At 41.5% G+C, this 127342-nt stretch overlaps 1 protein-coding gene across 1 annotated transcript; it reads right to left on the bottom strand.

The window, feature by feature from the left end:
- Nucleotides 1-21069: 21069 nt before the first annotated feature.
- On the bottom strand, nucleotides 21070-124832 carry LIN28B (lin-28 RNA binding posttranscriptional regulator B). The gene is made up of 4 exons (XM_084831279.1): nucleotides 124465-124832; nucleotides 123826-124013; nucleotides 78918-79102; nucleotides 21070-21439 (listed from the first exon to the last, which is right to left on the bottom strand). Exons 1-4 carry the CDS (start codon nucleotides 124616-124618, stop codon nucleotides 21070-21072), a joined length of 897 nt encoding a protein of 298 aa, XP_084687405.1. The 5' UTR covers nucleotides 124619-124832.
- Between the last annotated feature and the right edge of the window lie 2510 nt (nucleotides 124833-127342).

The following is a 127342-nucleotide window of genomic DNA, read 5'->3' as shown; positions in this document are numbered from 1 at the left end:
AGCCAACCAGATGCTTATAGAATCATAGAATAGAAGGGTTGGAAGAGGCCTACGAGGCCATCGAGTCCAACCCCCTGCTCAATGCAGGAATCTAAGTCAGAGCATCCCTGACAGATGGCTGTCCAGCCTCATCTTGAATGCCCCCAGTGTGGGAGAGCCCACCACCTCCCTAGGTAATTGGTTCCATTGTCATATTGCTCTAACAGTCAGGAAGGTTTTCCTGATGTTCAGCCAGAATCTGGCTTCCTGTAACTTGAGCCCATTATTCTGTGTCCTGCGCTCTGGGATGATCGAGAAGAAATCCTGGCCCTCCTCTCTGTGACAACCTTTCAAGTACTTGAAGAGCGCTATCATATCTCCCCTCAGCCTTCTCAAGGCTAAACATGCCCAGTTCTTTCAGTCTCTCTTTGTTTCCAGTCCCCTGATCATTTTTGTTGCCCTCCTCTGAACCCTCTCCAGTTTGTCTGCATCCTTCTTAAATGTGGTGCCCAGAACTGGACACAGTACTCCAGATGAGGCCTAACCAGTGCTGAGTAGAGGGGAACTAGTATTTCCCGGGATTTGGAAGCTATGCTTCTATTAATGCAGCCCAAAAGAGCATTTGCCTTTTTTGCAGCACATCACATTGTTGGCTCATATTCAGCTGATCGACAACAATTCCAAGATCCTTCTCGCTTGTAGTGTTGTTGAGCCATGTATCCCCCATCTTGTAACTGTGCATTTGGTTTCTTTTTCCTAGGTGCAGAACTTGGCATTTATCCCTATTCAATTTCATTCTGTTGTTTTCTGCCCAGCACTCCAGTCTATCAAGATCACTTTGAATTTTGTTTCTGTCTTCCAAAGCATTAGCTATCCTGCCCAATTTTGTGTCATCTGCAAATGTGATCAGCATTCCCTGCACCTCCTCCTCCAAGTCATTAATAAAAATGTTGAACAGCACTGGGCCCAGGACTGAGTCCGATCCTGTAGCCAACTATGGATCCACCGGATCGTTGTTTCATTTAGCCCACTTTGAGCTAGTTTGCTCATCAGGATATCATGGGGCACTTTGTTGAAAGCTTTGCTGAAGTCAAGGTATATTATGTCTACAGCATTCCTACGGTCCACAAGGGAGGTGACTTGATAAAAAAATGAGATCAGATTCGTCTGGCAGGATTTATTCTTGACAAAATTTGTTCTTGACAAAAATTATTGGAAGCCCACAAGCAGGACATGAGCACAAGAACACCCTCCCATCCATGTTCCCCAGTAACTGGTCCTGAGAAGCATACTGCCTCCGATACTAGAGGTAATACATAGACATCATGATAAGTAGCCATTGATAGCTTTATCCTCTGAATTTGTCAAATTCCTTTTCAAAGCCATCCACATTGGTGGCCATTACTTTGGCTTGTAGCAAATTCTGTAGTTTAACTATGCACTGTGTGAATTAGTTCAGTTATCCAGGGTTTAAAATGCTTAGTTCCAGTTCATAATATGTAAGTAAATAAGCTCTTAATAGTTATTTTCCCCATCAGACCAGATTTCCATAACTTTCAACCACTCACTCAAAACCAGGAACAGCTGCTGCACAGCAGTTTTCCTCTGCTTCAAGCTTTTCCTGCTGTTTCTAGCTTCTATGATAAGTCAGACGATTCAATGACTGCTTAAAACTCTCAGGTCTTCAGATCCTTTTCCAGCTGACAACCAACTTTCAACAACCCACCTTCGTCTGATTAACTGACTTTTTAAAATCTACTGGCCAGGACCTCTGACCAGTTATGTTCTTAACACTTTCAGGGCTCCGACCTATAGGTCTTCCTTTAGTAACCAATCAGTGGTTCTGTATGGACCATCCAACCAACAATCACATTTGTTGGCCTTGGTCACTCCAAGCTGTGTTTTACTATTCACCCACTACCTATATAACAAAGGCAAAATCTCTTGTTTGTCATTTTTTAACGGTCAGCTTGAAGCCTCTGTCCCAAAGTAACTATAATTAAGTAGCCACAACTGTCTTATGCTCACTACGAAGTAGCAAAGCCAGGCCTGAGGTTTACTTGATTAGAGGTTTCTCAAAGAACATTAACATTAGAAAACATAAGTAAACAAAGTAGTGTTTCTTCATGCCCTAGTTGACAGGTTTTCCAGTAGGCATTAACAAATATCTTCATGTGAGACATATACAGGATTGAAGTTGTGTTTTTTTTAAGCAAAATGCAGTAACAATCACGTAAGTCAGACTCAAAATCTGGTAATCATAAGAGGCAAATGTTAGATCATATCCATGTTTTTATTTCTTGCAATGCTAGTCACAGCTGTTTCTAATTTAAAAGGAATGGACTTCCAGGCCTAAAAAGATTAATAAGAAAAGACAACGTGTCTTAATTAATTTGTCCTGACATTTCAACTTCCTGAGAGTTCACAGCAGCCTTTTTGCTTCACAGAAGCCCTTGTAAGCTGGGTAGCTTTTTCTGACACACTGATGGGAAAGGTTTCACTTGATCTGCTGAAGACATGGGGAAGGGAAGACTGCCAAAAAAATTGCCAGCAAACCTAGAGATGGGTATGTTACACTGCAACAAGAACGATGATACTCTTAATGGCAAGGCAGACCGGACTCCCCCATGAGCTTCACAGTTCAGCGGGGATTTAACCATTGCATCACACTGGCAACCTTCAGAGCCAGTAAAGTCTGGCGGATTGAAGAAGCACCAGGATTTCTTCACTTGTTAGCAGTTGGGAATACAAGTGCACTTTGGGTGGCTTCAGATGTACAAGAAGCCCGCCCCCTCACCCCACCCCCAGTTTGTGATCAGAGTTTTCAGCTGAATACCATCCGCTTCTAGTAATTGATTGCACTTCAGTTTCTAATGTCCTCCTTAGTTTCCCCCTTAGAGATTAATAATATATTAAGACCACATCCTGGTTTCCTGTACAAAGTACTCTTGGGACTTGAATTCCCCTTCATCCTCTGTAGTAAAAGGTGAGGAAGAAGTGAAATTTCAGCTACTGACTGACTTAAGCTCAATGATCATTAGTCTAGCCCTCTATGACCAAAAAGAAAAGCACCAAGGTTGCTCTGTTCACTCACCTTTCCTTTCCTGCACTTTCCAAAGAAGAGAAATTACAGAAGACATATCCACACTGGACCACTCCAGAGCTGCACAGCTGTCAACCCAGCAACCCACTGAAAGAGGAACTCTTTCTGACAATGGGAGAAACAGCATGTACATCATGTCTCCAGTCTGTTGAGGTGTGTGTATACACACACATATACACAAACATTACACATACACTAAATCAAAATGTTATTTAGATGCCTTAAGGTTTAAGTAAATGCATGCTTTACAGACACAATAATCACTAAGTACATGCTTAAATATTTGTGAGATAGGATTCCATTACCTCTCAAACTGGGGAGAGGTAATGAGCAGGGTACTGCAGGGCTCAGTCCTGGGCCCAGTGCTCTTCAACATTTTTATTAATGACTTGGATGAGGAAGCGCAGGGAATGCTGATCAGATTTTCAGAGGACACAAAATTGGGCAAGATAGCTAATACCCTCCCCTTCATGGATCACTACCTTGTTGTGACAAAGGGGCTTGCGTAACTCAGTGAAGCCATAAGCTATGCTGTGCAGGGCCACCCAAGACGGACAGGTCATGGTGGAGAGTTCTGACAAAATGTGGTCCACTGGAGAAGGAAATGGCAACCCACTCCAGTATTCTTGCCAAGAAAACCCCATGGAATGTATCACAAGGCTGAAAGATATGACGCTGGAAGATGAGCCCCTCAGGTCGGAAGGTGTCCAATATACTACTGGAGAAGAGCAGAGGGTATTTCCAGGTAGTGCCAGAAAGAGTGAAGCGGCTGGGCCAAAGCTGAAAGGACACTCAGCTGTGGATGTGTCTGGTGGTGAAAAGAAAGCCCGATGCTGTAAAGAACAATATTGTTTAGGAACCTGGAATGTAAGGTCAATGACTCAAGGTAAGCTGGAGGTGGTCAAACATGAGATGGCAAGATTGAACATCAACAACTTGGGAACCAGCGAACTAAAATGGACAAGCATGGGCGAATTTAATTCAGGTGACCATTGTATCTACTACTGTGGGCAAGAATCCCTTAGAAGAAATGGAGTAGCACTCATACTCAACAAAAGGGTGGGAAAAGCAGTATTGGGGTACAATCTCAAGAACGATAGAATGATCTCAGGACAAATCCAAGGCAAACCATTCAACATCACAGTAATTCAAGTCTATGCCCCAACCACTGAGGCCGAAGAAGCTGAGGTTGATCGGTTCTGTGAAGACCTACAACACCTTGTAGAACTAACACCAAAAAAAGATGTCCTCTTCATCATAGGGGATTGGAATGCTAAAGTAGGAAGTCAAGAAATCACCGGGATAACAGGCAAGCATGGCCTTGGTGTACAAAATGAAGCAGGACGAAGGCTAATAGAGTTTTGCCAAGAGAACACGCTGATCATAGCAAACACTCTTTTCCAACAGCACAAGAGGCGACTCTACACATGGACATCACCAGATGGTCAACATCGAAATCAGATTGGTTATGTACTTTGCAGCCAAAGATGGAGAAGCTCTATACAGTCAGTAAAAACAAGACCTGGAGCTGACTGTGGCTCAGATCATGAGCTTCTTATTGCAAAATTTCAGCTTAAAGTGAAGAATGTAGGGAAAACCACTAAACCACTCAGGTATGACTGAAATCATATCCCTTATGAATATACAGTGGAGGTGAGGAATAGATTTAAGGGATTAGACCTGATAGACAGAGTGCCTGAGGAACTATGGATGGAGGTCCGTAACACTGTTCAGGAGGCAGCAACGAAATCCATCCCAAAGAAAAAGAAATGCAAGAAAGCCAAGTGGCTGTCTGATGAGGCTTTACAAGTAGCTGAGGAAAGAAGGGAAGTGAAAAGCAAGGGAGAAAGGGGAAGATATACCCAACTGAATGCAGAGTTCCAGAGAATAGCAAGGAGAGACAAGAAGGCCTTCTTAAATGAACAGTGCAAAGAAATCGAGGAAAACAATAGAATGGGAAAGACTAGAGATCTCTTCAAGAAAATCAGAGATCTCAAGGGAACGTTTTGTGCAAAGACGGGCATGATAAAGGACAAAGAAGGCAGGGACCTAACAGAAGCAGATGAGATTAAGAAGAGCTGGAAAGAATACACAGAAGAACTATACTGGAAAGATCTTAATGTCCCTGATAGCCATGATAGTGCGCTCACTGAACTTGAGCCGGACATCCTAGAGATTGAAGTCAACTGGGCCTTAGGAAGCATTACTAACAACAAAGCTAGTGGAGATGACAGTATTCCAGCTGAGCTATTTAAAATCCTAAAAGATGATGCTGTTAAAGTGCTGCACTCAATATGCCAACAAATTTGGAACACTCAACAAAGGCCACAAGACTGGAAATGTCAGTTCACATTCCAATTCCAAAGAAGGGCAATGCCAAAGAGTGTTCAAACTACCGTACAGTTGCGCTCATTTCACATGGCAGCAAGGTTATGCTCAAAATCCTGCAAGCTAGGCTTCAGCAGTACGTGAACCGAGAACTACTGGAAGTACAAGCTGGGTTTCGAAGAGGCAGAGGAACTAGAGATCAAATCTCCAACATTCACTGGATCATGGAGAAAGCAAGAGAATTCCAGAAAAAAAGTCTTATTTCTGCTTCATTGACTATGCTAAAGCCTTTGATTGTGTGGATCACAACAAGCTGTGGCAAATTCTTAAAGAGATGGGAGTACCATACCACTTTACCTGTCTCCTGAGAAACCTGTACAAGGGCCAAGAAGCAACAGTAAGAACCAGACATGGAACAACCGATTGGTTCAAAATTGGGAAAGGAGTACGACAAGGCTGCATATTGTCACCCTGCTTATTTAACTTATATGCAGAGTACATCATGAGAAACGCCAGGTTGGTTGAATCACAGGTCGGAATTAAGATTGCCAGGAGAATTATCAACAACCTCAGATACGCAGACGATACCACCCTAATGGCAGAAAGCGAAGAAGATCTCAAGAGCCTCTTGTTGAGGGTGAAAGAGGAGAGTGCAAAAGCTGGTTTGAAACTCCACATTAAAAAAACGAAGATCATGGCATCTGGCCCCATCACTTCCTGGCATATAGAAGGGGAAGAAATGGAAGCAGTGACAGATTTTATTTTCTTGGGCTCCAAGATCACCGCAGACAGTGACTGTAGCCATGAAATTAAAAGACGCTTGCTCCTTGGGAGGAAAGCTATGGTAAACCTAGACAGCATGTAAGAAGCAGAGACATCACCTTGCTGACAAAGGCCCGTATAATCAAAGTATGATTTTCCCAGTAGCAACGTATGGCTGTGAGAGCTGGATTATAAGGAAGGCTGAGCGCCGAAGAATTAATGCTTTCGAACTGTGGTGCTGGAGAAGACTCTTACGAGTCCCTTGGACTGCAAGGAGGTCAAATCAGTCCATCCTAAAGGAAATCAACCCTGAGTGCTCATTGGAAGGACAGATGCTGAAGCTGAAATATTTTGGCCACCTAATGCGAAGAGAAAACTCTCTGGAAAAGACCCTGATGCTGGGAAAGATTGAAGGCAAAAGGAGAAGGGGACGGCAGAGGATGAGATGGCTAGATAGCATCACGGATGCAATGAATATGGACTTGAGCACACTCCAGGAGAGAGCGGAGGACAGGAAGGCCTGGCGTGCTATGGTCCATGGGGTCACGAAGAGTTAGACATGACTGAACGACTGAACAACAACAACAGCTAATACCCTGGAAGACAGAAACAAAATTCAAAGTGATCTTGATAGACTGGAGTGCTGGGCAGAAAACAAGAGAATGACATTGAATAGGGATAAATGCCAAGTTCTGCACCTAGGAAAAAGAAACCAAATGCACGGTTACAAGATGGGGGATATGTGGCTCAACAACACTACAAGCGAGAAGGATCTTGGAATTGTTGTCGATCACAAGCTGAATATGAGCCAACAATGTGATGTGCTGCAAAAAATGCAAATGCTCTTTTGGGCTGCATTAATAGCAGCATAGCTTCCAAATCCTGGGAAGTACTAGTTCCCCTCTACTCAGCACTGGTTAGGCCTCATCTGGAGTACTGTGTCCAGTTCTGGGCACCACACTTTAATAAGGATGCAGACAAGCTGGAGAGGCTTCATAAGAGGGCAACTGAAACAAAACCCTATGAGGACACACTGAAAGAACTGGGCATGTTTAGCCTTGAGAAGAGAAGGCTGAGGGGAGATAGGATAGCGTTCTTCAAGTACTTGAAAGGTTGTCACAGAGAGGAAGGCCAGGATCTCTTCTTGATCATCCCAGAGTGCAGGACACAGAATCATGGGCTCAAGTGACAGGAAGCCAGATTCCGGCTGAACATCAAGGAAAACATCCTGACTGTTTGAGCAATATGGCAATGGAACCAATTACCTAGGGAGGTGGTGGGCTCTTCCACACTGGAGGCGTTCAAGATGAAGCTGGACAGATGCTTTGACTTGCATTGAGCAGGGGGTTGGACGCAATGGTCTTATAGGCCCCTCCCAACCCTACTATTCTATGACTCTATGATTTAATACATTGGAATCTCTGTACCAAAGTGGGCCTTCAGCCCACTTAACCAAATGGCACAGAGATCCAATAATTATGGGAATAATACAGTGGTCAGTATCCAACACTATCAAAACATCATTAACACTACCTAGAAAAAGGAAAAAAAGTAGTTATTTGCCAACAAACGTCAGTGGCAAATCACAGTAGATCACCTCTTCCCCATTTGCCCAGCAAGCGCTGATGGCGTGCTAACGTTGGTTTATGCTAGCTCAACGTCAGCGCCAGCAACACGACAGCATTGGATGGTACCCATTGTATGCTTCGTGAGTGCGAGGGGACTTAACTTCGTGTCTTCTGTTTGTAGAGCAGAATCAGAGGTGTACTTTTGTATGCATTTTGAAGAGTATTTAATCTTTTAGCCACTTTACAAGTAATATTTCTACTTTAAGAGACTAGAATCTGGTGAGTCATGTACCAATTGCTGTGTATGACCATCAACAGATTTGGACAACTGACTGGATGGTTATGCTGGGTTTTAGCTCTCATTTCATAAAGTTATTTTGTTGTTATTTTAACAATATAGTTGTCACTTTTTATTATTCAGATTTATACAGTGCTTTCCCAAGAGGTATCAAAGAGCTGAACATAAAATACAATGGCATCAAAACAATAAATAATCAGCAATAAAACAGCACACTCCCGGTGTTACAAACCATAGCTGGCTGGGTCACACTTCAGAGAAAGCCTGTGTGAGTTTTAAGAAGATGTCTAAAGGCACAATCCTATGCATGTTTAGACAGAAATAAGTCCTACAACTCCCAGCATTCCCCAGCCAGCCATGGCTGGGTAGTCCAAGGATTTCAGTAGCTCCATGGCCAGACATTGTAGTTTTCAGGCAGAGGATGTGAAAACTGTCACAATGTGGACAGCCATTTGTTTGCAGTAGCTTAACTTGCAGATAAACCAATTATTTCCCTACTCCACATTACTGCAGATCTCACTTTTAAGCCATTTGCAGTGATGTAAGTAGAGAAACCATTGATCAGTTTGAATTAGTCCTGCACATGAATGGCTCTCTAGATGGTCATATTCATCCTAGAGAATGATTTATGTGGCTCCCATGTGTGCACCAGTCCACCAGCAAAAGCAGCAAAGCTGTAGACTTCTTTATAGTTTTCATGCCTAGGCCAATTATTGCTTAACCAATGAAGAACTGACAAGGTTAAGAGGGAACCTGCCATTTTCCTTATGGGATTATCTCACTGCAAGAATTCTTACCTAAATCAGTATTTTAGAACTTTTGGCATATAAAAGGCAGGCAGTTCTCCTCTCTTCTCATGAAACACTGAAATGACAATGTAGGATACTATTCCTCTTTGTATACATATATGCGGCTGGATCCAGATTTACCCTGGATCAACTGCACCGAAGGAAGTGGACTACCCACCCCCACCCCCTTTCACATCGCAGCTCAGTCAGGTGTCTCTGCTGCTTAGGGTGAAGGAAAAAAACCCATACTGATGCATTGGCACTTGATACTGGAATTCAAGTTCCAGTGATTTACAAATAAATAAATATATGAATGTGCTTTATTTTTATTTTTTATAGGTAAATATCTCAATCTTCAAAAAGGAAATGGGGTCGAGAAGGAAGATCTGGGAACTACAGAAGAACAGTCAGTCTGACTTCAGTACTGGGGAAGATACTAGAACAGATTGTAGAGTTGTCAATTTGTAAGCATTTTGATAATAGTACAGTGATTAGTAGAAGCCAGCATGTAATTGTCAGGATTGTGGGAATAATTTATTTTGATTTCAGCAAAGAATCTGGCAAAGTTCCCCTTGATAGTTTGGTAAAGAAACTGGTTAAAATGTGTGTTAGATGATAATGCCATCAAGTGGATCCACCGCTGGGTGAAACACTCTATCACGTGCTCCTCGGTATTCCTCATTTCATTTCTACACTGCTCAGGAGCCAAAGTGCTCCTGAGCACAACAATTAGAACCCCAAACTGCAATATAATAAAAACAAAATCTTTAACATATAAAATTAAAAATACCATTTTAAAACAGCTAAAATAACAGTTACAAACTAGATGGAGGTTACAAGTGGGGTGCCACAGGAGTTGTCTTGGGCTCAGTACTCATTTTTTTTTTTTTAATCAATGACTTAGATGAAGCGGTGGAGGGAATCCTTATCAAATTTGCAATGGACACAAAACTGTAAGGGATAGCAAACTCCTCAGAAAACAGAAATTAAATTCAAAATGACCTTGATAGATTGGACAACTGGGGTGAACAAAATTAAATTCATCAGAGACAAATGAAAATTTCTGCACTTGGACCAAAACATAAAAAAAAGATACACAGGTATAAGTATGGGGATACCTGGTTTGGTATCAGTACATATGAAAAAGGTTCTTGGGACTGTAGACAACCACAAGCTAAACATGAGTTAGCAGTATGATTCAGCTGCAAGAAAAGTCTCATGCATTTTTAGGTTGCATTAAGAATGTAAGAAAAACCATGCTGGATCAGACCAAGGGTCCATCTAGTGCAGCATTCTATGCACACTGTGGCAAATCAGCTGCCCACAGGAAACCTACAAGTAGGACATGAGTGCATCAGCACCCTCCCATCCATGTTACCCAGCAACTGGTGTACATAGGCATATTGCCTCTGATACTGGAGGGTAACATATAACCATCAGAATGAATAGACATTAATAGCCTTCTCCTCCAGGAATTTGTCCAACCCACTCTTAAAGCCATCCAAATTGGTGGCCATTGGTGGTCTTGTGGTAGTGAATTCCATAGTTTAACTATGCACTGTGTGAAGAAGTACTTGCTTTTATCTGTCCTGAATCTCCCACCAATCAGCTTCATGGGACGACTCTAGGCTCTAGTATTATGAGGGAGAAAAATCCAGTCGTCGATTCCAGCTTTGATGAAATTTATTAATATCTTTGGTGAATTGTCTGGCTATTCAATTAATTGGTCAAAGTCAGAAATAATGCCAATTGGAGATAGGGTATACTCTAGTGTATTAGCCAACTGGCAATTTCGATGGTGCCCAGAATTTCTTACTTGGGAATAATTATCCCTAGAGATATATCTCAAATGATTAGGTTAAATTTAAACAAGTTGATTAATGATATTTATGGAGTAAGGTCAATACACTTAAGATGAATACCATACCTCAAATTATTTATATGTGGGAGCCCTATACTTATACCTCGCAAATATTTCCGAAAACTTAATGCTTTGTTTTGTAAATTCTTTTGGGGTTCCTTTCCACCAAGAATATCTTTGAAAAGGATGCAACTTCCAATTAATGAAGGCAGGTTCAATTTTCTGGATCTAGCTATGTACCATCGGGCCTATTTGCTGACCTCTACTAAATTTTGGTCTCTTCCACTCAGATAAGATTTTTCACCTTGGTCAGTGTTGGAATCTTCTTGTCTGGAACCTCTCTTTAAATGGATGGCACTAGGTTCTCGGCATATTAAGGTAGACAGAGCTCCTCCCACAGTTTTAGCTGTTAGAGAAGTGTGGTGCATAATGTCACATCAATTACAATTTGATCCATTTTCCCATGCTAAATTGACTTTATGGGGAAATCCAGATTTAAGAATTGGCAAGAAAATATTTTTATGGCAGACCTGGACAGATAAAATTATCTTTACCCTGGATCAATTAGTGGGGGTTGATAGTGAGTTTTTGTTATTTTCAACTTTGTGAGATCAATTTGATTTGCTGCTAGAGTGGAATGGCAGTACTTGCAAATGAAACATTCATTGGTATCTAGATTCAGTCCTGCTGCTTTTACTACTTTGTAGTCTTCTTTGCTACTGGAAATACTCATTGAACCTGATCAGATATATCGATCTACGATTCATGTTTATAAATATTTATTATCAATGAATAAATATGATACAAGCGGTTTACAGTAGGAATGGAACAGGGAATTGAAACATCCTGTTTTGTTTAACCAATGGACTACCATCTTGGCATCTGCATCATACATTTCCATGGATCTTTGGTTACTCGTTATCTAGCAAAAAACTTTTATTTCAGCTCTATTGGATGCCACAATGTCTCTTTAATAAAGGATTGTCAAATTTGGCTAATTGTTGGAGGTGTAATGCAGTCAATGCTTTATTTTTTGTTTTTGTTTTGTTATGTTTTCTGTGTTTTGTTTTAAAATTCAGAATAAAAATTGAAAAAGAGAGGGAGAAAAATGTTTCCCTATCCATATTCTCCACACCATGCATAATTTTGATAGAACCTCATTAATAGAACCATGGTTTCCAGGCCACAAGGGACAGTTCCACTTTATTCTGCGTATGATTGGTGGAAAGCAAGTCCCATGTAAAAAAAAGAAAGAGAAAGGTAAAAAAACTGGGTCTGTTTAGCTAGGAGAACAGAAGGAGGACATGATAGCTTCTCTTCGAATACTCCAAGGGCTGTCCTACAGAAGAGGGCAGACTTGTTCTCTGTCAGAGGGCAGGACTCGATCTAATGGGTTTAAGTCACCAGAGGGTACCATCTTAATGGTAAGAGCAGTTTGATAATGGAACCAATTATCTGGAGGAGGGATAGGCTTTCCCTTGCTGGAGGTATTCAGACAGGAGCTGGGCAGCCATCCTTTGGGGATGCTCTAGCTGGGGATTTGCTGAGAACAGGAGGTTGGGCTAGATGGCCTATAAGACCCCTTCCAACTCTAATTCTGTAACAAGGCAATTTAGTAAGAAAACATTTGCCCACCATTCTGACAAAGATGGAACATTTGCTGCTTTCCAAGTTGCAGCTAAGCACATTCTTGGTGAAGTCAACAATCACATTGCTAATTCCAGGTCTTCATCTAAATCACATTTAAAAGACCCGAACACACTTTTTTATAAGATTCTACATGATTCCTCTTTTATTAGAGGAAAATGGTAGTACAATAGGTCCTAGTGATAATCCTAAGATCACGTAAGGGCAAATGTTTTCTTACTAAATGGCCTTGTTATAGTATCATAGAGTTGCTTAGGTTCCAACTCAGACATGAGGAAAAAGACTGCCACTGCACTAGAGCTGAAACCAATCCCTGCTTCACCACCTATAGCAGCTGTGCTGCAAAATAATTTAACACCAACTTCAGGTACTGAAACAGAAGTAGGAAGGGGATGCTGTCTTCTCCGATGCCCTTGCACCTTATCCCATATGGCCTAGACATAGTGATGAAAATTAGCAAGGCCACGGATGGAACAGATGTCTGACAAACAAGCCAAATCCATTCACTCTGGAATACAGTCACATATTAGACTGCTCTTTACCATCTTCTAGTACAAGGTGCTATCAGGGATTGGGAGAGCTGGACTTCAAAACAATATATATAAAAAATGGGTTGGATCCAGCATTGTGATACTGCAAGCTTGCAGAATGGGATATTTGTGTCCTTTCCCCCAACCCATGTGCCCTCAAAATCTGCTCCAGAGGGTTGGGGGAACCTCCAGGGCAGATTTGGAGGGTGCACAGGGTGGAGGAGTGGATGCATAACTCCTACTCCACAAGCTAGAAAGAATTTACCCTAAGCACAAATGGTCTTTTGAAGATATGACCGCCCCCTTTCCCATCCTGCATGCAAATCATAACAAAATCTCAAAGCCTTTGGTAAATGCCAACGTTATATGTTTAATTTTTCATCATGTAATCCTTGTAAGCCTCAGTCACAAATCGATGATTGATAGAAATAAAAACATTAGGCAATAGGCATTAAATGAAAATATAAAATACAGGATATGTAGAAAGGCAATCAGTGCTTCAGTCCAACAAGATGGAGACAGAAAACATGTGAAAAATGACCTCCCCCCCCCACAAAAATCAGCTCACCGTCTTTTCTTTTGAAAGACCCAAACAATTCAAGTGATTTTTAAAAATTGTATCTTGTAAACAAAATAAGAGTCAAAATGGACCATGAGGTAATCTATACACTACAGAGGAGAGTTTTTAAAAACACTAGATAAAAAGACAATATTCAAGACGCATAGATATCAGTGTTCCCTTTGGTCTCTGGCTATTAGGTTTACTATGAACAACATAGAGATTCAAGCCAATCTGGTAATACTTGTCAACCAGTTTGTTAATTAAATAGTAGTAAAATGCAAGAGGTAGTCAAAACCATCATCATGTCCTTTCTTAGTCCGCCATTTTAGGTTAGAAACAATTGTTGCAAAAGTCCAAAATATTTTCTAATATTCAGCTTAATTCTCAATTTGTTGTGCTGGCTGGCACATCGCACCTTCAAAAGAACAAGCCATGTGCTTGTAGGGCAGCTTTAAGCTCACAACCCTAGTTTTAAAAGCTTAGTCAGCAACTAGTTTTACTTGGAGGGTCACTTGGATTAGGGCACCCTCAAAATGCTCTGCTGTCAGGCCCGGTTTCCACCAAATCTGCTCATCCACACCCCTCTTTTGTATCTGGGCTTGGCAATTGTGGGGCTCAGACAGCGCCCCAGCAGAAGGCTGAATTTGGCTCAGGGGTCACAAATCGCTTACACCCACCATATACTGCCAAACAGAGCTGTTGTGAAAATGACACTCTATGAAGGTTCCTATGCCAGCATCTTGTTACTAACTAGTCACAATGACATAAGTAACACAACAGGCATATCTTTAAAATGCTGTTGAAATAAAACAGAACAAGACACATTTAACAAGTCTTTAAAAGTAAGCAAAGACAAAATAATCAAATCTCATTAAAGACATCTAGTAAAATTAAACTCAGTGCATCTGCACTCACACCTTTTCCCAATTACTTTCATATCCATCATAACGCAAGGGGAAGAAAAACACACACACATATATTCTTATGATAAACATTTCTTAGAGATAAATTAATTTAAATTAGCTTTAAGACTTACTGAAATCTTCCCATGTTCTTTATAGTTTTCCTTACAAAGAAGGTCACAAGGTCTATAAACACTTTTTTATGGGTCTCCATCCACAAAACTACATACTAGAGGTAACTTTGGGATAGCACTAGAACAAATTAAAGAGTTTTAAAAAATTGAGTAGCCTTTATTGGGCAAAAGTATCACATTTTTAGAGCTAATTTTTAGTGCCCCAAAAGCACCTAAGTAATTGTCCTGTTGTCTTTTCCCTTCCAGAATGGTCTAAGAGATGCTGTGCAAGTGTGCACATAGTATTTGCGGTCAATTCAGCGGCACAACACAAAGGCCAGAGTGTTTCTCAGGGTCTAATGAGAGTCCAATTCAGACATATCTGCAGAGGAGAGGAGAGGAGAGGGGCTCTATTCCTGGGGTGGGGAAGACACTTGTGCTGATGGGAGCCCCATGTCAATTACTCCGAGATGCTTGCTGCTTGAAGCTTTGGCCTAGGGTGCTGTTCAAGTTCATGCTGTTTTATAAAATGGAATGCCAGGAAAAGCTCGGTGAGAGTGCTGTAGATTCCTCAACATCGTTATTAAAGAGAAAACTGCCCATTTGAATCTTACAGCTAGCATGTGTCTATCAAACGTAAAGATGTTGACACCTGTCTTCTTAAGACCCTCATACTGTCCCAGTTCAGGTGTAACAATCTTGGCTCAACAAGAAGTCTTTGGCCCTTACACTCCATCCTTGTCTTGCCCCTTCCCTCTCCTCATGTTAACCAGTGTCAATGAATATATTAGCCCTGTTTAGGTGCTATCCCTTTACAACTTGTGGCTCTCCAGATGTTTTGGCCTACAACTTCTGTCATCTCTCACCATTGGCTATCCTGGCTAGGGCTGATGGTAACTGTGTCCCTCCAGATCTTCTACAATTGCCGACTCCTGCTTTACACAGTTGCAATCATGTGAGGGTAAAAGTGGGACTTTGCAATCACACAGTTGCCTTTGTGGGTCAGGCTCCCCTCTTCGGACTTCTCCCCCAACACATGGACAGTGGAAGAGGACCAACAGGGAATGCAACAGCAGGGGTGCCTCCACTCTATGCAACTGCTATTATGGGATGTTAAACTGTGATAGTTTGGATGGCACAAGAATGTGGGTCGAAGTGCTGGTTACAAACCAGGATCTGATCCTGGTTTGTAAGCAGGGTTTAAAACCACAGTTTTCTAATCCAGATGTCACAGGAAATTATGGTTTAACAAACCACAATATCTTCTTCAAAGCTGAGCATACAAAGTGGAGAGGGGAGAGTGTGCACAGGTACAAGGCTCAATGTCAGTCTGATAAACAGTGGCTCATTGGACTGAGATTGTTATGTCTGAACTGGGCCACTGTAGCATGCATCTCAGACAGACTGAGGGCTGGAGCCATGTAGCCAATGCTTATTTGGGCTTGCTTGTTGTCAAAGTAGAAAAAGCCAGGAGTGCATATTTTTAAAAGGTGGTTTTACAGCAACCTTGAGTACAATTTTTGGAGTGGCACATCCTGATCCCATAATTAGCTTATGAGCTGGCACATCTAATTCATCAGCTGAAATCTGATGAATTAGATTAGGGGGGAATGTAATATGCTTTCCATTTAGAAGTATGCCCAAGTTCTAACAATGTTTCTTAAAAATCTACTGTAATATTATTGCAATCTGGGGCTACTTAATTCCCACATATTGGTTCTTCCTTAGAAAATTGGTTGCCTTTGCATGTGGTGTTTGTGTGTGAACAGCACCCATTTCTACTTCTGGCAGAAAAAAACAAATCTTTAAGAGAGACTCTCACACCATTTCAAATGGATGCATTGTTTTTAAATTAAGCACATAGCTGTCTTAACATTTGCAGTGAAAGCAAGTAACACAGACAGAGGCTGTTAACTGCAGAATAGTTTAAACAACAACAGGATGTACCATAAGATCAATAGCCACCTTTAAGGCCTGAGCAGCACAAAGGTGTTGCTTATGTGGTAAGTATGAGGTAGTTGTTTGCTGTAAACAGAATAACTTTATTATTCCCTATGTAAACAATGTGGCTTAGAATTTCAGAAATGGGGAGGAGCGGCCCTGCCCACAACTCTGAAAGACAGCCGTACTTGTGAATGTCAAGTCACAAATGTTCAGTACAGATATACCACTGTACTTCTGTTTTCATGGGAAAGCAGAATGCAAAAAAGTTGATATTTGAGTTATCAGAAACTCATTACTATGTAAACAGAGGTAGATACTATCATCAGCACATAACATGTATATAGCAGTATAGTAAATAGTAGTATAAAAGTATTTTTGGTTTGTTCTGAGCAAACAAGTAAACTGTAAAAGAAAAGAAAAAAGAGAATCACATGGCATTTTCCCTGAGCAAGGTTCTTTGTCCTGAGAAGGCTATTTTGTAATGGTGACCATTGTCCCATATATAAAAATAAAATGTAAACTTTCAATAATGAGATAGGTTTGATAGGCTCTCTTAGCAATTCAGTCTGTGGCTGCTCGAATTATTTATTTCATAATAATATCAGGTCTGGAATTTTAAAGTATGTAAATGGGGGAATGGCCAGTTTTCAAATCCACCATTTCCATCTTACTATCTATAAAGGTCAAGAACTTTGGTTTACATTTTCAAAGTGACCCAAGTTTTGCATCGATGCTGTTCATGGGGCTGTTCTCATGTAACAGTAGCAAATCGTGGGTTAAATAAGACATGATTTGCTGCGGCATGTGCTGGGTGGGTTTCCTCAGCCATTTTGAATATTCAACCCCTGATCAGGCTTGCTACGTGACATCTGGAACCTGGACACTATAGATTAATCATGGGTTAAACAACCCACAGTTAACCTAACTACTAATTGTATGTTAACCATGGGTTGTTTTACCCACTATTAATTTATAATGTCTGGGTTTGGACATCACATAGCAACCCCTGATTAGCCTGATGGGGGCTGAATATTCAAATTGGCTACAGAATGCAACTGGCAGAAGCTGCAGCACATCATGGGTTAATTAACCCATGATTTGTCACTGTTATGTGCGAACTGGGCCTAACCCAGTTATCATACCTGCTAGAAGGTTATGCAATGCCACTTTGATTTGTCTACATAACTTAAATAAGTTTACAATCCTTACATAAGGCAAGGAAGTACTCCTCTAAACATATATCACATTCAGTATCGTCAAAGAAACCCTTTGCATTGTAGTACACTGAGAACTTCAGTATAAACCATTGAGATTTTTTTCCTCAAACACTGTCATGGAATTCAAGCAAAGTTACATAAGATTTGTGCCTGTCACTGAGGCTGTTGAGCCTTATACATTTCCAGAAAAAAAGGAGGTGGCAGCAGCAGCAGCAATACAGGATTTGGGCTATCTGACATGGGACAAATGCCTTCTCTGCTTAACCTCTACAGTGAATGGAGTCACATCAGACTTGATTGGAGGCCTATCAAAACACATCTTACTGCTGTCAGTGACACAACAGAAGAAAGTGTGCTTTCAAGATTCTAATCAAAACATTTTAAAAAGGAGTATGTTCATATCCAGTCTACTTGACTTTCTCTCTCTCTCTCTCTCTCTACTAATGGGGGAAAAACAATTTCGGCAAAATAACTTTTCATCAATAGCACATTTTATTGAGAACAGGCTATGATCCATAGAAATTAATTAACACACATCTGGAGCTTCCTTTGAAGGTTTCTACAGCAGCTGTCCACTGTCTAGGAGATAAACAATTCTACAGTTGCACACGGTGCTTTTGTGAGATCTCTAGTTTACAGTATTAATTTGGTAATCCAGAGAGAAAGCGGCTTTATGTCAACCAAAGTATAGCCAGTCCAAATGGAACTTTAGGAATGGTAATAACCACTGTCTCCAACAGCTTTCCCTAACCTGGTACCCTCCAGATATTTGTCTTTCAATTCCCATCAGCACCAGCCAGTATGGTTAAGAGTGCTGGGAATTGTAGTCCAGAGGGCAACATCCAGAGGGCACTAGGTTGGGAAAGGCTTCAGGGTCATAGCCTTGAAAGGGGTGACTCAACATGCTCAGTGCTAACCCACAGTTTAAGCAGTGAACATTAAAACATTCTGGCAAGTCTGGCAGGGTTTAGTTTCTTTTCCAATCCTGTTCTCTCTTCTTTACTAGACCAAGAATTACTAATACATTGCAACGGGAATCCCTTTCATGAACTCACTGCAATGACTGACCATTGCATGTTCTTGACCAACTCCCTTTCATTATAATGGGAGCTTGTACTATTTATTTATAATTTTATTATTGCATTTATATCCCACCTTTTTTCCTCTTGCAAGGAACCCAAGGCAGCTTACATTATCCTCCTCCTCTCCATTTTATCCTCACAACAACAACCCTGTGAGGTGGGTTGGGCTTAGAGTCTGTGACTGGCCCAAAGTCACCCAGTGAGCTGCCATGGCCGAGTGGGGACTAGAACCCGGATCTCCCGGCTCCCAGTCCAACACTCTTGCCACTACACCACACTGGCTACACACTACACCTACTAGGGAGGTTTCCAGTTGAATGGACCTTTTAAGAGTGGGGATAAGTATCTGAGCAGTTTACATATGAGAAGCGGATCGGTTGTGGAACATTTAGAAGTACTAATTGACAAGAACCACCATTAATGTTCAATGCGATAAAAAGATAGATGCTAATCACCAACAACATAGTAGGAGAAACATTATAATGATGTTGGATGCTACATCAGCCTTCCCCATCCTGGTGCCTTCTAGATATGCTGGACTGCAACTTCTATCATTCATTAATTGGCTTTCTAATCTTATTTATAAAACTGGGTTTCTCAAACTTGAGTCAGTTTGGCAACTCCTCAAGCGTCAAATAATTTAGTATGTATGCAGATTGCAACTACTGTTTTTGTTTTATTGTACAAAATTTACAATAAAAGGCTGCAATCCTATACTCACTTACCTGGGCGTAAGCCCTATTGAACTTAATGAGACTGACATGAGAGTTACTTCTGAATAAACAGGACTGGACTGTAAATATTAAGGCTTGATCTTTTGAAAATGAAAAGGCCAAGGGGTTTGCTTCATGTTTTGCCCTCTTCAACGTGGTAAACATTTATTTTGCATTTTATTCTGCGTTCACTTCTCAAGAGATGTAGAAATCCATTCACTTATATCACATGTAATTTGTGAAAATTGAGTCTGAAGAAGATGCTGCTGCTACTGCTGCCTTCATAAAACCTCAAGATTTGCACAAAATACAAAGATTCAGGGTGGCATCACAACACCACCCTAAACAATCATTTCAACGTATACATTCTCCCTCACAGTCACCTAACCTGCATTTCAACCATATTAATTTAATACAATATTTGAGATACCAGCACAGAAAACAACACATTCATTGTCTTTGGGGGAGGGGAAAGAATGGGCAGCGCCTTTTAATTCTTTAAACATTGTGGCAATTCTGAGGCATATTTAAACCACGGCATTACCCTTTTAAGGTGAGCAGTAAAAATAATAATAATAATAATAATACATTGCTCTCCTTGGTAATGGGGAGGAGAAAAAAAATCTACCCTGAACCCTACAGGGATGTCTTAATATTTTTAGTACCATGACCATGGCAGCTTTAAGTAGTAACATTTCTTTGGGTTCACATGAAACAACAGTTGTGATTTGTTTTCCCCCTTTCTTTTTCTTGTATAATAAAAAGGCAACATACTAACGAAAAATTCCAGGACTAATTATTTTAAAAATCACTCAAACTATTGCTTTCCAATGGATGCTGTATCCAAGGAAACAGAGTGTTGAATGTATACATTCAAAACATCGCACACTCAGACCATAGACCAGTTCAGACATCATGATAAATTATGGTTTATCACAACAGAAATGATCTGCAGTGAGCCTTGGGCTGGCCTGGGGTAGGCAACCCAGTGCCCTGCAGACATTTTGCCCACAACTCCCACAGTCCCTGACCATTGGCCATGTTGGCTGGGAGTAATGGGAGTGGCAGTCCAAAACACCTGGAGATTACCAGGTTGCCCATCCTTGGGCTGGCACGCTCCTTCCCATTCCTCTCCGGCACGGCTGTGAGATTAGAAGCTTTCATTTCCATCTTTGACTGACTGCAATTTAGCATTAATCAAAACTCTAAGCTGTGGTTAGTCTTAAATATGGTTTGCAGCAACAAGTTACCTTTGTAACCCGTGGTTTGACGTTTGCTTGTTTCAAACAAACTATAGTTAAGATTAACTGCAGTTGGTTGGCTTTGGATAAAGCGATAAGCTGCAGGGAATCAAAAATGAAAGCAAAAGCTCTGAACTCCTCACGGCTGCTCAGAAGTAGGAGAAGGGAAAGCACACTAGCTCAAAGCACATTGCAATGCTCTGCCATCATGATAAACCAAGGTTTATCATGACACCCAAACCAGCTCAATAAAACACAAGACATTCAGCTCAAATGAAATTTGCTTGGAGTGATCAGTCTGAAGACCACAGTTCTCAACAGTAGTTAAAATTCATAGTTGGTTGCAGGATATGTGAAATTATTCTCCTTGTGCTTGAATGAGGTAGACATCCTGAGAGGATAAGGAGATGAAAGGTTGTGACCAAAGCTCTTTAAGTCTTTTTCCTTTTTTGAACAGAGGGCCCCTTTCGGCTTTGTTCTTCAGTTGATGGAGATAATTTACTTGAAGTGGCTTCTTGTGGTGACCTGCTTGAATGTTCTAAGATGTCTGCCCTTCCCTCCTGAGAATAGGATGGAGATATGTAGCCATAAGCCCCTCCTCCTTCTCTTAGGAACGTTGATGTGGAGGGCTGGGGTTCTGCTTCGTATCTTCCCTGATAACTAATGGGCTGCTGAAGAACAGTTTTATGTGGGCAGTTCGCCACCATGTGCATGATACTCTGACAGTAATGGCACTTCTTCGGCTGTGGAGGTAGAGTACATTCCTTAGCATGATGATCGAGGCCACCACAATTGTAGCATCTGCAAAAGACAAGTATATATATATATATATATATATGTATGTATATATTTAATGGATAGGATTTACAAGATAAATATTTTAAACATTAAAAAAGGGGAAACACTAATCGTAATGGTTCATACTACACGATGTTCAGATGTTTTTGAGACCTATTTAAAAATAGCAGATAATGCCTCTACTAATCAAGGGTTCTTCGGTTCTTACTTGGCAGCAGAATGAAAATGAGTTAAGCAAGACCTGCACTTCATGATACCTGGAAGCTTTGGCAAATTAATCTAGTCTGATATTGGACTTCTTCCATTCATGCATAGACTGGTAAGGAGCATGCAGCTTGCTGGTTCCCTTCCAAGTATAAAGGAAAGGAATGGGACAAGCAGAATGGAGTTTTTTAACGGATTAATATTGTCCATAAAAGTTCTTGGGGTAACCTGATCGTGCATACACCCAGAAGCTGTCTGCATGAATGACCCTGCCAGGTATGTGTGAACACAAATTTAGTGCATGCATGCATATCAACCAGAGTAATGACTGTCATTGGAACATTTGCCATTTTCCTCAGTACCTATTTTAGTTCACAGCAAACGAGGTAATCTATTTATTTGTTCATTCATTTATTTATTCATTCAATTTTTACCCCACCTTTCCACCAAGAAAATGGTGCTTAAAGCAGCTTTAATTTAATATTGTAATAATACTATAGTAAATGAAGAGATGTTAGAAACTAACCCTATATTAAATCCTGATCCAAAGTCAATTTATGTCAAGAAGACCACCTCTTAGTAAATAAGGAATAATGATCAAGCCACATAAAATACAGAATATGCAAAGAATCCTGGATATGACCAAAATATATGAACATTAGAAAAATAAAGTGAACAATGAAGATTATTATTTATACAGTGCCATAAATATACATGACGCTTCACAGAGCAATAGAAGAACCGGTTCCTCAGAATATACAAGCTAAAGTTTTGACAGTGGGGGCAGGAAAGACAAAAGGGACAGAAGGGATGAGCAAGGGTAACACAGCAGAGGGAAAGCAAAGGGGCAAGCAAGGGTCTTAGAAGGGATCAATGTGAGCAGATGCAAGTAGGTAGGTTTTGTTTTAGTTGTGGATGCAAACTGTTGTCCTAGGCCCAAAGCTTCACAGAAATGGAAGATCTTCTATAGATAAAAGCCATCCTAGGACAAAGCTTGAAAGCACTATTTGTATAGGTATATTTGTATCATGGTATGACGCATGCACTTTCCTTTTCAAATCCAAGGTTAATCTTCAAGTGAAACCTGAAGAATTCTTTGAGGACAAGCCTTTACTTGGACAGGATTCAGACACCCTCAGTGGCCATTGTCATGTCTTGGATCTTAAGATAACATACGGGAGCCCCACTGGTCTTTATCCCACATTATTCAGAGTCAAGTATTTGCCATCCTAAAGGCTGCAATGTTTCTGAGGCTTACTATAGCAACAAAACGTTGTGTGAATCATACAAAAACACAAGAGAAATAATACTGTGAATAGTGGACCTCTACAGAGCTCAAGAGAAAATAAGATGGGTGTGTGTGTGTGTTGTATTGTTTAGATACAACATCTAAACAAGTACAAAGGAAAGTACTTCCACAGGAATAAGTTTCTGAGGGAATTCGAATGGTAAAATAGTCATGTAGAAAGATACTTCAGATAATTGGTGCATGCTTACTTTTTAAATATGTTTAAACATAGCCCACTAGAGGGCAGCAAGTATCTAAATATTTTTCTCCTCCATGTTGTTTTTAAGCTACTGTTTCAAAAATAATTGTATTAGTGGGACACGCTGGAGGGTTTGTGGTCGAACACACCCACACCGACCCACCCACGCACATATATAGGGATGGTTGTTACTAATGAATAAAATGATGAGTGTTAATGCCAACACCCATAATCCCAAAGCAGAAACACATATTACAATCAACGTTGAATTTGAAATACAAAACCCAGCACAATGTGTTTTTTGTAAAGGGACCAGTGAAGACTGATGGTTCCAATATTAGTGGGGTGGCAAATCCACTCCAAGTTTCAGTCAAAAACAGTCACAACTCTAATGGAGCTATCCAAGGTGCTTCTGCTTCTGCACCTTGGATAACTCGGGTAGAGTTCTGACTGAAACCTGGAGCGGATTCACCACCCCATGGAAATCAGAGCCACCAGCCTCCACTGAAAGGGATGGAACTATTTGCTATACAGAACTGCCCCAGCAAGATTATTATAGACAAGTGGAATGATCCAGTACTCCTGAGCAAGCCTCACTGAAGTAGACTGGAGCTGCACAGGAAGGGAAAAAGGATCATACACAGCTTTCACCCCATTTCAATGAGGCTTGGGCAGAGGAATTTCTGAGTGGATCATGTTTTGCAGTAGAGAGACATAGGGGCCCTCACAGGTGCAACAAAGCCTAAAGTGTGGGGGACGATTCCCCAGCTACAAGGAAGAGGCCGCACATTCTGCCTCACAACAGATGAGTGAGTGATGTTCTCCCATGAGCAAGAGATGGCAACAAGGCATTTAAAGAGCTGGGAATGAGGCATTTATCTGGCCAGACAAGAAATGCAACTTCTCGACTTGTTTTAGACTGACAAGGGCACTGGGCTTTGACCCACTTTATGATGGTTGGGAAGGATTACGAACATAAGAAGAGCCATCCTGGATCAAACCAAGGGTCTATCTAGTCCAGCATTCTGGTCACACAGTGGCCAACCAGCTGCCCACAAGCAGGACATCAGTGCAATGGCACCCTCCTGCCCATGTTCCCCAGCAACTGGTATATTTAGGCATACTGCTTCTGATACTGGAGGTAGCACATAGCCATCAGGACTAGTAGCCATTGATAGCCTTATTCTCACTGAATTTGTCCAACCCCCTTTTAAAGCCATCCAAATTGATGGCCACCACTACATCTTGATGACCTTGAGCACACTCTGGGAGAGAGCGGAGGACAGGAAGGCCTGGCGTGCTATGGCCCATGGGGTCACGAAGAGTCGGACATCACTTAACGACTGAACAATAACAACAACTACATCTTGTGGTAGCAAATTCCATAGTTTAACTATGCAATTATTTTCTGTTGGCTTCAATTGGCTGTTGTGTTGGTATGGTTTTGCCCCCGGCCCCTGCTTCCCTAGGGTGTTCCTTCTTTATGGTGAAGGTTTATGCATCTTGGTTGGATTGATTCAGTTTGGTTGCATCTTCTTTATCTTACACCACAACTTTGGCAGAAGAACCAGGGTGGACTTGGAAAATGACATAATATGATGAAAATGGGAAGGTGCTGGGGGAGCTCTGTCTTGGCTGAGATGAAGGATAACAAGCAAGTCACAAGACTGGAGTGGTTCTTGCAGCAGGGCCGCTACCTCAGGTTAAGAATATAGGGATACCCAGCAGACCCGACAGTGGCTAATGTGGGTGGCTGCTAAATAAGGAGAGCACCCATCAGGCATACCTCAGGATTGACCTCAGTGATGCCGGGGGCATTGCAGCTGCCTCTCCATGCCAGTTTCCCAGACTATCTCACAAGCATAAGTTAGCTGGTGCATGCATGCCATGTTCCTTCAATAAAACTGTGGCCTGTTAAATTCTATTATTGGTAGTCTGCCTCTTTCTTCCTCTCAGTAAAAGTGTGCTCAGTGGATGTTTTGCAGTACAAGGACATTGTTTACCACTCCTTTCATTCTGCGGCAAAATTTTGCTTATAGCATCATTAAGAACCCTCTTCAGACAGCAGGATTTAGTGGCATTCCCCTCATGACACTTCTTCAGCAGTTTATGTATGTTGATCTCTACCAACCCCCATGAAGGGAAAACAAATATTTCTTTACACTGCCTGACACATACATGCTAAAGACTAAAGATGAGCCTGACTGTCTTCTCATATAGATATTTTCCTCCCATTTCCATACGTGCTTTTTTGTTAATAGTTTTCTTAAACGTTTTAATGGATACATGCAGAGACATTGAATCTCTGCCCAGAATTCTGTAAAGAAACCCAAGTTCTGTTTGTGATCAGGAACCCTTCACTGAAGTAGCTTTGGAATAATTTCCCAAGGTTTGCATTTTTTACTATGGTCCCCCACTAAGGACTTTAGCAAAAGCGAAGAAAGAAGCTCCATGGAAACATTCCCTTACCACAGAAAATGCTCTGCAATACAGTCTAATCAATGTAATTGTTAAATTGATGACAACCTGCATGTTGAGAAGATCCCCATGGTCTGCTTTCAAAGAGGGGAGTGAGCCTTGGAATGTGCTCTCCCTTCTCCTTTCCCAACCCATGAGATGAAGGGGTGGGAGAGGAAGGGCCCAAGAGTCTCTTATGCCTTGCATTCCTTTTATGGCTCAGACAACAGAACTGCAACCCTATTTGGGTGTTGTTTTCTCTTCCATTTGATCTGACATGACATGGAGAGAGAGAGTGGGGCTGCATGCACTGGCCCCATCCCCATGCCTCCGACCAACCATACCCCCATGCTGTGCACATGTTGGGGGCTTGTCTCAGAGAGCAAGTCCACAGAACCAAGTAGAGGCTGCCCCCATGAGCTGCAGTACTGATCATGTAGGGTTCCAGCTCATGCGGACAGCCTACATGCCCCCCAGTGTGTGGGCTGTGTGGGGGAGAAGCCAGCAAGGGGTGTGATGGCAGGGATAGTGTGCATTACTCCACTGTTTCCCTCCATGATGTTAATCACATTGGGAGAAGAATCCCTGACAAAGACTTATCACTAACCATTCTTAACTTCCTAAGAACCTCCACTTTTATAACTTACAAAACCTTGGTGGAAACAGGCTTTGTAAGTGGAGGGTTTTAGATTTAATAACAGTGGTCCTTTCCAATTTATATGCTGCCTATCTGACAGATGCCCTCAGGGTGGTTTACAATTTTTAAAAAACCCAAACAGTACAACAATAGGAGTATCAAAGTGTTAAAGAGTCAGTAGTAAAGTTAATAACCACAGCAACAGATTAAAGATTGAATGCTTGCTGGAAGAGGAAGGTCTTAGCCTGGGGTCTAAATGTATACATTGAAGATGCCAGGTGGATTTCCCTGGTTAGGGCATTCCACAGAGCAGGGGGCATTACAGAGAAGGCTCTTTCCCTGGTAGGCACCCATCGCACCACTGTGGGTGGTGACACTCAGGGAACAGCCTCCAAAGAACATCTTAGCAATTGGGCAAGAACTTACCTAGCTATTTCAGTTTAGAATTAAAGTCCTTATTCTAAATTAAAATCTACAGATTTGCAGTTAGTTTGCCAGGAGTACTGTGAAGGAGGGGGAGGAGAGGCTGAGGAATTATGCAGCCTAAACTCATAATCCCAGAAATAGAGGAGCAGTGGGGCAGAGCATCAAAGTAGCTACACCTACTGGCAGCCTCCACATGTCAAGTGGGGCATAACTATCCATTATACTGCCTGTCAGGGCTATAATCAAGAACACTTTCTGTAGTCTTTGCCAACCTAATCCCTTCCAGATGTTTTAGACCAACACACATCAGCCCCAGTCAGCATGGCCAGTGCCCAGGAATGCTGGAAGCTCTAGTCTAAAACATCTGGAGGGCACCAGGTTGGTGAAGCTGACTTACTGTGTGATAGGTTATGGTTCTGGCTATGTGGTGAGCCAACTACCACCCAGCACTTTCCCCAGATTTCCAAAGGGTTGTGGGAACATGAAGATGCTTGGCTCACTGCATGGCTAGAGACAGTGACCCAGTTGGCATGGTCAAAACAAGCCATGGTGGCTTATTGTGAGCAGCAGACACTGTTTGCATCATCACTGCCCTGCTGCCACTTATCGTGTCATCCGAACCTGGGTGGCATGGCTTGCTGGAGCCTTAAACCCATGGGCAGTTGTAGGTTTATTTGAGGGCTGTTTAACTCTCCAACAAGCCATGCTGCCCGGGGTCCATATGACACAATAAGCCACAGCGGGCTTATTCTCACAACTTGTGAAAATCACACCTGGCACACACCATGGTTCACAATAAGCCACCATAGCTTGTTGAAGTGAGAGTGGCTTGTTTCTGCGAACTGACTCATCTTTCCACACAATTAAAGTCACCACTCTTAGCACGGTGTGGAATTTCACCCCCACAATTGCAACCCCAAACAATAGCTAAGTAAATGTTAGGGAAATCTAATTGCCACAATGTAGATGGCTCTGCAGTGACAATACCTTCTGAAAGCTCTGTAGATAAAAGTGTCCCCATTCCTGCCCCATTCCCACACCACACATAACTCTACACCACATAATAGCAAGCCTATGCCTGTTTAGACAGAGAAAAGGCCTACAACTCCCAGCATGCCCCAGCCAGCATGGCTGGCTGGGGCATGCTGGGAATTGTAGGCCTTTTCTCTGTCTAAACAGGCATAGGATTGTACCTTTAGGTAAAGATGTCTTTCTGCCCTATCCTAAATCACTTATTTGTCAGCTCAGCAGCTCATGAGATCATGCCATAAATCCACTTTACATAAGATAGCAGCAAACGTTTTGATGCAATACAGGAACTAGGTTTGGCAGGACAAAGGTCCTTCTGCTTTTTTAAAAAACGAGCCCATGTACACATAGGCATATTCCAGTTAATCAGTATTCTGTGTGTTTCCCAATAAACATGTGGTGGAGATCAGTATTTTTCAAATACTAAAAATCAAATAACTGCTCTGAGAGTTTGAAAAGGAGTAAAACAAAAAAGATTTATGCAGAATTTCATAATTTACCATTTCAGAGAGAATTCACTTCTAGCTTATTTCCATCAAAAACATAGCTTATTTACAACATCCATATGCTAGATCCTTATCCTATGCAGTACTAATATTTAAATATATTTGCTACATTTTACTCAGTCACTTCAATTGTTTGTCTAAATGACTATCACATGATACCCGCTCCATTTTTTCAGCTAAGCATTCTGTTGTTAATTTGTCTTTCTGTCTATTCAGCAACAGCTGGGTATTTTAAGACCATTCTTTTCAACACTGCAAGAAAGCTTATTTCTTAAAAGGGATGTTAAGAAAGAAGATTTGACCATTTAGGCTGAAATAAGGAAGAAGAGAATGAGCTAAGATACTATAACTAAAAACTGGTAAGTGACAATGCCTTTGTCTGTCTGTCTCTGTGGTAGAAAAGATCAGCGTTAAGCGTTACCTCTGGCAAAGAATGAAATCCATTCTGAAAAATCAATATGCCCACTTAATAAAACAAAGTTAGCATTTCTCTGGCAACAAATTTAATTTGGATCAGCTTCTTTCGTTTAGGTTCACATACATGCAGAAGCATAGTATTTCCCCACACCCTTTTCTCTGAGAGTTGAGTTCTAAAGTAGGCTAAAGGGCTTCGGCCACAGAGCAGGCAGCAGCAATGGACAAATCAATTTAATCAGTCACTATGGTATGTACTGAGTTATCCAATTCAGTGAACCATTTCACCTCCCCAATTGACCAAAAGCCAGCTGTCAGGGCCCTTGCATCTACTCCAGGGGGCCTCATCACCTTTTGATGATGGATGTATATGGATGTAGTCTGAATGGATATACACCCACTCCACATACCTTTCTTAGTTATGGTTTGCAAGGAAATGCACTTTCTACAGTTACTTGCATTTATTACTCTCCCCTTCACTTTTAAATAGGGCATGTTGTATTCCAGATTCAATTCTTCCTTGTCACTAATCAAGCGAACATACCTTTTGGCTGAAACGCTATGCTATGTTGTGCACACGCCCATTTATACTAGGGATGTGGATTGGATTTGGACAAAGCCCAAACCAAATTGGGAACCTTCGGACAATTTCTGCTGTTTCCCGAGGCAAAGCAGGCTTCCATTCAAAGTGATCAGAATAGAAGCTTCATTTGTGATTTGGTTTCAGAAAAGCAGACAGTGTATCTCCAAAAATAATTTTTGTCTTCATTTCTCTAAACACTGACTATGAGTGAGAGAGGGAGGAGGGTTGAGTGACTGACAGGTCCACCTTCTAATTGTAGGGCATGTTTTTACCAGGGTCTCTTCAATGGCTATGATGGAACTGTCAAATGGCCATTCTTCAGGCTTCACTATGAAAAACGCTTTGAACTGGTTTATAATAATCATAACTCCCTAGCCCCTGCACCATCCTTCTGAAAACTTGCAGATTTCTTGCTTGGGGACATCTCTATGATGATTGCCATCTTCATACAAGTTGCCCCCACCAAAAACAAATGGGGAAAGAATGGGAAGGGAATCACTCATCCCCTCCTAAATTTGAGGACTTCCTTTCCACAAAAACTGCTGTACCTATCCTTTACAGTTTTCTTACTCAGGGCCACCTCTGTGCTGTCTGTCATATTCAGGAGAAGGGTAAGCAAGGCCAAATTATAGCCTTTTAAAAAATAGTTAATGGAAGGCACGAAGCCTTAGATTTCATAGAATCATAGAATACTAGGGTTGGAAGGAGCCTATAAGATCGAGTCCAACCCTCTGGCTCAATGCAGAAATCCAAGTCAAAGCATCCCTGACAGATGGCTTTCCAGCTTTCTGAATCTCCACTCAAGTTTGGTACCTGAGCCAAAGCAGACAGCCTCTTAACCTACACTGAGCCGAACTGGACTGTTTTCCAGAGTGCCAAATTGGACCCAAAGTCAAATCTTGTGGTTGGTGCAACCTCTAATTTGTACACACTCAGTAGATTTATGACCTGAATTCAGTTTTTGCATTTTCTTTATACAAGTTGTATCAATCATACTGTCCTACCAGATCCCCCTGTTCTGAAATACTTTTAGTCACTGCACTCAACTGTATACATTATAACATCTGAAGGTTAGTCTGCTACATCACAGAAAATACGCAACATGACATTTCATGCAGACTATAAAATATACTCTAGAAACATCAGAGCAGATCCTGCCCTTAAAAAGAATAATGTTAACTTATGTAGCAGAGAAACCTTAAACCACTTAATTTTGCACTTTATGCTAAAAGTTTCTGGAATGAAATAGAAAGAACTCTTTTTCTTATTATTTATTTTACTGAACAAATTGCTATTAAAAGATACAGTGTATCAATGTATTAAAAATACAAAGCAGACAAACATTTATACTGGCTCATCAGACCTTGAGTAAATGCACTGGATCAAGGCAGCCTTTCAGATCCAACAAATAATTTTATATATATTTTTTTATGACAGAAAACTACAAGCAAACAAGCAAAACTCTCACACACTTGAACTTACTTTAGTACAGTAGGCAATTTCTCATTATGCATACAAGTTGCTGATCTGTACCTGAAATCTAAAACTCATCCTTCCAAATGTACCTGTTTGTACAAATGGAATGACAGCTTGCTTTTTTTCAACTGCAGATTTAACAAGTGGTTTGATACGTATTTAGTTTTGAAGTTCTGAAAGTTACAATCCTGTGTGTGTCTTAAAATGTGCTAGATGTGCTTCAACCATTATTTGTAATACTAACATCAGATATAACCAGACTTTAAAATGTAGAAGAGCTGGGTATGTTTTCTGATGACAGTACATGAGAGTAAGCTACTAAACCCAAGTTTTAAAGGAATTCTTCCACAGTCAAGTAGAACGATGCTCAGTAATTTGTGCATCACAGAAATCTAACTTTTGATCTGTGGGATCTAGAGGCAGAGGTGGGCAGACTTGTGAATCTACTTCATTTTTGACTAGAACCCCAAGATCTACCATCCAGAGCCAGGTGCAATGTAGAATGAAAGAATTATAAACCCAGGAATTTGTTTCTAGTACTAGTACTGAACTCGCAAATTTTCCAGACCAAAATAAAAATAAAAATCCACTCCTGGTTATCCAAATATTTCTTTGTTTCAGCAGTCTAATTTAGGAGGAAGAGTAAAAAATCCTCGCTGATCTATTACAAATCACCTAGAGATCTATCAGTAGATCCCAATCTACCTTCTGCCCACCCCTGATCTAGAAGGTAAGAGTATGCACACACAAAAGCCTCTTGCTTACGGAACTTGGATTAACTCAAGGAAGAATAAGGAATTTGATTCATGGAATTTGATAAGGGTTTTATTTTGTTCAGCTAGGAGGATTGCTTCTGTTCCCTGTCCTGAACCACAGGATATGGCGCAGTGAAAAATTAACAAGAAAAGCCAAGATCAGTTAAGACTGAAAGCCGAAACTGAAGCTGAGACTGAATTGCACTTAGCTAATCTATTTTTCTGACAGAAAGATGGCATTTATTTTGTGTAGTACATCACCTATGGCCTATATTTCCAGAGGAAAGGGACTTGTAAATATTTGGCTTTAATTACTGCTCAGCTGACCTAAGCAATAAGGAAAGCAAGTACAATTGTCTTTTCCATGCTGACCTATAATACGATTTGGATCATTAATCCAATATACATGGCAAGTAGCATTATCATTTGTACTGTTTTGCAATATTATTCATTGCCAGAAAACAGTTTCAGAATTATCCACTGGTGACAATATCCAGAGAGTTCTGAATTACTCACTTAAATGTTCTCCTGCCAATTCTCTTTTGCTTGAAATGCTAATAGTTCACAAAACAGTATCTAGGGAAACAGTGACCAATTAAAAGTTCCTCTTACTGTCAAAGAGCTTTAAAAGCTGGTATTTTATTAAACTAGTGCAAATGAGGTATTTAGCCAATATTTCATGTGTTCTAAAAATCTGCGGAGAAATAATTAAAAAGGAAGCTGCTATATTATGCATACCGTTTCGGAAGTAATTGAAATCACCAAAATTTACTTCTAAGTCTGCATACATGAGATTAGGCTGCATGGTTTATAAAAACAAAGCTGTGTGTCAAGTCATCAATGGCATAACATCCACTTAAAGAAATCACTGTTCTGGAAAGCAAAACAGGAGCAGTTCTGTAACTATCCTATCCTGATGCCGGAGATACATTATAAAAGATGAAATGACAAAAAATTAAAAAGATTAGTGGCTTCAGTAGTGGTTTAGGAGTAAAAACGTCTTCAGGCTAATTTCATAATGATAAACCTCTGCCTAATGTACGAATTCAAGGCAAACCATTCAACATCACAGTAATACAAGTCTATGCCCCAACCACTGATGCCGAAGAAGCTGAGGTTGATCGGTTCTATGAAGACCTACAACACTTTCTAGAACTAACACCAAAAAAAGATGTCCTCTTCATCATAGGGGATTGGAATGCTAAAGTAGGAAGTCAAGAAATCACAGGCAGGCATGGCCTTGGTGTACAAAATGAAGCAGGACAAAAGCTAATAGAGTTTTGCCAAGAGAACACGCTGATCATAGAAAACACTCTTTTCCAACAGCACAAGAGATGACTCTACACATGGACATCACCAGATGGTCAATATCGAAATCAGATTGATTATGTCCTTTGCAGCCAAAGATGGAGAAGCTCTATATAGTCAGTAAAAACAAGACCTGGAGCTGACTGTGGCTCAGATCATGAGCTTCTTGTTGCAAAATTTTGGCTTAAATTGAAGAACATAGGAAAAACCACTAAACCATTCAGGTATGACCTAAATCATATCCCTTAGGAATATACAGTGGAGGTGAGGAATAGATTTCAGGGATTAGACCTGATAGACAGAGTGCCTGAGGAACTATGGACGGAGGTCTGTAACATTGTTCAGTAGGCAGCAACAAAATCCATCCCAAAGAAAAAGAAATGCAAGAAAGCAAAGTGGCTGTCTGAGGAGGCTTTACAAGTAGCTGAGGAAAGAAGGGAAGCGAAAAGCAAGGGAGAAAGGGGAAGATATATCCAACTGAATGCAGATTTCCAGAGAACAGCAAGGAGAGACAAGAAGGCCTTCTTAAATGAACAATGCAAAGAAATCGAGGAAAACAACAGAATGGAAAAGACTAGAGATCTCTTCAAGAAAATCGGAGATCTCAAGGGAACGTTTTGTGCAAAGACGGGCATGATAAAGGACAAAGAAGGCAAGGACCTAACAGATGCAGATGAGATTAAGAAGAGGTGGAAAGAATACACAGAAGAACTATACAGGAAAGATCTTAATGTCCCTGATAGCCATGATAGTGCGCTCACTGAACTTGAGCTGGACATCCTCGAGAGTGAAGTCAAGTGGGCCTTAGGAAGCATTACTAACAACAAAGCTAGTGGAGATGACAGTATTCCAGCTGAGCTATTTAAAATCCTAAAAGATGATGCTGTTGAAGTGTTGCATTCAATATGCCAACAAATTTGGAACACTCAACAATGGCTGCAAGGCTGGAAAAGGTCAGTTTACATTCCAATTCCAAAGAAGGGCAATGCCAAAGAGTGTTCAAACTACCGCACAATTGCGCTCATTTCACATGCCAGCAAGGTGATGCTCAAAATCCTACAAGCTAGGCTTCAGCAGTATGCGAACCGAGAACTACCGGAAGTACAAGCTGGGTTTAGAAGAGGCAGAGGAACTAGAGATCAAATCGCCAACATTCGCTGCATCATGGAGAAAGCAAGAGAATTCCAGAAAAACATCTATTTCTGCTTCATTGACTACGCTAAAACCTTTGATTGTGTGGATCACAACAAACTGTGGCAAATTCTTAAAGTGATGGGAGTACCAGACCACCTTACCTGTCTCCTGAGAAACCTGTACGAGGGTCAAGAAGCAACAGTAAGAACCAGACATGGAACAACCGAGTGGTTCAAAATTGGGAAAGGAGTACGACAAGGCTGCATATTGTCATCCTGCTTATTTAACTTCTATGCAGAGTACATCATGAGAAATGCCGGGTTGGATGAATCAGAGGTCGGAATTAAGATTGCTGGGAGAATTATCAACAACCTCCGATACGCAGACGATACCACCCTAATGGCAGAAAGCGAAGAGGATCTCAAGAACCTCTTGTTGAGGGTGAAAGAGGAGAGTGCAAAAGCTGGTTTGAAACTCAACATTAAGAAAACTAAGATCATGGCATCTGGCCCTATCACTTCCTGGCATATAGAAGGGGAAGAAATGGAAGCAGTGACAGATTTTACTTTCTTGGGCTCCAAGATCACTGCAGACGGTGACTGTAGCCATGAAATTAAAAGACGCTTGCTCCTTGGGAGGAAAGCTATGGCCAACCTAGACAGCATAGTAAGTAGCAGAGACATCACCTTACTGACAAAGGTCCGTCTAATCAAAGCTATGGTTTTCATAGTAGTAATGTATGGCTGTGAGAGCTGGACTATAAGGAAGGCTGAGCGCCGAAGAATTGATGCTTTCGAACTGTGGTGCTGGAAAAGACTCTTACGAGTCCCCTGGACTGCAAGGAAGTCAAATCAGTCCATCCTAAAGGAAATCAACCCTGAGTGTTCATTGGAAGGACAGATACTGAAGCTGAAGCTCCAATATTTTGGCCACCTAATGCGAAGAGAAAACTCTCTGGAAAAGACCCTGATGCTGGGAAAGACTGAAGGCAAAAGGAGAAGGGGACGGCAGAGGATGAGATGGCTAGATAGCATCACGGATGCAATGAATATGAACTTGAGCACGCTCCGGGAGAGAGCGCAGGACAGGAAGGCCTGGCGTGCTATGGTCCATGGGGTCACGAAGAGTCGGATATGACTGAACAACAAATGGTTCATTCAGTTAGCACCAAAGCAGACAAAATAAAAATACAGAATTGCTACTTTGTGGTTATAGCTAATCCAACATTTCATCACAACATCAAGATTATTATTACAGATTATTTAAGGGGTTCCCCATGGGCAAAGGCCGGATATATTTTTTTTCCACACAGTTTTCTCTTAAATCTGGAAAGCGCACATGCAGTTTCCTGGATGAGAACCTAATGCATTATGCAAAAGTAAAACACAGTCCTCTGTTATAATGGGGATGATACTTTTGTTTTCAAGGAACTAATCACTTTAATACCATACTATGAAGTAATTTTCATTTATTATTAAGACATGTGTCTCTTATTCTAACACCACAGACTGTAGAGGGAAAGAGCCTATTTTTTATATTCTGGCTGTACATCACACTGCTTAGGATTCTTGTTTAATTGTAAATGCCATAGGTGTCTGAGAGACCTAACCCCCTGAGCAAACGCATGGAGGGTTAATACTACTATTGCAAACATTGTGAAGACCAAGAAAGAAAATGGGATTGAAAGACAATTTTACAACAAGCAGAAAGACAACTGCTGCTACAGGAGGAACGTTGCACAAAAACAAAGTTTTATGTGAACAATCGCGGACCGTCTGAAGAGACACGCATGACAGAACCTTACAATGAGATGATGGGGGAGGGGAATAGAGCAGGGAGGAATTTATGTTAACTCTAGATACTGTAGGGCATGCAGCTTTTCACTTCTTTATCTCCCTCCTTTTCCATAAAGTCTTGAAGCTGTAATACATTCTTTGTTCACAGCTAATCAGGATTATGTTCATGTTTTCTTAACTGGGAACTTAACTGTCTTAAAAATTATACTCTTTTGAGTAACAATGCTGTAACAGAAAATCACTGGTGCGAATTCTAACCATTTCTATTTTAATTTACCTCAGAAAATACACTTGAGCCAAAGGTGTTTAGATGTCTTAGCAGTATCTTTAGTTTGTAACAGTAAACACTGGTATTTATGCAGATTGCCTGTTCTACAGTTTGCAATCCATTTCTACATAAATTGCTCATCAGTTGTTTCAGCTGTCAACAGGACATGACCAATCAAGCTTTGGTCTTGCATATAGGTTTGGCCCTTTCGTCCATAAGATAAATGGAAGCTTCTAGATTTATACTTGCAAAATAGGGGGCTTTCAATTATTTTTTCCCCCTCTTTAAAATTAGAGACACAGAGGACTTTGAATGCATGTGTGTATGTGTACGCATGCATGAGAGAGAGAGAGAGACTAACAACAGAGTTAGTGGTTAAAAATATATTTAAGCTAAACATTTCAGCTTCTCCCCTCATCTTAGCTGTGTGAGATTACACACACACATACACACTCCTCAGGCTCTTTCATCTTACACGTAATATGATCCCTCTTTGTATTTTAATGGTCTTGCATGGCATCAGCTTACATTGGTCTCTATTATAATTCTGTGAATTAACCAGTTACACAAAAATAACTAGCTGATCTGTAACAGGTTTTTAAACAAAGAATGGTTAAAGCTGTTAACAGTGCTGAACATGCTTCATAAAGAAAATATTTGGGGACTCTGGTGTTTGAACTATAATTTTCATTTATGAGTACAGATATGCTAAATGATATTTTCCCAGAAGATGGAGATTTTGGATGAGAATAGCCAAATTATCATGTTGTATTTTATTGTTTAAATTGTCATTAACTGCCCAGAGAGCTTCGGTATAGAAATGTTTAAAAAATTAAATTAAAAAACAATAATTGGAATACATACCCTGGCTCAAAATGTATGTTTTGAGCTAATGTTTTGACATTGGGTTCAAATGACATGACAACCCATCGTGGGTAACTAACCACAATGGGTTGTCATGTCATCCGAACTCAGACCGCTTCCCACAGGGTGGCTTATTTTTCAGCAACAAGCCACCTTGACAACCCATGGTTTGTTCTAGGGGTTGTTCAATCCATGAGGGGTTGTTGCATTGCCCAAATCTGAGCAGCAATTTCACCATTGCAGGAATCGGCTACAGAGCCACTTGGCAAGAACAGCAAAACCCCCGCCACTCTTCACGACCTTGCCCTTGCTGCTGCAAGTGGCAGCTCCTCCACCGATTCCCAAGGAGCACTTTGGAGTGACCATCACTGGTTTGCCACTTCCCGCCCCAGGCACATAAAATTGCGCAAAGTTTGTATCTCCACCCCTTTGTCAGTCTTTCGCAAATGCAGTCTTACAGCTGTCCAATATCGGGATCTTGCCTGGTCAATTTCCTTGTATGTTTCAGTTGTCAAAGGGAGCTCGGAAGCTGAGTAGGTTACATACATGGAAACTGAGAGGGCAAAATTGCATATAGGCTACTTTGCACACAGTTGCCAGGGTCCAATTGCTGAGTTGTCAACTGAAAAACACACACACACAAAGGGGGTGAAGCAGCATAAGTGGGTGCCCCCAAAGGGAGGGGAGAGCAGTATCTCCCCCTTGACAATATGATCCTGTTGCTTTTAAGTGTTGAACTGATTTTTCTCAGTGCCTTCCACCTTTTCAGCCATTCCCTGAGTCTTCAGCTTCCCCAGAAAGCGGAGATATTGGCTCTCATCCCTTTTTTGCGGCACCTTTTCAGAGCACTTGCTGTTGTGGTTATTGCAGTTCCTTGACAGTTCTAGAAAAAACCCTGTGAAGGCGGCTGAATCGGACAGAGTGAATGGGGCCCTGTGTGGTGTGTGCGTGCATGTGTGTTTAACTGCCACTGGTGCTGGCATCCCATTTGGTCCATCCCATTCTGCTCCATAGGGCTTTAAAAAAATCTGTGGGGAATATTTGTGCATTTTTTTGGACTAAGGAATATATGCACTTTCAGTAATGGAGCAGTTACTGCAGGTACACACGGTTCACCTCCATGTACTTCCCAGCCATTACATTTACACAATATTCTCTTCCATTTAATTCCCAGCCATAAAATTTGCATACATTTCAATGGGGTTCTTTTTTCTTTTTCTTCTTCTTTTTTACAACTGTCAGGAAACCCAGCAATTTTCCGGAGCTGAAAAAATAAATAAAAAACCTGACCCCAATTGCACATTTTGGGGGGCCCAATTTTTTTTTTTAAGTGTGGCGAATGGCAAGCAGTAGCAATCGGAGCAGGGAGGGGGAGATGAGATGGGTTCTGCTGTGAAGGACACTGGGATACTAGCCGGAGGACAGAGGGGGCAAGAGGGGGAGAACAAGCCACAGTGAGCTGATCGTCTGTCAGGCGCACCGTGGGTTGTTCTGCAAACCCACACTGTGTAGCTTATTCGAAGGGTGGCTTAGTGTCACTTGCAAATGCAACCTGCGTGCAGCATTTTCTGGGGGTGGGGGTAGACTTCTTAATATGTAGTCCCCTTTTTCCTTATTGTAGTAGCATGAAAAAAGCAACAAGCCTGAAGCACCTCAGATAAATTTCAAAATAAATCATCTTTCTCGGGCACGCTGGGGTGTTTTTCTCCTTTCTCTTTGAATTGGTGCAGCTCTCCTGTTCCTGGTACATATTCCAACAGTAATAATAATAATACTTTGTGAAGCACTTCTAAAACTGTTCAAATCTCAAAGCGCTTCACATGCATTATCTAGTTGTAATTTTTACAACAACCCTGTAAGGTAAGTCAGTATTATTATTGCCCCATACTGCAGCTGTATAGGGGCAAGATTCAGCTTACTATGTGGTCTTAGGCAAGCCACTGAAGCAGAGGCAAGATTCAAAAATGGAGAATTCACAATTCATAACTCGGTCTCTTAACCACTATGCTACATTGACGTTCATAAAACAGATGGGGCAATTTCATATAGGAGGAGTTAAATCTTTGAACCATACACCATCATAGTTTTTCCATGTTTACAATTTAGGTCATGTCGCTTTTGTAAGTTGTGGTTAAGATCAGCTTAGACCAAAAGAAATTGTGGAACTATGTTTGTATCCTCAATTCTATGGACAAAATTTAATAATTCATTACAGTCCTTAGTTCTATTACTTTAAATGGAACTGAGATCATGGTTGTCAAATAATTGCAGAAAATATAGGTACCATTTTGGAATAAAAAGCTGGATTTTATGTGTAGTGCAAGATCAAAAAGGTAATGGTTTTAAAACAATGGCTTGTATCCAAAGGTGTTTTCATGCAAGGAAAGCATTTCTCCAAAGATAGATCCACACTTCCATACTCTACCAATTGTGCCCCATAAACAAATTCCATAGGGTTAACTGTACAGTTTTGAATGGGGATTGATGAAAATGGGAAGGGCTGCTTTGTGTGAATGGAAGTGATTTCGGCTCAAGCAAAGGATTTTTGGATACAATCCAGTTGTTCTGATGATATTTCATATCCAGCTTACAGTTCAGCTAATGATAAATGTGGGAAACAGCTGAAGTCTGAAATACTATTTTCCCTCATGTTAGTGCCTCAACTGCTAATAATTTCTACCAAACACTGGATTTTTTTTTAAAAAAATCTGTCCTTTCATGTGAATAGCTAGAAAGTGGACGTCTTTGTACGGTCTCAATTGACATATCACATTTAGAGAAAAGGTGATTTGTGAAAAACAAATTGTAACATTTTGGAATAAGAGATGCAATAACACCTATGGTGTCATCTTGATATTGTCAGTGCAATCCTATGCATGTCCACTCAGAAGTAAGACCCGGGAGTTCAGTGGGACTTACTCCCAGGTAAGTGTGTATAGAATTGTAGCCTTAGGCATTGAGAAAATGCTTTAAAGTATATAAGCGTATTTAAGAAATGACTGAAGGCCCATATAGACTATTTATTGATTGACTGATTTGTACCAAAAATGGCACTCAAGGTGGCTTAAAATCACTGACAAAAATAAGTAAATACATTAACACATAATTAAAAACAATTAAAACACACACACACACACACACACCAGAGTAAAAACAGCATCCAGCTCAACAGACCCACTTACAAACTAAAGGCCTGTTGGAATAAAGCAGCCCTTGCCTGCCAGCAGGAGGGCATCAGAGAGGAAGCAAACCTAGCCTCTCTTGGCAGGGGGTGCCACAGCCAGGGAGCAGCCACTGAGAAGGCCCTCTTTCTCATTGCCACCAAATGTGCCTCTGAAGGTGGCAGTCTTGAAAGAAGGGCCTTCCCAAAGATCTTAAGAACTAGGCAGGCTCATATGGGAGAAGGTGGTCTTTCAGGTAGCCTGGTTCCTAGCCATACAGGGCTTTATAGGTCATAAACAACACCTGGAAACAAGGGAGTCACACGCTCCCTGTAACCAGCCCTGGTCAACAGTCTGGCTACAGCATTTTGGACCAGCTGAAGTTTCTGAACAGTTTTCAAAGGCAGCCCAGTATGTTACAGTAGTCCAAATGGGATGTAACTAAGGCATACGTGACTGTGGCCAGATCAGACATCTCTAGGAATGGAAAGAGGTGGCGCACTAGCCTCAGCTGTGCAAACGCACTCCTGGCCACCATCAAAATCTGGGCATCCAGGTTCAAGGCAGAGTCCGAGACTATACCAAAACTGTGAGCCTGAGTCTTCAGGGGGAATGTAACCCCATCAAGTACAGGTTGAATCCCTATTCCCTGATCTACCTTTTGACTAACCAGGAGAACCTCTGTCTTGCCTGGATTAAGGTTCAATTTGCTTGCCCTCATACAGTCCATTACTGACATCAGACTCTGGTTTAGAATGAGAACAGCTTCCTTGGATTTCGATTGAAAGGAGAGATAGAGCTGGGTGTCATCAGCATACTGGTAGCACTGAACCCTCAAACTCCAGACAATTTCTCCCAGCGATCATGTCAACCACCTGGGCCTTTTCTCCATACTGGAGATCAACCAGGGCTTCGACAGAATTGCTGGCCAAAGTGACAGGAAATTCCCTCAAAACCATCCAGATACATCAGTCTCCTGGGGCTGACCATCTTAATCAGCCCTCTGCCCCTGCAGAGGCTCTGAGTCCCAGTGACTCTAAACTCCACCAGGTAGTGAACAGAACTATAGAAAGTTCCTCCAACCCCCAGATCACCATCATCCTATCCTACACAGAAGACCAGGTCTAAAGTGTGCCCTGCCAAATGAGTGGGGCCAGGTACTCATTGGGACAGACCCATGGTTGCCATGAAAGCCACGAGGTCCTGAGCCAATCCCAACAAGGTGGCCTCAGCATATATATTGAAGTTCCCCAGCACAACAAGCAGCACAGACTCCAGCATTAACCCTGAGATCACCTCATTTAGTTCAGGAAGAGGAACTTTTGAGCAGCAGGGTGGGCTTCACGCTAACAGAACCCCTATTCTGCCCTGAACATCCAACTTCAGATACATACACTCATAACTGGAAGACTGCAGGATGGGGAACCTGGACAGAGAGATAGAATCATGATAGATCACTACAGCTCCACTTCCCCATCCCCCAGGTCTTGCCTGCTGCTACACTGGAACTCAGGTGGGCAAAGAAAGATTTACTCCCCCTGTCTCATCCAACCAGGTCTCCATGATACAGGCCACATGATTCCACCTTTTCTTTTGTCACTCAACCTTTTGTCCTCACCCCTCCCCCCGCACCTACTGCCTTCCCCCTTTTTCCAGAAGGAGCCTCCACTGGATCTCAGTTCACTTCACAAATGGGAAGAAGCTCTACCATTCATGGAATGGACACTCTGGAACCATCCCAGGTATAAGGAACTCCAATATAATGGCAAACCATAGTAATGGTCTATGCTGCCCAGTACAGTCAACCTGAACTGGTAACGGCTCAGAAGTGACAAAGAGGAGCTTTCAGTAGGATACAATATTATCAAAATTAAAGGCATACAGCATCACCATCACTCCAAAATACAGCAGCAAAATACAGTAATAAATAAAAAGTAGGCATTCTACAACATAACTACTTTCTTTCCTTGCTAGTACAATAAATATTGACATCTCCTGATATAATATGCGAACAATGTGACCTTGATCCAACTCTAGCCACATGCAACTAATTGTGTACAATGGCTAGTGGTCCTAGATATGGGAAGTGCAGCCTTATTTGCATCAAAAGACGCATCAGGACTCATATGAGCTCTGCAGTGCTGGTAAACATGCATTTGAGGCGCACGTTCACATGACCTTTGTGCAAAGAAGCCTGCTTCAGCTGGCACTCTCACTTGATAGGATCAGGGTGATGTTGTCAAACAAAAACAACTTTATTTCAACCAAGTAGGACAAACTTGTGTGGCTTTCTTTCCTGGTTAAAAGATCTGCTGTTGTCTTCATTTTTACCAAAGACTATCAATTGTCATCACTGAACTGTGGAAGTTAACCATAATACAAGGCCACAATGTTGCCTTGTTAATACAATGCAAATGAATGACAACTGTGGTCTGAGTAAAATATGCTGCTTCGAGTCCTAATTATTGGGTCAACTGGGAAGGGGGCCAAAGAGAGAATGTTGGTGACCATTTTAACATTTCTGAGAAGTAATCAATTTTTTCATGGTTCATACGTCTTATCTTACTTTTGTAAACTTCCCAGAGAGCTTTGGTTATGGGGCAGCATAGAAATGTAAATAATAATAATGGAAACAGGGCCTTTTCAGTGGCTGCACCAGTGTTGTGCAACATCTTGCCCTATGAAGTTCAGATGGCTCCATCTTCTGACTGCCTTTTGACAGGTTAATACCTTTTTATTCCGGCAGGCTTTTATTTAGTTTCTTCTTGTGTATAACTGATATGGTCATTATACTTACAGACTGTAATAGTTATTGTTATACTTTTATATTGCGATTTTAATTGATATAAGCCATCTTGCATAATACATGTGTATTGGAAAGATAGGTACAAATTTTATATAAGGTAGCTTCCTATGTTCCACTTATAGCAGTCACAGAATAAGCAGGCCTGCATGCCTGAGTAGAAGTGAAATGAATTCATGAAAATAAAGGGCATCAGGATGGTTGAGCATCTTCTACTCTTATCATCTACCACTTTGTAGTAAGCATATGCATATACACAAGTGGAACAGCCACAGCATGAGAAGCTAGCAACCAGAGCATAGGCACAGGCCTAATCCTTATTTACACGCTGTTTTATTCCATACACAAAGGAATAAACACACTGTTTTTAGCCTGACATATCCAGAAGTGTGATAGATTAGCTACTCGCATGACATTCCGGAGTTTGTAAAACTGATGTCATTTCATTAGTTAGTTATATTTATATCCCACCTTTCTTCCAAAAATGGTGCTCACCGTCTGTACGGAAACCTTCTGGCTATATATCAAAAAAGTGTAGCTGCTTCCCTTTGGAGCAGTATCTAAAATTAATATTTTTCTGAAACATTTCTGGAATGATGGCATGTACAGAAACCAAGGTGTAGAAATTCCAAAAATTGTTCACAGATTTAGTTTGAAGAGCCAAAACAATTGACTCATAGTAAGGTTTGCTATAATTCCACATATTAAAGATTCAAATAGGCCATTGAACGACTATAGAATTTGACAGTGAGGATTTGAAAATAACCACAAACATCTGAAAACAAAATGTTTTGCAGAGCTTCAGCCTTCCTACACCATATAAAGTGTGATATCATTTGCATGACACTTTAAGTCTGGAATTTGGGCTTATTAAACCAGAATATGTGCACACGCATTTGCTTGTCCTGCTCCTGGGCAAACAAATCAGGCATGGAGCTCGGCATTATGTCCAAACAATGCTGATTTAAAGCTGGCTTATGAATCCTGGCTTGTTTGGGTGCAATAAACCATAATTCTGGGCTCACAAGTTACACTAAGCTATCCATGCCTAATGTGTTCACTTACTTGCACAAAGAGGAGGAACAAACCAGGAACAATGGAGCTCATGCACATTGTGGTATAACAAGCTAGGATTCCTGGCTTAAAATGATGTGTGAGTGCAGCAAGTGCCATAGGCAACTTCTGCACTGAAACTGTAAAACAAGTTTATTCCTACTGATTTCAAAAACAACACACTTTAAAGTTACTGGGAATTACTGCTATCATACAAGGTTCTTGTGCTGAGACTTCTCTGTGCAGGTGATAACAGGTGACAATCAATGGCCTGGTTTGGACATTACTAAGTCAGATTTTGTTTAGCTGAATTGTGATGTGTTTGTATGTCCAACTCCACCTTGTGCAATTCTAACCATGGTCTAAAACATGGTTTTAAGCTGGTTTACCAATCTCAGCTTGAATTAATTATGATTTGTCATTATGTACAAACCCACATTCCTGCCTGGTTTGTTCCATGTCCCACCCTAGCCACTTACCTGGACAGAGAAGGCTGGAAAACAAAACCACTCTTCAGGCTAAGCTACTTTCACTGGTGCTTTTCCATAACTCACCTCCCCCCACCCCTCTGCCTGAAAACAGTCTCCCTTCCTCAGCCAACTCCTCTTTAGAAAGCCCTCCAACTCAAGCCTGCTCATCAATCTTCACTGCAGATTTGCAAAGAAAGAAAATTTAAAAGGGACCACTGGTTATTTTGCTAACATCTGTCCTGGACTCCATATTGCAAGAACAACTTTGCTCTTTGACTAGATGTTATTGCTTTCACCTCTTGTTCTTGCTAACCAGGAAGGTGTATTCATAAATCAAAACTTGTGTCTTTATTGGATGAGTGGGTACAGGTGATATATAAATGGTCTGATAGAGGTGGGAGTCATGGATTGTTGTTAGTCAAGTTGAGTGCTAACTACATTTGTGTCCAGCTGTGCAGCAGATGGTGGTTATATGTGCATAAACATTTCTCTGTACTTTGTACAGAGTACATTTTACGCAGCTTACAGCTGAGTAGTTGTGTGCTGCTTTGAAAATTTGAGCTTCTCATGAGGAACTGAAATAGGTAAAGACCTGCCTGTGTGTTGCTGGGTGGTCTTTTGGGAATAAATAAATAGCAAACATTTACTCTGGCATGCTTGGCTAGATGCTAGACAGTAGCTATTGCTAATGAGAGAGAGGGAATGGGAAATTTCCCTTGGAAATTGATCTGGGTGGTAGGGTGTCCATGGGATAAATATTCCTATGTCCCTTGGCCTCCAACCAGTCACCTGTTGAGGATGCCAATTAATTTCATGAAATTAAAAAGGTGGACTCTTGCAGATAATTTTTTTTTACTACTTTGTTTATGCTTTCCTACCACCACAAACTCTAGAATCAAGCCAATATTGGGTAGGAAGTGGGGAATTGAGGGAAATTTGTTTGGCTTCTGAGAACAGTTGAAGATCTCCTATGAGAGTTGCCCACCTAGTTTGTGCACCTAGGCCAATCACAGTCCAGTGTCATTGTGCAGTGCAGTGAAGGCATCTGGGACAGTAGGCAGGTTCTGGCAGAGGAAGATGGGAAGGAAACAAAGACCAGGTGAAACAAGTTGAGATTTCATTGCTCACTTGTGAAACTGATCCTGGCTTGCTTAACAAACCATGTGTAAATGCACTGAGCTGTAGAGGAGCAAAATATTGGTTCCATGTAGTGATTATTTCTTCTGCACGAAGTCTAGATATGCACAAACTGTATTTTTGTATGTGGAGGTCAGGGATCCCACCCTGCCTTCCATGCACTGCTTATTTATACATTTAGTCATCTAAACAGAGCTTTTCAGTCTTAGGATTGTCTGTAGAGGACCTGTGGCCAGCAGAGAACTACAATCTCCCTCACACTAGCACTGGGACACCAGTCAAGAAGCAATGCTTATACAGAAGACGCACCCTGGTGCTTTTCTCATCCAGGCCAGTGTGAAGAGTGCTGCATGCCTAAGCAGAGGATGTCCCTTTGAGGTCTGTGATGCTACTGGAAAACTTCTTCTAACTGGAGCAGCTGATCTACAGTGCAATAATCAGTCACTGAAAAAGGTACATAACTAAACATGCATGTCAGTCAAGAGCTTCAACAGAAATCTCCCATGCATATAGCTAACAAAAGAAATAAAAGAGTGTGCCTTTCTGTTTGTCTTGGTGGTGCGCACTAAAAACAGCAGTTAACATAAATATATGTATTTTGGAAGTTAATGAATGTATTTTCTTAAAAATATGCTGCTTAAAAGCCTGATGAGAGAGCTCAGTTACACTGGAGTAAAAACCAGTGATATCCCAATTAGCTTCACTATGGAGGCATTATTGTTGATCGGTTAAAGCAAATACAGAATTTGCCATGACACTTAAGATGTGTTACATTTTAAGCAAAATGGTGATTTAGCACTTAAGCAGTCAAAAGTGGCATAAATTCTAAATTTGGGGTAGAAGAGAGAAAATGGAAGTTAAACGTAAGTTCCTTTGTGCTAGCATTTCTTCCTTACTGCCAAATTTTGTCGGTAGGGGAGAACTGTTCATTAAAAGAAAGGATATTTAATAAGGCCAGGAATCCATTTTCTCAGCACGACTGCTGAACTGTGCATCATGATATTTAGATAGAATATCTCATCGATTTATAGGAGATACTTAAAGCCAGGAGAGGCCTGATAAGAGTTTCACCTTTATGATCAAAGTGAACATACAATGTGGACATTGACAGAATATTTACCTTGAGAACAATATAAAGTAGAATTGTTTTTTGTTGTTGTTGAGGGGGTATAAATGACTAAACTATACACATCCCCCCCCCCAGCATGGCTGTCTGTCAGAAGCCATAAGCACCAATTGGTTCATTTCAATGTAGAACTCGCAGCATGAAATCCAACCGTGTCCAATGGAATGGACACTGCTGGCAGAATGAAGCTGCCTTCCCCACTTTAGCCCCTTATGCATCCCCAGAATCTGACCTGGAGGGTTGGGGACCCTCGAGAGCAGATGGGGGTGCATGGGTGAGGGAAGAGATGAATCCCATTGCACAATCAGATTTTCACTCAGATGATGTTGGATGAAAGCCATAATCCTGATGATATGCCCTTAAAGGTGGTACTGAAGGCAATATTTTCTTTTTTAAAAATATATGCCGTTAAAATAAGGAGAAATTCCACATTATATGATGCATTATATTTTCTCTTGCATGCATGCATTCAGAATTGGAGAAGGGGTGAGGTGCCTAGGAAAATGAATTAAAAATGTTCTAAATCTTTCAAAACTGAAAGACAGATAAAAATCAAGCATAAACTCATCAGCAAGCTTTCTAGGATTCATACATTGTAACATTCTGTGTAAACACTGATGTACTAACATGAGCAACAATCTACGACTGTCAGCATGTTCAAATCAGCAGGGCTTAACCTTTTCTGCAGGAAAGAAGACATCGACTTGCACACTTATATGACTCACTGCTCCTAAATCAAGTGCTTCCCTTTAATTGAAAAGGAGCATGGCTAAGGCTGCAGCCATAGTCTTTGGTTCTTAAGATTTAAAGGGCCCCCACTTTGACAACCAAACTGGTAAGAACACCTGAGCTACACCTGAAGAATGGAATATACAAAGTATACACCCTGGTAGTATCCAAGATTTTGGAGGTCTGGTCCATCCTTGCTTAGAATAGAGCCTTTCGTGTCATAGCGTCAACTCTCTGAAGCTCCCTACCACTACAAATTAGGTATGCACCAACCCTTCTGGGTTTTCAGCTTATCTTTTCCAACAGGCATCCACAGGAAGGTAATCTTGTCTTCTGTACATTGCTTAGAAATGTTCTTTAATAAAACTGATTCATAAATATCTTTAAATAAATAAACAAAGCAGGCATGTCATACAAGATACTACTGACAAAGACATTTTGGGAAAGTTTTGTCTTGCTTTCAAAATCAGAGTAGGCAGCAAAGTTCTAAACATTGTGAAAATACTTCAAACTCAGATAAACAAAATCAAAAATTACAATCAATGGTTTTGGCAAAGCCAGCCAGCACCAGAGAAGCCCCCAACTGCTCCAGCTGCCACCTCTTTCCCTCCCTGTCAGAAAGAACTGAGCATGCACAGAAATGAAGATGGCCCGAAACATCCAGAGCGTCTATTAATTAGAAAATCTGCCATTTTGCATAGAGGAATAAAGAGGTTGTACGAAGTTGCCCTTGCTACAAGGTTGGCAAACCATGCTCTTGTGAATACTTTCCTGTATTGTTTTCAGCCATGCACGAATGAATTCTTGGAAATGAACTGATCCTGTGGTAATGATAAAATTCAGGAAGGCTGATTTTAAGCTCATCCTTTTCACAACTCTATGCACGGAATATTCATCAGAGAAAATTCCTTTATTGCTTCCACTATAGTAAGACTTGGGAGAAAGAGAGAAAGGGGTTTGGGGGCAGGCTTAGAATCAAAGAGCAGACCAAAAAGTGGGAATAGCAGCAGAGCCTTTACCTTGAGGCACCTCGAGGGGACCAAAATGTGAAAGACAGATGCTGGCCTGCTCAAGCCAATTCTGGAGGATTAGTTTCTGGGTGTTTAAGTGGAAGCAGCTGGGATCCTCTGCAGGAGGTTCCCGTTGAATGGAAAATGTAACCTGCAAGGTTGTGGAATGGCAGTCCATCTCAAATGCTGGTGAGGCAGAGAGGCCAATGCCAATAATAAGGTGAAGGGAATAAAGCAGTGTGAAAGAAAGAAAAAACATGGTTGCTTGCCACAGGTTTCCTGCCACAGGTTTCCTGTACACTTAATGAACAGCCATTATCCATGAATGGCAGGGTATGGAGTCCTGGAACAATGGTGAACAAAGCTATCCTATAGGGCGGCAACCTAGCCAAAAGAAGGGTTGGTGTGCACCCATCAAGAAACAGAAAATACAGTTTCAGGGACCAAGGGAAGAAGACTTCCATCTCTTAGATTTAAAGACAGATAGGTTATGTCTTCTTGCATGTAGGATGGCAGAAAGAAACAGGTTCCTGTCTTCCAAAAGATCTGTATATGTCATTTGAATCAATAAAATATAATTCATTACGTACTGAAATGCCCCTTATATGGTGGACCAAGGAAAAATTCTTAGAAAATATTTTGTTTAATTTAGAACAACCTATTCTGATCAAGAAATCCTCTGCTTTTTACTGGAAGATTTGTTACATGGAGAAGCTTTGTATGCTCTACCAGCACAGAAATTCTAGGCAAAAGACGTGCAAAGGATCAAGGTAGTTAGCATAGGGGAAACTTAATATAATGGACCAATTTAGTGTAATTTAGGATTTCATAAGATAATTTTTATGTTTACTATTTTCTGTAACTTTTGTAATGTTTTGTACAGAAAATCTACATGCATACATCCATACATCCCACCTTTCTTCCACTGTGCAACTCAAGGTGGCTACATGTGTTTCCCAGGTGGTGCCTTCAGACTATGCTCTGGAACCATGGAAGTTTTCAAGGCCAGTGGCTAGCATGATGATGATGATGTTAGTCAGGCATCACACTAGCTTCAAAGATGACCTTACTGCTTTCTCGGCTATTTCCCTTCCTCCAGAAACCTTTTTTGTACTTTTTGGACAGTAATGGCTGGGGTGAGGCAGGTATATTTTGACTTTACTATGCCAACTGACAATATGAGGGCTCCAATAACATTAAGTATGGTACATTTGTCTGAAAAGCTATTATTCATGTGCTCTAGTCAAGTTCTATAACCCACAATAGAACTGTGGAGAAAAAACATCTCTCTAATATATAACATAACAGGGATTCAGTTTTTAGAAGCCAAAATGCAGGAATTGCACCACTGATGTGAAGATATACTTAAAATAAGCATGCAGATCTTGGAAAGTAACAGAAAGCAGCGCACCAAAGGACTGGGGATGCATCCAGCCATGCAGACTATTATGGCTCTAAAAGGTTTATGGTATAATAGTATAGGACAGTTTGAATGGAAGAGTTAAAGGTTAGGGTTTGTATTGTTCAACAGTTAAACTTAAACATGTGATTAAATGTAATTAAAATATCATTCAATGTTTCTACCAGCCCACCGTCCCAATCAACTTGATAGCCCTTGTAGATCAAATAAAATGTTGTTCAAAGTAATGTTTTGTTCCATGCAGCAGTTGCTAAGAAGGTAACCTATTTCTGAAAATAAAAAGCACTATTAATTATTATTAATTTTCTTTTTATGTATCATTTTTACAAGCATTTGATAGTTTTCAAAATGTGACAATATTGGTTTTCCCATGTTTACTGAAAACATGTTTTCAGTCACGGCCATTAGAATTAATTCCAATGTAAGTATCTGAAGACAGATAGAGAGACAGAGACAGACAGACAGAGACAAAGAGAGAGAAGACACAGGCCTTTTGTTTTAGGGGTGTTAATGATGAGCCAGATTGAACCACCAAGTCACTCATTGTCCAAGCTTTGCAGTTTTCTATAATAGGCCTGGGGTATAGGTCCATAGGGTGTCATGAATTCCTCTCCTTTGAATATATTCTTGTCTGAAAAGGATCAAGCTCTACTCCAGGAGAGCAGCTGGCTTTTTATTTTTCTTTAATGGATGCAAGCAGCAGGTTTTGTGCCCCCCCCCCCACTTCTTTCCTCTTCCAAGCAGCAAACACTGATCTATCAGGCCTCAGGTCTGAACAAGCCTTAATTGCATCTTGTCAATCACATAATAAGCTACCCAGATACTTTGTACCATCTCCCTCTCTAGATAGATATACACGTGCGCGCGCGCGGGCACACACACACACGCGCGCGCGGCTCAAATGAGATTCTTTTGCGCCTCCCTCTAGTACACTAAGAACATAGGTTTAGGACTAAAACTACCCTTACTAACAACTAGGGTTCCTACCTGAAATTTTTGTTTGAGATTGTCCCTCTGTTGTTTTCCTTTATCTTTCCCTCAGAGCAAGTCAGAATTACTTAATTTCTGTGTATTTAAATAAAATCAGCATATACAAAGCAAGAGCAGTTGATAGCTCCCTCACCAGGCACACACAAAAATGGTGAACGCATTCCCAAAAGCAAAATTAAGAGGCTGGGGATTACTGTTCAGATATTTTTAGTGACTTCTATTAAATAACAGAACTGTGATTTATATTAGACCAGCTTCAGTTTAGGGACTTAGGGAGCAGTACTATGGCTGCTAGACAGCGGCTAGATGGTCATAGGATAGCTGGTTTTCCGGGAACCGACCTCAGAGCCTGTGCTCTGAGGTCAGTCCCCGGAGAATTGACCTCCCCCCACTCCCTCGCTGCCTCGGAGGCCGCACAGAAGGGCCTCGTGCTCCAAGCTCACAAGAGGAGTGCGGAGCGGCCAAAATGGGGCGCTCCCAGAGAGCGTTCTGGGGTGGGGAGGGCGGAAATGCCTGTACGACACATCCAATGTGTCGTAGAGCAGCCTCCTCCCCTGCTCTGGCCTCCTGTGGCTAGACAGCCACAATCGGCTGTCTAGCCAAAAATGCAGGGCAGGAGACGGACAGAGGGAATGATTCTCCTGCCCTGCATTGAATAGGTGGCCGCCTCCTAGTTTGGAGGCATCCTTCTATCTGAATAGGATTGCTCCCTAAATCCCATGTTAGTTCCCCCCCCCCCGCCCCCTCATGTGCAAATCTATGCCCTCTGGAAAAAGTTCAATCACTAGTGGTTAAGGACAAAATTCCAGAGGGTTTGCCATGTTAGCCTGTTACAACAACTAGAACATTGGGTCTTATAACACCTTAAAAGCAATGTATCGGATCCACAGAAGGGCTGTTTCCAACTTGGCAGAAAAGCACTGCCTGAGAAAGTGTCTGCAAATCCAAAGGAGTTCTTCCATTTGTGCCCACTCATGTGCAGGACTTTGCACAAGCCCATTCTAACAAACATTTTATGGCCCGCTAGAACATATACTGCTTAAGGGCCAGTGTAGTGGTTAGTATTTCGGACTAAGCCTGGGAAAACCCAGGTTCAAATCCCATTTAGCCATGATGCTCACCAAGTGACTTTGGACAAGTCACCATCTTCCAGGCCAACCTACCTCACAGGAATGTTGCGAGGACAAAAGCAGGGGGAAGAGAAACCATGTATGTGGCTTTGAATTCCTTGGAGGAAATGTAGGATATAATTGTAGTAAATAAGTAAATAAAATAAATACAAGGGCCCACCTGTCTCGCTATGAACCTGCCCCATTAAGGTCTGCAGGAGAGTCCCTCTTCGGGGCACCATTACCCGCAGAAGATGGTTTGTCAGGCACGAGTGAAAAGGCTTTCTCCTCTGTGGCCCCCAAACTATGAAATGCACTCCCTCAAGGACTATGATTTCTCGGAGAACAGTCCAGTTCTGGGCCTGATTCAAAGTGCTGGTATTGGCAGTCAAAGCCCTAAACGGCTTGGGGCCAGGTTATCTGAAGGATTGCCTTCTCCCACATGTGTCTGCCCAGACCCTAAGATCATCCTCAGTGCTCCTTCTCCGTCAGCCCCTGCCAAAGGAAGTGAGGCAGCTGGTTATCAGGATGAGGGCCTTTTTCTGTTGTAGCACCCCAGCTGTGGAATGAGCTCCCTAGAAAGGTTTGCCTAGCACCTATGCGGCATTCTTTCCAGTGCCAGGTGAAGACCCTTTTTTCTCCCAGTGTTTTAGCTTCCTAATTCTTTTAGTTTTAGTGTTTTAAATCTGTATTTGAAATCTGCATTGCTGCTAGGTTTTATTCTGGTTGTACTGTTATTTTGTGGTTTTAAGCTTTCATATTTTATACTGTTATATATATCTAACAATACTTTATATTGTTTTATGCTGCGCTTTGTGGTTTTAGTTTTTGTGAACCTCCCAGAGAGCTTCAGCTATTGGGTGGTATAGAAATGAAAACAAACAAACAAAAGACATGATTGGCACCCACTCTGTCAGGTTTTAGAAAGTGTATAAAGACACATATTTTCCATTTAGCTTTCTAAAATGTGTAGTTCTAACATTTCTACTGTTGTAATGTTCTTGTTATATTTTAAGGTTTTATTGTTTTAAATTGTTGTACATTGACTTGATGGTTTTTAGTAGGTATTTTCCTTATTCACTGTTTCTTATAAACCCCTTTCATGTCTGAATAGGGAAGGTTAAGAAACTTGTTTGGTTTACATTTCAATGCAAACTTATCAAATTAGCACTTCCTGAACCAGAATGAAGTTAGACGTCGAAATCCATACTTTTCTGACATTTGCAGTGCAGTTTGTAAAAAGAAATGTGCACAGAAAACGCATACATTTGAAGCAGTGTATCCAAAAATACATATACTTGGCCAATTTGCATAAAAACACGTTATTCGATGGGAAAACTGTTTGCAAAAAATGCATAATTTGAAAAAGTGCATACAAAAATGTTTATACTTTTCATGCAAAATAATAAAAAAAATTGTAATCCAAAGCAGAAACAGGATGAAGTGAGCTAGCAGTGGGAAAATGAGAACCTGAGCTTGACAGCTTTGCCCATCCCTGTGCAGGGAGGGGCAGCGTACACAATAGAGAGGGGCTATGGAGCTGGCTCTGCCAAGTGGTTAGACACCTCCTAGACCTTGTCCCCAATATCCACAAGATAGGCATGGATGTCTACACACATAGGCTTCCACATGAGCTGGATCCCTGCATGATTGGGATTCCAGTTTACATGGAAATCTTACACATGCAGAGCTTCCTGCCACTCTGACAGTAATAAGTGAAACCATGGAAAAAACATTTTGGCATCTGTTTTCCTTTTTTGCTGTATTTTTATGAGTTGTTAACGTTGAACCTGATAATGATGATGTTGATGATGATGTTTAAATATACGTGTCACCTAAATAATTCATTTCATAAGGCAACTAATAAGTATAAACAATTTAAAAATTCCCACACCATTATTAAAATATGACAAGTTCATATTTTAGCTCCTCAAACATTGCCCATTTTATTTGGAGAATTTCAAAATCTGTGTGTTCTTGTTGTTTCTGAGAGAGAAGTAAAGACTTCTTTGGTCTTAATTTAGTAAGCTAAACAATTATCTCTAGCAGCCAAACACAGCATCAAAGCATCAAAATCCATACCTGTGATCGATAGCCAGTGTGGTGTAATTTTAGTGCTGAACTGGGACTTGGGAGATCTGGGTTCTAGCCCCCATTTGGCCATGAAGCTCACTGGATGACTTTGGGCTAGTCACGGACTCTAAGCCTAACCTACCTCACAGGGTTGTTGTGAGGATAATACAGAGAGGAGGAGAACTAGGTGAGCCTCCTTGGGTTCCTTGCAAGAGGAAAAAAGGTGGGATATAAATGTAAAAATAAAATGAACAAAAAGAACACATGAGGAGGCCCAAACAAAACATTTTATTATCCTGAGCCACTGCATAATGCCCATAGGCATACCCACCCGCAGCCTCCCATGCCCCCCCCTCCAGTAGATTGTGAGGTAACACGGGGGACTTCAGGAGGGGAGGGGAATTGTCCACTGTTCCACAAATGGAAGCCATTCTGTCAGCAGGAGAGACTAGTTAGATACAAACCTCTGCTAACAGGCTTTCCAGAGTGTCCTTTCCTCTCCATATAACATCTAAAAACATGGCTAAATAAAGCCATATTTAAATGGAATGTTTGTTGGTCAGGTCTTGATTCATATTACAGCATATACACACCTTAACCAGGACATGCACTAGGGTTTTTCAATTCCCCCTTCATACTAAAGCTTCTCTCCCCCAACCCTGCTGCTATAGGTTGAGGAACCCTAAACAGTGGCATTTAAATATAGCCTGAGTGTCTACAGCCTACAACTATGTAAAGTCACCACACCCAGGAATCTGGAGCTCTCAAGAGCAGCTTGTGTCAGACCCACACTTTTTCCTAGGTTGTTCAACTGCCCTACACTTTACATACACTAGAGAGGATAAGTCGTTTCTCCAGAGCTCTACAGAGGGCATTCCTTCACTTTGGGATCGCATTTCCCTCTGGACCATGTAGACAGAGTCAATTTGTCACTTCTTCAGGGGAAGGAGCCACCCTGCCCTCCCCAGACTGGCTCTGTCTAGCAAGCCATGTGGTCAAATTGAGCTGGTGCTCTTAACAGCCCAGCTTTTCAGTCACTTTAAACCTAGTTTTTCCTTTACGTTCTCTTTTGATTTAATTTCTTGGGCAGCTAGTTGTTCCTCCCCTCCTGACGAGAGGTGGGATCCAGCTTCACATAGCTTCCTCAGAGGTGGACTTATAGTCAGGGCCAGAAATATCGGAACAAGGATAACTGTTTTGGCAATTGGCCTCTGTACGCCACCACATTGAAGTTGAAAGGAAACACACCCAGAAGGGAGCGAAGTCAGGACTTTCAGCTGTAATTCAAGGGGTTTCACAAAAGTGGGGCACTAACCATTCAGGAAGGACAGCCAGTGCCATACACACACACACCATCATTGGTCGCTCATAAGTAATGGAACAAACCAACATAATTTCAAACTTAAGGATCGCCTTTAATACCTGGATGAAAATCCTTTGCAGTCAATGACTGCCCGAAGTCTGGAACCCATAGAAATGACCAAATGCTGAGTTTCCTCCCTTGACATGCTTTGCCAGGCCTTTACTGCAGCTGCCTTCAGCTGCTGCTTGTTTGTGGATCTTTCTGCCTTCAGTCTTGTCTTCAGTAAGTGAAAAGCATGCTCTATTGGGTTGAGATCAGGTGACTGACTTGGCCACTGAAGAACATCCCACTTCTTTGCCTTCAGAAACTCTTGGGTAGCTTTTGCTGTATGTTTTAGGTCATTATCCATCTAAAATATGAAGCGGTGTCCTATGAGTTTGGCAGCATTCGGCTGAATCTGAGCAGAAAGTATAGCCCTATACACTTCAGAATTCATCCTGCTGCTTTTATCAGCAGTCAGGTCATCAATAAACACCAGTGACCCGGATCCATTGGCAGCCATACATGCCCATGCCATAACACTGCCTCCACCATGTTTGACAGATGATGTGGTATGCTTTGGATCATGAGCTGATCCTTTCCTTCTCCATACTTTTCTCTTCCCATCATTCTGGTACAAGGTAATCTTGGTTTCATCAGTCCAAAGAATCTCATTCCAGAACTGGGCAGGCTTTTTTAGGTGTTTGCTGGCAAAGGCTAATCTGGCCTTTCTGTTCTTGAGTGTTACCAGTGGTTTGCACCTTGTTGTGAAGCCTCTGTATTTACATTCATAAAACCGTCTCTTCACTGTAGATGTTGACAATGACATGCCTACCTCCTCAAGAGCGTTCGTGACCTGGCTAGATGTTGTGAAAGGGTTCCTCTTCACCACGAGTAGAATTCTGCGGTCATCCACTTGAGTTGTCTTCCGTGGTCTTCCAGGCCTTTTGCTGTTGCTGAGCTTGCCAGGTAATTCCTTCTTTTTCAGGATGTTCCAAATTGTTGTGTTGGCCACTCCCACCATTTTTGCTATCTCTCTGATGGGTTTATGTTGTTTCCTCAGCCTAATGATGGCCTTCTTCACTCACGTGGAGACCTCTTTGGCCCTCATGTTGGGAGTTCCAGTGAACAGCTACCAAATGCAACTGTAACACTCAGAACCACCTCCAGGCCTTTTATCTGCTTGATTGGTCATGGGGTACCCAGGAAACAGGGCACACCTGGCCATGCAGCTGCTTGTCAGCCATTTGTTCTATTACTTATGAGCCACCAACAATGGGGGTGTGTGTATGCCACTGGCTGTCCTTCCTGAATGGTTAGTGCCCCACTTTTGTCAAACCCCTTGAATTACAGCTGAAAGTCCTGACTTTGCTCCCATCTGGGTGTGTTTCCTTTCACCTTCATTGTGGTGGTGTACAGAGGCCAACTGCCAAAACAGTTATCCTTGTTCCGATATTTCTGGCCCTGACTGTAGAAGTAGCCATTCAGCTTGGAAGCTAGCTGCCAGAGCATGTGCTCATGCTGCTGCCCCACTGCTTTTGTCCCGGCCTTTTCACTACAGCTTTGGAACAAGTCACAGCTGCAGTGGCCAGAAGGACAGCTGACTGTGCTCCACTCCTCTCCCTTCCCTATAGGGCAGGCAGAGAGCATTGAGCCCCGATCGCTTCGCTGGTCCTCTCCACCATGGCAGAAAGAAGCACCAGTCTTGGATCATAGAATCATAGCATCATAGAATCATAGGGTTGGAAGGGGCCTACAAGACCATCAAGTCCAACCCCCTGCTCAATGCAGGAAGCCTGATTCCCAGGCAGTCTCCCATCCAAGTACTAACCAGGGCTGACCCTGCTTAGCTTCCAAGATCAGACGAGATTAGGTACATCCAGCCCTTTTCTGATCAGATTCAGAAGCATCAGTCAGAGGCTGAGTGGGGGGAGACAGGTGTGATGATGAGGGTGCAAGTTTGGTGCCAAGAGGGGAAAAGCATGCTTCTTGGCACCAGGACTCAGAGGTCAGTGTTGCAGGCCCACCGCCAATGCCATACCTTGCGGGGGAAAGGTCCACGGCTCAGTTTGCAGTCTGGGTTCAGAACCTGGTTTCCCTGCAGGTTTCAAAGGCCCTACCAACCAGGGGAGGGATCTTCCCTGGCTTCTCTTTCTCCCTGTAAAAAGAAGGGAAAGAAGAAGCACCATAGATCTAGGCAGAGGTCTTCCAACTGCCACAAATGCAACCATAGATACTCCTTCCCCTCCCCCTCCTCTAGATCCCACGAGGGCTCCCCTTTAGCATCCATCCCAAGGAGTTCAGTTAGCCATACCCCCTCCTCCTCCTGCCCTGTCAACAAGGCAAGAAGAGACATAGGCTCGAGAAGGCAACAAACCCACTTAGGTCTTGGGTGGTGGTGGGGAAGCAGTAGTAAAAGGCTTAAATTTTCTTCTGTTGGGGATGAGTCAGAAAACAGTGGCAAAGATGAAGGGCGAGTCTCTGAGGAGGAGCTCTTTAATCCAGAACTGTTCCCAGCACTGCTTAAGGCCTCTAGGAGATTCCAGCTTTCTGGGAACACCACTGTGCCATCTGAGACCACAGGCACCTCAGCGCAAAAAGAGATAAGTCTGCCTCCCCTCAGGCCTCTACACAGCCTATGATGGTCCCCCCACCCCATTCCTTCTGGGAGTCCTGGAAGGCAGAGTGGCTAACCCCTCCAAACCCAAGTCAGTCCATAAACTGGCAATAAACTCTACTCCCTTCTGAGCAAAGCTATGGATTTGTTGAACGTCCCTGTGGTAGATGCTCCAGTTGCAGCACTCACTTCCTGTGCAACCATTCCCAGTGATGGGGAGGGCGGACCTAAAGATCCATGTGATACATGCACGGAGGCAGCACTCTGCAAGGATTTCAGGGCATCAACTACCAATTCCTTTTTCTCCAAAGCAGTTTATCTATGGGCAGAGGATATGGCAGGGGCTGGGTCCACGCCAAAACCTTTAAAGGATGGTCTCAAGAGAAGTGCATATACAGCTGCTCTCCTAGCAGATTCAGCCCTAGATGCTCTACAATTCTATACTAGAGCCATGGCATCCAATTCCCTGGCCAGAACGAACATTTGGCTATGTCATTGGGATGCAGACCTTGGTTCATAATCCAGGCGTGCTAATTCTGCCTTTGAAGGAGCCAAACATTTTGGCAGTCTGCTTGGAGGCAGTGCTGATTGAAACAAAGGACAAGAAAAACATCTTGCTGACAAAAAAAAAAAAAGAAGGATCGTAGGCCCATGCAGCAGTCTTCCTTTCGAGGTAACAAGACCACACAAAGAACCCATTCCTCAGGTAGTTTCAAGTATAAATGGATCAGTTCACCTAGATCCTCAGGGAAAAGTCAGTCCTCCAGCTATCCTTCCTCCACCATTAAGGATGGGAAGAAACATCAATCTTCCTGACGCGGACAGTCTTCCTCCTATTTAGCACACAGGGGGTCAGCTGATGCATTTTGCCCCAATATGGATCACTACCACCTCAGACAGATGGATTAGGAAGACCAGCTCAGAGCTATTCCCTGGAATTCTCTTCTCAGCCCAGGGGCAAGTTCATACCTTCTCCCAGGGCAAAGAACCCAATAAAGCACAAGAAATTCTTGTGAGCCATAGAATTTCTCTTAACCATCATGGCAAAAAAGCCAGATCCTCAGATGGACATCCACTCTGGGGTCTACTCCATTTCTTCTTAGTTTCCAAGAAAAATGGGAACATAAGGGCAATACTGGATCTGAAATGGCTCAACAAGCATATCCCCAAGAAACAGTTCAAAATGGAGATGCTCCGATCAATTGCAGAAGCATTGGAACAAGCAGAGTTCCTTGCTTTGATAGATCTGTCAGAGATGTATCTGCACATTCTGATAAGGGAGCCCATAGAGGTTTTGTTGCAACAATCTTCCTTTCCAGAATTTGCCTCACCTCTGTGCCAAGAGTGTTCACTAAGGTGTTGATAGCTCTTGTGGCTCACCTCAGAAACCAAGGAGTATTGTTCCACCCTGGATGGCATCTTGATCTGGTCTCCTTCGAGAAACAGTGCCCGGTGGACATACAGACCATGGTGTCATGCCTGCATCAACACTGCTTTATGGTCAATATGGAGAAAAGTCATTGGATTCCCAACCAGCAGCTGACTCATTTAAGGGTCCTGCTAGATACAAGGAAGTTCAGGATGTTCTTATCAGGGGAGAGATGTGTCAACATCCAGAATTGTTTGCTAACCATGACCACAACAAAGTGGACAGACCTCATGGGCACAGCCAAGCTCCTGGGCCTATTGGTGTCTTGTCAGAAACCGGTGTCCTGAGCAAGGTTACATACATGGCCACTTCAACTCTATCTTCTCGCATTCCAGGACCAGATAGCACAGTTACCTCACACCTAGGTCCATGTACCTTCACATCTCAAGTTCGATCTGAAGTGGTGGATAGAGCCAGTAAGGTTAGAGAAAGGCATCTCCCTGAAGGTTCTGGTTCAGAAAATATTCACCACAGATGCCATTCTACTTGGATGGGGGGCCCACCGCAGGAATGAAGTCACACAGGAGATCTGGTTCGACAAAGAAAAGCATCGCAGCATCAATTGGCTGGAACTTCAGGCCATTTTCCTAGGACATCTGGTGTTCCATTCACTCCTCTTGGTCAACCATGTCCTAGTCAGGACAGACAATACCGTGGCAAAAGCCTATGTCAACAAATAGGGAAGAAAGCCCCAATGTTGAACAGGCCGGCCCAGAAGCTCCTAACATGGGCAGAGGCCCCCCTTCAAGTCCATCTCAGCAAAACATCTGTTGGGAGTGTCCTACCTTACAGTAGATTGGTTGATTTGGACATCTCTCAAGGAATCTGAATGGGCCTCAACCCTCAAATCTTTCAGATTCTGACCAGAAGGCTTAGAACACCATCAATGGATCTGTTCACCACACAGTGCATAGGTTCCCTCCTTCTCAAGGTTCCATGTCACACAGTAGCAGGCACAGGTGCTCTCGTGGAACCGTGGCCAGAAGGGCTACTACACCTGCTTTTCCCCAACAGCACTTCTTCCCAAGGTGATACGCAAAATTTGGAGAACTTCAGCAGGAGTCATATTGGCCCAGGTGTCCATGGTTTCTGGAATTCATAAACATGTTGATCCGTGATCCATGGCAACTGCCCAACCAGAATGATTTGCTTCTCCAGGGTCCTGTGCTGCACCCGCACTCAGACCTCTTCCAACTAACAGCCTGGAGGCTGAAAGGCAGTAGTTGTTGAACCTGGGGGGTATCAGGAGTCTGTTCTTAAGACCTTTCTGTCTTCCAGATGAAGTTCCACTAATAGGGTCTATAGTACCACTTGGAAAGCTTTTTTGGCTTGGTGTCAGAAGAATGATAGGCCTCCGGCTCCTGGAGGCATACAAAAGGTATTGGGTTTTCTCCAGGTGGGGCTGGATAAGTACAAGTACAATGAAGAGGCAAGCAGCTGCACTTAGCAGCATGCTGGGATGCCAAGGGAGTCCCTCCCATTTCATCTCATCCAAATCTCAAAAGATTCTTAAAAGGAGTGGCTCTTCTTAATCCCCAGGTTGTACATCATTTTCCTACCTACAACCTGAACTGGGTTCTTACAGCACTGATGGGTAGTCCATTAGAACCCATGGCCACGTGTTCTTTTAAGTTGCTCACTCATAAAACAGTCTTTTTGGTGGTTATAACAGCAAGGAGAGTTTTGGAGTAAGAAGCCCTCTCGGCTGATCCACAACTGTGTATTCATGATAGGGTGGTACTTCATACCAAGCCTTCCTTTATCCCTAAGGTTAATTCCACTGTCCATAGATCCCAGGAAATTTCTGTCATTCTTTCCTAAGCTGATAACATCCAAAGGAACAGAGCTGGCATAAATTAGATGTGAAAAGGGCACTGGGGTTCTGTTTAGATAGGATCGCTGCCTACAGAGTTTCTAGCTCATTGTTCATTTCCTTTGACTCCAAGACCTTGGGGGCTCAGGTATTGAAGTCTTCCATTTCTAGATGGTTGAAAGAATGCATTGTGCTGGCCTATCAAACTTTAGGGAAGGACCCACCCGGGAGGATCAGTGCTCATTCCCCGAGGGGGGCATTAGCATCTAGCACTTTTAAGGGAGATTTCCCCGTCCTGGACATATGCAAGGCAGCCACGTGGGCATCAGTACACGTTTGTTAAGCATTGCAAAATTGACACTGCTTCTTCGGCAGATGCTGCGGGGGGTGCAAAGCACTGCAAAAGGTGCTGGTGCATTAAACACTGGTCCATTACCTGCCCTGTTGATGTACTGCTGTTATGTCCCAGACTGAAGGAATGCCCTCCGTGGAGCTTTGGAGAAGACATAAATTTCCTTACCATGGTTTTTTGTTCTCAGAACTCCATGGAGGGCATTCTGCCCACCTGGTAGGGGCCCAGCATATTAGTCTGTTAAGGAGGAAGAGTTTGGGTTGGTTACAGCTTCTGCTGACACTGCACACGTGGGGAGGTAGTCCGGGATTCCTGGGCTGTTTCCCATTGCTGCCCAGCATGTTTACCCTTGTTAGTTAGCTTTTATATTTGTTTTTTCATGCCACTGGCTTAGGCTTACTTTTTCTCCCTTTAGTTGAGGGGTTGAGGGGTTTTCCTCTGCTCTGCCATTCCGGTCTGGGAAGTCTGGGTGGCTCCTCCTGAAGAAGTGACAAATTGCTTGGGTGTCTCTGCACAACCCTAATTTAAATCAGTTCACTTTACTAGGTAGTCCCACTCCTCACATTTGCTTTTGATCTACTTGACTGCATTGAAGGATGAATACAAATACGGCTACTAAGAGTAAGTAGCATTTATATGTGACATGAGCACTAATATAAATTACGTTGCACTAGGATAAGGTACCACTAGTGTTACGCCAACATCATGGTGTGAAGCATTTTCCGGAGAATCCCGCTGTGCCAGCTAAAGCTATTGGTGCTGCATTTGAAGACCATTTGTTGTTGTTGTTCAGTCGTTCAGTCGTGTCCGACTCTTCGTGACCCCATGGACCATAGCACGCCAGGCCTTCCTGTCCTGCGCTCTCTCCCGGAGCGTGCTCAAGTCCATATTCATTGCATCCGTGATGCTATCTAGCCATCTCATCCTCTGCCGTCTCCTTCTCCTTTTGCCTTCAGTCTTTCCCAGCATTAGGGCCTTTTCCAGAGAGCTTTCTCTTCACATTAGGTGGCCAAAATATTTGAGCTTCAGCTTCAGTATCTGTCCTTCCAATGAGCACTCAGGGTTGATTTCCTTTAGGAATGAAGACCATTACACTGGCACAAGTAATTTATGTTAGGATTTGTGTGACATTGGACAGTGCCCACACAGCGCATCTCCAGTATTCAAAGCATTTTACATTCATCATTTCAGTAAGTCTCGAAAGGTAAGCCACTATGATCATCTCCCCCATATTGCAAATGGGAAAGGGACAGGGAGACAGTGGGCCAGTCTGCACAGTCACCATGGTTTAAACAAGCTACAGTGGGTTGTTTAAGCCACAGCGCATGCTGGGTGCCTAATTACCCATTGAGGCACAGCCTGTTGTGTCATCTGAACCCAGGCAGCATGGCTTATTTGAGGAGGAAACAACTCTCAAATAACCCATAGGCTATTTTCGAGTTACCTTGTTTCCCCCTCCAATAAGCCATGCCACCTGGGTTCAGATGACACGACAAACTGTGCCTCGGTGGGTAATTAGGTGAATGGCACCTGGTATGTGCCATGGCTTAAACAAGCCACTGTGGCTTGTTTAAACCATGGTGATCATTCAAACCAGGTCAGTGGCTTCTCTAAGGCTACTTAGTGATCGGGTTCACATGATTACTGCACCCCACCGTGGCTTATAACCATGGTCAGTTGTGGTGTGTGCTGGCTGCCCTTTTGAATACAACCCTTTTGTTTAACCCTCACATAAGCCACCCTCCCTGGATTCGCATGACACGATAAGCCATGGCAACCGCCTTCCATGAATATTCAAAATGGCCACTGACATGCACCACAACCCACTGTGGTGATCATGTGAAATGACCCAATAAATTCATAGCAGCAGTGTTTTAATTTGGGGCTTTCAAGCTTACTGTTCACATTTCTAGCCATTAAGTTAAACCAGCTCTTTATATGGTCTAGCAACAAATTTTCTAAGAGGGCATATTTTTGCATGAAAACTTCTTATATATTAAGATGCTATATATAAAAGATGTTTTCCTTTTTCATGCCAGACTGGAATGTATTTTGTTCACATTTAGGATTTATTAAAAAAAAAACAGCAACAAAAAGGAAATGAACAGCAACTTTTTTTAAAAGAAATCTTTCTTCTACAACTTGTTCTGATGCTGAAATAAATGCATACGTGTGTGTGTGTGTGTGCGCGCGCGCGCGCACACACACACACACACACACACTGCCTTAAACGCAGTTATGGTGGTAGAGGAATTATTAATGTTCATATAAGAGTATAAGAAAGGTGGTGGTGTTTTTCCCATGTAACTCATGAAATTATTCTTATGGGTCATGCCACTACAGAAAGCATTTGCATGGTAGCAACAGAAGAGAACTTGGTTTAATTATCACACAGTCTAGCAATTTCAGCATATTTCAAGAATCACTGGAAACAGCTGCTAGTGTCAGTGCTAAAGCTAATGAAAGTGAGAAGTAATTGGACGAAGAGAAGTTGCAAGACCAGATCCCAAGTTATATTTCAAATTGCTAAAAACTCTTTATGGTTCTACTACTAAAATATGCTATATTTAATACAATACAAAATTTCTTCCATGCTGCTCTTCTTAATTCTATACATAGATTTGCAAAACAAATTACAAAGTGTAATTAGCTTCTTACTCTTAAACTATGTTTAAAAATAAGTAAATTGTTTGAAGACTTTGATGTTTTGCAACCAAAATGTGCTGGCTAATTTTTCCATTCCAGTTCCCATTCCAGTCTTTAAACTATCTTAATCTCCTGCCCTCAGATGTTGACCTTGTAGGAACAGGGGTCATAGGTTAGAAGAGACAGACAGCAAAAGATCTGGACTATCAATTCATGCCTGAAAGATTTCTCTTTCACAAAAGAAGCCACTAAAAAGCAAATTCCAAAATCTGACAATACAAGCCTTCGAAAGCACTAACCCATTACATTTATTGAAATGTGCTGAAATATTATTTTAAAATTGCCTAACATGGCCATCACTTCAACAATATTTTTTAGCACGATTAATTTCAAACATTGGCTTCCTTAAATATGTTAAGAAACTGGGCAAGACTGAAAACATGCTAGTCTATGTGTCAGTGACAACAGAGTATGATCTATTTCGTTCTAGCTGTCTTTAACCATCCAGCATCTTTCCTTGGGTTATGTGCACAAAAAGCAAGTATCTCCCTTCAAAATGCTACACCACACTTGCACAAATTAAGAACAACCTCAACGAAGCCTAATGAATTAGAGGTGATGCAAACCCTTCCCAAGTTTAAAAACATTTCAACAAGAAGGCAGCCCAACTGACCCACAAGTATCTCAGATATCAACTTTCTGACTTTCAAATTGTGAATTGTTATATCTACATCATGCCTGTCCTCCATGGAGCTCAAAAGGGCACATTGGCATTACAACAATGTTTTGAGGTAGATCAGGTTGACAGATAGGGGCTTGCCAGCCAGGCCACCCACTAAGCTTTGTACTTGAATGGGGGACTGGAATCCAGTTTTTCTGCATCCAAAGCCAGCCCTCTAGTCTCTGCACCATAAGGATTCTAACATTACATACACGGATATCAGTTATGCAGTGATAGTATTTTATTTCCCAACACATTAGCCAGCAGTAGTTCCAGATTAAACAGACTACAGTGCAGCCACAGCTTAGCTTTCCACAGCAAAACTCTTAAGTCCCTAACCATGCAATATTCAGTTCAGACACATAATAAGATGGGGATGGCAGGTACAGGTTCCCCACCCCACCTCCAGTCCTCAATTTATGAAGAAAGGGTAGGTGTCCATAATTACATCCACAAGCTCCCCACCCAACTCCTCCATTTTAACCAAATTACAGTAAGGGGGGGCAGGTTCTCTTTGCTCCTTGTAAGGTTTGCTCTACCTTTAAGAAGCATACATCTGGAGAGAGAAAAGCTCACAACTTTGTAATCAAGGACTGTTATCCTAACGGATTGTTATAACAAAGGGATGTGGATTGTTACCTCTCTAGCCAACATACTTACTAGCAAATGGATTTTGCTAAACTTTTAGATGATCACCAAAAGAAAATGCATTACATTACATGTGGTAATCCTGAATAAAATCAAATTTTCAATGTATGAAAATTACTTATTCAATGAAATATAACAATATATCACAGAAGAAATCAAGGCAGCCCATTTAACTTTGATGTAAAGGGTACTACAACATTAATTGCAGAGAATGACATGAGAGCAGTCTGTGGTTTGCTATTGTTTGCCAACCTGTCTGAACTGAAGTAAATTGATCAGCGTTTAAACTGTCCAAAAGCTAAAGAGTGGAAACCAATTCTAGTCACTTCTAAGCCACAGAAGGCAATTCCCTTGCAAAACTAATGCAATTTAAATCACCTTACACCCTATTCTGAATGTGATACTTGAAAAAGGCTGCATACTGTGAGAACTATACAAGTGGATCAAAGACAAGGAATTTAACTCATGCCTAAATTTCATAGTTGCCTTTCACAGCTCAGCTCTCATGTTCGCTCACTCTCTCGAATGCTGGATTTGTTTTGTTGCTGTTTGGGAAGTCCACCCAGTCTGTCTGCTCTCCCCAGTCTTGAGAACTTCCTTCCATACTCTTTTCACAGGAAAGGTTTCCTGGAACTACTCTAGAAGGTCATATCACCAACTTCTTTTGCATCTCCCCATCAATACCCATTGTATTATTAATATACTCCAGGAGCATGCATTAAACTATAAGTGTAGCGACTAGTTATTTCAGTCAGCTCAAGGCCCATTTTACTTGGCATTAAAGCAGGTTAATTCCTGTCAGTCACCCACCATCAGGACTGATACTTGTTATTCTAAATGTCAAAATCACCTTTTCGATAACTAGCAAAGCTGAAGAGTAGGCATATAGGGCTGGATATGCTTGTATCTCAAATCTTGCACTGACAAAGTGCTGTCTTCAGATATACTGCCAAATTTTTTCCATTGTAAACAGGTCTGGTGGGAGGAATACACATATGTACAGTCTGAAATAATGCCAAAAGACACTCAATAGAAATACATAAGATGTTATATATCAAAAACACCTCTAGAGGTATTATTGAGATCGGGTGGGCAGACTGTAGTCCTCACCTTAACTTCATGTGGGCTTTGACCTAATTTTAAAAGCCTTTTGCAACCTATCAGTTCAGATCTCTTATATGAGTGACCTGCTCTCCCCTAGCAGCCCACCAGCTAGGAAGGAAGAGAGAGAGAAAAAAATGGAATGGCAGAGACAGAGAGGAAGAAAAAGGAATTGCAGAGAGAGAAGGGGTGGCAAAGACAGGGAGGGAAGGGGGAACTCACCCTCCACTGGCTTCAACTCACCGACAGTTTACCCCTGAGGGAATGCAGCCCTCAACAGAAAATACAGTTAACTTTGTATAAATTTGCTATAGTCTCTCTCTTTAATGAGCTACCAAGCTTAGCAAAAATAGCAATTGGTGAATACTCAGATTTCTCAGTCCCTGTGCTAAAAAAAATGTCTTCCCCATTCCATAGGTTCTCCTCCCCACCTTAAGAAAATCCTTTTACATAAAAGTCACAGAGCTCAAACACACACGGAGGAAAACAGTAAACAGAATCAAAACGTAACACAGAAGCTACAACGTCATAGGATTATAAATGGAATATAACATAAATATAAGTGTGTGTGTGTGTGTGTATAAAATGAGAGAATTAAATTTGATTTGGAGAACATGTGCCTGAGCATGGATTTTCCAGACCCAATTCATGCCCTACTCAGGCCTGTCTGCAGGGACCAGCTCCAGCTGTATGCCTCCAGCCATTTTCCCATGCAGCACATCTGCATACTGACAGTTCAGTGTTATGGGGATTGATGTGTGTGCATGCATACATATATACATACACACTCTCATTTTAAAGCCTGAAGTGCTGTTAATTTTACTGGCTTCATGAAAATCCATGTTTTATTTCTAAAATTATGAGGTTTTAAAGTTACCATTTGAATCAAGTGTTTAAACTAAGGGCATTTTATTCAGCACATGCTCATTGACAGATTGATGCTTCCCAGGTAGAACTTAATTCCCAAAAGAAAAATGGCTATCATCAGAGTTAATGAGCCACAACTGTGAAAGGTGGAAAGTATATAGTGTATTTATCCAGGGAGTTGCTGTATCTATGCATTTGTGTGAGAGAAGCTGCTGTGGCTTACTTGATTTCCTGTCTCTGGCTTGGCTCATTTCCTCTATGATCTGTGACATCAACAGTGGAGGAACAGTGGAGGAACAACATTCCAGGGTTGTTGTAAGCTATTGTGTCAGGTTTAGCCCCTCACCAAGAAACTAAACAATAATGGACTAAACTAAACACTATTTGCCAAGTAGCTGAATGCTGACAGAATAGAGGCACTGACAGGGTTCGGACGACATGATACCCAACAAGGGGTTAAATACACCACGGTGCCTTATTTAACCCACCATGGGTAGGGATGTTGGAGAATTCTGCCATGGATTCCAGGTAGGCCGAATTCCAGAGAACGAAGCAACCCCTCCTGCCACCCCGCAAAATGGGCCCGGAACAGAGCCTACCTGGTGTCGGCCATCCGGTGCTCTGCGAATGGCGGCCGCAGATGCTTCCTTCGAATAGCCGTGATACGCTACGTATATATTTATGTAGCCTATCACGGCAAAAGACAGGGACGCAAATGGTGTAGCAGCCGCCGTTTGCATCCCCCCTTTTGCCGTGATAGGCTACATAAATATTTACATAGCCTATCATGGCTCAGCGAAGGGACGCAAATGGCAGCCCCTACGCCGGCCGCCATTTGCAGCTGCAGACCTGCTGCAGCCAGAAGCCTGGCAGCGGATGCACCCAGCCAGCGGCTCCACGGAGTCACTGTGGAGCGGAACCGGCCGGGGAAGATTTCGGGGGGAGGGACAGAGTGCCTGCCCCCCAACGCGGATGCCACTTATGAAACAGATAAGCGGTTTCGTACATCCCTAATCATGGGTTATCGTGTCATCTGCTGGGAATTTTTTAGTCCACGATGGCTTACCTGCACAAAATAATCCACTCTGATCATCATTACTACAGACTATGCATTATTTAACCCACTGTAGATTTCATTATTATTATTGTTATTATTTATTACATTTCTATACTACCCCATAGCCAAAGCTCTCTGGGCAGTTTACAGAAGTCAAAACATTAAAATACAATACACAAAGTTTAAAAGCCATTTACATAAAAGCACACAGACAATAGCACAAACAACATGTAACTAAAAACAACTTTGAACTATCAATCATAACTAAAGACATATCCAGGACCAATTAAAACTCATCATGTGCTGCCAAATGCCTGGGAAAAGAGATAAGAGATGGCACCGAAAAGATAATAAGGTGGACCGCATTGGGGAGCTCGTTCCACAGATTGGGGCCACCACTGATTGGGTTGCCACCTTCTGACGATGAGGCACCTGGAGGAACGTAGATGCAGAGCGTAGTATACAAGTTGGTTCATTTCGGGAGAGGTGTGCCATCAGGTATTGCGGACCCAAGCCATGCAGGGTTAAAACCAGCACCTTGAATTGAGCTCAGAAACATATAGGCAGCTAGTGCAAGTGGGCCAGAGTTGGCCTGATATGTGCGGACCTTCTGGTCCCCGTTGAGTCTGGCTGCTGCATTTTGCACAAGCTGCAACTTCTGAACCATCTTCAAAGGCAGCCCCATGTAGAGCGCATTGCTGTAATCTAACTTGGAGGTTACCAGAGCATAGACAACTGAAGCCAGGTTATCCCTATCCAGATAGGGGCATAGCTGGGCCACCAACCGAAGTTGGTAGAAGGCACTCTGTGCCACTACGGCCACCTGAGCCTCAAGTGACAAATATGGTTCCAGGGATGACCCCCAAGCTATGAACCTGCTCCTTCAGGGGGAGTGCAACCCCATCCAGAAGAGGTTGAACACCCTCCATCTGGTCAGAAGAACCATCCACCAACAGCATCTCAGTCTTGTCTGGATTAGGCTTCAGTTTATTAGCCCTCATCCAGTCCATTGTTGCAGCCAGGCACTGATTCAGCACATCCACAGCCTCACTTGAAGAAGATGGAAAGGAGAAACAGAGCTGCATTTCATCAGCATACTGATTACAGTGCTCTCCAAAACTCTGGATGACCGCACTTCAAGGTTTCATGTATACGTTGAACAGCATGGGGGACAAAACTGACCCCTGTGGAACCCCATATTGGAGAATCCACAGGGCAGAGCAATGTTCCCCAAGCACCACTTTCTGAAGCCGACCCTCCAAGTAGGAGCGAAGCCACTGCAATTCAGCGCCTCCCACTCCCAGCTCAGACAGTCATCCCAGAAGGATACCATGGTCAATGGTATCGAAAGCCACCGAGAGATCAAGGAGAATCAACAAGGTCACACTCCCCCTGTCTTTCTCCTGACATAGTCATCATGCAGGGCAACCAAGGCTGTTTCCATGCCAAAACCCGGCCTGAACCCCGACTGAAATGGATCCAGATAATAGGTCTCATCCAGGAGTGTCTGGAGCTGGCTTGCAACCACCCGCTCAAGGACCATCCCCAGGAATGGAACATTTGTAACTGGTCTATAATTATAAAGGTTTTCCAGGTCTAGGGAGGTTTTCTTCAGGAGTGGTCTCACCACTGCTTCTTTCAGGTGGCCCGGGACCACTCCCTCTCGCAAGGAGGCATTAATCACCTCCCTAGCCCAGCCAGCTGTTCCCTCTCTGGTTTTTATAAGCCAAGAGAAGCAAGGATCCAATATGGAAGTGGTTGCACAAACCTGTCCATGCACGTTGTCTACGTCCTCAAGCTGTACTAACTGAAACTCACCCAAGAAAACCAGACCAGGATGTGCTCTGGACACCTCACCTGATTCACCTGCTGTAAGGCTGGAGTCTAAGTCCCAGTAGATGCAAGAGATTTCATCTTGGAAGTGCCTTGCCAGTGCATTACAGCAGGCCTCAGATCATGTCATCTGTCAGGCACTGTGGGTTATTTTGCTTGCCTACAGAGTCGTGTGGCAAGAGTGGTTCAGATCCCTGCCATCACTCTTTTCTTTGCAGGAGTTCTTTGTCTAATGGTAACTCGCTGACAGTTTGCTAGAACAGGGTGAAAAGTGAGCATGTTTCCCCCCTATTTGCCTATTCCACAGTTGCATCTGTTCCTCTTCTTTTAAAAAAATTTCTGTTGCACTTTCGCACATTTTCAAATTTGTGCATTTTCACAATTGCAATATTGGGAACACATTAAAGCCTCTATGCCAGTAATGTTTATGGGGAGAAATGTGCAATTTTGCATTAGTGAAAAAGTGCTATAGCACTTTAGCGAATGAGGAAAAGAGCACTACAGCTCGTACGAGGTTTGGACCCAATCCTGCAAACCCCCAAGGTTTTATAGCCCCACCCCTTTTTTGGTGCGATGGTATTTTTGCTCCTCTGGGGTAATTGCACAGGGTTTTGATGATGGATCGGGGGCCTCCTAACTAAGGGAGGCTGTGTATGAAGTTTGGTCCCAATCCTGCAAGCCCCCAAGGTTTATAGCCACCACTCCCTTTTTGGTGCAGGATTTTTGCTCTTTGGTGAGTGATCATGCAGGGGTTTGATGGTGTGTCAGGCACCTCCTGACTAGGGGAGACCCTTTTGGAGCACCCAGGATTTTTGCTCCTTTGTCAGTGGGTGAAACAGCACCACTGCTTGGGCAGGAGGACTGCAGCAGGGCAGGGGCGGGAGGGTGACTCAGATTATGCACAGTAGCTTAATAAACTACACACAGTAGTTTATTAGCCCACTCATGTGGCAGGGCGTCATGCATTATTAAAAAAGCTACTGTGAGTAGATTATTAAGCCACCATGGCTTAAAGTGACTTCCGAACATGGCCACTATGGGTGGGCAGTTTCCAGGTTTGGGAACTGGGTTGTTTGACTGTTCTGAAGGAACCAGTAAGGAGTATGTGGGTGCTCCTGGATCCATCATTGTCACTACAGGCCCAGGTGATCTCAGTGGTTTGGAGAGCCCATTACCAGCTTCGGCTGATGTGCCAACTATGCCCATTCCTGGATAGGGATAACCTAGTTACTGTGTTCCATGCACTTGTAACATCCCGATTAGATTACTATAATGTGCTGTACATGGGGCTCCCCTTGTGCTTGGTCTGGAAGCTGCAGCTAGTGAAGAATGCAGCAGCTAGGATGCTCAGTGGAACACATATTACACCTGTATTAAAAGAATTGCAGTGGCTGCCTATTAGCCACTGAGCCACGTTCAAGGTTTTGCAGTTGACAAGCCCCAAACAACTCAGGACCAGGACTCCTAGCTGACTGTCTTCCCTTATGTATACCTAGTTAACCCCTGAAATCTTCTGAGGAGGCCTTACTGGTCATTCTGTGGCCAATGGAATGTCTGTCACAAAGTAGCAGTGGGTAAGAGGGCCTTCTCAGTGGTGGCACCCACTCTTTGGAACACTGTGTGGTTCGAGATGCAGAAACAGTAGCAAATTTTAAACACCTCTTGAAAACACACTATTCATACAGGCGTTCCCTGACTTGTGAGGAATCTGCTACTATCCTGTTGTTATTGTTTAGTATTGTAATGTTTTTAATTTCTTTAACATTTAATTATTTATTGTTTTATCTGGGCTGTTATCATAGAATCATATAATAGTAGGGTTGGAAGGGGCCTACAAGGCCATCGAGTCCAACCCCCTGCTGAGTGCAGGAATCCAAGTCAGAGCATCCCTGACAGTTGGCTGTCCAGCCTCGTCTTGAACGCCTCCAGTGTGGGAGAGCCCACTACCTCCCTAGGTAACTGGTTCCATTGTCATATTGCTCTAACAGTCAGGAAGGTTTTCTTGATGTTCAGCCGGAATCTGGCTTCCTATCACTTGAGCCCATTATTCCGTGTCCTGCACTCTGGGATGATCAAGAAGACATCCTGGCCTTCCTCTCTGTGACAACCTTTCAAGTACTTGAAGAGTGCCATCATATCTCCCCTCAGTCTTCTCTTCTCAAGGCTAAACATGCCCAGTTCTTTCAGTCTCTCTTCATAGGGCTTTGTTTCCAGTCCCCTGATCATCTTCATTGTCCTCCTCTGAACCCTCTCCAGTTTGTCTGCACCCTTCTTAAAATGTGGTGCCCAGAACTGGACACAGTACTCCAGATGAGGCCTAACCAGTGCTGAGTAGAGGGGAACTAGTACTTTCCGGGATTTGGAAGCTATGCTGCTATTAATGCAGCCCCAATGAGCATTTGCCTTTTTTGCAGCCACATCACATTGTTGGCTCATATTCAGCTTGTGATCGACAACAATTCCAAGATCCTTCTCGCTTGTAGTATTGTTGAGCCAATACAAGTCACCCAATACAGGGTCACCCAATACAAGTCACCCAATACAATACAGGTACAAGTCACCCACCTTGTAACTGTGCATTTGGTTTCTTTTTCCTAGGTGCAGAACTTGGCATTTATCCTTATTAAATGTCATTCTGTTGTTTTCTGCCCAGCACTCCAGTCTATCCAGATCATGTTGAATTTTGTTTCTGTCTTCCAGGGTATTAGCTATCCCTCCCAATTTTGTGTCATCTGCAAATTTGATCAGTGTTGCCTGCACCTCCTCCTCCAAGTCATTAATAAAAATGTCAAAGAGCACTGGGCCCAGGACTGAGCCTTGCAGTACCCCACTCATTACCTCTCCCCAGTTTGAGAAGATCCCATTGATAAGCACTCTTTGAGTCTGGTTCTGTAGCCAACTGTGGATCATATATTTTTATAACATATAATAAATGTTATATCTCAGTATAACATGTTGTATTTTAATGTGTATTTTAATGTGAACAACTTAGGCATTTTACTGTATTAAGGGGTATAGATGTATTTTAATAAATAAGTAAATAAATAAAGAGTATACTTTCTGAACTACTGGACAAACTATTAGGCTAATAATAAAACAGGAATATGGAGATAATTAAAATGGCTTCCTTAAAGCTGGGGCTATTCAGAGCTGGGCAGCTCTGTAGCATAGCTGTTTGTTTCCTGGAAGTAAGCAAACAGGGGTGTTTTGTGTGGGATTGCTCTAAGTGGCAAGGAGAGTGTGGATTTGTAGCTTTTGAGTTGAACGTGATGCTTACTTGAAGGTTTCTTTCTGTTTTGCGCTTTGTCCTCTTTCTCTTTGCTTAGGGTGCCGAGTCATTTGATTGCTTCTGTAGTTGCTTTTTTTTGAAAATGCTTTTGCTCCCCCCCTTTTTTGCTTTTTTTTCTGAACTCTTTCCCCCCCTAAACTGGTGCTTCCCCCTGCTCCCAGCCATTAAACTGCTTGTTTCAGTTGGGGGTATAGCTTTGAGTTCTAGATCACATGACTCAGCCTGCTGGTATAAAATCCTGTGCCTTGTGGGTGAGGCCACAGTCCACACAGTAGGTGGGGCTAATTAGAGCAGGTCAGCTCTGTGGTAAGGCAGGTTCCTGGTAGTGAGTGACTGGAGTTTTGCAAGGGAATTTAATGGGAGAGGTTGCAGAGAAGTCCATGGAAATGGTAGAGTCATGTGGGGTGCACAGCACTATGGAAACGGAGGGAGTTGTTACAGTGACCTGCAGGGTGTGTGCCATATTTGTCTTCCTGCTGCGGACAACAGGAACCACATCTGCACCAAGTTAAAGCTAGTAACTGTCCTTGAAGAGAAAGTGACGAAGCCTGAAGCATGCCTCTTCACACTTCAACTTATCAGAGAGAGTGAGAGGTTGGTATATGAGAGACAGGAAGCCCTCCTGAAAGAGCAATAGAAGGGAGAGGGTTTCCAATGAAGAGGAAGAAAACAAAGGGCAAGAGGTAGAGGAGTTGAAGAATGTGACACATAGGACCAGGAGGATCAGGAGACATTCTGTGCCATTGCAACTGTATAACAGATACCATGGAGGGTGACCCTGGGCAACTGGAAAATGGGACACCACCCTGCGCTCCACAGAACACTAGGGAAGATACTCAGGGCCATGTGGAATTGAGGAATTTAACCACCAACCCAAGGAGGAACAGATATCTTTCCATGGAGGGTGTCCCTAGGCCACCTGAATTTGGGATGCCACCTGCACTCCACAGAACATTGGGGAATGTACTCAGGCTCACATGGATGGGAGGTATATAACCACCAACCTGAGGAGGAGCAGATGTGTGACAGTGGGTGGAAACTCCCTACTGAGAGGGACAGAGGCAGCTGTGTGCACACTGGACATGTCATCTTGGGAGGTATGTTGCCTTCCTGGAGCATGTGTTCAAGATCTGATGGAGAGGCTATAAAGATTCATCAAACCAACTGATGACTATCCTCTCCTGCTGATCCATATGGGAACAAATGATACAGATGGAAGAAATGCTGAATGGATCTCCAAAGACTATGAGGCTCTGGATAAGAAAGTGAAAGATTTGGGAGCCCATGTAGTGTTTTCTTAAGTCCTTCCTGTAGAAGGTCAGGGCACTGCAAAGGAAAGAAGGATATTGAAAGTGAACAGCCAGCTATGCAGATGGTATTGCTGGAAAAGGACAATGGCCTGTGATACCAATTTGAAGGACTCTTTGCAGATGATGGGGTGTACCTCATGGGGACTGGGAAGAATATTTTCAGCAGGAACCTCACAAACCTGATCAAGAGGGCTTTAAACTAACTCCTGGGGTGGGGTGGGGTGGCATAAGCTCAGAGCTAACTACTGAACCAAATATTACAGAAAAGTTTACAAAGGACAAAGTAGGAGAGTGGAAGCAGATCCCAATAAACTGAAGGTAAATGCAATAGGGAAACTGGGAAGGTGCAACTCCCATGGCCTCAGATGTCTACATACTATCACACAGAGCATGGGAAACTAACCAGATGAAGTTGAAATCCTAATACAAGATGGTAAGTATGATCTGATAGGTATCACTGAGACTTGGGGGGGATGAGACTCATGACTGGAATATAGCCATTGAAGGGTTGAGCTTGTTCAAGAAGAAGGGAGGGGGAATAGGGTTATATGTAAGGAATGTATACAACTGTGTGGAAATTCATGATTCAATAATGGGGGCTATGTTGAAAGCATTTGGGTAACGATAGAGGGAGGGAGAAACAAGAATTATATTGTTGTAGCAGTTTACTACAGACTGCCCAGCCAGATGGAAGACATGGATGGTGCCTTCCTGGAACAGATGACAAAACTTTCACAGAGGCAAACAATAGTAGTAATGGGGAATTTTAACTATCCTGACATCTGCTGGAAGTCTAACTCTGCAAATAATGTAATATGCAATACATTTTTGACTTGGCTTAATGACAACTTCATCTCTCAGAAGGTAGAAGAAGGAACAAGGGGACCTGCTGTCCTGGGCTTAATCCTGACCCACAGCAAAAATATGGTAGATGAAGGGAAAGTGGCAGGAGCCTCAGGGGAAAGTGACCATGCCATCTTGGAATTCCTGATAGAGAGGGCTGTGAAAGACAGGGCATAAAATGAATGAATGAATGAATGAATGAATGAATGAATCTGAGCTTAGATGCATACCTTGGCATTTAGGAAAGCCAATTTTCAGGGGAAAGTTGGGTGGGATCTCATGACTAGAAATCCTGAAGGAAAAAAAAGAGTCCAAGGGGATTGGGAGATCCTGAAAACTGAAATACTGAAGGCACAATCACAAACTATTCTCATGAGAAGGAAAAATAGGGGGCATTTAAAGAGGGATGTGTATGTGGAAATTGCAGGGAAGCAGATTTTGGCTTGGCTAAACGTTAGGACAAACATCGTAACAGTGAGAGCTGTCCAGCAGTGGAACAGATTACCTCTGGAGGTGGTGGGTTGCCTCTGGAGGTGGTGGGTTCTCCTTCGCTGGAGGTATTTAAGTAGATGTCCATCTGCCAGGGATGCTGTAGCTGTACCCTCCAGTGCAGAGCCTGCCTTAAGCCAGGAGTTGGACTAGATGATCTCTAAGATAACTTCCAACTCTATGATTCCATGATTTAAAAATTACTGAGATGATGTGTAAAGAGCTTTCAATACCTTAAAACACCCAATAAATGCTAACTATTATAGAGCTGTACTGAATTTAAAAAGAGAAGAATTAAGGCACTAACAATTTCACGCATCTAATAAAAAACATGGAAAATGTAACTTAAAGCACCCATCCCAACTTCTGTACCATGTAATAAAAGCAGCATGTACATTCAAGCAACTCATATTTTGTTCATTTGCAACTTCACTTCCATGCATCCACACGTTCCCTGGGTCTTTTGGTTCCAATTCTCTTCCTCTGCAGGTTGGGAGAACACAAAAATCCAAGTCCCTAGTGGCAACCTAGCTTCACACCGACCCTCTGTTTTCTCTGTCTATACGCTCTCGTTGTTGTTAGGGAAAACAACATACATTAGTAGTGATGGACTTTGTGGGGAGAGAAGGGGAGAAGAGAAGTGAACTAGGCTGATCAATGGGAGGATGTAGATAGATAAAAGAATGAGGGCAACTAGGCACTGGGACTAGTGTTGTGTCATCATGTAATAAGACACATGAGAAAGGAGGAGGAAAGACAAACAAATATATAGGATTGGCCTTTGCAACAGGTTGCCTCTGTTTAAACTTAAGCCAGGCGAGGGCAACACACACAGCCCAAAGGCCACATGCGGGCTCCCCAGGGCCATTTTTGCAACCCCCACTGTCTTCACCTGAGACTACTGAGATTGTGGTGATTTTGCAGGAAAACAGAGCGTGTGGGAAGCTCTCACTCTGTTTGCAAGAGGGATTGTGTTCCTGAATGCAAAATTATACTTGAAAGTGCAGTTCTGCTCTGCAAACACCTTGTTTCCCTGCCAAATTGCCACAATTTGGGCTGCTGCCAGTGGTGGTGAGGGTAGGAGATGGCCCCCGACCCACCCCTTATTTAAGCAGAGTCAGCCTAATGTTCTGATAAGCTTGAATAGTTGCATGAGATCTGGTAATCCTTTCACAGGATTATGCTCTGTAGTTAAGATAAATTATGCAAGAGGTATCTATCAGACTTAAGAATGTAAAACAATAAAACCTTATTAAACAGTGCGACATTGCACTGAGTCCCTGCTTCACTGCTGCCTTTAACCTGCAGACTGGGTCTGAAAGACCAAGAGGAATTGTAAATGCATGTAAGGCTAAGTTAAAAGTGAGCACAACGTGAGCCTGTACAATGCACTTACTGCTTACATGGGACTGAAGTTAAGGACAGTGCCTTAACTTACAGGATCTGTGCTTTAGGTGCATGAGTGTGTTTGTAACCTTTTAAACCAAAAGGTTATTTGATCCCAGAATACAGGTCATTTACATATTATAACTCAGAGCTGTAGCTTGCTATTCTGATAGGGAGGGAAGTGGTGCAGGGAAGCCTGGGGCAACTCAGTTCATCTCTGCACTATGCCCTCCATCAAATCCCTGTCAGTTGAAACCACACCACCTAGTGCTAGTGGTAGATCCATCTATTTTGTCCCATAAGACTCCATACAGCAATTGAACAAGTGAATTGAAAAATAGTTTCAGCTTAAAATAGATACCATCTCCTATACAAAAGTTTTGCAAAACCAAACATAATGTTCGTACATCTCTACATTTCCTGTTTTGGCTGCTCCTTGATCTAAGTATTATCAGAAACACAAAGTTTTCACTCACACAAACACTGCTTATATCAAAACAAGACCTGCCACAGATCTATACAACTGAGCATTCTCTTTTACCACACCTGCCTCAATTAGGATCACTTCCAGAAACCTCCACCCTGGTCTAACTCTAATCCTAGCTTAAATTCTGAAACATCCAGGATTTGTCATTATCCTGTTGCACAACATGAAAGACAATTTTAAACAAGAATTATCAAGCAAAACAAACTGACCTCCATATATTAAACTGAAAGTCCAAGACATGCTGTGTCAGGCCAACAATGATTTAGATGTGGCCTTCCAACGTCTGCAACACTGTGGAGTCACAAAGTAAGTCCCTATACAGCAGTTTCAGGTACCAAAGCACTACAAATATACAGTTCAGATCATTAGAAAATTACAATAAACTTTTTAGGCTACTTATATAACATACTATCATATGCTCACATGATACACAAACTGGACTACTGAAATTTAATATATAAATGCTGCATTTAAATTTGAGATGGCATGAACCTAGAACGTACTTTCGATGCCAGGACTTGACCCTGACACATGACAAATCATCATCATGAAGTATGTGCATTTGCACACATGACGAGCCCTTTTTGTTCACACAGACCAGCTACAACAAGCACATCTGAGATTAGAACAAAGGACTCTGAAATCAGGAGTATGTGAATTCCAGAGAATCCACAACTTTTATTTTAGAAGTTAAGCAATTCACATCGATAGCTTTACAACTGCATCCAAGTTTGCAGAAATCTGCTTCTTTTCACAAAAGATTGTAAACTACAAACAAAAACTTTCAGAAAGATGCACGAAGAGAAAAAGTTAGTAAATTAATTACCTATCTCCCTTTGGCTTTCTTTTCTGTACTGTTTTTCCTTTGGGTCGTCTCTCACTTCCTAAACAGGGGATCCCACCTGGACCTGTTACCCGTATTGATTCAAGGCCTTTGGAAGATTTCTTAAAAGTAAATTCCACTGGTTCTCCTTCTTTTAGGCTTCTAAATCCTTCCATGTAAAGCTTGCTCTGTGAACAGGAAAAATATTCTTAGTTACCATAGACTTATAACCCCCCCCCCAAATATTGAAGTCTGTCAAAAACAAAACACAAAACAGGATTATATACGTAATCCTGTTATAGTTCTCCTACAGTGTACAATTACTGTGGGATTTCCTAAATAAAACTCAGTCAAATAATTACCACTTGAAGTTACTGCCCCAACTTTGATCAGACTGGAGGTCCAAATGCGCACAACTGAATGAGCACAGCACACAGTAACACATATGCGATGCATATGGAGTTCCTCCAACCCTGAAGTGAATAAGCAAAGCTTTCTGATGTGAGAGCTCCATGTGTGCATCACAGTAACTGGTGAAGCTTTGGATTAGGGGCTGTAGCTGAAAATTGTTCTGGCTCAGTAAACTACTCTTTTTATGAACTCATTTTAGGCACATTTAATTAATTATTTTCTTTTGCTAATTTATTTAAATGGGCTTCCCAAAGAACAAATGGGATCTAGGCTATTCTATGACCAGTTTTGTATTATACTATTTTATTGGGTTTACCATTTATTGGATGTGGATTTTAGGTGAGGTTTTATGACTGATGTACCCACTTATTTTCATGGATTTCAAGCTTTATAAACCACTTCTGCCTGCCAGTGTAAAAAATGGTTGATAAACTCAGAGAACACACACACAAATTCAAACTCTTGGCAAACACTGGCCAACTAAAGAGTATTTTAAAATATTGGTAGACAAAATTCTGCTTGATGTTATCATATTTTTTGAGGGGGGGAAACTACTAAAGTAGAATGACACAGAAAGATTCACTTAAATTAAGTTCAATATCTAGACATCAAATTTGGGTTTTTGACTGAACAGCACTTCCAAAACAAAGGCAAAGAGATCAATATTTCAAACCTGCAGAACTACAATACAATTAGCTAAAAGGAGGTAGGGAAAATCCTACTGAAAATATGTTAATATTAATAATCAGTACATCTATTGTGCTACCATGATTTCACTAGAGATCTTTCCTTAGGTCTATACAACAGAATTTTTTAAAGCGAATGACTACTATTAGGGTTATGACACCAAAACAGCATTGCCAATGATCTTCTGAGATTTGCTTTTTTTCATTTGAACTCTACCAGCTATTTGAGAACATTAAATTCATGATGTCTGAATTGAACCTAAACTATAGGCAAAGAAGAAAAAAAAAGCCTAGGATTAGGAACTGCATCTAAAATTTAAGATTTTGAATTAATAACTTTTGATCAAACTATATACCAAACATAGGCCTAGATCCAAAGACATGCATTGGGAACTTCATGGCAGCCCCCTGCCCCTCAAAATGCCACTGCTGAGGATCAGTGGATCCTCTAGGAAAGTATAGGATATGCCACAGGAGGATGCAGTAAGAAGAGAAAGAAAGGGGAAAGAGAACACCTGGTGTGAGCAGAAGTGCCTTCCACACATGCAAGAGTGCATTCAGATACATGCCAGAGAGAACACCACTCTAATTGGGCCTTGGGCCCATTTACTCCCTTGGAGGGGCATTCTTTAAGAGTGAGCTCCTCTTGAGTATCAGTTTAAGTCTAAACAAGAATTAACTGCAATCTGTAAAGAAAGAGGAAAAAATATGACAGAGTTAAAAGTGTGCTTGAAATTGTTGCTAGTCTTGAAGTATACTAATTATATTTAATAACAAAACATAGCTTCTATGAACGGATAACATTAGGGATGGCTAAACTGCTCCTTTGGAAGTACAGGTGAAGGACTCTTTAGCAGTGTGTGTGCAGGAGGTTAAACCCAACACTGTACTAGTGGATGCCTGCTAGTATGATAGGACTTTCTCCCTCTCTCCTCCCTAACCACTGCAGCCCTCTGTGCCACCTGAAACTCTATTGCAGAGGGTTTTTCAGCCCTCTGGAGCAGATTTTGATAGGGTGTGGTGGGCAGTGGGGAGGTGGGGGGAGAGGAGGAATTGCCCCATTCCTTGTTCTACTGACAGAACTGCTTCTGTCAGCAGAATGACACTGCACAATATAACTGAGGAACTAGCCTGTGAATTCTAAGGCATACCTTTGTTTTGAAGAACTACACAGCTTCACAGATCCCAATTAAACAGATACCATGGTACTTCATACTATGTCTTAAATCAGTCTTCCCAAACCTAGTTAGGGTACTACAGAGGTGTTGGACTATAACTGCCATCATCCCCACCCAGCACAGCCAACTGTAGTCGAACACATCTTGAGGGCATCAGGTTAGGGGAAGCTACCTTAAATTTTAAGTTTGAACTGGAAAATCAGTGACACAAGCTGTAACACAAGGGTTAATCAAGTTGCTCTGACAGAACTACGGTGATGCTATATCAGAATAAGTTATGATTAGAAATGAAGGGTTACCCTGAGAGACTGGTATGCAAGAATGAGAAAGAGGAATGTTCGGGGATGGGCGGGGGGGGGGGGTTGTTGTTGTTGTTGTTTTAAAGGGGAAATGGTGGTTAGGATATGGGAGAATGAGTGAAAGAGAAGACCATGAGGTAGACAGTCCAGCCACAGCCAAGGCAGAAATCATTTCTCAACTACCTCTGTGCTGTGGGTGAGGGACAGAGGGTGAGAGAGAATTAATTATATATACACACTTTGAATCGAAAATCCGAAGTTGGGTAATACCTTTATTAGGACGAACCAAAATGCCACAAAACTGTGGAAGCTTTTGAGTTCTCCAGAACTGTTCATCAGGCTAGGTGGTACAAAAAGCAGAGGATACGGGGGAAGAAATATATTTTGAAGTTCAGATGATAAGATCAGTGACCTGTGACCTGTCTCAGTGCCCAAGTCACTGCCTTGACAGCGTACTCAAACGTTTAAACTCCAGTATCCCACAAACAATGAAATCGAATGATTTGTTGTATTCCTACTGGGTCTGGGGTGGAGGGCTTGTGGGGAAAGGAGAAGACAGAAATCTAATGCATCAAACAGGAAAGTGTTGCTGCACATTAACATTCTTCAAAAACACTAAACACGGTGGGGGGATCCATAATCAATGAAGAAAAGTCACCTATCAAACTGTGCAAAGATATTTGAAAATCTATTTCTCCAAACCCCAAACAGGGAAGCAGTGACCCAGTTTGCATGTAAAAGCAATTCCTGGGCAATTTCCCCAATGGGTGTGGGTCCTGGGTGATCACTGGGTTAATTCTGGGTTATTTAATCCCTAAACAACCCAGAGTTCCTGGGTTTGGACATCACAGTAATAATCCAGGAACTAGGTGTTCTAGGTTGTTGACTGAAAGAGGAAGTGCTGAGTGCACAGAAGGCAGTGCAATCACTCCTGCTCGGCTGTGGCAATTCCTGGGTTAAACAACCCAGGAATTGCCAGTATATGCAAACCGGGTGAGTAAATCAGCCATGTTTACTTTTGCCTGTGCCTTCTGTCATAGTCAGAAAAGCACACATTTGCTTAATCTTCATTAGTAAAAGGTTACTTGCAATAAGAAGATCAAACTCTGCAATTATGTTTGCTGAAGCAACTGAGACATATTTTATGCAGATTATATGTTATAGAAACAAATGAAAAAAACACTATTTTGGACAAGAAAGGTTATATATAAAAGCATAGTTAACTATAAAGAGCTTTTTTACAGAGAGACATATGTGAAAGGAGATGTGAAAAGCAATTAGGTGCTCCTAATTAGAGAGGTTTGAGGGTCAAAAATAATATTGGAAAAATCTCTTTTCACTCAAAAGAAATTCCATTTAAAACTTTTAAAAAGACAGTTGACATAATCACATGCAATGATAAACTGGAATTCTCTGCAATTCTGGCTTACCGTTGCATTAGAAAATAGCCAATCAATAATACCAGATTGATCTTTTGATTCAAGGTTCCAGGGTCATCACTTAAAAAGGAAAATACAAATTGGCTAGATAAAACCTAGGTCATTCACACAGACACACTTTTTAACAAATAAGCATAGTCATTAAAATAAAGGAGTAAAAGAATTTTTCAAGTGTATAATTTTTAAATTAGCAGGATGGCTGTTAAAACAGCTTATCTAGGATTTTTTAGGCTGCAAGCCAAGGTACAGTAACTTGAGAGTAAGTCCCATTAAACAGAATGGGACACTTCTGAGTAAACATGTATATGGTTGCACTGTAAGTCTTACACAGTTCTTCAACATGTGTTGGGTCTCAAAAATGGTATAAATTTCAAATACAAATAGTGGTGGTAAAAACAGTATTTAACCACACTCTTTCATCACTGTAACAATATAGAACTGGGCAAAAAGCAGCACCAGATGAAGTCATTCCAAAAAGCAGCCTTCTCCAACCTAATGCATTCCAAGGGCCATACTGGCTGGGAATGATGGGAGTTGCAATCCAACACATCTGGATGGCACCAGCTTGGGCAAGGCTGCCTTACAGTCTTTCCTTTAAAAAAAAAAGTGTTGTCCTGCATATTCTGCCAGAAATATCCCCTACACAAGCTCGGTTGCGCTCTCTGCTCTTCTGTGAATCCCATTAATTCCAGTGGGTTGTACGGAAGAAGTTCCTGTTGCATTGTGCCCAGCATCAGTGGGTTCTTCAGAATCTGACTTAAATTCACAAAAGGAAGGAAACTCCAAGTTGGAGCTCATTATGGCAGTCTATTCTCCTCTTGATATGCGTGTGTCGCTCCTATTAGCATGTGCCTATGGAAGGGAGAAAAGGCTCCTATAATGAGCCTTAATTCAGAATTTCCTCTCTTTTGTGGGCTTCCAGTCAGGGTCTAAACACCTGCTGGTGCAGCATGGAAACCTCAGAAAAAAACAAACCATTCTGCTTAAAGAAATTCTCCTTACACTCAGTATTTTCCCTGCTTTAAAAAAAAGTTTGAAGTAAAATCATGTCATTAAATCAGCTTGGCAACGTCACAGCCAAAATTAATATGAATTAATTTTAAATAGAAAAATCAACCAAATAGAGCCTGTGAGTTTCTTTAGATTTTATACTGGTCCACTTTTTTTTTTTGCACTTGGGTGAGTTCTTCCCCATGCCTGCCCACAACCATACAGGCAAGCAATAGAACACGTGAGCCAGGGATCCAGAACGTGGCATCTTTTGTGATCTCCAAAATATATTTCAGAGCACCAGGAATTTACAGACTGGGTTCCTGTCAAGATCTGCCAGCTTCCCGATCCCATTCTGCATTGCTTGTATGAATACAGATAACATCACGCGCGCGCGCGCTCCACGTCCTCTTGCAAGGGACATTGTTTTCAAACAAGCCAATAAACTGTAGCTGGCAGCATGGTAAGTGAACTTATGAATCCACAAAGCTTAAGTATGGAAATGTTTGTCTGGCCAACACTGAAGGATCTTCTTAATGCAAGGGTAATGAACCACCAAACTATTTGCATCACAATGATTACATGTGTGGATCAAGCTCCTAGGAACACAGCTCAATTTACCACACACACTTCGAGGAAGTATTCTGATAGTCCAAAACAATCCCAGCTGTACTACCAGTAGTAATAATATAGATTTCCAAGCCAGCCAAGACTTCAAACCTAAATTGAAGCCCTCACAACCCCCTGTTGTATAAAAGAAACTTGCAAATATTATGCAGCATAGAAGCTGGGGAAAAAATACTTATGTTGTGAGAGCTGCTTTTGCTTCATCTATAGTACAAGCCTTTTCATGGGCTTAATGAGAAATTACTTGTGCATATGGCCACATCTGCGAGTTCACATGTAACAGCTGGGATTCTGCTCTTCATTTAAAGTCCTCTTGACAGAGATTCTAGTCTATTAAAGCCCTCTTAGCCCAGGTCTGTGTAAAGCCAATATATTACTTGGAAGACTAAAGAGTTACCAAATTATATAGGTCAGCATATTTACTTCTAAAAAATATAGAAGTTCAACTTGTTTTTAAAATTCATCATGCAAAAATTAGTTTTTAATTGAGAATTGTTTTCTGTATAGTAGCTATATTTTAAAGAGAGACCAAACTTGTTTTCATGAGGTATTAAATAATGTATACAAATATTCATAATTTACATTGCAATTATAATTGGCTGTTCAGCCCTTGTTTTTTAATATTATATCCTATCTTATGTTAGCATCATAAATGTTGAAAAAACTGACAATTCAACGTTCCAGAGAAGAAAACAATATATGATCTACTACCTCTGGCAACATGATGAGTGATATTCGTAGTCAAAACAGATTTTACTATGTATTCAATTCAGAGGAAATAATTTTATAGAAACTGATTGTCTTTCAGAAATTTAACTAAATTAGCAGTACAAATATACCACATCACTTAAAAAAAAAAAATCAGGAACAGCGTAATTTATACTTTATCCTGTGTTGACTGCCTGATAAAATGACATATCACTTAAATATGTAACATGTATCTGAACATGGGGAGCTTATAATAGTGACTAATTGTCTCTGGACATAACAGGAAATGAGTGGCTGAGCAGGAATTAATGTATAAGTAATTAAGGGCACAATCCTATGCATGTTTAGACAGAGAAAAGGCCTACAACTCCCAGCATTCCCCATCCAGCAGCTGGCTGGGGAATGCTGGCAGTTGTAGGCCTTTTCCCTGTCTAAACATGCATAGGATTGTGCCCTAAAACTCATAATACAAGTCTGAGCTGTAATGCTGAATTTTTTGTAATTTTGTAGGCAAGAAGGAAGAAGCTCACTCCTTTTAAAAAGTGAGTTTTAAACCTCATTGATGTGTACAGGATTGCTGCCTAAGTTCACATATCAACACTTTGCAAGGATTTATTCATTTTTCCATATCTGAAGCCACTTCAGAATAAATACATAGGTAATTGGATCATGTCAGACCCTAGTTTGGCATACAAATGAAAATGCCATGCAAATTATGGTAATGACTAGTAACTAAGTTGTGCAAATTAGTTGTTGTTGTTTTTTACAAAGTCAGTTCCAAACTAGTTGCCTGCCCCTGTTTTGCCAACCTGCCACAGAACTTATTATATCTGAGGAAATTATATTAGCCGGAATGCAATTAATATATTGCTTATATGTTACAACACTGCTTGTGGCTTTTGTACGAAATGAAAATAGTCACAAGGGTCCTTTAGGGCAGAATTTGCCATAGCATGGTCATTTTACCACGCTGGGCTTAAATAATCACAATTGCTGTAGGTATCCTGAAAAAGGTCTACATCAGATGCAGTACAACAAAGACCCAAGAAGGTTGCGTATTTTAACAACAAAGAGAGACGCTTGCCTCTTTATGACTACACAAAATTCTCATCAGTAATGTGCATGGAACATACCACAATCCATCAGCCTTAACACATTTCCTTATGATGTGTGGGTTTAGGTTCCATTCTTAACATACAGGACTGGCATTAAAAAAACAAATCAAAACCATCAGGTTCCAATAGAATTCTAAGCAAGGTGCCCTCAAAACCAAACACAATTTCCCCATGCATGCTAGGCCCTTCATATTAGTATGAACCTTACATATTGTTTAGCAGTACAGCATGTCAACTCTGCATATGTGTACAGACATGACTGAATTTTGTTTTAACATAACATGAGCACTACAATAGTTCCTAATCCTTACCACTCAAGAGCCTATTGGCAGGCACGACACCATCTGACCATTGGACTAGAACCAGGTATAAAATAATTCCCCCAGGGTTTGCGGGGAAAGACTCTTTTCTCACTGAGACAAGAAATAAATAGAGGGCTGGTCCAAGGGATAGGTTGGTGACCATCAGAAAGAACTGGAAATGTAATGCTGGACCTAGAAAGAATGCTGCTCTAGTCCATTCCATCGAAGGTTGCTTAACGTTTGCTTTTACAATTACTTGCTCCAAGACTGGGCAGAATCTGGAACGAATGCAAGAACTTGGTAGATCATGACAGAGCCTGATTCTTCAAAGCCAAATACAGGTGATCTGCTCTGTGAATTTTTGGTATTTAGGGTGCAATCCTATACATGTTTAGACAGAAAAAAGTCCCACAACTCCTAGCATCCCCCAGTCCGTTTTTTTTTGTCAATACATGCATGGGATTGCACCTTTAATCAATCTATCTATCTATCTATCTATCTATCTATCTATCTATCTATCTATCTGTCTTATATATTGATTTCCAGTATTGTGCAAGTAGACTTCCACTTATATTACAGGACTTCCTCTTCCTCTCCTCACCCCTACAGCCACAGCCAAGCCTCTGGAGAACATTTGGAGGCACACAGAGGCTGCAGGGGGGGAATCCATTCTCCTAGCAGATTAACACTGTTGGACACAACCCATGTATTTTAAGGGATTGGATCCCAACTTAGCCTTCTGTAAACAGAGTAGCTTCTCCCATCCCAGAAGACTTATAATCTAGTGGAGGATCCCACTGGTGGAATGGGGAGGAGACTATTTTTGCCCATTCCCCTATTCCAGATGGTTCTCCAACATTCCAGAGCAGATTTTCAGAGGGCACAAGGGCCTGCCATATATTTTTATGATTATTTTATGACTTATTTTATTTTGTAGATTGTTGTACAACACTATGGAGTACTATGATGGGAAAGCATAATACAATAGATAAATAAATAGAACTTTCCATGAAGGCATTAAAAACTGTTAAGATATCTAAGGTTAACATGCCTGAAGATCTATACATATAGGTGTGCATGCTTCTTATGTATAGTCACCGGAAAAACATTGGGCAGTATGCAGTGGGGCACTTACACTGCCACTGATTCCATTCTGCAAACGGCATCCAGCGTTTGCAGAACGGAAATTTAGCACTTCTGGGGGCAACCCAAAATGAGCTGAAACACCCATTTCTGGAATGGGGCAGGTCAGTGGAGCTCACATAAGGAAGCTCCACTGACCTGTCCCAATCCAAAAATGAGCATTTCCACGAGTTTTGGGCCTTCCTCAAGGAACTGCTAAATATTCCTTGTGTATGCAGTTAGTCATGCTTACTCAACAGAATTGGTGGGGCACACCACTTGCAGAAGGGAGGAGTGCAAAAGAATCAGCAGGGCTGTAAGTGCCCCATTGGGTAGTGCCCAATAATTACAGTTTGACTAGCATTCACTCCAGTTGTCCAATTTGATTTTGTACAGTGTTCATTTGTTATGTTATCAACTAGGTTTTTTTTTTAATGAAACAATGCATTTTGAAACATGGAAACATTTCTGCAGAGTAACAGAAATTTTTCATTCTGGAAAATTTTCCACCCCACTCCCATCAATTAGTGTAGATTACAAATCTTGAACACATACTCCTTGCATGCATAAAAAAATCTAAAAAAAAGCTATTCATATAATGCATACAATCTCCCAGCAAGTCACAAAACAAGCTTTAAATATGAACTCTGTCAAGTTTCACGTATCTCCTCTCACTTCTCATTCATAAAGGCTCACCCAGAAGATGCTGAGCCTCAAATTCTGCCATAAGGAAATGCAAAATTAATGCACCTCTATATATCTTCTTAGACTGCTTTCCCCAACCTGGCATCCTCCAGATATGTTGTACTACAACTCCTATAATTCCCAGCCAATGGCCATGGTGGCAAAGAATTGTGGAGATTGTAATCCAACACATCTGGAGGGTGTCAGCTTGGGGGAAAGCTTTTTTTTATGGCTAACTGTAGAATTTAGTTGCTCTTTGAGACCTGACTTCTTTTTAATAACCAGACTTAGAACCCTGTGCATCAAACCCAGTATTTCCATGTACGCACACAAGAGGGCTCTGCCAGACTGCCTCCACATGCTGGAGGTCACGTTCCTCAGCTTCTGGACAGTGTTTTTTGAGGGGCAGAAGGGGCCATTTTGAGGAAGCATGGACAGAGGTTCTGGTGAAATTTTTGCAGCACAGAGAACATTTGTTATTGGGCAGATTGAAAATATAACAAATTAAAAAAAATCCCTAGAACAGTGTAGAAGCAGGTTTATTTAAAGTGTAAAGAGACAAACGAAAACAGACCAAAAGCCTAGCTGCTATTTCAGGCAGTTCATCAAGAGAAAACTGTTCAGGTGTGATCAAGACACAAACTTCAGAGAAGCAGGATAAACAGGGTATTTAAAAAACAACAACACCAAGATGTGCTCCACAGTGAACAACTTCTTGGATCCTACCCCAAACAGGCCACATTCCATCCACAGATTATGATGTGCCATGGTCAGGAAACAAGTACACAGAAGAAGCTGCTTGCAGCAGTTCAAGTGATTCATGCCAGCTAAGCCACAAACAGCAGCAGAAGGCAGAAACACTGTTGTATGTATTCTGTGAGTGGACTACAACTCCCATCATCCCTGGCTGCAGAGTTGTGTCCTGGCAGCTGGAGGGTGCCAGCTTATATAAGCCTGTTCTAGTGTTTAAAGTTGCACATATAGGCCGAAAAGTCTTAAGAGTCACTTAAGATAGCAAGATCTTAAGAGTCACTTTGCATAACTAGAAGCAAAATTATGCAGAATAAGAAAATATAAAGCTTTTTACGAATTTCCTAAGGGGCTGATCAAAGAAAAGCCTTTCATTTGACTTGCTTGTTCAGCATTCCATTTGCTTACAACTTTATAACTTCCTTGATGATTGAGACCAAGATATGAACATTGTGTTCAGGACACAATTCTGCATTTCAAGTTTACATATTAAAGGATGGGGGCAGAAATGATGCAAAAATGCACCAGTGCAATATTCTCCTTGATCACTTAGGGATCACAATGAAGCCTGGTATCTGCTTAACCCTGCACCCCTTTCCAAGAAGGAGGAGGACGAGGACACCAATATATCAGAATAAACATTTGTGTGGACCTTCAAAGGACAATTATTTCAAGTCTGAAGGCCAGCGCCACACCCACTTTCAAGGAGGCCAGAAAAGATGTATCATACATTGTAATGCAACATCTGAAGCGAGTCTCTTAGACATTAAGCTTAACTGTTTCTTCTTTAAATTTTTATTATTAAACTGACGGTACACATCAATACTGTGTACACATCCAACCCCAAATATCTAACCCTGAGCTCAGGAAAAGTTTCATTCCACCTATGCAACTTTATCCCATTCAACATCCTTTTTCTAATTATAGTACTTCCATTCTGGAGAAAATTGGAGTGCGGCAGGTTTATAGTACTTCCATTCTAGAGAAAATTGGAGTCTGGCAGGTTGAGGGGAGAGGAATCATGACTTAGAAGATACAAGTCAGAGGCTATGCTTTAATGAGCTTCCATCATGCATTAAAAATGTGGTTGTTCAGGCAGGCATTTGGGGTGGGTTAGGGTATTTTAGAAAATGTTTTTATTGTAGAATTTTATTGTTTTAAACTGTTTTATTATATGTTGTACATCACCCAGAGTGGCTGGGTGACCAGCCAGATGGGCGATTAATAAATTTAATAATAAATAAATAATAAAATAAATGCTAGGGCAATGTCAAAGGATACAAGTGTTAGGGGCATGCATAATACAGGACTGGCCTAAGACTTTTTGCTGCCTTTTTGCTGTAGGACAAGGTGTCATTTCAAGTACAGAAGTCAACCAGGCAGCTGAATCTTACTTCAGCACTGGCTGGGGACAGGACAACATCCTCATGCCATTCTCACTGGACCTGAGAGCAGCAGGCTATCTTAGAGAGCTCTGTTCAAGCCTTAGTCATAGATGTCATAGTCATAGAATCATAGGGTTGGAAGGGGCCTACAAGACCATCGAGTCCAACCCCCTGCTCAGTGCAGGAAGCCTGATTCCCAGGCGGGCTCCCACCCAAGTACTAACCAGGACTGACCCTGCTTAGCTTCTGAGATCAGACAAGATCAGGTGCATCCAGCCCTTTGCTCATGATGGCACACACTCCCCTATTCTCCAACATCTTGTGTCACTGCCTCCCAGCCCAGCATTTGCTGTCTGTGATGTGCACCTCATTCTGCCTAATGGTAAGGCTGGCCCTGCAGAGGCAGCAGGAAAACTCATACTGGCTATACACAGCAGAAACAGGATAATGAAAGGAACACTGAGGTGGAACAGGTGCTGCAGGGAGAGATACCAGACAACAGAGCTCATAGGGAAATTGAATGCAATCAGTAATTTCTTCTAGGAAGGGTAAGGTTCCAGAATAGTATGTGGCCTTGGCTCCCTTTTCTCTGGTAGAGCTGCTTGCGGAGAACTGACTGTTCTCTTTCTCCTGCCAAAAGTCAACACAGTACTAGGAAAGGGAGAGAGGTATGGACAGAGCTACAGTTCCTGCTTCTGAGCTTTACTAGTATCCTGTATAGAAAAATTAGGAAAGCATTTAAAACTGGATCCTTGACGTATTTCTTTCACTCAGCAGTTCATAGATCCACAGTGATCTATGTCCATTGAAATATCATTTAAGTCTTTTCAATTATGGACACTTCCGCAATACTGTGGATTGCTATGTTTCATTCTCTCGCTTCTTACAAGGCATTTACATGACATCACCATAAAACTATTGCTCTCCTGTGTTTTAGATAACTCACCTATACTTTGGTACACATTCACTATTAATTTTTCTGTCAGCATCATTTTATCAGCTTATTTCAGCCCTTCCCCAACCAGGTGCCCCCCATATGTTTTGGATCACAACTACCATAATCTCTGATCATTGGCTATTCTGGCTGGGGTGTTGGAGTTGCTGTCCAAAATATCTGGAGTGCACCAGGTGGGGAAAAGCTGGGTTTAGTTTTTAAAAAAATCAATTTGTTTTAAATTGCCTTTTCACCACTCCCCCTGCAAAAACACTGAGCAAATTTAAAAATTGATTTTTTGAAAGTTTAGACTGCTGTAACTTGCCATAGGTGGGGCTGATGGTTAAGTATTGCAGTTTGTTCAAAATTCAGCTGCTGGATTTCTGAGACAAGGCATTATGATCACATTACACCAGTGCTCTCTCAACTGCACTGGCTCCTGGTCTGTTTCTGGGTCCAATTCAAAGTGCTGGTTTTGAACTTCAAAACCTTTCATAGTTTGGGACCAGACTATCTGAAGGACTGTCCTTCCCTGAGTGCACCTATCCAGATGCTAAGGTCTTCAGCAGATGCCCTCCCTCAGGTTCCTCTGTCATCCAAGGTGAGTCAGGTGGCTGCTAGAGAGACGGCCTTCTCAGTGGTGGTGCCATCCTGATTTTAGAATGTTCCCTACAGAGAGGTTCACTTGGTGTGTACACTGATGTCATTTCAGTGTCAGGTGAAGACTTTTTACATTTTATTTTCCCAGGCTATTTAGTCTGCTTATTGTTTCATGCTGCCCATGCTGTTTTTTACTTGTGACTGTATATTTTAATTATGTGTTTTATTCTGGAACTTTGTAAAACATCCTGGGAATGTGTGTAAATGGCAGGGCAAAAATACAAAAAAAATGCTGCCTCTTCAAAGCACCATTGTAGCTCCATGTTTATCCTCAGCAACTGTTTAATTAGTGCTAAAACACTTTTTAGCCTATATTTTTAAAAAAAGTTTATTGTAAATTGTGCAATAGTATCCAAAATAGAAAGCACATTAATTTTTTTAATACCATGCTCAAATAAATCATGATGTTTACTGGTGTGGACAGGACAGAGAGGTGCTGGTGATACACACACACACACACACACACACACACACACTATCCGTTCCAAAGTATGGAGATTTGCAACCAGCTAACTGTTGTAACAATGGTCTTGGGTCAAGGAAGGTTTTCTTTAGGATGCTCTAACAACCACCTCATTCAATGTGGCCAGCATCACTGCCTCATATAATGAAGCATTTGCCAGCCCCCTCCCAGCTAGATGTTATCAACCAAGGAGGACAAGGGTTGAGCAAACAGGTGTTAGGCCTCACCTCTGCAAGAGCTCTGTTTTATCTTCAGGCTGCAACAACTGAAAATGAAGTAAATGCATCCTGATGGCTCTTGAGTGTATGGTATCCGAAGTGGCAATCAAGTTGGATCGGATGCGAGTGGGTGGATCGATGTGTGCCACAAACAAATCACAGTGGTCTGTTGAGGGTTCTCCACAACCACGACAGCAATATAATTTCTATATAATTAAAGAGACCTTAACCCACCAGTCACAGAGGCTAAAGTGAAGCCATGCATGATAATTTTTGTCTCTCTCATGTAAACACTCACAGCTCTGATTTGGAATGGGACCATGCTGTTCCAGGAGCAGGGGTTAAACCTTCCCCCACCATTTTCCCCCTGAAGGGGGAGGGTTTTTAAAAAAGAAAAGAAAAACATCCTCATTGGAATCAGTGGATGCTGTTTTCCCTTCTTTTAATCCCCTTCCCTAAAGGGCTGTATGTAACTTCAGGAAAAATGAGTAGGGGGAAGGTTTAACTCCCCACTCCCAGAAGGCTGTGGTTCCAAACCAAATTGGGGCCACTTGTGCTTACCTGACAGTAAAGAAAACTATCATGCATAGCTACACTATGCACGATTAAGAGAACATTTACTTTGGCCCTGTGTAACTGCTGCACAGAGAACAGAGGAGGCCACCACCGGGACAAGCTGACTCCATCTATCTCATCTATCCAACTCTTCATACAGGCCAGGTCAACATCCTCATTCATGATCAAATCCTGGAAGATAAGATGGTCTCTCATGTACTGATCTGGTATTTAGCAATGGCATATGCGGACTCAATGGTTTGTTGACAGCGTAAACTGGTTAATTCTGGACAGAAGAACCAGGAGACAGGAAATAAGCTGTGTGGTCCTCTGTCCCTCTGTCAACTGGCCCAACAACTCCCTCTTCCCATTAATGAAACAACTGTTTAAACATTGGCCACACCCTCCACCCCATCTCTGTTGCCAAATCCAATCCCTCACGGCATATTATAAATTAATAAGCAAGATATAAAAATATATTAGAACAGAGTTATTATTAACTCTTATTAGAAATAGCCTACCTACTTAAGTTATGAAAAAATAGCCTATCTACTTAAAACAACAACAACACAGAACAATATATCCTCACTACCTAATTTGAATGGGTTTATGTAGAAGTTTCACATAAAATCACAACCGATTCCCACATCCTCTCAAAGAGGCCTTCCAGCAAGGTGATTTGCTGACCTGTTCTATTTTTTTTTTTTTTATCCTTATTCATTCTTCAACTCTAGGCACTGTTCATCATCTTCTGCATCTTTCAAACCAGCTTTTGTTCTATCTCCTCCAGGGGGAGGGGGAGAAAACCCCTTTGCTGGACTTTCCTGACCTTTCCAAGTTTCACTCTCTATACACTCTCTTTATTTCTGAAATTCTAGAACAACTTGCCTGTCTTTTCTTGCTGATAACTCATTAGATGATCTGTTCCAGTCAGGCTTCTCTGCCCATCACTCCACTGAATCTGCTTTGACTCTTACCAATAGTGATGTATTACCGACATTAGTGATCATTTTGTTTTCTACTTTATCTTCTGTTAGTTTTTACAGTAATGTTTTATACTGATTACTTTTGTATTTATCTGGATGCTCTTTTTTATTTCCTCATGGCTCATGTTCTTTATTTCCTCTCTCTTGGTGTCATTCCAGGGGCCAGTCCTAAGACCTTTGCTTTTTTGTGTTTATCTTTTCTCTTTTGGCTACTATTCATTTAGGATTAATTATTAATTTTTTCACAGATGCAATTCTATTTGTTGCACTAGATCTTCCTGCTTCATTGACTAATCTTGTGTCATGTCTTGATGTTTCATCTTGGCTTTCTTCTTATTTTCTTAATTTAAATATATCTAAATCTAAGTTTAGTTTTGTATAGAAATGTAATAAACAGAACTGAACTGGACTTCTCAACTGTCCTGATATTCTAGTAATACTTCTTTCTTTTTCTTGGACCTTTGCTTCTGCTACCATCTATCCTTTTACTCAGGTGTGCAATCTTGCTCAGTATTCTGATTGCACTCTAAAACATTTCTAGACTTCATCCTTTGTTTACTTCTGTGCCTTTAATACTCGGATCCTCTCTCAACTGGACTATTACAATATACTTCTTTTAGTCTTCCAAATTTAACATTTCCATCCACTTATATCCATGCTACTGCTCATCTTGTTTATTCTACTCTTTGCGCATTGACCACATATTACCTTTGTTGTCTCTCTACTAGCAACCTTCCCCCCCCCGCCACTTTGTCCATTTTAAAGGTCTGCTTTTTGTTTACACATGTTCACATTCCTTTTGCACCTACTCATCTTTCTTCCTTCTTGTGATTCTCCACAATTATTTCCTTCGAATGCAATGTTACTATTACCTCAACCAAGGATTTCTCATTCTGTTACATCTCTACAACTTTTGTTTCATGCAGCCCTTTTTATGAAAGTCATTGTCACCCACCATGCATAGACATCCCTTCCCCACTGTTCTTAGAACATTTAAAACTCCAACATTTTGCACAGATATTCCCATTTAATCATTTTTTAAATCCTCTCCTCCTACCTCCCTTCCATAATATACCTTAGATTGCAAATCTGCAGCCAGTCTGTATGCTCTGTTTTTATACAGCACTGAGATGTAAGTACTTTGCAGAACAAATGATTATTCTTAAACTGACAATTGAAGATAGCTGTATGCTATCACCAAGAAGTCTTCTTGGATCAATAACCAGACATTTCCAGAAGAAAATCCTTTTAGCCAAATAAAATTATACACAGTAAAATAAAATAAAATAAAGACAGAAAAACTGAAAGAAACATTGCAACCTACTCCCTAAATTTAGAAACAGGGTTGTTGAGAAACCCATGTCCTTATGTGTGCAGAACTACCATTGTCTGTATTACCTGCAACATTCCATATGGTTGTACTCTAAAACTCAGGCTATCAGTGGATTTGGGTTTAAAAAGTTAACCTAAAAAAACCAGTTTGTGTACGTATTCAGTAAAAGGTTTTGATAGAACTCAACTTCTAAAATTTCTGGCCAAATTGGGGAGGGGGGAGGCAGGGGACTACAGGCACTGACCTAGGTTTTCTGTAAAGGTCAGGAAATTGAAATTAGAGATTGAACATCTCACACATTTGCACTCTCAGCAGTCTGACAGACAAAGGTGTGCTGCAATTCTTTGAATGTACAAAAAGTAAGGATTCAAAATCTGAAATTGCACATGCACATACACAATGTACATTTAAAGGAGCCTATTACATACTGAACTTTTAAAATCCAGTTACTTTTTCCACGGGCAAAGGCGAAAGAATGAAAAACACATGTACACTTAACATCTCCTGACATAAACCAGATTTGAACCATTGACCTTCAAATCTCCTTTGCAAAGGCCTAACAGAAGCAACCATTGGTTACTTTCTAAGCCAGTCACTGGCAAAGGACTTCACAAATTGCTGAGTCAATTAAGCAGCTATTTGTTTGTTTGCTGCACCAGAGGGGGCAACATGGTAGCAACTAAAGTCTGAGGCTGCCATTTTAGAATGTAGGGTTTTATTTGATTTTGATCTCATCACATTTTTATATTAGCATCACAAGTTTAGAAACAGGAAACTTCATATTTCCTTATGTTTACAAGATTACTGAAAAAGAAAGGAAGAAAGAAAGCTAAAAAAAAAAAAAATAGAACCAAGATTCAAATTGCCCTTCTCTGATTGTTCCTCAAAGCTACACAACAATCCCTTATTTTGTTTCAGGACTTTAACCAGTATATTGCCATGATATGGTAAAGCATAGCAGTCTATGCAACCAAAGGAGAGAAATGTTTGTGTTTTCTAAAATCTAAATAACTTTGACGTAATAAATCATCTCTCTCACTGATAACCCTTTTAAAACGTCATGTTTCATATAGAAGAGTTGGAAAACAGAGGAAAATATTACTGAGTCAGACCAACAACACTCCTAGACAAATACTTTGTTTACAATAGTCATTGGTTCAGGATACTTTTAAGTTAAGATAACATATAACACAAGGCTGACCAAAGCAACGCAGTCTCTTTCACTCTTGGTGTGAGCACATATGTGCCAATACCAATATTTTGCGTTTATGGTGCTTTTTCTTTCTTTTTTTTTAGAAGCCATGACATCAAGTTAAAACAAAAACAATAATCAGCTGTGTGTGTATGTGTGTGTTGGGGTGGCGGGGGGAGAACCTTAATTCCTTGAAAAACTGTAGCAGATTTCTGTGGATACCCTCAAAGGCACAGTATTTATAGCAAGAACTGTTTTCTTAAAAAGAAAGAGCCATCCTGGAAAGCATAATAGACAACAATTCATGAGAGTCCACCTGAAGTGACTATCTCATTCTGCCTAATGGCTGGGCCAACACTGTGATCCTTATGTGGAGTCCAGCCCTGAAAAGCTGCTCAAAACAACCCTTCACTCCTGCTTGCTGCAGTTTCATCTTTGCTCCCCACCTCTTTCAGTCTTCCCAACAGTGCATTGTTACAATGGCGAACTCTGTCACTGTCAGTCTTATCATGCTAGCTGAAACCACACTGTTAGGATCTTCCTTGAACATTACAAAGCAAAAGCAAACAGATACCGGAGCCATATTGTGTTTGAAAAGCACTGGGGGAAAGGGATGCTGACAGAACACCAAGGAGGGAAAGATAAAGCACATAGGATCCACAAAAGGATGGATGCGTGTGATCTCGAAGCTAAGCAGGGTCAGCCCTGGTTAGTACTTGGATGGGAGACTGCCTGGGAATCGGGCTTCCTGCATTGAGCAGGGGTTGGACTCAATGGTCTTGTAGGCCCCTTCCAACCCTATGATTCTATGAGATCTATGAGAAATGATTTTTTTCCCTAAAGAAAAACCTAAAACAATTCATGAAAGCAGAACATTTCCAACATACATAGGAATGAATGTCGATATTACAACTCCCACTGCACAAACCCACGTGAGAGAAGAAGTATAGCAAAAGAGCATGAATAGTTTCCCTCAAAGTCTGAAAAATTAATTTTCCTAAGTAAGAAAAAATATTTCTGGGTCACTTAACTCAAACTTTAAAATAAATTAATCAAACAGATACATATATAAAAATAGCTGTTTTCATTGTACTCTTTGGAACTTGTGTATGCTCCAGTTAAAATTAGAATAATTTGTAAATCTACACTCTCACTAGAAGCTGTACCCAGGTTCTCCTTAAATCCTCCAGCAAAGGAGGTTAAGAGATCCCATGATTTACCTACTCTCAAGTGTTTAACCTAAATCTACCTTGTCACAGCTTAATCCCTGTTGCTTCCTGTCTCCTGATATCCTAGAATTATTTGAAGACATTGGAAATTTTTCTGTCCTTCTCTTTTCTCTTCACCCTCACTATGACAGTAGTTACTGTTTATTTACATTCTTTAAAAAAATAAATATATACAAGCTTATAAGAATTATAGAATATATAATGCAACCATAACATAAGATAAATAATATAAAACTAATAACATACAAACAGTTTTTAAAAATCAGTATTTCTTTTAAAACAGCAACAACTTTTCTTAGTTAAGTGGATTATTAGAAGAGATGAGAGGAGCAAGAAGCCAACTCCACCGTCAGATCACATCACACACCATACAGCAAAAACATTAACTTTGCTGACACATTTTGTTTGTGTAAGGTCTTCTAATGGCTCCGCTAGATAAAATGAACCCTGCTTCCCCCACCTACAGCTCCACCGTCTCCACTATCTGTATATCTAAGTGAAAGCTACAGGAGCTCCTTAAAAACAGCAACCCAGTGACAACAAACCCTTGGTCATAAGTCATTTTACTATTTAAAAAATTACCATTAACATGCTCTTTGGGGGTAAGTTGATAGCATCTTGTAATCAAAAATACAAAACTAAGGATGACTTTTCAGGACCCTGAAATATTTATTACCTGTGCTTTCTCAATAAATAAAAGTTTATTTTAAAATAAAATAAAACTCTGTCCATCTTGTCAACTCTTAATTAAAAGAGCTGCTGTATTGACTTCACTGGATTTATGTGAGAAAGAATTCCTCAAGAGCGGCAATGATTTCACCTTTGACTTCAGTATAAATGCTGCCTCGCCCTGCATCATGATGGTGTTGCTGTAGACTCACTATGGATTTGGATCCACCGCTCGCAAAGCTTTAGACCTGACGACATCAGTGTCTAAGTAGGGCTCGCTTCAGAGATGAGGGGAAAAATGGGATGGTTTTGCCTGTTCACAAAACAGCAGCTTTGTGCTATAATGTAGCTAATCTGGCATCACAAGCTAGAAACTACATCCTGAAGGCAGATCTGCTAATGCTCCCTACCTAACAGAGGTACCCAGTTTTAAAGTTAAAACAAATGCGATGTAGTGGCGTAGAGCATTGGGACTTTGACAGGGGAGACCTTGGTTGAATCCCTGCTCAGTGAAGCTCACTTCGTGACTTTGATAACTTGTCCACCACACAAGTTTATTCCAAGGATGAACATGGCGAAAATCCATGTATGCTGCTTTGATTGAGCTCCCTGAAAAAAGAGTAAGATACAGCCAAGATAAAAATAGATTGGCTCGTGCTCTACGAGCCAATCATCTAAGAAATCATCTTAAAACTGATTTCTTAGCTTTGCCTTTGTTCTGATCAGCTTTCCCTCAACTGAGTTTCTAAGCAATATTAAAGTAATATTAAAATAAAACTTTCCAAGAGCTGTTGGGACAGTGCTAAAGTGTAGACTGGAGGGAGAGAGAGAATTTAGCTTTCCTACAAGCTATGCAGCTTGTTTATTTGCAACTCAGGCTCAGAAAAGTTTAACCATGGATCGCTGATGGCACCTGATTACAGATGGTTTCATGTGGTTAGACTTGAGCACTGAACTCCATACAAAAATTATGCTTCGTCATATGAAGCATTGTTGGTGGCCTCCATCCAAGAAAGGTAAGACTCGAATTGGCAGTTGACCACTCCCCACCACATGAAAACATATATCCAGTTATCTTTAATACAGCAATAATCATTACATTATTAAAATTGTTATAACCCTAAAGCTTCCAATCTTCTATAAGCATAGGTGACCACAAACACTGAAGCAAAATATAATAATGACAATGCTTTTTCACTGTTGGCAATCTCATACATGAACTTGCAGAGAGGAACAAAAAACTGTTTAGACACTTAAAAAAGAGCTCTTTAAACATCAGCACATGCACACACACGCACGTGCACGCACGCACACACACACACACACACACAGAAACTCAGCCAATTCAAAGGATGGTCTCCATAAAACAATGCCCACAAATCTGAAGATGGGCAGCAACGATTTCTCTTCTCTCTCTGACACCCCCACAACCTCTGTGTGATTGGTGCTGTCAGTTCTGACAAGGCTTATCACCTGCTACAGAATGAAGGGTATCTAGTCAGTTCCACCTCCTTCCCCAAGGTGATCAATTGACCATGTATGCACAGGCTGGGGGACCAGCAGGTTGTTTTGTGTATCAAGGCACATTTCTTTCTGTGCAAAGATTAATCTGTGTTAGCAGGGGTAGGTAACCTGGTGTCCTCCAGATGTCTTCAACTGCAACCCCCATCAGCCCCAGACAGCATGACCAATGGGCAGGAGTCTTGGGAGTTGTAGTCCAAAACATCTGTAGGGAACTAGGTTGGGGAAGGCTGTTCGTTGGACTGGAGTGAAATATTTATAGCAAAATGTTCAACAAATTATTTAAGTCTAAAGTAATTCCATGTCACAAACTAAAACCCCTTATTCGCTTGACTACTACTTAACCGAGAAGAAACACTCAGACAATCAGGCTAAATTAATCAATCCAATTAGTTCTATCATACAAGATAAGCCCTTCAAAACCAAAACAAAACTAAAAGCAACAACAACAAATGTACAGACTTTTCTGGCAGAGAGCCTTCACTGTTTTCATGCTGAAATATGACCAAACCCCCTTAAGAAAAGCAAAACAGAAAAACAAAAACATCCAACAGCAAACCAACCAAATAGGATTCTGAACTGTCAGACCAATGTCTTTGTGGAAGTAAAAACAATTTAAGTATCCAAGCACATAACTTGGTTTGAGTTGTGAAGTAATTAATTCCTCCAGTTGCATAAATGAGCAAAAACTGGATTCAGAGGCAGCAATGCTGTTGTTCAAATGTGTTTGTCATCAGATTTCAGCCTGACATAAAAGCCACCCCCAACCCTCACACACAGAAGCTAGGTGGGTGGGTGGCTGGTGGGTGCTCCTCCCCCACTGCAGCCCCATGTACATTCTAAGAAAATATGGTAGCATTCAGTAACCTCAAAGGTATCCAGAACAGGAAGCATTTCTTCTGCCTCCCTGCCCCATCCCCACACTAATGCACATACTTGAAAGAATTGCAATTATTTGGGCAGGGTTTCCGTCCCCTCCCCCTTTGAACTTTCTTACTGAGTTCTACAGCTTAAGCCTTATTAAAATCAAAGCAGTAGATCCATTCTCTCTCTCTCTCTCTCTCTCTGAAAGTGCTAGTATTTCAAGATAAACTTCAATTAAGGTAAGCATGTGTCTTGTATCCTGTGTTATGAATTCAATTATGAGCCATTTCAGTCCAAATTTGTTATAAATGTCAAAATAGGATTTCTGATCTCTGAATCATTCTCTGATTCACCTTCCACCCCTAGCCATGACTCACGGAAAAAGGGAAATCACATGACCAAAGGCACTGAAAGGGAAAGAGCTGTTTTCTTTCCTTTCTGGGGGAGGGGGTATTTTAAAAACACCCTTCCAGCAAAAGAAACAAAGGCATGGTATTAGCAGCACAGGGCTATTCATGGGTGGGGCCTGCATGCCAAAGAGCTATAATGGGGCCGAGAGTTAATCTTAACGGGAGGCCCCACTTTAACCTTTTGAATGCACCCAATTTTTTCTTCTTTTTTTAATGTGAAACTGCATCTTCCCCAGACCCACTGCAAGAGCAATTATTCAGGCATTTTATCTAAAGCCAGAGCTACAATCAAAGACTTTGGTTGGGACATCAATTCATCATTTCCAAACAAAGCCTCTTTGCTTTTGAGAGTCACCTCAACTTGTGCTGCCATTTTAAAAACGTTTTTAAAAAGCCCTCTCTTTTCCCCTTCTAACCCCATGTATGCTTCAAAGGCTTCTTGAATAAACAGCAGTATCTGATAACCAGATAACCAGACAGACATGTGGTCCAAAAGGTTTTGCTCCAAGGCTATGTTTGGGATGCAGAGATAAGAAGAAGAAAAAACATCGGGCAGTATGTTTTAATCTGTGTTTGAACTATTTGTGGCTTTAATAGTGCATCTTGTAAACAAAAATTGCTATTTGAACGTAAGCATAAGGACAAATTTTAAGAGGATAGGTGGCAGGTAGATTATAAATTCTCACTGCTTCTCCTCAGTGAGGCAATTCTCTTAAAATGATGCTTTCATTATAAAACAAAGGGCACGATCTAGCCAAAGTTAATCATGTTGAGACCCACTGACTGGGTTCCCATGATCAAGGAGGGAAAATAAGCCACCACACACAGCCTAATTACCATAATTACCCTCACTGGGTATGGCTTGTTGTAATGTCTGAACCCAGTGAGGGTGGGTGGCAGATGTGGTTTACAAACTACCCTGGAACCCATAGCTTGTTTTAGGATTGTGGGGTGGTTTGTAAATCATCCCGCCACTCACCCTCACCAGGTTCAGACGTCATGACAAGCTCCATCCTGTGAGGGTAATTATGCTATTTAGGCAGGACATGACTGGCATACGTGCTGCAGGAAAGTAGGCAATGATGGCTTATTTTTCCTCTCCGTTCAAACCTGCGTACTGACTTCAATGGTAGAGATAAGTACAAGCTTAAATCTGTCCTATGGAAATCAAGGGGACTTTTTGTTGTTTAATTCTGCTATATTATATCCAGTACTATTAAACCCTGGAAAGATGCCAAATTATGACTGCCCTATTTATACTTCATGTGGAATTTTGTCATACAGAATTGACAAAATGCTTTACAGTAGTTACTGTGGAGATGGGTATCAATATGCTTTATCATCCTTATGTTATACCAATTTCCAACCACCCTATAAAGCTCAGTAGCTTGGTAGGTCATTATTCCCATTTTATACAATGAAGACCAAGGCAAAAATATACCCATGGTAGACACACATCTTGAATCCAGGTCTCCAAATCCTGTTACAACTTTCTATCCACTGAACCATGTTAGAAATAATGTCCCAATAATAATATAGTCTGATAATAAGGAAAAGTACTGCAAACCCACCATGTTCTGCAATATACACAGGACTTACATTCAGCTGACTTTTACAAAGAAATGCACAAGAACTTTTAAGACATGTTTTAGATCCATTTGCAGTCATATGAATGGAAATATGTTGTGAAGTTGTTGTTTATAGCAATGGAAATCACGTTAATAAGACTAAAAAGACAATGTTGAGTCTTTGTATATCAATCACAAGCACAGTTCTGACAACCAGCAAAGGAATGGGTTATTAATGCCTGAGGAAGTGAACTTTCAGCTTCCCTGATTTGACCAAGAGGATCTGCAACCTGAGCCAAAAGGGTACAAATTCCTCACCATTAAGAAATCTGGAGTAGAGCAGGGAGGAGGCTGAAGGGGATTCCATTTTCAACTCAGCACCAAGAAAGATCGTATCCTTCCCATAGTAACCACTTAAGGTTCAGTCACGTGTTTTCAGTTTTGTTTTCAATAGCAGACGTTTCAATAAAATATTTAAAAAAGAGCTATAAGTTAAATAGGAGAAGGTTTTATAGGGGCATTTCCTATATTTTGTTTTTTAAACTGACATAACACTTTAGCACTACATGAAGGAGCCCTGATTCAGCAATAGTACTGAGATATCCTATTTCCATGAAATGGAGGAAGGGAAGCCTTGCTGACCAGGGGATAGCCATGCCACCCTTTGCAATTGTGTGTGTGTGGGGGGAGGGGGGGCTGTTACAGGCAACACTGGCTGGATGAGAACTCCAATGCTGACTTTGCATAAATGGCGAATGACTTAGCCAGCAACAAAGTTAAAAAAAATAAATTCAATCGAGTAAGAGTTCCTGTAATGGCAGGGTAGTAAAAATAGTAGAGCAACCTTGCTGATTTCCTAATTATTATTATTAATAAAGCTACATAAAACAAAATGGGGGGAGGTGAGTCCCAAACAATTGCACTTATCAAAGAAAGCACCAATATCATTATTATATGAACATAAAATTGATACCTTACAGGCAAAGGTCACTAAGTTCAATAACATTTACTTCATGGTAAGGCTGCAATTGTAAGCATACTTAAGACGAAGTACCTATCTCCTAAAGCTGTTGTGGCACGTACAACCTAAGCTGTACTCTACAAAGAATGAAGGAAAAAAGGAAAGCAGGCTAGAACGTAAATTTGCATGTAATGGAAATTCATGGGTTGTTTAAGCCAAAAATTGTAGGGGCCACATGGGAGTGAGTGAATGTGCTACCTCCCACCCACTCACCACTACTACTTTTATCCAGCTTCTCAAACAACCCAGGAATCCCCCATTGCTTGATGCAACATTCAAACCCAGAACTCTTGGTTGCTGAGGGACAAAAAGACCAAAGTTTTAACCCAGCAACAAACCATGGGTTCAACTCTGGGTTTTGTTCCAGAAGTGGTGAGTGGGCAGGAGGTGATATGCTCACTCCTGCATGGCCCCAACAACCAGTGGGTTGTTCTTGCATGCGAGCTGGACCATCGCCAAGATGTACACAGGTTAACACTACACTCCTGAAGGCAACTATACGATCCACTTCGTTATGATTTCGGCACGGCTACATCAAATAAAAGTTTGGAGGATACCTCCCTGAATGCTTTGAGCACAGTAGTATTAAAATAGGCCTTGATGCCTCCACTCATGTCATTATGAATAAGGATGATCTCAACTACAATTTATGGATCTATAATACAAGATGAAAGGACAGAGGAAAAAGGCCTAGAATTGGTATTTTCCCCCCCTTGAACTTTGTGTTAGTCAGGTAGATAAGAATAAATCTGCCTTCCCCAACCTAGCACCCCCCAGATGTGTTGGACTGCAATTCCCATCAGCCCCAGCCAATGCCTGCACCAGCTCGGAGTTTTGAGAATTGCAGTCCACTATATTTGGAGGGCATCAGGTTGGGGAAGGCTGGTTTAAAAATGAAGGTTTTCAATTATACACAAAGGCCTCTTTTCCCAAAATAACCTAGTTTAAAATGGAATCTGACTTTACTACAAAGCAAATCTAAACATAACCTTTAAACAATGATTCCATAGTCTTCCTCCACACACATTTAATTTAAAAAAAAAATCAAGTTTGTGGAGAAATGTTGATCAGACCAAAGGTCCATCTAGTCCAGCATTCCTTTCACACAGTGGGCAACCCGCTGCCTATGGGAAACCTACAAGCAGGACACGAGTGCAACAGCACCCTCCCACCCACGTTCCTCAGCAACTGGTGTAAATAGGCACACCACCTCTGGTACTGGAGGTAGCACATAGGTACTGGAGGTAGCACATAGCCATCAGGACTAATAGCCATTGATAGCCTTATTCTCACTAAATTTGTCCAACCCCCTTTTAAAGCCATCCAAATTGGTGGCCACCACTACATCTTGATGACCTTGAGCATACTCTGGGAGAGAGCGGAGGACAGGAAGGCCTGGCGTGCTATGGCCCATGGGGTCACGAAGAGTCGGACATGACTTAACGACTGAACAATAACAGCAACTACATCTTGTGGTAGCAAATTCCATAATTTAACTATGTGCTGTGTGAAGAAACATCTGTCCTGAATCTCCCACTGATCAGCTTCATAGGATGACCCTGGGTTCTAATATTATGGGGAGAAAATGTCTCCCTATCCACTTTCTCCACACCATGCATAATTTTGTATACCTCTATCATGTCTCCCCTCACTCGCATTTTCTCAGATGTTGTAACTTTTCCTCATAGGGGAGTTGCTTCAGCCCACTGACCATTTTAGGGTCCTATGCATGTTTAGACAGCATAAAATCCTACAACTCCCAGCATGCCCAATCCAAGACAGGCTGTTTAGTTGCTGTTTTCTGTCTTTTTTTTTTACTCTACAAGATCCTTTTTTAGGTGTGGTAACCATAACTGTACGCAGTATTCCAAGTGTGGTTTCTCCTTAAATTTGTATAGGGGCAGTATGATGGCAGTTTTATTTTTGATCCTTTCCAAATTATACCTAACATAGAATGTGCCTTTTTCACAGCAGCCACACACTGGGTCAGCATTTTTGTCAAGTTGTCCACCTCAGTCCCAAGATCTCTTTCTTGGTCAGCCACCACTAGTTCAGATCCCATCATTATATTCGTGAACCACTTAAGATATATTTTTTATATGGACAGCTGTATGTAAATTTATTAAATAAAGACAATAATTGTGTTGGGAGTTTTGCTCCAACGTGCATCACTTTACACTTGTTTACATTGAACCACATTTGCCAGTTTGGAGGGATCCTTTTGGAGCCCCTAGAAATTGCTTTTTGTTTTAACCACCCTGAATAATGTGTTGTCTTCAGCCCAACTTAGCCACCTCACTGCTCACACCTAAGTCCAGTTCATTTACGGACAATTTGAAAAGCACTGGTTCCAAAACAGATCTCTGCAGGACGGCACCGTTTACATCCTTCCATTGGGAGAAGTTAACATTTATTCTTATTCTTTGCTTTTTTAACCAGTTGTTGATTCATAAGAGAACCTCTCTTCTTATTCAATGACTGCTAAGTTTGCTCAGGAGTCTAAGAACATAAGAAGAGCCATGCTGGATCAGATCAAGGGTCCATCTAGTCCAGCATTCTGTTCATATAGTGGCCAACCAGCTGTCAGCTGGGAAACCAGAAGCCAGACATGAGTGCATCAGCACCCTTCCGCCCATGTTCCCCAGCAACTGGTGTACATAGGTATACCACCTCTGGTACTGGAGCTAGCACACAGGCATCAAGCCTAGTTGCCACTGATAGCCTTTTCCTCCAGGAATTTGTCTAACCCCCTTTTGAAGCCATCCAAATTGGTGGCCATCACTACTTCTTGTGGTAGTGAATTCCATAGTTGTTTTTTGTGCTGTGTGAAGAAGTACTTCCTTTTATCTGTCCTGAATCTCCCACCAATCAGCGTCATGGAATGACCCCGGGTTCTAGTATTATGAGAGAAGAGAAAAAAGTCTCCCTATCCACATTCTCCACACCATGCATAATTTTGTGCACCAATATCATGTCTCCCATTTGGTAAGAGACTTTGTCAAAGGCCTTTTGGAAGTCCAAGTAAATAATGTCTACCAGATCACAGCTCTCCACATGTTTATTGATACTATTAAAGAACTCTAGAAGATTAGTGAGACAGAATTTACCTTTGTGGAAACTATGGTGTGTGTGTTTTCAGCAGGGCTTGTCCTTCTTTATGCTTACTAATGTCATCTTTAATAATGCTTTCCGCCAATTTACCTAGAGCAGAAATTATGCTAACCAGCCTATAATTTCCTGGTTCCCCTGGGTTCCTTTTTTAAGAATTGGTATCCAACTTCTGAGATCAGTCATTGTAAACTGAATGGAAACAGATCATACATTATGGTAAATTATGGATATTTATGACTGCCAGACAGGCAGCATGGATATTCAGAGCACAATACAACTAAAGTTAAGCAATATAACTTTCCCTGAGACTTCATAAGGAGTCAACTGAATTGTGCCCTTATTTTCCATAAAACACTGTTCTTCCAGTAGGGAGACCCTGCTGATGGAAAGTTCTGTGTATTTAGTTGTCTGCTAAGTGAACTTGCTATATGTCCATACCTTCATACAGAGAGACAAATAGAAACCCATTTGTTTCACAGTTGCTCACTTTCCCCCCAAAGTAGCAAATTCTTAAGTGAAAAAGGCATGTGGGCCACATACCCAAGGATTGGATTATGCTGTTAGGTTGTATAAAAGGTCTGTTACGTTGCAAACAAGTATGCTTGAATTCTTATTAACCAGTTAATATGCATGGCTGTTTAAAAAAAAAATAGAGAAGTTACATCAGCCTTCCCCAACATGACACCCTGTATAGCAGTTGAACTACAAATCCCATCATCCCCAGCCAGCATGCCCAATGGCCTTACAGGCTGGGGATCATGGGAGTTGCACTTCAAATCATATGGAAGCCACCATGTTGGGGAAGGCTGAGTAGCACAGTGAGAAAATTGGATTACAATCTTGATTTAAGTAGTAGTAATTTAAGTCAAACCACACTGGTTACAACGAGTATGAAGGAACACTAAACATACAATTTGCCTGAATGCAAACATTGATTTATCTGGTTACTTCACATAGTTTGATCAAGATCTAGTTTTCAAGGCTCAGTCCTAACTCCTTATTACTCCAGCATACAGATTTACCCACATAACATCTGAAACCATGCTGTTATGCCAGCACCTCAGAAGAGTCATGTTGGCATTTCATGCAGAATATGCAGCGTGTGTATTCAAATATTCAGATCTTGGGCCAAAAGCTATCTTACTTTGCTGTGGCTCAGACCAATTCATGGGAAGATGAATCTGCTCTATCAGCAGGTATGTACGTATTTATTACATTTATATCCCACCTTTCCTCCAAGGAGCCCAAGGTGGCATACATGATCCTCCTCTTCTCCATTTTATCCTCACAACAACCCTGTGAAGTAGGTTAGGCTGAGAGTCAGTGACTGGCCCAAAGTCATCCAGTGAGCTTCATGGCTGAGAGAGGACCAGAACCTGGATCTCCCAAGTCCTCGTCAAACACTCTAACCACTACACCACACTAGTATTAGCTATCATTGTGAAAACGGAACTTCCAGGTTCTGAATGCCAGCTGGGACATTTCATGCCCTGACTGTGGGCTGCCTCAAGGCATTGGCCAGCCATGATTGGAAACAGGATGTTTCACCCAGAACTGCTCTAATGTTTTCATCCAGAACTGCTATAATGGTTTCAAATAGCAAGGTGGAAAAAATACACGCTCTAAAATCAACAAGTTCAGAATAAATGGCATATTTTATATGATAATTCAATTTACTTGGTAAAATGTCACTGTGCAATCACTTCAAGACCACATATTTCACTTCAATTTTAAAATATATACCTGTGGGTGGGTGGGTATCTATCAAGGTAAGCAATCAGGGTTCGTGGTCAGGGAATCTCTGCAAGAACATTCAGCTGAATGCATTTATACAGATCTTTACAGACCTTCATGCTCAAATGACAGCACAGGGACAGTACCTTCATCTTGTCTCGTCTCCACTTCTTCCATCCCCAAACCCCACCTCTTTTTCAAATGTAAAATGTAAAGTAGGTCATTAAAAATTAGAATGGGCAGTGAAGGGCAGGGGGAGAAAAAAAAAAGTTGCCTGGTCCAGTTTTAATTCACCACAGGTCATCAATATAGATTTAGCAGTAGGTTCATATTTTGGCTGTATTTCACATGATACATAATTCCCCAAAGCTATATAGTTTCTGGATAGGCGCTACTAATTATTGTAGACAATACTGAACTATATGGGCCAAGAGTGTAACTTGGTTTAAGGCACTTTATGTTCCTTAGAGACTACACTGACTTTTGGAATTTCCCAGAAACAATCCTTCCAGACCATATTGCTGCTACATGCAGAAATCAGGTACACTGGGGAGCAAAGTGCTTAAGACAACTGCAGCAGAAGTGGCTAGCTAGTCTCAGGTAAAGAAACTGGGACAGGGCTGGGAACCCTAACTCTTTCCCCCTGCAAACAAAACCAAAACAACCTCTCAAATTCTGAATAGGGTTATGTAGCTGATGCCCTGTTATTTACTTGCCAGTCAAGTTTGATAAACCAAATTGCACAGACAAGTTCCCACCATTAAAGGGATTTTTTAAAAATAGTAGGGGACTCGGTAACTCTTTCAAGTCCCATTGATTTCACTTATATAATTTTGAAGCCCCATTGATTTGATTTCAGTGAAAGGTCAGTGATACTTGGAAGTGCTTAACTTTGGCTGGATCATGCTCTTGTTTAGTTTTAGATCTACTCCTTTCATTGGGAGGAGGGAGGGGGAGCTTTTCTATGCAACTTACGGCACAATCCTATGCATGTTTAGATAGGAAAAAACCTACAATTCTCAGCATTCCCCAGCCAGCATCAGTTTGGGGAAAGCTATCTTAAATTACTGATTGGTGGGGGAAAATCCCCATCTTCTCCCCTTTCCACCCATCTTTGAGGTTATTGTAGCTAACAAAATGGCAGAACCAGGTCAGGTTCTGTCCTGCTTATCCTGTCTCTGTCCTATGCTTAGTTGCTGTGTGAACCCACCAAGGTAGCACTCATCTTAAGCCTATGTGAACTGCTCAACTGAGAAACATGGACAGAACCTGGCTCATCTATTTTGTACTATCTAGGCAAAGAACAGACTAACCACACAATCTTAAGGGCTGTGTGTGAAGCCAATTCAAAGAACTGGTGGCATAAGCCAGCCAGGGCAGAGGGTGTGTGTCTGGGGGGGGAGGGGGAGGTGCAAGCTTACCTAGTTTGCTGAAATGCGGTTTTTCAGAATTAATTGTATACTCCCCATTGCTTCCAATTGGACGGGGGGGAAGAGATTAATCAGCTCCAGACTGGTGCTGAATGGCGAATCATCCTGGAGCCTCCCCAGCTGAAAAAGGGGCTTTAGATCCAGTAGATTCAAGGCTGCCTCCATCCCCTCCCCTCCCTAGAATGTCCCATTTTGGGGCCTTCCACTGCCTACTGGTGGTTGAACACCAATGGCAGTAAATGTACATGTGTGGAGCTTTCTGCAGGTGTAACTGGGGTTTCTGGAATGAATACTCCACTCCTGTGGAGAAATACCTCTGTCAATGGAGTGAGACCCTTACCCCCACCCTAACCCTGTCAAATGGTCATTGCTGGTTAGGATTGCCCTGTATAATTTAGTACCAGTTTGTGCACATAGTTTCACATTACAGAACAGACATTGCAGGAATTTAAAAAAAAATGTTAGGACTTCATTATGGGCTTGATAAGTAGCCTACTAAAATCAATAAATAGCCTTTCCACTGTAAACCTTTATGCATTTGTGTAGTCACACTTACGCATACAGTAAGCATTCTTGATAAATTGCTGCACAGTACATGTTTTATAAGGGCAGCATATCAGCCAATAAGTTATTGATGAAATCAGCCAGCAAAATCTCAAAAGACCTTTGAGTTAAGAACTTGCACAATTAGATCATAAAAACAAAACAAGGCAGTGTCAGAAATGCAAAGGCTTTAAAAACCTGGCTGTTCAGGCGGGCATTTGGGGTGGGTTGGGGTGATTTTTTAGTTGTTTTGTTATGTTGTTTTGTTCAGTTGATTATGTAAATTCATTGTATTTCATGTTCTTGGTATTGTATGCCGCCTAGAGTGGCTGGGTAGCTGGCGAGATGGGTGGCTAATAAAACTAATAAATAAATAAAAGCCAATGCAATTCAGGTTGGGTGGTTTGATTTTGCTGGTTTTCAAAAACATACTCCTGAACTATATATACACAACCAAGTTAGTTTAGCTTATTAAAAATACAAGTAAAATACCTCTGTCTAGTTGTATATCTGGGAATAATTAAGATGACCACAGTTCTCTTACTGGGATAAGGTAAGATGCTTTAAGAGAAATTCTTTTCCCTTCCTATCTGAAAGATTAATGAAAGCATACATCAATAAGCAATGTTCTTGTTACAGTATCAAGCGTTGTCAAATTAAAGGTTTAAACATTCCTGGAAGTTGACAGGGTTTTTGTTTCATTCTTTACTTAAGTCATCTTTCTCTGAATCCTCAACTGCACCACATCTAAAATTATAGCAATTGATCTGCAAGCATCTCATATACTGTATGCAGCAGAAGTCTCAATACCGACCATTTTGAAGTGTGTTAAAAATCAAGGGCATCAAGTAACACCTTGCATTGTGCATTACCCCATCACTGGATGCAGGTTCTCCCAACCTATGCAACAGCCTGTTCTAACCCTACCATAGTGGAACCTCTTTCTATAGGTGATGATGTTGGACCAGGATCATCAGAGAGCAATAGCATGGTGTTCAGTGCAAAATGCTTGCAAGAGAAGAGTTTAGGATTTCAGCCTAATATTTTGGCTCTTGATCACATTAGGAATTTATGCTTTATTGTGCTCATTGAACAAAACATAAGAGTGCAGTAGACTATAAGTGGTACGCAACAAAAACGAAATTACTAGATCTTAGAAACCTGGGAAGACATACTACAATAGTAATTTATAAAACAGAAATATCTTAATAAGGAAAAAGTGTCATTAGCCCCAGAAAAAACTCTCCCGTCAGATTAAATGCTATTGAAGTCACACTTAATCCTATGGCCAACCCCCCCCCCCCAACCCAAGTCAAATGTGAGAGCATAAATATTGCTTAGAACTGTGCTCTTAATTAAAAGCTCAAGAGACTTTTAAGTTTAAAAAGTTTGTTAGAAAGTTTCCTTAACTAACTGAATCATATATTCTAAGTGTTTTGTTTGATTCCAAATTGTTGTTGGATTAACAGTCATTCTGCACAAGTGTTTCATGGAGAACCATAGCAAAATTTAATATGGAAAAGCCAAGTAATTATACTAAAAAAAGAAAAGTAAAAACCAACAAAGTCATCTTTCCCTTTTTTCTTTTATTAAAAATAATTTAACAGTCTGATGAACAAGCCAGTTCATTTCAATGAAATTTACTTCTAAGAAGGTGTGCTTTGATTCAGAGTGAAAATAGGAACTTAATGTGTAGATCAAGCTGCACATTCTTAACCATAAAACTCTGCACATTAAATTTTTTATAGGATGCCAATAGTGTAGGAGAGGAGAATTAAATTACTTATATGATACCAATAGTGTAGGAGGGGGAAATATCTGGCTATCTTTTAGCCATGATTCTGATTGGAAAGGTCTAGTTCATGCCTCAGCTTAATAGTAAAACTAGTCAAGGAATTAGCCCCATTTTGGGGAAGCAGCTAACAATCTGATGTACAATTTAATTTTACTTGGTTCCGAGCTTATTACCTTCATTTGCTTAAACACAAGTTATACATTTAAGTAAGTGAGATACTGAGTCAACCAGTGCCAACATTTTGGAATATTAGCCAAGTCATAAAATGATTTTGTTTAGCTAATTTTTGCTCCATGCCTATGAAGCACCACATTATAAACATTCATTTCCTGTTACTTTTCAAAAGGCATAACAAATATATGTCCATTTTTATGCTCAAATAGAAATATTTTTGTGAACTTTTTTTTTCCTTTGCAAACTGACAATTCTTAAACCAGGTCAACAACATAGGTCAGTGCTATATTGGATGAAGAGGTATAGAGACATATATGATCTTAATTCATTCATGAAAGGATTCAAGAAGTGGAAAGTTTAGTGACACAGAAACTATGATGCCAGCCTTCTAAAAAATCACCAGATGCCCAGTAGAGGACCTTAATATGGAAAATAATGGGAAAAGAAAGTGGAAAGCGTCCATGTCTAACTATATTCTCCGTATACAATTTTGCAAGTTGGCATTTTTAAAAAAATCCCCCTCCCCAATGAATTAACTCAATTTTGTTTTAAAAGCAAAACTTTTGAAATTGTAACTTTAAAGAGTCTGAGTCCTTAAAAAGCTGAGCCAACAGCTTTGCTACTGGACTACTGCTTCAGCCTCCCCTGACTTCACCCACAGATCCTGATGGCACAGTGAAACCAGCATTATGGCTACGATGTCTTTATTGGGTTTTTGTTCTAAAATGTTATGAAAGTTAAACAAATATTTAATAACAAAAACAGCAGCAGAAGAAATATATCCTTAAAGGAATATCCTATTATACCGACTGACCTGCCTTGAACACTATTTTTTTCCTTCAAAATATATGCTTTGGATGCCCAGTAAACTCAGTTAAGAGTATCAAGGAAGTGGAAGGGCTAGAACTTACAGGACCTCATCTTCTGGCAGACTGCCAGCTCAATCCCAGGAGCTAACAATATGCTTTTAAACTTCAGTAATTTTAACATATGCTATGGAGCTGGAATCACAGTGGTTGCTACGGCCAGAGTTGCCATCCAACAAATTCTTATTAAAGGATTTAATGTTATTTATTTCAGTATCAGGGCCTCAAAAGAATCCTGAATCATTTTCAGAAGAGTTGGTAATTTGCACACCTGCTGCCTTCCCTTGATGCCACTGCCATTTTTCAGGGTCCCTCTTGAGAATCAAACCCTGAATCCACATTACCCATGGTCACCATGGTAGGCACACAGCCATATGTAATGAGGAATCAGGGTTTGATGAAGCCAGTGTACAGTGGAGGTGGAAAGGAGATTGGCTATTTATTTTGTGAACCACCCAGAGACCTTCAGCTATTGGGTGGTATAGAAATATAAAAAACAAAAACAATTTGGTGTTTTATTGTTTTTCCACCAAGCAGAGATGGAGTAGGCGTGGCTGGATGGGATGAATGGGGATACAAAAGACAAAGTGTTCCATGCAGTCTGCAATTAATTAATATTCCCTCCTTCCTTGCAAGGAATCCAGGGTGGCTAACAACCCATATAAAAACAATAAAAGCCATAAACACCATTAAAGTCACAACTCTAAAACTGCAAGTACATAATACAACAGAACCTTCACTACAATATCAGGAAACAGAGAAAACACTTGCCCATATCCCCAAAGCCTGTACCAATAAATAGGTCAGAGCTTTCCAAACTGTGTGTCGCGACACATTAGTGTGTCGGTGGCAGTGTGTAGGTGTGTCGTGCGAAATGCAGAAAATTGTGCGGAAGGGCACCACGGAGCTCCCTTACTCGTGTTTGCTTTCCTTGGCCCCTCCCCCGGAACTTCCTAAAGCAGCTAATGTTAAGGCAGCTAAGGCTTAGCTGCTTTAACATTAGCTGCTTTAGGATCATGTGGCGTCTTGACGTAGGACGCACATGATTGGCAGTGTTGGAGCAGTATGGCAAGGTAGAGGCGCGGGGCGAAGAGAGGGGAGGGGAGGTGCTGCCTTGGGAGCAGAGCTTGGCCAGTGCTGGTGCAGAGAAGTGGCAGCGGCCACCAGCCCTGTGAGATTTCGAGCGCACCCTTCGCAGACTTCTGCACCGCGCTGCTGCGCGGCCAGGCCACAGTAGCACACGGGTAGAAACGTCGCCTGGGACTGAACCAAGCGGGCCGTCCGCCATCTTGGCCAGTCGCAACGGAGCTCAGAGGAGGCCAGGAGCCTCAGAATCAGCGTGCTCCCAAGAACCCGGGTGAGCACAGCTGTAGGCTGTGCTCCAGTCAACCTACCTGCTGCTGGCTGAAGGGAGGCCACCCTCCCAAGCCCAATGTGGCAAACAGCAAGCCACCCACCACGTGGCACTTATAATTTGATTTCTGCCATTTATTTTTATTTTCACTCTGCTGTAATTGTGGATTAACCACCCACCGGCAGTGTATCACCGGAGAGTGCTGGAACTGGACTCTGGACATAGGCATTGCAAATATTTACAGCAATATAGCCTTGTAGTGAGACATATATATTTACACCATTTTTGTTGGACTTTTGCTTCTCTACTTCATGTGTTTTTGCAGCTGGGCTCCTACCTGGGCCTATGTGTCCTAAAATGTTTTGTAAATACTTTAGTTAATTTTGTTTATTTTTCACATTTTCTTGCACATATTTACATACCGTTACTCATAAATGACAACAATGTATGTTATTATCTTACAAATCATATATTTTAAAAAATATAAATGAAAGGTTTTCATGAGGTATGTTCTATCCCCATACACTTTGTTATTACAATTTCTGTATGTGCCTGTATCTCTTATAATGGGTTAGTTTAACCTCCGGTTTGCTAGTAAAACTGAATTACCGTGTCACGAAATGATGCATGTCTAAAAAGTGTGTCACCAACATGAAAAGTTTGGAAAGCTCTGAAATAGGTCTTTAACTAGTACCTGAATGACAATAGAGTGGGGGATAGCCAAATGTCTACTGGAAGGGAGTTCCAAAGTCAAGGTGCTACCACCAAGTAGTCATCACGCTTGGCTATTGTACTGCGCTGCCTTCAGTGCAGGAGTGTGGTTCTTCCTTTCTTCTGGTAATCTATACCAGGGTAAGCTCTGGGACCTCTTGTGTATGTGAGAAGTGTGCTCCAACAGTTCCACATAAGGCCTCAGGGCTATGTGGTGGGATCACTGGATGTGGTGCTGTGGGGGCAACTGTCATGGGCCAAGCCCTCAGAAGACTACAATTTTGGTTACCATTTTGCTCTGGAGAGCATGAGGGCCTGGTTCTAATGAAGCAATCCGCTGTTTGATATCCTAGTTTGTTAACAAACTACACAAACCACTATTTCCCATATTCTGATGAAATGGAAAACTGCAGCTGCATCTCCTCCCCTTATGAGACAGAAGAGGGGAAAGAAGAGATGGCAGCACATAAACCCCAGGCAACTCCAAACTATGATTTGTTATGTTTGAGCCACATGAGTTTTTATACTGAATCATTTGTGTCACATGCTGGAGCCTTAAGATAGGTCATCTCTTGACTTGGTGAAGCCAACAAAGACTGAGAATCTCTAACCCAAGGTATTTAATCTGTGCCAAACACCAATAATTGAAAGAAACCATCTTAAATTTAAAAGGAACTGAACTAAGATTCTAATCCTAACTATTTAAATGGAATTTCCATGTAAAGTGATCTTGAGTACATCTGCAGCACCATTTTAAGAAGTGGAGACAGAGGAGACTCAAACATGTTGCATTCTCTTACCTCACTCCTAGAACATTTAAAAAGGAAATTTGAGGGAGAAATGTACAAGTTGTGGGTGTAGCAACAGTTGGCACATTAACCTCATGCAAGCTTGTCTCCAATTGTTGCCTCAGAAAGGAGGTAAGAAGTGAAATACAATTCACTTGTCTCTACTATTTTTCACCATTTCTTTAGAACTTCTGGAGACATTCCAAATTATACCAACAATCAGTCAGATTGGCTACTGTGTAAACTTGTTCAGAATTGGGGCATAAATGACTTAGGCTAAAACTGAAGCCATGTCTCAATTTAGTAAATTCAAATCTTCTTTGGTTCTATGTGGGATTACTATAGAATTGCTATACATACATTTGTGCAGTGTTAGCAAATATTCCAAGATACTACAGACCAGCATTTGTATGACTTATAATATCAACGCAAGCTAAGTCTACAAGGTTTAATCATTGTATCCAATTGTGTACTTCTGTTCACAGAAGGCTCTGTCATCCAGCAGAGGCTTCAATGAATGGAAATGGGGTGGAGGCAATCTTCACAAATTCCCCCTTTCTCCTGCAGTCCCTCTGCGCCACCTCCCCTGCTGTTCCAGAGGGTCCCCCAACCTTTAGAGAAGATTTGAGGGGGGCATAGGAGGCTGCAGATGGAAGGGGGAAATCAGCTAAAATCACTAAACAGAAGGACACAACTAGATACAACCCTAAATCTTTGATTGCAGATTAAAATGTTGCAGCTTAATTAAACATCTAGGACTTGGGACTTTGTAAAGACTTCCTCCACTCTGCACTAAATTTCATCAGTGGAAATTTAAACATTGCTCTTCCATCTATTTATCATCTAACGTGAGCATATTGTTCCCTTTTATCCTTTTCTCTCAAAAGTACAAGTAACCAAGGCTGCAATTGCAAGTTCATACTTACCAGGGAGTAAGAACCATCAAGCTAGGCTCGATATTAAGATTTTTTAAGTGGAGCTCTGCTCACAGAAGCAGTGCTTCTGCTAATCGAAGGGGGTGGTGATTTTTGCAGATTTCTACTTGCCCTGCACTCTCTGTGCCTTATGGAAATCTGCTCTGGAAGATATAGCAAAGCTCTGGAGCAGCATGGGAGGTTGTGGGGAAAGGGAAATCAGAGAAAATCACTTCCTGCCCCATTTCCTGGATCAACGGAAGAGAGTCTTTTACAATCCAACCCAATGAGACTTGGTTCTGAGTAAATATGCTTAGAATTTCGGTGCAAAGTGTTCAATTGTAATCAATATCTATTTTTAAACCTACATAGTCCACAATATTTATGGGCCTTAAAACTATTTTTTAGTCACTTTCATGTGTTATAAATTGTAAATTATATTTCACGTAAGGGGATCGATCCCCTCCCTTCAAAATTCTCAGAAGGCCTTCTCAGCCTTTGCAATATGTAGATCTAACAATTACAGTACAATCCTGCACATGTCTACCTACAGAGCTCAGACTTAGTACAATGAGCTTTCTTAAGGACTGCAGCCTTAATTAAGTCAGTAGTACTAAATAAGTTTATTGGAGTACTCAGCTTCTTCTGTAGTCGGAGGCTGCAGAGCTGTACAATGCAGGCTGGCCATAGCACGGAGGCGATCCTTGGCTCCAAACTCTGGCCGCCCTGCATTTTTGGCTAGACAGACAATTTCAACAGTCTAGCCGCAACTTCGGGGAGGGGAAAGAAGCCATGTGATGCATAGGCGCAGCATAAAGCAGCTTATGTGATCTCCTCCTGGGACCACCCCTTTTCCCTGCGTCCACGCTCCGTTTCCAAGCATGGAGACATAGCCAGTGCAGAGAGAACTGCGCTGAGGGTCGGGGAGTGCAGTTTCTGGCCCCAACCTCAGTTCCCAGAAACCGAAAAATCCTATGGCCCTCTAGACAGTGTCTAGTGGTCTTAGGAATGCTCCCTTATAGTATTTCTATGCTGCCCCATTCCAAAGTTCTCTGAATGGTGTGCATAAAAATGCAATACAAATAAAAATGCAATTACAGCATAAAATATAACAAAAATGAAGCAGTAAGATTAAACACAGACATGTCTTAAAACTTTAAAAAGCCAAAACCTCAAAATCCATTAAAAAGCTCCTTAAAAATCTGGGAGAAAAAAAAGGTATTTGCCTAGTGTCAAAAATAATACAAATAGGTGCTAGGTGAGCCACTCTGGTTAGGGCATTTCACAACAGGGGTGCTATTACAGAAAAGCCCCCCCCCACCTCTGTTGTTAAGTCAGTTAGAAGTCAGACAAACTCAAAATCTTTAACCAGCCGACAACCCTACACAGTTTTCCATGTAAAAAACGTATTGACTGAACTGGAAAATGTTCTCATTCATGTGTTGTTATTTAGTGCCTGTACTAAATATGAAAGGAAAATGACTGTATGGATCTATAGATACTTGCAGATATGCATATAAGCCACTCCACTGCACGAAATTAAAAATTCAGATTTTTTTTCCATTAAAAATTAAATCCATTGCATAGAATTAAGTTCAGCTAACATCAATAGGTCCTACTGCCAAGTAAAAAGCAGGATAAGCAGAAAGACAAGATTCCATTGCCCCCTCTCCTAAACATTTATAAATAGATGCTAGAAAAGGACACACACTACTTTTTGGTTCAATGATGGATTATTTGGTAATGTAGTGAAGAAATAATATCACTCCTAGCAGCCTCTTTAGAGAGACTCATCAATTCCTTTAAGAACCATGGATCCACAATTCCTTCTTAACTCCAAAGGAAAACCTGAGCTTTTCTTCATTATAGCTATCTTTAAAAAACACACATATGTACCAGTTATCCTTTTCCCTACTGGATTACCTTGCTTTTGACTGATTTAGCACATTGGTCTGGTTTACACGTAACAACAACCTAGAGTATGGGCTGTCAGTGAACTGTGGTATGTCGTTACATATGAACCCTACACTATGGTTTAACTATGGGTTGTTAACCACAAACAACTCTTGAACAGAACCTATGATTTGCTGTTGGGTTGTGAACGCTGAAGGATTATTCATAACAACATATAGTTAAACCATAGTGCAGAGTTTGCATGTAACAACACAATGTAGTGTAATGGCTAGAGTGTTGGACTGGGAGTCGGGAGATCTGGGTACTCAGCCATGGAAGCTCACTTTGGGCCAGTCACAGACTCTCAGCACAACCTACCTCACAGAGTTGTTGTTGTGAGGATAAAATGGAGAGGAGGAGGATTACGTATGCTGCCTTGGGTTCCTTAAGGAGGAAAAAAAGTGGGATATAAATGTAGTAAATAAATAAACAGTACTCAACCAGTACGCTGAGTTGTCATTATGTATGAACTAGGACATTAACAAAAAATTATTATCTCAGTACGAATGAAGGTGTTTTTGTCCAAATCATGCTGACAAATTATGTACCCTGCCTAACTCAAGAGATGCAGGAACATTATTTCCAGTTGTACCCATCAGTTCTTTAGTTGAACAAAAATTAACATTACAAAAGCTATTATATGCAGTTAATTTGTTACTGTTTACAAACATACTGCAAAACACAAGTGAAAATAAATGTATTGATCTATTAAGTATTTTAGCAAAAACAAACTTCACGCTCAAATAGCACAGATCAAAATGCTCTATCATGTAAACAATTAATTATGATCATTCACAAATGTCCACATATTAGAAAGTATTCCCGAGATGCTACTTTTCAAGTTTTATTCTAGAAATCCAAGATGAATGTACTAAAATCACGTAGATTACCAAAATACATTTACATTTCAGATCTCTCTCTCTCTCTCATGTACACCAGTCACATTACTTGTTCCTGCTTACTGACTACTATAATCCAAGGGTGGGCAACATTAAGTGGACTGGAAGCCAATTCCGTCCCCCCGCCCACTGTGGGTAACACTCTCACCATCACCATCCCAAAAAGGTAGGGAAAGCAGCACTTTCCCACCGAATTTCAGCAACAGACTGCTACAGAACCTTAGAGCAGACACATTTTTCTTGAAAATAAGCTAAATTCGCCTGTTCTAAGCTTCCATAGCTGCTACGGAGGCTTACAATGGACACATTTAGCTTGCTTTAAGGCTAAATTTAAATGCTCTAAGCATCCATAGTGGTTTGCTACCAAAACTGGGTGGCAAATTATTACTTTCCCCCTTTTTTCTTTATTGATGACATGGCAGGGGGCAATAGGGGTTGCATGTGGCCCATGGGCCATGTGTTGCCCAACCCTCCTATAATTACCTGTCACAAAGAGATAAATGACATTACTCTCTCACAGGTTTATTCACTTACCTTATTCTTCATAGCCACCATGTTTCAGTGGACAGAGCAGTACATTTGAATCTGAGATAATCAGGTTCATATAATTCTCTTACCAAGGAAAAACTGGGTGTCAAGTCATTCAGATAGCTCACATATGCGCCTACATCTCTTGAAAATCATGACCTAACAATCATCTCTCTCTCTCTCTCTCTCTCTCTCTCTCTCTCTCTGTGTGTGTGTGTGTGTGTGTGAGAGAGAGAGAGACTGCTGCCACTTGTGCAGAGAACTGTGGTTACAGTGATACAAAACCTCTTATTTGTGACATTTGATCCATGATCACTCTTTCACTTATGGAAGTCATAACTGTTGCAGCCATTTTTTGATTGACATGCATGTGCGAACAGGATACACATTAGCTCCACATTTGTAAAATGGGTATAATGAAGACTTGCCTCACTGAATTTGTAAGAGAATATTTGAGATAAAAGTAGTACCTGCTTCAAGCCTTACAGATAAGGTGGGATATAAAATAAAACTCACTCAATTTTAAAAACAGGGTGGCAACAAGGGAGAGGGCCTTTTCAGTGGTGGCTCCCCATTTATGGAATAATCTCCCTGACGAGGCCTGCCTGGTGCCAACATTGTCATCTTTTTGGCGTGAGGTTAAAACTGCCCTCTTCTCTCAGGCATTTGGCAGCATATAATGAGTCTCTTGATTGTCTCTGGCTGATTGTTTTAAATTGTTTTAGATATATGTTGTTGTTGTTGTTGTTGTGTGTTATTTGTTTTATGTCATTATGTGAATGGGTTTTGTATTTTATATAATGTATTTTAATGGTTTTTAATTTTTGTAAACTGCCCAGAGAGCTTCAGCCATGGGGCGGTACAGAAATATAATAAATGAAATTAAAAGCAAATACTTATTTTCACACAGTCTGTTCTAAATTTGTATACCAATAGTCAGGTCCCATATATAACTAAATTCTGTTTCCTGATATGCTGCATGTCACATTGCGGCTATAAATACAGTATTCAAAATCCAAAAAGGAATGTATGTGCATGGGAGAGAACAGCACAAGAAGCTAGGATTTTGGTTTCAGTCTTGCCACAGCAGTTTCCCATGCCGGTGAGATGGTCCAACATGTGGACAGGTATCTTCTCTCTTCAGCAGTGGAAATATCAGCATTGAAACCAGAAAGTGCAGGTACAGTAGCATGTGCACTTCTGGGCAATCTGAGAAATGTTCCAGGGCTCTCATTGTTACCCAGTTTTATAGTTAGATAAACCAATACTGATTATGTCCCAAGATGAAAAAAGCAAGATAAATATTCTCTTGGGCAAGAGCAATGGCAATTTGCAAGTCACTTTTTCAAGAGTAGTTCTACTGAATTCAGTGAAACTATTGCCACAGTAAGTAGTTTCAGAAGTGAGGTTATAAGTTTTTGGTTTTCAGTTACCTTAAAGTCAGTTCTATTATAAATATATTCTACAAAATGGATACCCCCACACACATACATGCAGAGTGCTTTGACCAAACCAGGCTTCCTAGGAAGACAGATAAAAATCAAACCTAGCAAAGAAAATATATATCACAGTTTCCTAGAGAGCAACCACCACCACATTACAGAACATTTAAGCTGCCTTTAGTTGTTCTCATATAGCCAAAACCCAAACATTATCAGTGCTTTGCAGATACGTTGGATCCAATCTTAAGTACATATACAGGGGATTAAGGTTTTCGGTTAACATCCATGGGACTTTTTGCTAAACAGGCAAAACGTGCGTCTTTCATTCTATGATCAACTCAATAAATTTACTCTTTTGAGCTTACTATAACAAAAATCTAGAAAGTAAATCAGTACAATTCAGATTTTAATTGCTGGGTTTTATAGCTTATATAATCAAAGAGTAAAAGAGAAAGATTGAAGCACACACTGGACATGTCAGTTACACAGAATTTGTCAGTTTTCAACCACTATGGTCAATATGCATCTTTAAATACTAACCCAGTCTTTCTTTTATATATATACACACACATGTGAGCTAATATTTGCCGCGTACAATTTGGCTTCTAAACTCTGTGTCCTTAAGGAGACAGTTGTCCTACAGAATATATTGTCCAAACTGAGGACTTAACACAGACACAAAACCACAAATGATACTTGGAAGTATCATATTCTACTATATGAGCTGTTCTTTGTTGGAATACTATAAACAAAACAATTACCATTTATACGCCACAGTTTCATCCAAACATGACCATAATAAGAACTACAACAGCATCTAATTTTAGGCTTAAAAATAAAAAGGGTAGTAATGGCTTTCAAAGTAGGAAGATATTTGCACAATCTTATGTATGTACCCCATTGTGTTTAATGGGGCTTACTCTCAGGTAAGTATGTACAGAATTGCAGGGCCAATGTGTCATTTAAGTGTCTGGCTTTTTCCACTCTCACTTTAGCAGAGAATAATCTATCAGATGACCAACGTGTGAAAAACAACTAAAATTTAAGTCACACAGAAGAAGAAAGAGAACAAACAAAAGAAAGTGTTTGTACTAAAAACCTGTTGAGAGAGTACACGTTTTAAAAAATAGGACCAATCAACCCATTGATAATTTAGGGGCTTTGGATGGCAAACAGAAATGCTATCTGAAACTGGTTTTAAAGAGAAGGGACAAAAATATCTATGCAGGTAGGTAGATATCAGGGTAGTTTTATAGACCACATAAAACTACGGCAACGTTAAACTAAGCTGGGAAATGTGGCGTTAGAGAAAAGGGGTGAGAGAACTTAAAACAACGAAAACGTGCTTACTTGGTGTACAAAGACATCAACCGGAGACTCCAAGGGGCTTCCCTCGCGGTTAATCATGGAAATAAATCCGAACCCCATTCTCACATTAAACCACTTGCAATGGCCTGTTCCGTGCAAAACCTGGGATTCCTCCTCCTCTTCTTGTTCCGGCAATTTCCCGGGCTCATCTTCACCTTTACGCGCCCCCGCTGATTTGGAGAGGGATGGCGGAAAAAACAAAAACGTACGTACACAAACACACACACACACACACACACACACACAAAGACAGAGAATTAATTTCTAGTAACATATCTTTGGCGGCTGTACAAGAACGATTGCTACAGAGGACAGAAAACACAGGCACGCAAGTACAAACATTACGAAATCAACTCTTCCCCCCCCCACACACACACTTCCTACCCACAAAAACATGTAAACATACCAAGATCGTGGAGGGAGGAAATAAAATTACGTTTTTTAAAGGCATCGTCGAGGGACAGGCTGTATCTGCTGTGACTCATTCAGACTGTCGTTTTTGTTTTTTACACACCCCACTCACACAGCAGCCCAACCCACGTTGTTCTGTACATACGTGCGATTTTGCCCTTTAACTCCATCTTTCAGCCACATAAACCACCCCAGAAAGCGATACTTTACTTGGGTACTGCTGGTTGAGCACCGATCCCATCCCTCCCCAGAGGAATTCGCAGGCGAATGAGCCTTGGCTGGCCGGGCGGGGAAGGGAGGGAGGGAGGAGGGGGCGGCCGAGCTGAGCGAGAAGGCGATTGCACAACAACTTGGAACGGCCCATCCAGCGGCAGCAGCACAGCAGGCGAGCGCCGTGTGTTATTTTCCAACTGCGCTCATCCTCTTTTTCTCTCTTCCCCCACAAATTCCTCCTCCCTTTCGTCCACTCCGGAATCACTTTAATCTAGAGTCGAGTAGAGGGAGGGGGCAGGTGTACAAAAGTTTCTTCACGCCCCCCCCCCCCCGCTACTGCTTACTCAATCACATAGGAACAATTCGAACAAAAGCCCCCTCTGAAAGCTTTTCAAGCTGACGACGCGGAGTGGGCGGCTCGAAGCGCTTGGGAGATCTCACCCACGACAGGGGTTCCCCCCACACGCAGAACTGTCCTTTTTTGCTTCTTTTTTTAAAAAAAATAAAAATAAAAAATAAACGAACGGTCAAATATTTTAAGTCTTTCTTAAAATAAAAAAGAGAGGAGGGACGTGAGGGGAAAGGAAGAAGAATACAACAGAACACACACACACAAAACCCAACCCAGGAAAAACAATAGGGGTGGGGGTGAAAATAACCTTCGGCCATGTTGCCCTACTGGCCCTCTGTTCCAAAGAGGCGAGACGAAAAGTTCCCCCTTGCTGGCTAGAAGCGGTCTTTTGAATCAGCTTAACATCTTGATTTTGAACGATCACCAGTTTCGCTCGCATGGTCTAATGTGCTTTCCCTCTTTTGACCCCCCCCCCCACTCCCCGCTCTCGCTCCGTTTCTGGGCCCCTGCACACACGTGACTCGGTCAATTACATGCCTTCTTGCTACTAATTTCACCTCGGGTCCTCGGAGGGGGTTTGGCAAGAGGAAGAAGTAGCCAATCGGCACTTCAAGCGGGTTTGACACGCCGGAATAATTTATGAATGAACAAACGAAATTTCAAAACACGCTCGCCTTGCCGCGAGTTGGCACGTTTGTCTACGTAGATCCGGATGACGTTTGAAAGGGTGGAGAATGCCTTTGTCGGAACAGAAGTGAGTGAGATTCGCACATGCAACAGCCGCGCGGTCTACGAGGCAAATGCAAATCATCACCCACGTGGAAACGCAAATAATTGCCACCCGTTGTGCGTCCTTTCTTGACCGTGTACTTCCTGGAGACAAGGACACTCCGTAACTTCGCTTGACGATCTCATCTCTGAAACCGATCTGCACACTAGTAAATAAAACGATCTAAATTGAAATCGGCTAAAGAAAGAAGCGATCCTAAACAACTTGAAATTGTCTGTTTCAAATATTTAATTAGAACTTGCTTCAAGGTAAGAGTGATTAGGATCTTGGAGGAGGGATGCTATCCGTTATCCCGTTGAAATCAACGAATTATGAGAGATAGGGGACGCGATCTTATTCCTTCCTATGGTTAACTACCTGGGAGTAAGCCGCACGGAACTGAGGATTACTTCGGCGCAACTATACATAAAGTCGGGGTTTAAGGTTTGTTTACTCAGAAGTAAAGGAGTTAACTTCCGCATAAGTGTGCATAGGAGTGCAGCCTTACACAGAAGTAGGTGACATTAAAAGCGAAAGGGGGTTGTTGGAGCGGAAGAGGAGCGGTTGATATAAAATCCTAGGACTGCTTTATCCAGGCGAGGATCGCCATCTCCATACACAAAATCCACATATTAGTAGTGGTTGAGTGTGGCATAACATAAAACAATAATCCACTGTCAAACTGAAACAACACCGGGTGTGTTTTCCATTAGCACCACACTTAATTTTGATACAGTTAGAAAACTATACACCAAGTGAACTAAAAAGCCTACCTTTAGGGATAATAAATTGCTTTCAAGTTAAACGAACATTAACATACAAATTCTACGCGCTGCAGATTAGTAGTACAGAAAACATATTGATGTGGTATGTAGGCATGGTATATCAGCGTGATCGATGACGATAAAAGTTGCCTTTTTTGAGTTCATTACCTATTCAGTTATGAAACGCCTACCGGAAACGCGGTAGCACCTTAATTCGGTTTAGAAAGCGGGGCGGTCCAGCATTTCAAAGCAGTTTGGGGGGGGGGGGTGTCTCAGGGAATGCACTTCACAGGTTCCACCGCCATCTCGTTCCGGGGGAGGGGATGTGATTAATGACTTCCTAAATAAGAGGCCAGTTTCCAAGCCTTGCATTACAGCGAACCTCCCTCAGCAACGATTGTTCTCCAAGAGGCGGGAGTATAGTGGAAGAAGCTAGAAAATAGAAATTGCCAGGGAAGAGGAAACAGAAGAGTGGGTGGGAGTATACAGAGAAGTCGAGTGTGTGTGCAAGAGGAGGAAAACAAAGGGAAGAGGAATAAGTTGGGCAGGGAAAATGCAGTTTAACAAACACACACACACACACACACACACACCCTTCTTGATGGGGGATCTCAGACACATTAAGGCTGCAATCCTATACACGTTTAACCTGGCAGTAAGTCTCACTGAACTCAAAGAAAATTACTTCTGAATAGATATCTATAGCATTGCACTCTTAAGAAACCTCCATCCCCACTTTTTGCATGACCCCTGATATAGTTTCAAGTTTGTATATTTTACAAAGGATTGCTGTCAACAACTCGGGGGGTGGGGGGATCGCCATAATAATAAAAATACGTTTCCTCTGTCTCAATTATTGCAAATACCGAAATGAATACTTAGAGCGTAATGCTAAACGTACTTACTCATATTTAAGTCAAAGGGAGCTTACTCCCAGGTAAATGGGCATAGGATTACAGCCCAAGGGTGCAATCCTATACATGTTTAGAC

This window comes from Heloderma suspectum, chromosome 1 (genome assembly GCF_057233095.1).
Source record: "Heloderma suspectum isolate Gila_16-S chromosome 1, 16-S_ref, whole genome shotgun sequence".
Classification (NCBI taxonomy): Eukaryota; Metazoa; Chordata; class Lepidosauria; order Squamata; family Helodermatidae; genus Heloderma; species Heloderma suspectum.
The sequence above is the reverse complement of the archived record's forward strand: the minus strand, read 5'-3'. Positions and strand labels throughout refer to the sequence as shown.

Excerpts from the sequence above, each read along its gene's own strand:
- LIN28B (XM_084831279.1), bottom strand. The coding sequence starts at position 124,618 with ATGGGCCGTTCCAAGTTGTTGTGCAATCGCCTTCTCGCTCAGCTCGGC. Across the intron at positions 79,103-123,825 it reads TTGATGTCTTTGTACACCAA|AGCAAGCTTTACATGGAAGG; the intron begins GTAAGCACGTTT and ends TCCTGTTCACAG. Across the intron at positions 21,440-78,917 it reads AGAAAGCCAAAGGGAGATAG|ATGCTACAATTGTGGTGGCC; the intron begins GTAATTAATTTA and ends TGTCTTTTGCAG.